This window comes from Pagrus pagrus (genome assembly GCF_965226575.1).
Source record: "Pagrus pagrus genome assembly, chromosome: 14".
NCBI lineage: Eukaryota > Metazoa > Chordata > Actinopteri > Spariformes > Sparidae > Pagrus > Pagrus pagrus.
Window position 1 is genome coordinate 13,751,030 of NC_140198.1, and position 124,476 is coordinate 13,875,505.

The window sequence follows — 124,476 nt, forward strand, 5'->3', positions numbered from 1 at the left end:
AGGGGGGAGTCAGACAGGGCCGAGGTAATGTCACTGTCTTTCTGATCCTTATTGGAAGCGACACAAACACAACCTCCCTCCCTCACACACAGACAAACACACACACACGTGCATTTCCCTGTATTGATTAGTTGGGAAAAAAAGGGTTGAGGTCAGCAGGCATACGTCTGAATTTCTTTCTCTCTGTCTCTCACACATTTATCTCTGTCTGATTCGATACTCTGCTTCCCTCAGCAGGGGGCCATGCTTCATCCATACATCTCCGACTATCCCTCCCCTCCCCGCCTGACCCGCTCTCACACTCTGTGGTTTTCTTTTTTGTCCGGCTCTTTGCCCTTCACTTGACATACATAAATCAATCAGTCAATCCAATTTCATTCAGAGCAAAGCCTGATGGATTCGCTCCTGAGCCACCGTCCTGACAAAGTAACAGTATCTGCCCTGTAATTACATTCCAAATTAGATGATGTGGTTATGACCGTGGATTTGATTTTGCTTCGTTTTCAGTTATCACACACAAAAGTACAAGAGGAACAAGAAAACACACACGGACAACTACAATCAGAATGAAATGCATTTCATAGCCCGAGCTCAATGAGACATGGGGTAAACACAGTTTGTGCATAGGTGGAAATAAAGGGGGACAGGGGGGTCTGGTAGGGTCACTCGAATTGCCCTGGTAGCTAAGTTGGTAGAGCGTGTTGTGTCCTCGCCACAGCGGCCCAGGCTTCGAATCCGACCTGTGGCCCTTTCCTGTCACTCTTATACTATCATATCAATCAAGCCAAGAAAAGGCCCGACCAAAAAATAATAATAACAGATTGGGTCACCCCTTCATATGTCTCACTGTGGTTTGGTCCACTGCCTACCAACCCAGGACCCCCACATACGTTGGCATCCCAGTTCTTGTTCGGAAAAGTTAACTTAAACACAAGATATGTCTGACATTTGTATTTAATTCTACAACTTAATAGAACATTTACAGTTATAGGTTGAATCTCTTGCGTCAATGTGGCTGCAATAAAGGTACTTAGTCACATATTTTACTTCAACATGCTGGTATAACCACTTATTCACCTTTCAACTATGGAGTGTTTCCTCTATATACACTTCATTCAACAGTACTTTTTGGCGGCACCGTTGGTGTCCCCTTCAGGAATTGCTCGAGAAATCTTTGTTTGTTGTCGCTCCCAACAGTGAAATGATATATCCGCCCTTGGGTTTGTGATTGTTTCAGGTTCTTGAGATGACTATGGAACAAGAATTTTAGGCTACATTTTGTTTTTATCATATTTTTCCAACAGATTAATGCAAATGTTTAAAACTCTTAACACAGTTTTCACAGCAGGACTTTATGTGGACAAAACAATGGATGTTTTTTTCATTGCTTTAACACTAAAATCCACGCGTTTTCGCACTTATTTTCATTCTCTGTTTTTAAAAAATACATTCACATCAGCTCAAATCTTCAGAACCTTCAAAAATGTCTTTACATCGGACAGACTGAACTACCTACAGATACGAAGCTGCTGAAGGCCTTTCAGTTTCATGACCATTGATAAAAGGACGGTTGAGACATGAAACAAACCCAGATTGCACGGTGCATTTATGTGTTAGTGCGAAAGTGTGAATTAGTGTGAAAATCATCACCAAATGTGCAAGGCTTGTGATTAAGCTAAGATTTGTAAACATGACATGACATGATGTGTGGAGATTTATCTTCTCAAGTTGTAGAGACTGTGACAGAGCTCGAGCTGTGTGGATTGAAGCTTCTCTCCTACGTGACCGACCTGATTCATCCCGGCACACTAAGTAAACTGACCAACTATATTAAACTAGGTTGTTGACAGCGGCGTGTGGCTGGAGTTCTCACTGTCTTCTTTTGCAGCATAGCAAATGAAACAGGTCTTTTCAGCACCCCTCTGATTTAGGGCCAATCCCTTTACAGTAACATCAGGGAGCCGATTCATTAAACAAGCCACGGCTGAACTGAATCTTAACGCTTTCCCTCACAGATAGAGCTGATAGCTGATCAATAGTTGCCAGACTCAATCAATCAATGCCCCCCCCTCCCCTCCGCCCAACCCGACAACCTCTCCGGTCACTCCCGACGCAGCTGCCTCGGCTCCAGGGCTGATTTGTCCTCCAGTGTCTCTGTCATTTGTCTTTAGATTTCCCTTCCATCTGATAGCACAATGCTTTTCAAACGCCCTTTGCACACGTCCTTACCCCCTGTCAGTGATTTATACGTGTCCCTGCTCATCACCGAGGACGCTACAAGTTCATGCTCATTTGCACAAAGTCATTTAGTGGCATATTCATTTTTTAAGACATTAAACAATTTACCAATGAGGGTGAAATGATGCAACATTTATCTGGAGTTGTTTAAGTATGCTGTTTTTAAAAATTGCCCATATACAGAAACGTCCTGTAACAAGCGCGTATGAGATTGGTTTGCTGCTGAAATGATACAGTCTACTCATTTGTTAAATTTAACTTTGTTCAAAGAATAAGAGCAAGTAAAATTCATTTGCAAATGTGCATTTAATTTCGCTGAAAAAATTCAAGGACTTTACACTCGACGCCACATTAAACAACTTCTTATTTCATGCATGATAATCTGATTGAGCTCTTCAGACCTTCTGAGATGCACAGAGCCTCCCTCTGTCCTCTCTTATGCACGTCTTGGACTGCTGCTGTTCTTTCTTTTGCTTTTTCATTTTCTCATGTGACTCTTGTCGCTTCCCTCTACAGGCAATTCCCATGTGCAGTGAACTGTGAACGAAAAAATTTGCACCCTCATTCGCAAATGTATGCATGGTCATTTACACACACAAGCATACATGCATACTGTAAAGACAAAAAGTCATTATTATACATGAACAGGCAGCATCGTCTACGCATCGATGCCATAATCATGCATTTAGAAAAATGCTTGTCATGGCTGGATTGCGAGTTATCATGGCTGCCATGTGCAAGCTGTTAGTCCTAACTTTTTAAAGCAGCAACTCTGCTGAATTATTGTAACTCTGTTGATGAGGTTTTTATGAGGTCTCTTATTATCTCTTTACATCTTTCTATATTCACATGTATGTCATTCTTTGCCAGACACACTCAGTTGTTGCTCATTAAGAACACAAATGATCAGATTTGGCTGCTATCAAATGATCCCACTGATATTCTAACCAAGCGCAAGAAAAACTACAATAGACTTTTATAACATCTGTTGTTCTCCGTCTTTTACTACTTCAATTGTCTCAATGCAACAATTCAAAAGCTTACAATCACAGGCCCCTGTGATCATTGATCATCTATTTAAAAGATCTACACACACGCACGCAAACAGAAGATCTGCGATAACTGCATTTCGGGGTCTGTTCTGCTGATGAAAGGTTAATATCTTTATCAGCAGAGACAGCGCCGGCTGGTGAATGATTGAACCCGGCATTCTGTGTACTTTGGGTAAAAAGCTAATACTTTATTGGCTTGATCAGTTTGTACACCATCTGCTGACAAAACATGCTCACTGCAATCTGACACAATCCTGCCAAGTACAAAAAGGCAGGCGCCCAGCAAAACAAGGAGCCTTTTTTTTTTCTTTCTGCTGTCTTGCATGGAGAAAAGAAAAAAGTGAATTTGTTTCAAACGCTACATGAAAAATTGATGACAGTTTCAACACTTTGATACCTCTCCTCCTCCATGCTTCAGCATTAGTAACCATAGACATAGGTATTATTTGCTACCTTGGACTTATACACATCATTTATTTTGTTACACACTGTAGATGCTCATAAATTTTAAAGTATTCAAGTTTTAAAGTGACTTTATTAATCTATACTGTGCATGTGTTCAGCTTATCTCATCCTATTTAAACTGACACGTTTTTTACCGTTATGTGTCATTATGAAGTAAATGTTGATTGCACAATGTCATGACTGTACAATAACCACACCATCTGTGTTTAGATTGCTTCCCTATAAGCCTCATTTTCACTGCTTTTCTGTCTACCGCCGGGCACCAAATCTCCGGGGAAAATGAATTACAGACTAAATGAATTAATAAACTCATGTTTTGTCCTGTTGGCTGTTTCGCTGTTGGCTGTTGTTTCTCCGAGGAAAACACCGCCAACAATAATACCACTTGGAATCGCCATGGGGGAAAAGTTGTCTGTTTCCACTTGTGTTCATTTTAGGGTAACATTAATAAAACATTTGCCAAAACTTGACAAAAAATGGTTGGAATGCTAGATATACAAAGCAACATAATATAAGTTGTATGGTTTTATTACAGTTTTAATTTCTGTGCTGGATTGCAATTCTAATATAGGAATAGTAGTGAATTGTGCTTCAAGGCTAAATGTAAAGTTTGGGGTTGACGGGATGTGTTACAAAGAGTAATGATCATTTAAAGGTGTATAAATCATAAGAGAACCTGATACAAGAGAGACATGTGGTGTGGTGGATAAAGAAGAATAAGTAGTCATAAATCTTTCTGCACACACAAAGTGTCACACAGATTAAAGGTTGTCCTTCAGTGTGAAATTGGAGCACAACATATATGAGGGCACATTTGTCTTAATTCATGTAATTCACATGTCAGTGTGGCACAGACAGATTGTATGCTATTACGCACCTGTGCATGTAGAAACAAAGAGCCTCCTCTGGTACAGTATGAAGCGTCATGCTCTCTCACACTGATTAAGGATATTCAATTAAAAAGAGACGAAGAAGAAAAACAAAATGGCGGCGGTTTTTGATTAAAACAGCTACTCTACATCATATACGTAGCTTAACCGTGTACCAAATGTCTAACACAGTTTTATTTAATATCTTTCACTTCTACACATGACTATATGTGACTTACCAAACTGAAAGAAAACGCCAATTTTGGAAATGAATCTAAAGGAGCGCCACCCCGGAACAGAAGATGGCACAATAGACCTGTTGGTTTGTTACAAAAACACACGAAGAAGACGCAGAAGCGGAAGAGACGTGGCACATATAAACATAGAGGAAGGAACCAGCTAGCAGCAGTCAAGTTTGCCTATGACAGCTCCTGGAGCTGCCTTCCATGTGAATTTGACAAGGAAGCATAAATGACAATCGTACAACACAACCTGAAACGAACGGGACCTGATTAAAGTCTGGTGACAGGTAACCAGGAATTATTTGTCATTTGCGTAGGAAACTTCCTCAACTCCACCAGCTAGCTAGATTAGCTCGCTAACGTTACCTCACCTGATAACTTCCAGCTAAGGTAGCAGCTAATGTTAGCTCAGATGAACGTTTGCTGTCAAAAGGTGACACCAGGGCGAGTTAGTTGGTATTGAAACATGATTTTAGAGCAGATAAACTGACGCATGAAACGCGTACGATAACTTGTGTCAAGTTCGCTGTAACGACAACGTTCAGTTACAGAAGTGTACATCACGTCATCAGATAGTATGAGTAGCATCTAGATTGAATCTACTAGCTATTAGCCTTGTTTGGGACAGTCCCACCCATTCATTGTGACATGACAGTAGGGAAACAGTAATCAAGTAGACAAGATGCCTTTAAAGAACTTTCATAATTACTTTGACCAAGATAGAACAAATACCTCAGTCTTGTATTCATAATATCATAAGCATATCACCATAATAATACCATAATTTCAGGAAAAGGTAACATATACTATATCATGAAACCAAATATTAGGATAATATGGCTAAAATGAATGTATGTAACTTTGTATGGAAATATTGCAATAAGTCTAGGTGAGGTCAGTTCTTTGGGAAAATAAACTGAGAAACTGTAAACCTTTCAATAGCCAACAAGAAAGCCTGTATGTGGCTAAATTAGAAAATTAAATACCTGACAAAGATATTTCATTACACAGTGATTTGCAACACTGTACTTAGCAATACAGTCAGAGATATCCGGACATATATACAGAATACTTTGTAGAGATGGGCCGATACCATGGTGATGAAAGATACTACGGCAGATAGCAATAAAAACCCTCATAATAAATTGATTGTGGTGAATTTTCATCATCGGGATAATCGTGAAATGAGATAATAGTGAAAATCCTCACATTAATGACTTGGAAAAACTTGTCTAGCCTGTTGACATGCAGTCCTATATAGGTCTCCTGCTATATTTAGGCAATTTTGGATTGCCTAAGGCTGTCACCACAGCTGAAGGCATGGCTTACACACAATACCCTGCTGTTGTGCTTAGCACACAGTGCCCAAGCCTTATTATTTGTCTTTTTTAAAAAATCTAAAAATCTTTGCTGTCAATGTTGTGTCATTTTTTTTCTTCAAGGTATTACAGTATATCGAAGTTAGAAATGCACTCTTGTTACAACACTAGTGTGTAATTGCTATGGATTCTAAACTGAAGAACAACGGAGAGATGTGGTTACCACTGTTTAATTATCCTTTATCTGTGTTGGTGTCCTAAATGTGATGAAATAAAAATATTTGTTTTCTAAGAAAATGTAAGGTTAAGGTCATTCAAGATGTTTTTATTGCAATTTAAAGAGTTTTAAGAATCGTGAATTTTTAGATCGGCCCATGCCTAATACCTTGTTTTATGTGGTGTGTTGAAGTATCTGATGATTATTTCATGGTATGTACGTATTGTCGAGTCACCCAACCCAATACTGACATATTGGTGAGCCTTTTTATCCACCATAACCTACATGATAGATTTTCTTTTTTTGCCTATTTACTTTCCTACACACATGGTGAATATTTAGGATTGTCTTTAATAAACTGATGTGACAGAAGAGTTAGACACGTTGTTCAACACTCTTAAGGGAGGAAGCTTGTTATACTCAGTGTTCACATGCAGAAAATTTGCCTACAGCCAGTGTGTCTGGAAAAAGGAAAGTGATGAAGTCTTGTCAATCTTTGCCCCTATGTTGTTGCTCTAGTCTGTGTATGAGAGAAGATAATGATACATAGATCCAGTGCATATTTAACGTCACATGCTTTTACTAGTAAATGAAGACACATTCTTCTTGCTTCTGCCAGGGGGATGGTCTATAATTTGCAGAAACCCACATTTGTTTGTTTGTTGTCAACTCAGCGCAGGTGGCTATGGGTCTCTGCAAGTGTCCCAAGAGAAAGGTGACCAACTTATTCTGCTTCGAACATCGTGTAAATGTGTGCGAGCATTGCCTCGTCTCCAACCACAACAAGGTCAGTGGGTGAAAAAGTATTACACAATTTTGTACGTGACTTGGACATCACATTAAAATTCTGTATTTCCACTTTCTGCCCCTCAGTGTATCGTGCAGTCATATCTGCAATGGCTTCAGGACAGCGATTACAACCCCAACTGTACTCTGTGTAACACTCCACTGACTTCTCAAGACACTGTCAGACTGGTCTGCTATGGTAGGATTACTGAGGTTCTGTTTATTATTCACTCATTTGGAATAAATCGTCGCTTGAGTCAAGCAAATCCTCTAAAGTTTAAAGGAACAGTTCAATTAAATGACTAAAAACACATTTTCCACCAGCTGCATCTGGAAATGCACAACAATCGGGATGAATGTAATTTTGTTTGCTCTCAACCCTGTTGCTGTGAATTTAAATGTTTTTTCCCCTTCAACAGATGTGTTTCACTGGTCCTGTCTTAATAACTTGGCATCTCGGCTGCCCCTCCACACGGCTCCAGCAGGATACCAATGTCCCGCCTGCCAGAGTCCACTGTTTCCCCCTTCCAACCTGGCCAGCCCAATTGCTGATGTGCTGAAAGAACAGCTGTCATCTGTTAACTGGGCGAGAGCTGGTTTGGGGCTGCCGCTGGTAAGGGCCTATTATTGATAAATCCCTAATTGGTGATCTCCATTCATGACAACCATTAGACAGCCTTCCTGAAAACAAATCACATTCAGAACTGTGCTTCTGGTTGTGTTAAAGGCTAATTATACAAATGTTTACAAATGTAATGTAACAAAATGTCATCTTTTACTGACAGATTGAAGAGCCCATTGGGGTTCTTGAGGAGACTTCAGCTACCGATGTCACTGATTATACTGACTGGTCAACATTCGATGGTGAGCAATAATGTTTACTTTTCATAACAACATGCACATATTTCAGAGAACTTTATTTAAGTGGTTTAATCATCTCTTTTTTCCTCTGTCTACAGCACAAGAACAAAGTAACGTTTACCCCAGTCAGTCTTACAACACCAGCTTTAGCCCACCAACAAACTCTGTGCCACCTCCAGCACAGGAAGACATTGGAGGTCCTCGTAAAAATGGGGATCCAAATATGCAGGAGCACGCTGTGGTCAACTTTACTGCTGCTAATACCTGCGACACCATGACAATACACACAGGTAAAGCAATGCAGAGGCCTCTGAATCTACTGTGTCTTGCTGTGATGTACAGGACATGTACAGGATACCTAGTCAAATTAAAAATGCTTTTTTTCAAGCCCAAATTTTTTGTCTTATGTTATAAAGTGCTGGAAATAGTTGAAAAGTGCTTGAATTTGACCAATGGAAAAGTGTAACCTATTTGTTGAAAGATTGCCCAATTGATTAAGATTACCACAATTATTTTTTGTTATTCTTCAGCATCGTCACCAAGGAAGATCTATGACACTCGGGACATCGGTCACAGCTCCGTCACACAGATTGACTTTGACGATGACAAGTACCGCAGACGACCAACATTGAGCTGGTTTGCTCAAATTCTCAAGTTAGTATCATGATCCACTGTGGAACTGGGGCTCTCTTTTATTATTTTGTCATGAGTCATAAATCACTATACAAATGCTCATTGTGATCTCTCTTCTTAACCCTTTTTCTTTTCTTCTTTTTTTCAGAAATCGCACAGGTGGAAAGCGGACGTCTTTCTCCTGGAAGCAGCGTGTCTTCATGCTTCTTCTGGTCGGAGTTCTGGGATTCTTTACGTTGATAATCATCATGGCTAAACTTGGACGTGCCTCCGCTGGCTCGGATCCAAATTTAGATCCTCTTCTTAACCCCCACATCCGTGTGGGGAAAAACTGATGACAAGCATTGATTCCTTCTTTTCCCCCTGTGTTACACAATATAAGGCTGTGTAGATGGAGCTGAAATGGGACTGTCCACCGCAGGGTTAGCCCAGCAGAGGGAGCTGTTTACCCAACTTGAATGGAAAAGAGAAAGAGACGCTCCACCTCTTTAGAATGGAGGTAATCTCTGGCCAGGGCCCTCCACAGACACTAAAATTCTCACAACATTCAGGAGTAACCCACAAACTCCAAGGGTGACCAATGCCCAGTGAATATAGAGGAAGGTTTCTGTTATTGTTGCTTTGACAAGCTAATGATGGAGAGAGGTAGTATTTATATTTACGATTCCAGCTAACATTTGTCAGTGATCTTTGGAAGTTGATTTTTTTTTCTCGTTTTTTTTTTTTTAAGTTCAGTAGAAACTAAACAAACACTGTCGATGTTGAAAGAAACATCTTTTGCTGTCAGAGAAGTCAGAATGTATATAATTCGGCAACGAAACCTGCAGTATCGTCTTTCTAAACTGACTTCACTTGCTGATTTGATTTGAGTGGCCTTTAGCGATGAGGTGGCCAGAACTAGAATCAAATATAGCCCACACATAATTATTACATAACTATTTATGGGTGTCTGCGTTACTTCTGAAATTGAGTGCATTGCTTTTAGATTTGCCATACATACTGTATGTACATTTTCTTGATGTTTTTTGACTGTCCATTAAACAGGAATACTAAAGAATTTCAGTATTATGTTTTTAAACGTCTATCATGACCATTATCATTTATGAACATTAAAAGTGACTTTCTGAAATGTCATGCACCTTCAGTGAGAATAAATATTATGTTGTAAACATTAGTCAACTATATATTTCTATTGCACATTTGAGTGCAGGTGCTCAAACAAAAATGTTGTTATTCTATTGCCCTGTTTGCATGACGCAGCTGTTGGCTGTAAGCAGCATATTGATGCTACAGACCATTGTTAATAAGATCTTACACAAAACTTGCAGTGACAACATTTATGAATAACTGCGAGGGGTGACCGCAAGTAACCACTCACTGAAAGGATAGTTTCACCCATAGATGAAATAAGACATTATCCACTCACCCTCTCATGCAGATGAAAAGTCTGGGGAAGTTTCGTAATCCACAAAACATTTCTGGATCTTCACAGCATTGGCAGCGTTCTCCTAAACAACTGAAGTAGATGGGGACCGGCATAATCCAAGTCTCTGGAAGCCCTGAGATACCAAATTGATTTGAAAAGATGTTATTTACACACTTGACCAGCTATTGAGCTTGTGTGCCAGTAACACTTTTAGCATAGCCACTACACTGAAGATTTTGGCTATAAAAAGGGTGTAAATCAATCATCAAATCAATTTGGGAGTTGATTTTACATCGTGTGTGGGGGTGAGGAGATAATGACTACATATTCATTTTTGGGTGAACATATCCTTAAACTCTCTTTTTCGTGATCTAACAGTGACGAGACACTACGTACATGTCTGTCTAGTTTATTCTGACCACCACTGAATAACTACAGTGCTGTTGTAAATACAAGCTCAAATACACACACAAGGTGTTTATACAGCATGTGACTCATTGCTGGGACATAGATCTCTCTGTTAACATGAATAACAGGTTTCATAATGACTCATTTGTTGTTAAGTTCTTGGTAGTTTGGTGAAAGGTCAGCCCCACCTGCAGTTCAAAATCCATCAACATGTTATGACAGTACTTTTAACTGCTTGGATTACCAGCATAATGAAAAGACGAATGGGTGAAATACATTATTTGGACAGATATGGAACTTAATTGAATATTTTGTGCATTAAGTCATTATGATTCTTACTCAAAGGGTGAGGAATGGACTCTAAATCAAGAAAACTTGGATATTAGACAAACTGAAGACTGCGAGAAAAGGCAGACTATTAGATAAAACCCGATGAATGGATTCACTGTGATGCTCAGCCATGACACAATCCTACAAATATCTTGAACACTACTCCCCCTGGTGGTGCTTCTAGCTCCCCACTAATGTGCTGTATAAAATAGGTGAGCTCAGTGAAAAGACCATCAGGTTTGTGGACAAGCAGACATTGATTGACATTCATTTCATCGCTTGTCTACATGAACTCACGCTGGCTGTATATTCTTATGTACAACAATTAGTTCAAAAGTTGGATCTTAAAATTATGACATTTTACTAGTTATTCACTAATTCTTCATCGTATTGTCACATTCATTCTATTAGAAATATGAACGTTGTTGCATATTACTCAGCATATAAGAGTTAGTTCTTCAGATAAAACAAGATTTCTTGTGAATGAGCCCATTTTCTCTACTGCTTTATGTTTTCTGCCTTCTGTGACTCATGGACAGTTGGTCTTAACGACTTAAAATATAATTAATTCAACTCATTTAATGCCTCAATTTGAATTCAAATTCTCTATGAAAAGTTTTTTTTTTTCTGTTATGGAAGTTTCCTACTATTTTTAGTTGTGGTCTATGTAGCAAAAGTGCCCTCTCGGATGCCTATTTGGTAGATAACACATAACCCTCTAGGATTCCAAATCAGTGGACAAAACATCACTACAAATACAACTTTATAACGTTCTGCTTACTGGTGCCTCCCTAAATACATGTGGTGGCTTTTTAAAAAAATTTTCGCCCCTGCCCCTCAAACATCCTGGGTCCACCACTGCATCTAAGACTCGACGAGTGACCTTAAGAGATGCACAGGATGGTTCACATCTGACGTAACAATCCAACCTCCTGAAAGTAAAATTGTGATAGGGCCATATTCCTTCTCCTGAAACAGAGTAGTTGTCATGTGAAAGCTATAGCTACATTTAAAAAACAATGACGTCAGTACATCATCGTGGAGCGCAGTGTTTTCGTTAACGGGTTCATGATGAGGTCAAATATGATGCAGCTTCACTTCGTCACATGCTGTCCTTTGAAAATCTAGTAATAACCCCCTTTGAGTGTAGATAACTCTGTTATAAACACTAACTATTGCATTACACGTTAGCATGTGAGTGTTCTCCTCTGACTTTCCATTACGTTTGCCAAACTGTCACAGCAGTGGGGGTTTGCCATTGATTGTCAGTGGATCTGAGCCATATTACATTGATTTGGGGAAAGCTGCCGACGGCAAATAAAGATACACGCTGCAAAATTACAATGAGGACGACAGATCCGGCGCTTGCATGCACCACAAAGTTGTGCTCTGTGTTGTCAGATATATTTCCTGACATTTGAAAATGGTTTGAGTCGTGAGGGGTTTAATATAACATCATGATGTCTTGGGATGTGTAATTGCCTCTGTCACTCTATTGGAGTTCAATGCATTTCTCAGTAAGTCTGAGTTATTAGAGTGCCCATCGCACTGACATAATAGGGACATCCTGGTCAATAGCTTCACACTTTGTAGTTAACATGGATACTGTAAGCAGCACTGGTTTTCTGTCTCTGCCCTGCTCTCGTGTTGACAGCCGTAGTTAGAAAATTGTCCTTTTGATCTGTTGACATTTAGGGTGATTTCTTTTGTGCCTTTTAAACCCGTACAAAGTGTTCATACTCTAAACTTTAACAGATCAATTTTGACCTGGCCTCAGAATCCTCTCATAACAAGTGTCTATACCAAATTTTGAATGCAATATGCATGAACAAATATCTTCTATCACGTAATATCATGTATTATTTTACCTAAGACATAAAAACATAGCAGCCACAATTATTTAACTATATTTTATAGTAACTGAAAAAATGGCAATAACATTCTACAGCTGCAGGGTTTATAAGATAACCATTACAACCATCAACTACTTAAATAAAGAAGAAGAAGTTTCTTTTCCAAATGTAATGAGAAAATTTGATTCATTCATTCATTCGCTCGCTCCACCTGTTGATGCAATTTTCAAGATGGACCCAAATTGTATCCTGGGAACAATATTTCCCGTTTTGGTTCGATGGATTTCGTCTTCTTTCATCTTTTCAAACACTTGTTTTCAAGCACTCATTGTTTGTGAGCCTTTAGACCATCGAGGCGTTCTACGATCCTTAAATCTTTTGAGATCTTCAACAAAACAGTTGTATCGGCCACTTTGCTACCACCGTTTTTTGTTCTTCCACAAAGCAACATCACCTAATGTTACCCCCATGTAAGGCAAACATGCGGCAAAAGATGTATTTTTTAACTCCAAAAAGAGAGAAACTGTCAGATTGAGACTTTACATGTTCCAGTTGAACGGATTATCAAATGTTTAAACCACCCCCTTGATCTGATTGAAAATTCATTCAGAATTGGCCGTATTGGATCAGTTCCTTCTATGAGGTAGTTACATGAGGCATTTTTAGTCTGATCGAGCTATTACTCTGATTGTTAGTTGTATAAGGGTCCATGTAAACGCAACTACTGAGGTCGCAGCTCGGATACATTTATAGTCTTAACACCCCCCCAACCCCTCATTTGATCTATGTTGGTTAGCTGGGAATTGCTGGGTTTGTAATAGTTTAATTTGAGGTTATTTTGTGACATTGCAGGTGTTTGCGCTTGCAGATGCAAATTGTGCAACAATGTCAAGCGCACTATGATGTCTGTGCGTCATTATGTACAGCATATGATCACGCCTCTGCTGTTTTTTTCTTTTGCTGTTTCAAGATTCCCCCCTTGACACTTTAAAGACCAACAGGTGCCTGGCTCTGTGGGAACCTGGGCGAAATGTGATGGGAACGCAGGCAGTTCTCGTGACAGTGTCAAATCCCTCTTGAAATATATAGCTACGGATGGCACATACAGTTTCACAGTTTCAAGATTCCCTAAAACTACAATTTTCCTTGATTTGACCTACTCTTCGAATCACTTAGGGAAAAGTCATCACATTTCAGGCTAAAAGCACTTGTTTTTACTGCTATCAAATGTCAAAATGGGTCAAGTATATTATGGCTTGTTTCCTAGTTCTGAGCTCTGCCTTTAGACAGGATTGTTTTCACCTATCAAAGCAAGCACACATATATTCAGACTACTGAGACAATACTTTGTGAATATTCTAAAAAACTTAGTTTAAAGTTATGCATGAAGATAGTGGGTGACATCTGACACCCACCCACTACCATGCCTGAAGTTAAACAGGCTCACTTCAGCAGCAGAGAGACTTCTGACATTCCTTTCTCTGTTACTACTTTTGATGTGTTGCACTGAAGGGACCCCTGTACAAGTTGAGGAGTGAATGCTGGAAGCCAGTGTTTTTTTGGCCAGCACAGTTACTCAGATCCTAGACATTATGATATCCATCCATTATGTGCTCAGGGCATGTCCAAATAAAAATTATCTGAGATGTTTTGAGATAATCTGAAGACAAATCTGTGTTGTTGCATTAATGTTTGGCAGTTTGAGTAGTTTATTAAAGGTGCAATATGTCGCAAACATTCAAAAATTAACAAAAAGTATCAATAGAATGTGAAGAAATAACACTTTCGTCATTATGTCGCATCGTGTTGCAGAGATGTCTACTTAAGTTAGCTTGCTAACCAGCTATCCCCAGCCTGTCCCGGTCCAAAGCTTCAGTTCTCCGAGCTCCCAGTCGGGACCACTAGCTGCACAGCTAATTGAGCCAATTGAGCTAACTCGCTAACGGCAGCTACAGTTAGCAGCTGTTAGCGGTTGCTCAGTTGATATGCTGTTTGTTTTGAGGATACATTATACAGGTGGCCAATTCTTACATATTGCATATTTAAACAAAATTCTAAAATATTCCTGAATGTAATTTTTGATATTTGGGATAGTTTTTTATATTTTTGTGGCCTTTTTTTTCTTCAAGGTTTTATATATGTGTCCACTTTGCTCTTTTACACCTATGATTTTATATATTATTAATATGGAAGGTGCTGCACAGCAAATTTCATTGTACACATTTAATATAAATGTACAGTATAGTGATCAGCTGTTCTGTTGTGCTTGATGTTACGCTGCCTGACAGAACAGTATACAGTAGAGTGTTAATAAAGGTCAAAGTAGCTGCATGCAACAACTGGGCCCCCTGTTATTGAATGGCACAGGATATTGATGTGTGACTGGGTTTCACATGTGCTCCCACTTCAATTAGAAGGCACATCAGAGAGAGAGAGAGTCATTGTGTTTCAATGAACACCACTGCCTGCTTCATTCCTGTGGCTTCTGTCAGAAGGTAAGTACGGATGTTGGCTCTCTGGTAGATTACAGACAAATATCTGAATGAGCTTCTCTGAATTAACATTAACTTGGATTAGAAACCTAAACTTGTGTTATTATCAAATGTTTCATAGCTTTGCTTTTTACTTTACAAAGATTAATTATACACAAACAGGTTTGCAAGTTTCAGGACTATTTTTTTAAATTTGCCTTTTCACTGCATGTAGCACTGCTTTTAATTATGTTTATAATTTCTTTTTATTCACACTTTTGTTTTACAGTTCATATACATAGAATTGATCATCAATCATGTTTCTGTAACATGTTACTGCAGCCCAGTATAGTTTGATGAGGTATTAAATCTATGATGTCTAATCAAAATGTTTTTCCTTATTAGCAATGAAAGTATGAATTAAAAGTGCTACAATGTTTTTGTTTTAAAGGAAATTTTGTTAACTTTTGTTAAGATAGCAATGACAGACTGAACTATGTGTTATTATGTCTAAAGAAGAAAAATGTTTCCCCAGGAATCAATACCGTGCCAGTTTCTGAGGACAACTCTCAGCTGCAGCACCAGTTGATGGAGAAATATTTCAGACCTGTACACCCTCAGGACAGCAGAGGCGTCAAAAGTCGAAAGTCTGAAATGTGTGACCATAAAGAAAAAGACCACAAGCGTGGAAAGACTGCTAACTCAAAAACTCAAGAAATGAAGCACCATCACCAAAACCAGGGCCATCATCGTCACCGTAACCAGCAAAGCATACATCAGTCAGATGATGATAGCCATGAGTAAGTCTTTGATCATGTATGGAATCTGTGCATAATTTGAAAATAGTACAAGATATTTCAACTTTCTGTACGTATCTTGCTTTAATTTTTATGTAAGGAGTAAGAGATCAGTGCCTTGAGTTATAGAATTTTGATTAGTACATTTGCTTTGCTATTACAGAAAAAAAAAATCATTAGCTATCATCAGCCTTGGAGAGGGAACCAGTGTGTTATTAACGCCCGTGTTTTCTTTTTAAAATAGCGCCCAATCAACAGCAGATGACAGCATTTTCAGTGATCATCACTCCGACCCTCGACATGAGTATGATGATGTCAAGACTCATCATTCTCACTCTCACCATCACCATCCCAAGCAAAACCATCACCATCATTCTCTTTCAGAAATGCCCTTAAGTTCCTCGAGTGGTTCTTCATCCTCCTCCTCTTCTTCTTCTCCTTCTTCTTCCTCTTCTTCTTCTTCATCCTCTTCATCAACATCCTCCTCCTCTTCCTCATCCTCTTCCTTTTCTTCTTCCGCTTCCACATCTACCTCTAGCCTGTCCTCTGAGTCTAGCAGTGAGTATTTATATCCACTTAAGAAGTCCCAGCATTCACAGTCCTGCACTGACATTTCCAGGAAACAGAAGTACTTTGAAGGAGACGACACAGCTCCTTTGATAGATAAAAGCGGTTATCTAAATAGGCTCCCTGCTAAACAGGAACGAGAGAAGGGCAAGTCCTCTCACAGTGGCACTTCTCATGGCACCCTGAAGCACACACGGAGGAGTGCAAGAGGCTCAGGAAATGATGGAAATGTCCGCAAAGCCAAATCCATGGAGGCTCTTACTAGACCCAAAGACAAAGAATGGCATGGAGGTGAGGATGAAATGCAACCAGAGAGGAGAAAAGGTGAGGCTGTGAAGAGTTTAATGAAGGAAAAGATGAAGTTCTCTGCCTTCCTTAATGAGATCACTCGGCAGGTTCTCAGCCCGAATAGGCTCACCACTCTTGGGGTTACTGATGCTCAAAGACCCAGCAGTCCAGGGCAGGCCTCTGTTAGATCCCATAAGGTTAGCAGAAGCGTTGAGAAACTCCGACAGCAGAGAAGTCGACCTGCCAGTGCAGACTCCACAAGCTCCAGCAAGTACTCCCATACCAGCAAGCACTCCTCTGGAGTTTCTCACTCGAAATCTTTCAACCATCATCATAGTCATCGTTCTGCAGACTCAGCCCATCACATGCATCGAAAGCCCAAAAGCTGCGGTGATATTAGCTGTTTGAAAAGACGTCACTCACGGTCTCAAATTCATCGGAAACGCTCTCGTTCACCTTCTTACAAGCACCACCACCAACCTCACCAGGGTGACCATCACGGTTCTGGTCACCATCATCGCCACAGACGCCACCACAGTCCGGATTCTCATCATGGAGATCACCATAGTCCCTCTCATCACCATAGAGACCACAGCGACACATCCCATCACCATCGCTATGCAGACCACCATCATAGAGACCACTACAGCCCAGCTCACCACCACGGCCATGAAGACCACCATGGTCAGGCTCATCACCACGGAGGACATCATAGCAACGCTTATCACCATCCCCATGGACACCATCATGGTCATGCTCATCACCATGGAGATCACCATATTGCAACTCATCATCACCATCATGAACACCACGACAGTCCAGGCCATCATCATCACCATGAGCGCCATAATCCAGGCCATCATCATCATCGTCATGAAGACCACAACAGTGAATCTCGTCATCACCAGCATGGAGACCACCACAGTCCAGGCCATCATCATCACCATGAAGACCACCATAGTTTGGGCCATCAGCATCACCATGAAGACGACCACAGTCCAGACCATCAGCATCAACATGAAGACCACAAGAGTCCAGGCCATCATCATCACCATGAAGACCACCACAGTCCAGGCCATCTTCATCATCACCATGAGGACCACCACAGTCCAGGCCATCATCACCATGAAGACCACCACAGTGAATCTCATCATCACCAGCATGGAGACCACCACAGTCCAGGCCATCAGCATCACCATGAAGACCACCACAGTCCAGGCCATCATCATCATCACCATGAAGACCACCACAGTGAATCTCATCATCACCAGCATGGAGACCACCACAGTCCAGGCCATCAGCATCACCATGAGGACCACCAAAGTGAATCTCATCAACATCAACATGGAGACCACCACAGTCCAGACCATCATCACCGCAAAGACCACCACAGTCCAGGCGATCATCACCATGAAGACCACAACAGTCCAGGCCATCATCACCACGAAGACCACCACAGTCCAGGCCATCATCACCACGAAGACCACCACAGTCCAGGCCATCATCGGCACCATGAAGACCAAGACAGTGAATCTCATCATCGTCAGCATGGTGAACACCACGGTTCAGGCCATCATCACCACCATCAAGACCCCCACAGTGAAACTCATCACCATCAACATGGAGACCACCACAGTGAAACTCATCACCATCAACATGGAGACCACCACAGTCAAGGCCACCATCATCAACATGAAGACCACCACAGTCCAGGCCATCATCATCACCAGGACAATTACAGTAGTACATGTCATCACAAAGGACATCACTCATCACATGACCGTGATGACCACAACACTCATTCAAAGGTGCATACTGCTGTCAGTCCACATTCACGCAGGAAGCTGGAGTCTCTTTCCAGCAAGGCGGATTCACCCAGGAATATTGGCAGCACCTCCAGCCAGGAAGAGGAACAGACAAGCTTCAGTGGCCCAACATTACATAAAGTATGACATTTCTCTTGGGGTTAACACCATACTCATTCATGACATCCCCTATTACTGTACATCCATAAAGTAATTATTGGCAGGTCAATAGTTGCCTGTGTTATACATGGTTGATTAACTGGTTATGTAATGATGTTCCACTAATTTGCCTGCCTATTGATTTGGGCACCAGTGCTGGCATTAGATTAGTTATTGAAGAACAATAGATTACTGTCCTTGCACATATTAATGGTGATCAAACTGACATCCCAAAGCCTAGTCCAAGTCCATTGGCCCTTAAAAGTCCTCATGAGATCCTTAACTTATTAACATTGATAAGACAATGTAGTGTAAACAATAGGCTTCGTGAACACATTTATTGTTAGAACATTTATAAGAAACTTGTTAACAGTTATAGACTGCTTAAGAACATTTATGAAAACATTATGAGTTTCTTATACTTGCTTATACCAGCATTACAAACACATTTGAGTTAATCAACTTTATGCCGTTGTTAAACCTTTACTAAGCTTTCTTATTGCTTTATATAGAGAAATACGTCATGTTAACCCTAACAAAGCACCGTTCTCGCTTTAGATACGATAGCTGCAAAGAGCAATTGCAACTGTATAACTGCTATTAAATGCATAGTAAAGTATGTAGGCTTTTATTAACGTACTTTAGCAGTCTATTAACTGTTAAGTTTTGTATAAGTGCTTATACATGTCTTACAATCTAACAATAAACATGTTTGTGTTTCTGTTATTAGGTTTATATTGTCTGATTAATGTTAATAAGAATCTTATAAGGGTCTTATTACCTATTAACTTACATTTATACATGACATTAATATAAATGATTACCCTTTTTTAACTTTATTCTTTTGGCATCATAAATATTATTTCTGAATTTGTCTTGTTAAAAATAATGTTGTTCTCTTTCATACAGGAAAAGAAGCATGAGCTTGGTACAATCATGTGAGTGTTATATCATTTTTTCGGTTTTGATTAATGGTAAAAGTCAAAATCCAAGTGAACATGGCCATGATTGTTCGTAGATTAATTAGTTACACAATTATTTTGGAGGTGAATATCATAGAAAATAGCTGAATTTGACAGCAAATGTGCTATTGAATAAATTCATGAAATGCTCATGTAGCCTTCTCTGTCTCACTCAATTTTCTTTATCTTGTGTATATCTTTTCGAACAGGATCCTACAGGAGCAGAATGTAGGACTGCATCAGAGTTTGCTGAAGACAGCAGTGAGGATGGAGTGTTTAGGAGAGGAGTTCATGAGCGGCCAAAAGCTTTTGGAGGCAGAGCTTCAGAGGACACGGATGGAACTGAGCAGCCTCACAGAGAGGTTTAAAAGGTAAAGACAGCATAAAAAACATCTCGTTTAACCTCTTCCAGTACATAATACACACATCAATTAAATCCTCTTGATCAGAAAATGTTAGGATACTAATGAATGTGTCCTTGTGTTTGGGAGTGTGCTCAGATCATATTTGCATAAAGGTATAACAGTAAATTATGCTATGCTATATGCAATGAATATGCTCAAAGGTTGTGGGCCAAACACTTGACTCCGAAAATGAGGCTGTCATGAAAAATGACACTCAATTCCCATTTATGTTTAAGTTCAGGGTTTCACACGATGCACCTAAGCTGCAGATTCAATTTATGTATTATCAGTTAACCTGTTAAACATAAAGTTTGACCCCCGCAATGTCTTGTAATGTGCAGTTAGTCAGAATATGTAACACAATGGTTGTGGACTTGGAATCAAATTAACAATTTCAGAGATGTGAACAAGGCTCAATCAAGACCTAACATGATAGTTAGTTGTACTAAACCTCATGCAGTGTGGGATATTTCATGTATACTGCAATGTATTATACTATTATAACTTCTCTCTGTCTGTGTTTTATTCTAGACTACACGACAACTGCTCCTCCACACAACAGACTAACAGTCTTCTGGAGCAAAAGCTTCATTCAGTGGTGAGATTGGAGGCTTTTCTATGTTTCTTGTTTTCAAGCCTTGAATATGACACAAAAAATGCTATAAAAACAAGTTATGGGACATGTAGGAGCAGTAAAACTCTTGGGAGGGGATACCTTATCTCACGTACTGAAGGTTAATCTGTGGTAACTGTGCCTCCTCTACTTTCTGTCAGACTCAGAGTATGGAGGGAGAACGTGAGAGGCTGAACCAGCGTATCTCAGCGTTGACGGAGAAGCTCGCCGATGCAAAATTCGCCAACAGTGTGGAAGCGTTCAGTGTAAGAGCTTTTCATCCCTTTTAAACTCTAGGCAGAGGCTTCCCAAACATTTTCGTAGGTAGGGGAGGAGAGCCAGAAAAGGCTGCTGCCACAATGAATGAATTGTATTCCTTATGATTTCTGTTATGGGTAAGTAAAGACAGACCAAGAAGTACAACTGAAAGATTGATAAGCCTCTGTGAGACTGTGTGGTGCACCTACAGTATTCAGCTTTATTATGATTTTTTTATTCTTACAATACCTCTTCTTCATTTTTGAACCATTTGAATCAATAAACTAATCAGTTTGTAACCTCTACTTACTGTAGGTCACATCACTGCTACACAAAACCGATCTACATTTTCAGTCAGATGATGGCATTAATCAGGTGGTTCTCCCCATTGCTCCCCCTCCGGCTCAGTTCATGGACAACCACAACTATGGAAAGGCCAAAGCAGGTGGGCAAGACCAATCTCTAGGCTCAGTTCCAGAGGAGGAGGAATCTGACTGGTCTGAGATGGGAGAAGAGACCCCACAATTCATACTGACAGGATCCCACAGAGGGCAAGCATGGATAAACCGAGTGGGAGACATGGACAAAGACAGCGAGTCAGGGGGTGATGAAATTTTCAGACCACACTCTCCACGCCCGCTGCAGATACCTCATCTCCAGTTCACCATCCACAATGAGAATCTGTCTGATGTCATGACAGGTGACGGTCCACCCCTTGGTTCTGCTATCCTTATCCGGTCAGCTAGCCTTGAGGAAATCCCCTTGACACGCCATCACATGCAGAAAGAGCTAAGAGGCAGGGAGGCCATGATGGACCTCCACCACCGAGGGGACGAAGCCATCGATGATTTAGATAATGAGATCATTCATCACTGGAGAGCGAGCGATGACAGGGACACAGTTATAGAAAGCAGGATGTCTGAGGTAGAAGGCAGCTTCGCCAGTCTGCAGACAGCCGAGCGGATTCTCAACCATTTCATATGTGAACAGCAGCCTGGTGAAGGAAAAGGGCAGAGCAGGGCTGAGATGCATGGCTGGATGGGAGGGCTCCCAGACGAGGTGTTGCAAGGAGAGCGAACAAAGCTCTGACAGAAGTGCACTGTTCACTGTGTCTGAAATCATAATTTACTTTGATCTTAATGAACTTGGAAAAGTTCAACGATGCTCTGTTTCAGTGGCTCAGTGGTTCAGCCTCTCTAATTAACATGAGGTTTGAGGAGAGCTGACCTTTGAATTCAAACTGTAAGACTTGATTGGATTTACTTTGATTTCCTGTCTCCAATTAACATTTTCCGTTTCAGAAAGCATACTTGGCTCCCTCATTTGTTCCATGATAAAAAATCTAGTCTCAAATAAATAGCCTAATTGCATTACATAACCTTAACCTTAAAAATCCAATCAATCCAATCAACATTTGCCAAGGGGAATTAAGATAAGATAAACCTTTATTAGTCCCACAATGGGGAAATTGGGGACAGATTAAATAATATATGTATTTAAACATTATATGTACCTTGAAACCTCTGCAGCTTAGATTTGGTCATGTAATGGTAAAGTGTAAATGTAATTTTGATGTATAAATGCAGATGTAGATGTAGATCCTTTCCTGTTCTTTTATCTCCACAGATACAAAAAGTATTTACTCTGTTTATTTGTTTGCTTTATTGCATGAAACATTATGTATTCATATACGGTGTACTTCTTGTGTAGGTAGCCATAATTATGTGTTGGTGATTGCATGGTTTAATGCTACATACTGTGTTAAGCACAATCTTAAAACAGCAACAGTTTTCCTGTTAATTAGTCTGATTTAGCATATATTAAATGACATAATGTGAACTAACAAAACAGTTATGAAGTAGCTCTAAATGTATATTTCCAAAAGCATTGTCCTGTCTTTGTGTGAAACATTAATTTCCTCTGATTACAATAATTAACCTGCCGAAAGAAATTAACACATTTCTCAACCTTGAGTGTCATCTGTCATCCATGTAACTCATGTAACATCTAATAAACCACAAAAAATGAAAAGTGACTACATTTCTTGTATTTCAACATCTATTGAACAGGAATATGTATAGATAAAGATAGATCTAAGGAGGAGTTGTTAGAAGTTTAATAACAAAATAGAAGGTGAATGAAGGAGAGATTGACCAGGGATATTGTTAGAAACAGAAGGAAATACCTCTGAGCCCATCTCTTTAAAGCTTGGGTTGGTAAGATTGTAGAAAGAAGTATCCCACCAAAAATATTTGCCATGCCAGCAATAACATTAGCAAGGAAGCGGGCTAATGTTAGCCAGCTAGCTGCAACTTACCTTCATTACCCTGCATGTATCTGGCATTGGTTGCTTCGTCACGTTAGCTAAATGATGGATGAATTAGCTGGCGTTATCTACTCAAGACAGTATTTTGCTACGTTAGCTAGTTAGCAATTTGTCTGTGTCAGCAAGCGAGCTAATGTAAGCTAACATTACCCAGCTAAAACCAGCTTTCTATGATGGTTAACTCTCTTCTCATTGCACAATTTTAAGGTTTTGAGTCAAATTCGGGTCATCAGGTCAAAATTTAAATTTGTTGTTTATAATACCTGCAAAACCAATAAAAATGAAAAATACTTTTGCAATAATTTGCTAATTTGCAAACGTTAGCATGTTAATACTCCAAACAAGGATGGTAAACATGCTAAACATTTTCTGTTAAATCAACATGTTGCACGTTAGCATTATCAAGTCAGCATTTAGTTCAAAGCACAGCTGTGCAGCCTCACAGAGCTGCTGGTATGACGAGACTAATGTTTTCTGTGTATGAACTGTAAAAAATATTGTACAAGTTTCATTCTAAACATACAACAGAATACTGCAATGTAGTTTCAGATACACTACATGGACTACACCTCCCAAATAGCCTCAGAGTGCTGTAGATAGGCTACTAAAGGAAGCTGCCCTGGTGTGACCCTGACCTGGATAAGCAGAGGGAAAATGAAGTGATGGGTCCTGTACCTCATTTTTTCAATACTGGTATTAGGGGCCCCCTGCTGTGCAGGAATTCCATCAATGTGAATTTATTTCAACTGACCACAGATAATATCATTTTTATTATCATCTCTTCCTTTTAAATTCACTGATAATTAGAAGAAGCAAAATGGAAACTAAATAAGATGTTTGAATATAAAGTATTCCTATCAAATATGTATGAAAATGGCTTATCTAAAATACATATCTCTTCTTTTCATCTCAATGTGTGCATTTGAAGTTGTGTCATGAGGATAAGTGATACACAGTTATTGGCTCATAACAGTATCCACCTCCCTGTCAGCTTCAATTTGTTTTGTCATCCGTGTCCCTCTGCATGAGTGATGGGTGCTGAGCAGACAATGGCCTGGATTCACAAACCAGTTTAATAGGATAGGTAGGCATTAGAGGTAAGTCGCTCCCAGCATCCAGGTTTGCCAAATCCAGTGTGCCAAATCCACTGTGGCACAGTGGATGGTACATAGTGGTCGGTGGAGATATCTGGACTTTTTTTCACCACTTTTTGGGGCGACAAATAAGGTGAATTTTGACACACTACTTGAGTGAGACGCTCTAAAACTTTATTCTCAAGGGATTTTGCACCAACCTCTCTGACTACGACCATTGCTGGATTAACATTTGTTCTCACAAAGCTATTATCAGTGTGTTTTTAATGGTGCTTGCTTCGTTGCTACTGATTTTCAGATTCTGTGTTGAATTTCACTTTTTTCCTCTTCTTCTCTGAGTCTTCAGAGTCATGCCTCTCACCTCTCCTTCTTCCTCGCAGACAGAGCACAGCATCACCCCTCGTTGCCTCGTTGTTCTCCTTCCCCTATTCCCCCGGTAAGGCTCCGATTCCCTCGCTGCAACCATGGTGGTGATGAAGATGAAGTTCCCCTTCCAGAAAAGGGTGAAGCTAGCCCAGGGACTGTGGCTCCTCTCCTGGAGTGCCACAGTGGCTGGAGCTATGACCTTCAGCCTGGGGTGCATCCTAAAGACAGAGCTCCGCAGGAGGGCAGAGGTACCTCTCCAGTTTTATATGTTAGGACTTTGAAGCTTCATAATTCCCTGACTTTGCTGGTTTTGACTATTTTTTACATGCAAGTTACCAACAAATTACAACAACTGAAGGCATATTTGCTTACAGTTTGATTGCAAAAGCGAGTAACATGTAATGATTTTGTTTCAAGGTGCAACTACACATTGTTTAACTATACTTACATACAGTTGGAAGAAAATCGATACGCCTAGTTGCCTTGATTATACTTACATACATAGACACAGTAAATATCTACTCTCAGGGATAGCGTCTTTGGTAGTTGTAAGGTGATACAGTTGATACACCCTAATGCACTGATTTACACCTGACAGGTGCCATCCGTACCAGACTTACTATTTAAATACTGGCGCAATCTTTTTGGATAAAACATGAAAATGGAACAAAGTGTCTTGAAATGTGTCTTGATACCATCAAAGAAATGTCCTCATTAACTGGAGACCAATAAGACGTTGATACGCCTGTGACCCGCTTTGGACCCTGACTCATCATTTAATAACCAGGCTCTGTCAATCATAATTAGCCTAATCCCTTCGAATCTTCAAAGCTTAAAAATGAGTATATTACCTTATAGTTTACACCACTGCATTTTATCCCATCATTTTGCATTGAAGGAAAATCAATGAAATCAATGTAGGACATCTATTAATGTCCACCAGATTCTGTACAATGTTTTGGTTGTTATCCCGACACTAAAAAGAGTTTTTTCACAAATACCTAACATTTCAAGCCTACTGTCATTTAAAAACTGGTCTTTTAAATTTCCATTTTGCTAAAAATCAACCGTAAATCTCTGTATGGCTAGAAATCTGGATTGAGTAAGTGAATGATATGTCTGTGTCTACCAACCCACCTGACAGAATTAATTCTGGCATTGAATGTTTTGGCAAACCATGGATATGTTGAATCTCTGTGTTTAGATTTTATGTTGTAGCAATGCTGTGATTAAGGTCTGGTTAGGTTTCGGCACAAAAAGCACTTGGTTAGGGCAAAGTTCCCGATGTGTTGTTAAAAATACTCGCTTTTGTCGCCAGAAAAACATCTGCAGTGTCGCAACATCTTGCCAACCCAGTCTCTTCATTCAGTATACAAGCAACATGACCAAGTCCAGTTTTGCTTGCAGACGACTTGTCAGTCCTTGCCATTACTTGCTCAGGCCATAGTCAGGTGATGTTTGTTGACATGGTAACCAAAATACAAATACAATTCTGTGCATGGTGTTAGGACAAATCTATTTTCCTCAGAGCATTAGAAAGATTGGCTTCGGCGTATGTACTGTATGTACATAGTTTTGAAAGTCTAACGTCATGTTGTTTGTACAGAGGTTGAAGGCAACTGGGGTGCACTAAAAACATACCTGCTTTTATTGGTAGTGTGAAGCTGTCTCTTCGCAGCCATCTGGGCATCCTATAGCCACTGTCTAACCCCTTCGTGCTCCATTAGAAAAGCAGCTCATATAGACTGCATCTGAAGTACATCACCCAACCTGTAGTGTAGAAATGTTGATCTAATACTAATGAAACATTAAATGTATCCATGATTTGCAGAAACGTACAACGCCAACATTTAATTCTGGCTACTGGGCTGGTTGTAACCCTCCTTAGCAACTGCAATCACTGTATAGAAGGTGTCCTTGAGCAAGACAGCTGAGCCTCAACGGCTTGAAATGAGCCGCTCATCATGCTCTGATTAGACTGGGTTGCTCTTAATTCTGAATTATTATGTAAGTGACTGTAATGCTGCTGATGAAAATCATTACACATGCATTTTGGAGACCTCAAGTTTATAAACAAATGCTTTAATGGGTTCATCATGAGAATAACTTTAAATTCAGGTATATTCTGATGTATGTTTGCCTCGTGTCCTTGCAGCGAACAAACAGAATTTGTATTGATTTCCGATGTTGTGTGACTTATTTGCAGGTGATGGATAACTCAGACATACACATTGTGCCCAACACCCTCATGATTGTCGGTCTGGCCTCCTTGGGTATCAACTACTTTGCTTCAAAGATCTGTCAGGATGCTCTGGATGCCGGGCGATTTCCTCGCTGGAAGACCTTCTTGAAGCCCTATTTTGCCGTCTCTTGTTTCTTCACTGTCCTCATGCTGCTAGCTGTCATCATGAGCTATGCAATGAAGGGCACTCTGGAGTCTTCTCTGAAGGTTGGCCTGAGGAACGGCATTCGCTTCTACAAGGACACAGACACCCCGGGACGCTGCTTCCAGAAACAGAACATCGATCGCATGCAGATGGAGTTCCAGTGCTGTGGAAACACCGACTTCAGGGACTGGTTTGAGGTCCAGTGGATCAGCAACCGCTACCTTGATTTCAGCTCGAAGGAAGTGAAAGAGTAGGTTGTCATCTGACTACAACACAGATAAAGTCTTGAAGTAACATGTTGAAAATCTAAAACTTATATTGCACTTGTTTCCTTAGCCGCATCAAGAGCAACGTGGATGGCCGTTACTTGGTAGATGGAGTCCCATTCAGTTGCTGCAACCCCAGCTCTCCACGCCCATGCATCCAGTATCACCTCACCAACAACTCTGCACACTATAACTATGACTACCAGACCGAGGAGCTCAACATCTATCTCCGAGGCTGCCGAGAGGCCCTGGTCCACTACTACATGGGCCTGATGAACACCATTGGGGCTGGAGTCCTGTCAGTCTTCCTCTTACAGGTAAACTATTAGAAGGATTGTAGTCATTTCAGGCAGTTGGTGGTGCTGGGGGAGTTTTAAATATAGAGGATGGTCCAAGGGTAACATGTTGGCAAGATGTTATGAAAAGACACTAAATTTACAATAGACCATACTCACACGGCAGCCATTTTCTTCTGGAACAATGCTCAGGGTGGGAAGCCCAAAAGTCGTACTGCTTCTTCCAGGCTGCAAGTCAAATTATCGTTGGGAAGCTGGCAAATTGTTATCATTTCACCTCTACCTGATTGATCAGCAACTAAAAAGGACAATAGAAAGTGAAAATCCAAAGGGATATTGGGCCATATTTCAAGGTAAAAAGACATATTTGATAACCCATTAGCTTCCGCTAGCAGCTAACGTTAGGACTCAACCACTTCCTACCTAATGTTACTGTTTGATAGTGTTACCAGATTAGTAAGTGGTTAAATGGGTTGGCAATTATGTTGTTTTGCCTTGAAATATGGCCCAATGCCCCTCCAGGTTTTTACTATCCATCATGTTTCCAGTTGCTGATCAATCAGTTAAGTGGTGAAATGATAACAATTAGGCAGATTTCCAACATTTATAGGACCTGCAACCTGGAACACAGAAGTATATCGCAATCCCAGAATTTTAGCTTCCCACCCTGAGCGTGATGACAGAGAAAAATGGCCACTGTAAAAATCTCATCTATTTTGCCACGTCCTCAAAAGCACATGAAACGAGATTCCTCGATGCAATGGTAGAAAATGCAATTCTTGAGAATTCTGGCTAGATTGAGAGTGAACATCAATCAATTCCTCATTCATTTATTGCGTCTCATGGGCACAATTTTTACGAAATCCATCCATCACCACTTCTGTTTGGTCGTCTGTGTTGATCCTCGATGATGGAATCTTCTGTACATCTAAACTTCTCCACCTTCCTCTTCCCCAGGGCTCTGTGCTGGTGAGCCTGCGCTTCCTGCAGACCTCCATGGAGGCAGTAGAAGGGAAGGAAAACGCAGAGATTGAGACCGAAGGGTACTTGCTGGAGAAAGGGGTGAAAGAAACCATCATGGAGTACCTGGACCCTGTGCTCAAGTTCCTCCTGCTTAATAACCAGGTGGAAGAGGGAGAAGGTCCAGCTCCTGCAACCACCTAAACCACCAATAATGTACACACATGTAAATAATTTTTACACCGAGAGGGCAACTAATAAATGATTTGATTTTTAAAACAGAATATTAATCAGAAATTTCTATGAATTTCACAGATTTAGGGTTCATATTTTTTATTGTCAGATGCAAAAGTAACGTACATGTATACTACATTACTGTTCTTTCCCTTTCAAATTCCCTATGCTGAACTGATTTAACCATGTATTGTATAACAAGAGAAAATGTGTTAGCCTAAGTCACGTTGTGCGATCCTGAGGTCACATGCAATACACCTGAAAAGGAGACAGCCTGTCTATAAGAGTCTGAAGCCGAGTACGTCATATCTATTGGCCTTGGTTGCCCTGGTGACAGCGGTAACGTTATCAGGACAGCTGCCCCCATCATCTTGTGACTGTGACATTTTACCTTAAGCCTAAAGAAGGAAAAATTCCTTCACAGGTGCCCCCAGAAGTTACAAATCCGTCGATACTCCTTAAAATAAAAATGCTCAAAATCACTGAGCAGATTCTTTATTTTTTATTACTACTCGGTCTTATTTTCCCTGTTATTTACACGTAGTATAACCCTTTTGCTATATTTGTTTCTACAAAAAACGCGCAATCACTACTTGCATTCTCATGAGCCTTTGTCCAAAGCAATAAACAATCAACAATTGATCAGTGGGTAAAAGTAATTCATGAGGCAGTGTACACAATTTTTTTTTTTTTTTTTTTTTGGTCTTACAAAAACATGAATGTAAAGCTGACTATAGAGAGACATGAGACACAATGCTCTGCTGCACAACAGCACTGTGACATAATATAACATTTGACTTATTAAAGTTTGAATTTACTAATTGGAGTGGAGTGACTTATTGCTTCTTCTTACATGCAGACGTACTAATACTGTACTTAGCATGTCAGGTGTCACCCTCCATAACAGGCACCCAAAATGGCTAACTTCCCCAAACCTCTCTTCTGCCTGTCAGTGAAAGGAATAGGATTATGAAGATTGATTAATCTATGTCAGTAATGCCGTGAAAGCCATCAAGTGTGTCCTTTGTTCTAACACCTTTGTGAAAGCTTTTAATCCAATTTGTTAATACTCAACTTGCTGCCCTTGCAGTTAGACACCTGCGTCAGGTGGATATAAGATGCAGAGATACTATGCCGAGGCTTTGTCTGCTTATAAAACTATAAATAATGAAATACTAAACACAAAGTGATGAATTTATATTCTTCACCCCTGTCCCCAGATAAAAAAGACATTTATTTTACACCAGAAACAAAAGATTGGTTCATCTTTGAAATCCATTTGTAATGTCAACCCATGTGAATAGTTTTATTAAAGGTCCTTTTAAAAACACAGCTACGTCTTGAGTGATTTTCTTGACCTATTCTGACTAAAAAAACAGAAGCACACCATTGTAGACCTAGAACTGAACATAAAGAGAACCAAAGTCACGCCAGTTTGCTCCATGGGACCTTATTTCAGAAAATCTTTGCTTGGTAGTGAATGGAGAACGACAAATGATGTTTTGATTCAATCGTATTGTGACATGAGTTACACATATGATGTTTGTCAATTTAAAAGATAATTTTTGATCTTGAGAAACTTGCAGTTTGTCGTAAAACTAAAGAAATATAAGACTGTGAAAATACATTATTATAAATTAATTAGTGATGTCATCTCATTGAACGGTCACCAAAACCTGTAACAAACATTGTAGAGCTGCTCTTGTATATAATCATGCTTGCAGAACTAACAAACTCTCCTTTCACATAACTGCAGTTGTCAATATAGCCAGATTTATTGTGATTTTCACCTTTTCTAGTACCTTTTCTGTGCAAAATGTCTGAAATAAGGTCCGATGGGCAGGGGTCCACTTCAGTTCTCTATATGGTTCTAGATTCAGTAAAAATCTCAGGGGCTTCCAGTGTATTATTACATAAGCTCCAATCTATACATGTCAATAATATTTGTTATTTTTTGATTCCCTGGTTTATAACAGCTGTTATTCATGCTATATCCTTTTATTTTGTAGGTGTACTGTTTAATCTCACCACTAGATGTCCAATATTTCCATCTTTTCAGTTGGGTATACTGTATAACAGTGTGGGTCATTCAGGACTGTAGGTTTAAACTATGACTATATATATATGAAACTATATAACACACTTGACCATTACAGTATATATTTCGATATGGTGGCAGGGTACAAACCCTTAAATTGTTATATAGAATCATCGAATAAGACAAATCAAGCAATGTCAGCCCCACTGTAGGTCACAACCATGTAATGACTTTTACTTTTGTGAAGGTTGGTGTATAGTTTTTGTTGAGTATGTTACCAGGACAGGCTGGTTCATGGTCACTTATGAGGCTGTGTAGCTGACAACAACCCCTGCATGTTGCTTTAATTGAGTGTATTAGACTTAATGGGTATTTCTGTTCACCCGGAGAGCATTATAATAATAACAAGGACGTAATTATGGCACAACAACACCTAATCCACTGGCTTTGAGCACTGCCACATTCTCAACTGACTAAATTGTAGTGTATTAACTTTTGTTATTCGACTGTGAGGCAGACAAGGAGTCCCTTTATCTACAATTTGACATTGAAATTCTAATAATAAAAAAAAAGTGGTTTACATTTAGCTGCAAACTATCAACAACAGCCTCCAGAGCAGATAAATAAAATGAATCTGCTGTCTGAGCACTTACAGATGCGATGACGTATTGGTCACGTGGCGCGAGGACGACGCGCTCTCACATATTCGAATCATTCTTGGACTCGTTCTTAGGATCCGACCATTTTGAACCCGTCCCGTGAAGGGGCGTTCATAACGTACAAAGCCTGTCTGTCATCGTAATTTCAAACGACCTCGCGACGAACACGTTGGATGATTTGCTCTTAGCTGTTGTCAATTGCCACCTTATTCATAAACACCTCGTTTAAAAGTGGTGTTTCAAATATTCCCGAGTGGCTGTCACGCCCAGTAAAGAGTCGTTCAAAGTGAGCGAATCATCCTCGGGTCACACACTCTAACTGTTGCAGCTGCCCGGAAAGCTAGTTTTAGACAACTGGCTAGCCGTAGCCAGGGAAATGACAACGAAACATTGACTAGCTGATGTATTTAGCTACAGTATTTACAGAATTAACAGGATCACATCCAGAGAATTGGCTGCAAGTGGAGGGAAATCTACCACATCTGGCAGGTAGGTGGACACCAGACACATTTTGTTCCCTCACTTGTTATGAACAGTTAGGCTGTTGGGCAAACACCAAAAGGTTAATTAAGTTAGCTAACAAACCACTTGAGCGACAAACTCGTTGTCAGTCGATGTCTGGAAATGTATTATTGTGTCTTAAAGTTTCGTAATTACGTTTAGTGACACTCTGTAGCTACGCGGCTGTAGCTAGCATGGTCGCTTGTCTTGCCCTTTAGCTAACCATATGCAATTAAGTGGCGTTGAATAGTTCCCTGGCATGTTAGCTACAACCATTGTTTGCGTTTGTTTGGGCATGTATAGGACAACTTGGGTAGCTAGCTAGTTAGCCCTTGTCCCACGGGCCTCGCGTTATTGCCCTTACGTCTCTGTATTTGCCTCCTCTAAAATGTTAGTCTATCATTATTTAAACCCTATTAGTATATAAACTTGACTGAATAACAGTGACATGCTGGGGCCAAGCGACAGCTCTGGTTCAGCAGGGTGAGGTCAACAGGAGTCGATTGGGATGTTCTGGTTGCACAGGGTCTTTTCCAGTCTGATACCACATAGTGGCGCTGGTGCATATGGAGACAGGGGCTAAATTAGCCTGATTACCTGTTTATAGAAGCATGACTAAAGGATGTGGATGAGGTTGCATATGCCAGTGAGGATAATAATATTGGTAGTAACTGTCTAGTCATCTCTGAAGCAGTTATTAACTCTTTATTTCAAGGTATATTAGGCTAATGTTATCATGAGCACCACACACAGACATGCACCCTGTCATAGGCCACTCTGGTTAGCCAGTTGTACATACTGTAGATTGGATTATAGGAAATCATGAAGTTCTTAGGTGAAGAAATAGCACAATACTGTAGGTGTCTGATCCCATCACACATGTAGGATACATTCTGCATGGCTCAATAAGAAGGGAGCTGCAGCTGTGCTGTTATAGTTAAAAGGATGAGTTCACCCCCATACTGAGCTGGAGCTTTAAAGCAAAACGGCGTTGCAGCGTTCTCCTAAACAGTAGATGGGGACTTACACCTTACATATTCGGAGTTCCCATGTGAAATATCTGTTAACTTCTTGATGTTTTTCACCCATAGTACATATTAATACTGCTCTGGTCTACTTTTCCAGTCCAGATGCACAGACTTTTTCTGACTGTTAAAATATGTTGTAAAATACAGTACAGGATGTGTTATGTTATTGTGTATTGTGGCTGATTTTGTGTTTGTTCACTGTGTTTCAGATTAGAGATGGAAGGAGATGACTGCAGTTTCCATCCAGATTCATCAGATGACCACTCACAAAGAGGAAGTGTTGCTTCCTCTGCGACACTTTCCCGTGGTACGGTGCAGCAAATGATAACAAGTACACAACATGGAGGACAAAATAACTCCTCAGTGTTTCCTAATGTGCATTATTTGTTTTTGTAGCAAACTAACTTTAAAGAAAGTTTTCGATTTTGAAGTGGCGTTGTTTCTCTTGGCTTACTCGTCTTTGTAATATTTTTGATAATTCTTTTCATTTTGTTTATTTGTGTGTTCTGACAGCTCAAGATGTGCTTATATACCTGTTTGGTGAGAGCGCAGTTCACCTAACAGTTGAAGGACTTGGCAGTGTCAATGTGCAGGAGTTGAGCCGCAGTGTTCGTGAGGCTCTTAATATTCCTGAGTCTGCACAGGATGCCTTCACCCTCTGGCTTTGTTCTCCACTGCTCGGTAAGACCTTTTCCCCAGTGTTTTTACACAAGTACTGTAAATGCTGCAACCCTTTATCTGGGCAGGCTATGTGTCCAGTTGTCTGAACAAGCTTAAGTGATATAGCCTTTATACTGTACATAACTGTACTATCTAAATTAGGAATTAAAAGATACAAACAGATTCTGTACACTATGTTTAACGTATGTATTCAACTGTTACAGCATGAATAATTTAGTTTAAAATTTAACTTTGTGGTTTTTCCTTGGAGTGGCAATATTACCTCGACTGTACTTTGATGTAAGCAGAATAAAACAAACACATCTCACTCACATTTGCTTTCTTGTTATTCCTCAGATTTGCAGTTAAAGGCAAGGCATCAACCATACAAACTGTGCCGGCAGTGGCAAGATCTGCTGTATCGCTTCACTGAGGCCTCAGAGGAAGACATATCACAAGGTGAGAGTTTAGTATGCTATTAGTATACATTTATTTAGAAGTCTGCTGAACAAGAAGCATGGTGGTAACACTTAATAATAACTATCTTTAATAAATGGTACATTTACAGTTGATTAAACTTTAGTTAATAGTTGTTAACAAATAACAAAATGTTTTATAAACCATTTATTTAACAATTGTTTATTGTGAAGTTGCAAAGGATGTTTATCAACCTTTTACAACTGCTTAATAAATGGTTTATAAAGCATTTAATTAGTTGTCAACAGTAAAATAACTATTAATAAAAGATTAATTAACTATAAATGTATAATTTATTAATGATGGTTAACAATCCGGTTTATTTTCATCGAGGTGAGGATTAGAGGCCTTGTTTTATACAACAAATTCTTGACCATGTATCCACTTACAGATTTCTTACAAGAGACACGTGGGCGGCAACAGCAGTGCAAAGCAATGAAAAGAGAGATTGTTTGTTGTGTGTCAACTGAAAAAAACAAATCTCTATACTGTAGATCAACTATCACAGCTGAACAGTAGATTATTTGTAAAAAATGATTATACAGTTAAATCAAGTAAGGCTCTATGACTACTGTCCCTTCTTGTCGCCCTCAAATGAAAAACTCCAACAAAAAACAATGAAACAAAGTCTTCATCCTCTTCAGTCTGCGCCATGATAAACTTTATCCACTTTCACTTGTAAACTACTAAATGCCAGCTTTGGTTAAAATATACAGTGTTGTGTAAGAGAGAAACATGATTACTTCCAAGCTGTGTGTAAATGTCAGTTTATCATAGTGTGAACACAGTAAATGCATTCTGTGATTCCCTCCCCCTCTCAGTAACCTGGTTTCTCAACAGCATGTGTGTCTATAGCCAAGCACAAGCAGTTCTCTGCAGCTGTTCCCTGTGGATTTACAGCTTTCATATAAATTGCTGGTGCTTAGTAGCTTACTCGGGGTAAATAAAGGTTAAAGTGCTGTCAAGTTAGTGAGGAATAAATAAAAGTTAAAGAGGGAGTTTGCATTGTAAGCAATAAACCCCCATGACAGAACAAGTAAAGTAAAGTAGAGGCTGAAACACCTCGAAAATCAAATAACACAAAGAGAAACCACTTACAGAGAGTAAGTTTCAAGTCTGTTTTAAAACAAAACTCACATGCTTTTGTGTGCAATCAAACTATTTTTATGATTATGTTGTAATTGTTCCTCCTGTTCACACTGACTGTGAAAGCCTCCCTCCTAATGTGAACTGAAAGGTGACAAAATCCACAGTCCTCATTCTGTATAAAAATGTATCATCAAGTTCATCTGAAGCTAATACAGGCCTTTCAAAGATAATATTTGTCTCTTTGTGATACTATCCCTCCACCACAGCTCACACAAAACAGAATTTGTATGAAGAAGACTATGGAAAATGGTGAACCTATCCTCAGTGTGCTGCAATTTACATGGATCTCCTATCTGTTAAGTGTTACAGATATGTAATCTATTCAGATGCATGCATAATGCATTAATAGGGATGCTATAAACACATAATGTTACAGTGTCATATGAGAGCAGTTTTAAAGCTCTCCCAGTATGATCATAAACATCAATGCTCACATTTTATGATTATGAGGAATAACGATTCATATTTTCAACTCCTTAGGGTGTCGTTATCGAGGATAACAGCAACTCTCATGATGCAATGATTTACAATGGGTTATACAGTACACTATATATTACAGAACTGATGAAGGAATGCTGGATGTGTCTGATGAATGTGGGGAAATATTCAACTTTCTGTTAATTGGGAGAAGACAAAACTGAGATAACACACAAGTATGTGAAAGCCAAAGCCCTACAGGACTTCTGGTGAAATGTAACACAATTTTTATAAGTTGTAAATGAGGTGTCAGGCACTGACTCAAAGTCTGGTGTTATTTGTCATCGCTTACAGTCAAAGTAAAACAGCCCACACTTGATTGTCTGTGGTGTGTCAGGTCCTGGCATTACTGCTGCCAAGTGCATTGCCAAAAAAAAAAAAACACACAACAGTGACAGCTTAACATAAAAAAAAAAAGAAAGGTATCACCGTTTGTCATCAGTATTGCATAATCCCTTGAATGTCGTTATGTTTTGTGAGTTGGTGGAGCTTCCACTTACAGTACAGGATGATGAGTTGCAACAGAGTGGGTTGGAGGGGGCTACCACAGCTTTCTCATCCAGTGATGACTGGACAAACTGAAAATACAGTACAGTATATAATACAATATTGTGCCTGACCCTAACGCGTCATTGTCCTCTCTCTGCTTTTCCCTCAGATGAACCATATCTACAGTTTCGTCGGAACGTGTTTTATCCTAAATCTAAAGAGCTGCAGGTACAATTAACCTTAATTCTCTGTAAGAACAGTCATCAATGTTAGATATAAGTGAATTATTGGGTACTTAGAGTTTAGTCAACCTGGTGGTGCACACTAAACTCAGATTGGGCTTTATTATTAGGTTAATTATTGAAACTTCTGTTCCTTCAAAGCTTTTTTTTTTTTTCCCCCCAATGACTGTTGGATAATTGTTGTCATTGTCTCTCTCCTGAGCAGATAGAGGATGAGGCTGTGCTGAGGCTTCTGTACGAGGAGGCCAGAAGCAACATTCTCACAGGCCGGTACCCCTGCGACCCCGAACACTGGACGGGTCTCGGAGCCTTGTCTCTAGCTCTTGATGAGGGAACTAATCTTGACAGCCAACAATTTACTACTACTATAAGGTGAGTTAGAAAGGTTTGTTTAAAAAATAAAACAAAAAAAATCAAGTCTGCATGTTGGTTTTATTTGCATTTCTAATTTCTGATTTCTAATTTTGAAGACTACAGGTGAATCTGAAGTTCTCTTTAATGAATCGTTCAGTATTTTAGGTACGCTTATTCATCTTCTTACCGTGAGAGGATTGATTCCACTTAATGTACTCTGGACCTTTGGAAAAATAAGTAAATTACAGTTGATGTCCGAAGTTGGCATTCAAATCTATCATTGAAATAGAAACTGAAGGGGAAAAAAAAGTTCTTTTAATATATAATTATGGTATATCTATATCCACATTCACTTGTTCTTGTTCATTCACACAGTTGTGCCATTATTCTGGTTGATCATTAACACTTCATCTCATTTTTTTTGTCACCACATGATCCTACTTGACTTTCTGTTCTTTGGCACCAGCACTTGCTCAGAAAGCTTTTTGTGGAGTTCACAGTTGTCTTGGTTTTTGTTCGCCTTTTTAGAAAATAAAGAAGTATGTAATGACCCCTGCTATTATTTTGTCAAATGATGAGAGGACGCCTCGCTTCAACTTAATGTCCGAAAAAAACAAACTGCATGACCAAACTCACAACCCTCAACCCACATATTCTAAAGGGCAGCTGGTAGAGTACTTCGAGTACTGCGGCACAATCAGCGACAACAGGTTGTAATTTGATGAAAATCTAGAGGCATTGTGAAAAAGGTCAACAGTGCTCCTTTTGTTCGATGGGGCTTTGATTTTATTTTAAATGTAATGAGAACACTCATTGTGCCACAGCAGTGTTTTACAATTGCTTGTTAGTTTGTGAGTGGTATGTGGAAGAATGCAGAAAATACCATTTCTGATTGGAGTGAGATGATGTCGGCAGCGTGTCTCTGTTTTCAAAGAGACTTGAAAAAGACTTGATTGTAATCAAAGGGCTGAGAATTATGGATACTTCACAGGACCTACATATGACTGCACAAAGGAGGGTAGTCACTCTTCTTATTTAGGTTACTCTTGACACACATTGCAGGTTGCTACAGTATCAACATACTTCTAAATAGATATTTATATATAGAGGAAGTCTTTGTTTGCTGACAGTGTTGTAATGTGTCCACTTCCCTTTAGCTGCTGTACATCATTCTGAAAATAAAAGATCTTCCTTGACTTGGTGTTAAATAATTGTTAAACCAAAATAGACTATTGAAGGTCTGCGCTTCATCAAAACAAACAGAATTAGGACTTCATCCCCAAGTACACAAGTGGTCACAGTTTGTCCTCTACACATAAATGACATGATGATTGACATGTCCTGAATACAGTCGAATCACATCCTCAGGATATGACATGGTTGGACCATTGAGGAGGAGAAAAACACAGTTAAACACTTGATAATCTTGGTATCTGCTGATGGAATCCTGCTTTTTATTATCATTACTGGCTGCAGATTATCAGATCTCTAGGTAATCATCAGTTGACGTCATTTATGACAGAAGCTGTCCCACTTAAGAGATCTTTTTATATTGTGACGTGAAGGGTTGTAATTGAGGAGAGGATTATGAAAAGAAAAAAATCTTTCAATTAAGTGTTTGCGGAAAGGAAAATAATCTGTAAATTTGCAAAACCTGCAACATTGAAGAAAACAGATGACTTAAGGAGAAATGTACAGAATACAGTAGCCCACACAAGCAGATTGCACTTATGCGGTAGATTGTGCCTCTTAATCATACAGCCAGAGCAAACAAAGCAAAGGATTAAACAGTAAATGTTAACAAAAAAATATGTATCGGATATAACCGAGCTAGATTTGCACATATAAGATGCTCTAAACTGATTTCATCTACTCTCCACAGAGAAAAGAAGTTGTCCTCTTTTCTGCCTGCTCATGTTGCAATGGGGAGCGGAGGTTTTTTCTCCACTCTGAGAGGGAAGTCGAGCCGTCAGGCAGGGCTGGAGCAGAGCCTCTGGGAGGCGTACAAAAAGATCAGCACATCTGCTGGAGACTCTCCTGAGCCCACACAGCTCCTACACCAGTACCTCAACACATGTCACACTCTGCCTTATTATGGGTAAGGACTTGAATAATGAGTCATTTATACTTTATAATTTTCCATCAAAGTTAGGTTTGCCTCTATTGATTTACATACCTTACATCACTTTATGATTTATGAGGTTTTATTTGACCTGAACTACACATACAGGTCAGCTTTCTTCCTTGGGGAGATTGACAAACCAGCACAAGGGATTCTTCAAAGGGGAAAACGCAAAGCTGTGAATGTTGGCATCTGCCTGGAAGGAGTTTATGTGATGGATGTCAAAGAGAAGGTGAGCAGCTGTTTTGGCAGCTCTCTAAATCAACAACACTAAGTGTCTCACTTTGTGCGTGTGTATACTTGTATAATCATCGTGCACTCTGCAGAAATGTTAGACGCAGTTGTGATTTCTCTTCATGAAATCTATCCTGATTTCTCTTGTCGAACGCGTTTCCTTGCAGCACGTGTTGCTCGGCCTGCGTTTCAGTGAGCTTTCCTGGGACCACAGCTACCCAGAGGAGGAGGGGGACTCGCACATTCTGTGGCTGGAGTTCGACGGAGAGGAAGATGGCACTCCTGTGAACAAGTTGCTAAAGATCTACTCAAAACAAGTAAGTAAATGTCTGTGAAAGCAAATTAAATTCATAAATAGATGTCATAAATTTGTGGAGGTACCCTTTAACACCATACATTTACATCTGTATGGTGGAGTGTCATCAACCAGCATACCATGGCCTTAAATTGCCTCAGACCTTTTGAGTAGATTGTGTTGATTGGCTGTTTATGAGTCATACCTGTCATGGTTGATCTCCACTGTAGTTTGAACATCAATTTAAGAACGTCTTGCTGCTGGAGAGTTTGGTGCCAGATGTGGTCCTGTTATGTGTGTCTTGCTTCAAATAAGGATACGCAGCTATTTCTAGAGAGCGCACTGCACCTGCCGTCCTCAGAGGAGCATAACACTTGATATTTAGGGTTGAAATCGAATAGTTTTTTGAGCTCACATGTTTATCATCCTGGCTCAGTGATTGTTGGGTTGAAAAGGACGCTGTGAGCCAACAGATGGTGAAGAGATGTTATTATGTAACATAGAGACAGTCATAGATAATCGCACCAGGCCCTAATCCAAGCCTGATGGACCATCAAAAAGTAAAGTCCAGTTTTTCATTATGTATACCTCTAAGGATCAGACTTAATAATTGTTTTTTTTCCTCCTCTCGACCAGGCCGAGCTAATGAGTGGGTTCATCGAGTTCTGTGTGGAGCTGAAGTCTGCGTCAGAGGGCGGAGCTGCAGCTGAAATGGACGGTGAGGTGAGTCAGTCTCAGCAGCCTGCGGGACAAGATGGCAGCAAAAAGAACGGGCGTGGAGGACGGCGCGGGATGCTGAGCAGGCAGAACAGTGTCGTGTGCAATCGGTTCCATTCACTCAACACTATCAGCTACGTGGACAATGGTGAGTTTAATGGTCGCATTAACACTTACATTATAATATCTCTAGAGTACGATTTTGGACTAATTTTAAAATATTTGTCTCCAGGAAAAGAAATCAAACGCTTGAAGCCGAAAAGAGCTGCGTCCTTCTTCACCCGACAGGCGTCTGCACCCTCGTACTCTGCTGTGCAAGTGACAGAGAGTCTGGAGCAGGGTTAAACTCTCCACTCAGCTCGGCCCCACGCCTCTCAAAGACCAAACCTGAACATTTTACACTGAGATTTAAAGACTCGAGACATTTAACTGATAATATATGAACAAGAAAAGGACCAAGCGAGGGATCTAAGTGTGAGTGACAATATTTATCTTTTGAAGTTGTGTATATTAAGAAGAGTACAGTAATGTGAAAAACAAACTATTAACAGCGATGCTTCCAAGGTTGGACTGAAGTGGCTATTCGTTAGGTGATTTGTAAGTCTTAGTCAAGCCTTAGAGAAATCCTCAGACGGTGACTCCATTATTGACTGTATAATATATCATGACCTTATTGACCCTCCTTCAGCTCTCTGGAGCTGTGTACACTGCAATTACTCAAAAATGTTAAACCTCATTTGACTATAACCACTGCATTACCTCTTTTTACTTTACTTTTATTGGAGGTTTAACATCAAGAACACCTCGATATATCCCCATATAACATTAGACGTTTTGTAACTTCTCCTCAACACAGCATGAGTTAACACAAACTCTTTACAGTTAGCATGACAAACAGTTTCAGGGGACGATCTAAGGGCGTGTTCCCACTATTCTGCTTTCTCAAACTACCAGTGCCTTGTTCTCATGAAAGGGTAAAGACACTTTAGAAAAGTAGAGGTAGAATAGTTTAGCATTTGGTGTTACAGATCATAAGGAGTCCATATGGCAACACACTGTCTGGGATGTGGAAGTTTCTTGTAAGTACATGCTATTAAGATGTTGACATGACTAATATATGCAGCTGGTTGTCGTGGAAAGAAAGTGCAGATGGCACGGCTCGCTTTTTGATTTGCAAAAGCGAAATGGTGTTAATATAGTCTAAATGTGTAAAACAATACGACATTTTGGTTACACATTCTCAGTATGAAGTCCTCATTGGGGAGCATGAATTGATTTGCACCAATACAATTCTCAAATTTGAGGCAAATAACAGCCAAACCATACACAAAGTTATAGAAGAGTTAATCTAATAAAAGCTCTCTTCCAAAGCAATTAATGTACCATATCATACCAGGTAGCGTGTCAAATTCAATGTTTAACTTTTTCAAATCGGATATCCGTGTACAGGTCTTGACATGACTTATCATTTGCTCGGTCAGACCAGAATTTCAAAATTGAACTGATGCAATACTGCACTTGTGCAACTTTTGACATGAACAAGACAAAAATTATCCTGTTATTGGTACTACTTTAACCTACTGAATCAACAACTCTAATCAATTTAAACTGCAGCCTACATGTCTGCATCTTGCATGTGAAATGATTGTTTTGATCACAAATACAATCACTCATTATTATTATCATTTTAAAGAAGATGCATAACACTATATTGCCAGCTGTTTTCAGCTTTGTGACAACTCATAAATACTCCTGTGGGAGTTTTAAAGGAGCACTTTGTAGTTTTTGGTGAAGAAATTCAAACACTTTTAATATTATGTTTTCTTTAACTGAATAAACCAGCTGTTCTCAGAGGAAAATAAGGTCCCCAGGACACTGTTTGAAACTAGAAAGGTGGCAGGGTCCGCCAAATATAAACAAAGTAAAACAGTTTATTTGTTTTCATGACTGAATAAACTCAATAAAACAGTTTGTTTATTTCCAAGTTTAGTATGTTAAGGCATAAAAAAATCTGTCAATGAAGATCTTAAATTTGTTTCCACAAAACTACAAAGTGCATCTTTAATGGGTTATTAATTTCAAAAGGAGGACGATTTTCTCAACAAATAAAGGAACATTAAAGGTCCAGTGTGAAGGATTTGTTGGCAAAAATGGCAGTTATACACACAATTATGTTTTCATTTGTGTGTAATCACCTGAAGTGAAGAATTGTTGTGTTTTTGTTACATTAGAGTGAGCCTTTTATATCATTTAGAGGGAGCAGATCCTCTTCTGCGTCAGACATGTTGCACCACTTTGGTTCTACAGTAGCCCAGAACGGACAAATCAAAAGCTGGCTCTCGAAAGGGTCTGCCAGGCTTAGTGTGTTTTTAGTGGGGGAGGGTGAGAAGAGGGGTGTTTAGCTAGTTACGTCTGCAACCTTACCACTAAATGCCCCTAAAACCTACACACTGGATTTTTCAATGCTTCAGTTCATCTGCATAATCAAAAATCACCAAATTCTGAGATAAATGGTTTTCACTGGTTAGCGACAATGTGCTCTGTGTATATGCTAAAGCCGAACTAATCGAGAACTGCTGTTTGAATCTCAGTCTGTACACCAAAGCAATCCTGTCTATCATGCTGCAGCACAGTATGCTACCTTAACAACCGAGACAGACGTCAGTGTCCACAACACGACGTCTCTCTGAACTTCACCTTAATGCTGATACGGGCAGTTTTCTGTCTGTGCTGTACATTAAACAAACAAGCTCACCTCACTAATAGCCATGAAAGAAGGTATACATCTTTCTAAAACTGCCTTCCACTTGAACGTATGTCCTGACCTGAGATGTGGTGGCATTATGTATATTCTTCCTGACTCTCCTGAGCATGCAGAATGTTTTTACCTTTCTATGCTTTGACTTGTTATACGTCAGCTACAGTCTGTAACCTAACCACAGCAGCAGTCCAATATATTGTTGCTAACTTACACTATGCATGTCACATTGTAGAATAGCCATTCCGACAGACTACACATCATGTGATACTGCACTATTAATATTAAGACACTGTTTATAAATCTTGTACATCTGCAGATGTTTTTGTATCGTTTGTTAGCTTTTACGAGAGAATATTTTTACTTTCATTTTCATATACTCGTCAGTGTTTGTACACAATGAAGTGAAGAAATAGGTCATTTTAAGCATTATCTGATCAAGCAATCACTTTATAGAAGCATTAAGTGCCTTTTTGTTTGTACTGAGTTGGCATCTGAATGACTGTTTTATGAACCAGGAATGGACATTTTCTGTTATCGCTATGGTTTAAAAATACTGAATTGTGTTTTGTAATATATTTCCCACATTTTTAAGTAGACCATGCATTTCACCTTTCCTAGCTGATGTGAGTGTATTGATATACTGGATAACAACACTGGGCTGCTGTTGAACAGTGTATTGTGGTTCCTTCTGCCTTCATTATGATATGTCTGATGCTTTTTTTAATAAACAGATGCAAAGTGTGCCCATTTCTCTGGACTAAGAACTTATAAACTGTAGATTTATATTACAACACTGATTCTGAATCAAACATTATCAGATTGTGTTTAATTTATGTTTTACACAATATCCCTACTTTTTTTTGGATGTTGGCCTCACTTCTTCATCCTCCTGTAACATTTTACCTAGATGCATGTACTAAAAGTAGAAAAAGCAAAAGCTAGTATCAATGACCTAACACTGTAAATGTATACGTAAACGGTGGCTTTGTGATTACATCTATGGAAATGGTTTTAAATGCACTTATAAGCTATTTTGTATACTATGAATTAGGGCTGTCACAATATCAGATTTTCACTACACGATTATCACGACCACACATATTCACGATAACGATATTATCACTATCTTCAACATAAATTACACTCAAAATGAGTGTAGGGGGGTGGAGAGAGAGTCTGTAACCATAACTGTACAAAAGGGAACAATAGCACTTAATGAATTGTGAAAAGGCTACCAGATGGAAGTGAAAAAGAAAAGATCCACAAGGCCTAACACCTGCACTGGATTATCTCTACGACATTATCATGTGTGTATTGTCAACATATCGATATCTCATTTCTTTAATATCCCGGTTATTACCAATACTAGTATATTGCGACACCCCTACTAAAAATAGGATATTTTTCCACTGTTACTGTATTGTTCATGAGTCAATATACTGTATATTCTTTTGTCTGATTTTGAATCCTTGACCAGTAAATGTAAACAAAGAGAATTTGTTTATTTAGTTTGTTTAGCCATAAAATAAATGCCAATGAGGATCTTTCTCGTGCACCTTTGACAAGTGCTCAGTTAATCGCTGTTTAGCACAATGACATGCGCAGTGGCACACTTCCGGGCTCTCTGTAAGACCTACAGCATTCCTCACATGTGTGAGTAGTCACTTATCTTGACTACACACACTCTTTGGCGACGTAGCACCAATAGGCTGCAAACCCGGAAATAGTAACGTTGTCAAGCTAGCTGCCTGTGTTATTGGGGGAAAAAAGAGCAGTTTCCCCTTAACTATCTTAGAAAGCCTTCTTAATAAAAGTACACGGCTAAGCCATTTGAATACCAGTGACTTTGGAGCAAGAGGTTAACGTTTCCAGGCAGCTGTTGTCAGTTTTCTCCTGCCAGTTGGACGCTCGTCATCCTTGTTTATCGTCATTGTATCAGTTCGTTTCTCAGCTGGCCGGTGTGCAGTATGGACGATGAGGCTGGCGGCCCGGTGTCGGCGGACGGCAGGAGGCGGAGGGTGCACGGCATGCTGAAGCTCTACTACGGCCTGAACGAGGAAGGAAAGGCCGAGGAGCAGCCGGAGTCCCTGGATCCCTGCGACATCAACGGGCCGCATTTCGACCCCGAGCTGTTCCTCAACAAGGTGAGAGACCACTGCTGACATGTTGTCTGTCTTACCTGTTTCCACAGTGACACAGCTCACATGACGGCCTCTGTACTGTGAGATATGCTATTAACGCTGCTGTCAGTATCAGTGATACCTGAGCTGCTAAACCACAGGCCCAGTATATACTGTTGTTAGGATGTAAATTACACCTACATTACTGCCTTTGGCTGTAATCTGGTAGAGGAAAAATATGACAATATTTGAATTGAAGTACATTTCAGTTTCTGGGATGAATAAAGACTTAAAAAAAACACAAAACTTAGTGGGAATATAATTCATTTTTATTACTACACAGTGCATGCATTAACCACTTCTGCTTCAACTAGTGAAAGGGAATTTTGTCCACAATAAATCACCAGTAAACACTCAATAACTTGGTATTGACTGAATGTACACATTTTTACTGGCAGTAGATAATAATTTAACACTGCTTGAATCAAATTAAATCAATTTTATGTATATGATCACAATCACGTTGCCTCAGTAGGCTTTGCAGTAGGTACAGTGAATGGCATCCTCCGTCCACAGACCCTCAATTCGACCAAATTTGGGAAAAACTTCCCAAATAATAATAAAAAAAACTTTTAACAGGGGAATAAAAGATGGAGGAAACCTCATGAAGAGCCACAGATTAGGGATCCCTCCCCCAGGATGGACAGACATGCAATAGATGTTGTGTATACAGAACACAGCGACACAATTTACAGATTTCATTGACAAAATATCTAATCAGAAGAAAGCTGCTTTATGAAAAGTTATACTCAACAGTGTGTCATTTGACCTGGTGACAGTTGTGTTTTTTGTGTCCAATTGCAGCTCAGAAGGGAGTGCTCTCTTGCGGAGCTGATGGACCAGGAGACCTGCATGGTCAAGCAGATCCGCTCTTTGGACAGTGACATGCAGACCCTGGTGTATGAGAACTACAACAAGTTCATATCTGCTACAGGTGAGGGAGCGTCTCAGTCAATGCTGTTTGGTGGAATTGTGCTGATCTGGATAGTTCACCCATCCTTCCATGTTTTTTTCCAGACACTATAAGAAAGATGAAGAACGACTTCAAAAAGATGGAGGATGAGATGGACTGCCTGTCTGCCAACATGGCAGCAATCACTGAGTTCAGCGCTAGCATCAGTGGTACTCTTCAAGACCAGCACGCACAGATCACAAAACTCTCAGGTGAGACTTAAACAGGCAGTTTGTTGTGTGGGACTTCATGGTGGTTATTGTTTTTGACATTTTTGTCTCTGCATGTTTAATTTCAGGCGTTCACACTCTGTTGAGGAAGCTGCAGTTTCTGTTTGAACTGCCTGCTAGATTAAACAAGTGTCTGGAGCTGCAGGCCTACGCTCAGGCGGTGAGATCACACCGCCGTGCCCGCTGTGTGCTGCAGCAGTACAGCCACCTGCCCTCCTTCAAGGGGATTCAGGATGACTGTCACGCCATCATGGACAAGCTGGCACAGGAGCTTCGACAGAAGTTCAGGTGGGAATCGCTCAACCTAAAATCAGATTGGAGACACTGTGAGAGATTTATTTGTGTCTGATTTTTACATTTCCTCTAGCTCATCTATTTCTACCTGTTTTGTTGTTGTCTTACAGGGATGGTGGCTCAAGTGCCAAAGATTTATCCGAGTGTGTGGAGCTGCTGCTACAGCTGGATGAGCCGGCAGAAGAGCTCTGTGATAAATTCCTGAGCCATGCGCGGTCTCGACTGGAGTCGGACCTCCAGGGTCTGGAAGCAGAGATAAGACCGTACCCCTCTACCTTGGCCGCGAAAGATGCTTTGGTACGCAGCTCGTCATCTGCTGCAGCCCCTGGATCTCCAACTGCTGCCTCCCCTAAAACAAGCGCCGTACCGTCTCCCTCCTCAAACACTGACATCCTGGAATTCATTGATAGAGGCTGCAACGAATTTGTCAGCAGCTTATGTTTAGTCATCACATCCTATCAGGAACTTTTTATCAACCATGCTCAGAAAGGCGAGCTAGCATCCAAAAATATTCCTCAGATGGCAAACGGGAAGTTGCACGCCTTTGTGGACGATCTTGCTGCTCGGTATTTCTCGCTCGTGGAGCGGAGGATACAAGAGGAAAAAGGGGTCGCAGATAACTCCCTCCTGGTCCGCGCACTCGACCGCTTCCACCGCAGACTTCAGGCTGTGGCCAAGCTGCTGCCAGGCTCCGCTGTGCCGAACCAGGGGACGGGGATTGTGATCCGGGCGGCAACAGAGCGAGTCAAGCAGTACCTCTCCGCCCTGCAGAGCTTCTACATGGACAGCTTGACAGATGTGAGGCAGGCCTTGGCCACACCTCGGCTCTCTGTGGCCAGCGCCTCAGTGGCTGGAGGTGGAGGTCTTCTAGGGGGGGCAGCCTCTGGTAGAGATGCTCCGACCAGCCTGCCTGAGCTGCTCTCCTCCCTGTCCGCCTCTATTCTCAATCAGATTAAGTCGGTGCTCGCATCTGTGCATCTTTTCACAGCTAAGGACATTACTTTCTCCAACAAGCCGTACTTCAAGGTGAATAGATTTTGTTTATTTGGCAGTAAATTAACAGTTTTCCCCCCAAAGTCAGGAAGTGATTAAATCATGTATATCATTCATAATTGTATGAACGATTCCTTTAATTTGTGACATCCTGTGCATTTGTCATCTTCTAGTTTGTTTCTGCACAGTGAGAGTGATAGCTGTTTCTGTCTGTCTTCTTCTTGTAGGGTGAATTCTGCAGTCAGGGTGTGCGTGAGAGTCTGGTGGTGAGCTTCATAAAGTTTGTGTGCCAGTCCTCTCGCCAGTTCTGTGAGAGCGCGGGAGACAAGGGAGGCTCGACTCCTCCGGCCCTTCTGCTGCTGCTCTCTCGCCTCTGCTTGGACTATGAAACTTCAACTATCTCCTACATACTCACTCTCACAGATGAGCAGTTCCTTGCGCAGGTAAATGGCACGTCACCTTATGAATGCAGCAGAAAGCACAGAAGATCACTTTAAAAATACAGTATTTAATAAATTTCACTGCTGAACATATCCAACTTTTTGTATTTTCTCAGCATCACAGTCCAGTAACACCCGTCACAACTTTATGTGCTGAAGCCAGGGAGGCAGCACAGAAACTACTGAACCATTATGTAAAGGTAAGTTTTCATCTTCAACAGACACTGAGTTACTTTTCTCACTGAGGGAAAACGGAGACATCAATGCAGGAAACATCTTCTACTTGTGCGTTTTTGCAGGTTCAGGGTCTGATTATCTCCCAAATGTTGAGAAAGAGCGTGGAAACACGAGACTGGGTGAACACCATCGAGCCACGGAACGTCCGTGCTGTGATGAAGAGAGTGGTAGAGGACACCACCTCCATCGATGTGCAGGTGACAGTTTGCATTATCTGCATTTTGTCCTCATGTTCACTCATTATGCTTTCATCAGCATGTATGAGTAGGCTGCCTTATGAATTCTCTTTGCTCCTCCGTAGGTTGGTCTTCTGTATGAAGAAGGTGTGAGGAAAGCACACAGCAGTGACTCCAGCAAAAGGACTTTTTCTGTTTACAGCAGCTCGAGGCAGCAAGCCCGCTATGCTGCCAGCTACACTCCAAGGTAAATCAGATACAAATAGACCAGAGACGTGATGAAACAAAGTGCTGCTCTCTCTATCGGTATTGGGTTTGTTTGGTTTAATGACGGCATTCTATTATATAATTACATCACATCAGACTGTGTCAAGGATAGAAGGAACAAGTCTTGAGAGATTTTAATTGTTTAGTTTGGTTTCAAATCGTTAGAAATCAGAATACATGTTGTGTGGCTGATGGTGAAATATAGTAAATAAGAGACAAAATACATTCTTATAAACTGCATACGATATAAAATAGTTGTCTATTGTATACAAACATTGGACTGATTTAATTATTGAAGTATAAAGCATCACAAAAACTTCTGACTGATCAATCATTAAAGCTTTTGTCTTGTATTTCTTTTCTCCATGTTTGACTATTAATGTTTTTAATTTATTTATCAGCAGATTTATATACAGCAGCAACCTACTATGAAGCTGATTAATGTAAAATGGATGTTGATCCATGAATAGAAACAGATTGCCTGTATATCATTTTCTACAGTGTCATAATTAAAACAGTTGGAGACTGCATACGAACTAAAATATGGTCTGATAACATTTGAATACGTTGAAAACAGATCTACCAGGACCTGAGCGTGTCTGTGACTCACTTTACAGACAGAAGTCTGCTGGAAATCAGCCTTTTCGTCTCACTAACCCCACTGCTGCTTGTCTGGTTTCCAGCCGAGGCGCAGTTCATCTCGAACAAGCCTGCTGTGTGTGACAGGCATACAACCAGACACATGCTGCTAATCTGTATTGCCTCATTCGCTTCCACTGCAGGAGAGGCAGCTGTTGACTTTAATTATAAGAATAAGGTCATTGTTTTAATTGTGGATTCACTTGAATGATTTCTCTTCTGTGTGCCTGCAGTGCTCCCATGGATACTAATCTACTGAGCAACATACACAAGCTGTTTTCTGAGAGGATTGACATCTTCAGCTCAGTGGAGTTCAACAAGGTGAGTGCAGGTTTTCGTCTGACTTCGGTGAAAGTCATCTGTTACATACAGTACACTCACTCACTCACGCACCTCTCTGCTGTCCCAGGTCTCTGTGATGACAGGAATCATCAAAATCAGTTTAAAGACATTCCTGGAGTGCGTCCGCCTGCGCACCTTCGGCCGTTACGGGCTGCAGCAGATCCAGGTGGACTGCCACTACCTGCAGATGTACCTGTGGCGCTTTGTCTCCGATGAGAACCTCGTGCACTTCCTGCTGGATGAGATAGTGGGGAGCTCCGCCCACCGCTGCCTGGATCCTTCCCCGATGGAGCAGAGTGTGATCGAGGTCATCTGTGAGCGAGGCTAAAGCTCAAAGTGCAGCACCGTCAGCTAGTGTGCTCCAAACACCATATCACAAATACAAATACACTGGAGTCATGCATCCAAATTAAAACACTCTTTCTGTCACATAATTACTGTTTAATGTTAAATTTATTGGTCTAGATTCAAATCATACTGTAAAATGCTTATAAATATTTGTGGCTGTCTCAATATAATGATTTCAGTCCTCAATGACAAAATGATGAAACTCTCTGCATTAAGTATGTTTTCTTGTGTTGGGGCATAGGAAGAGCACTTATGTTACTATAAAAAAACGAATAAATCGTACAATTTGGACGTGAGACCTCTTTACATTCCAGGCACTTGCAAAACAAAGTACACATGAGCCTCCGGTACTTGGGTTTAATATTAAAATATGAGAAGAGAAACACGCTCTCATCTCCTTTATCTTATTAAAGATAGATACAAATTGAATTATCCACGATTCAAGCTAAACTTTTTAAGCACTTGTCCCCCTTGAAGGAAACGTTTTTAATGTGAATACAGAATCTGAGTGAGAAAAGTTGTGTCCTGTGGAAATCTCATGTATTAATAAATCCTTTGATGGGTCTTTTGCTGAATAATTTGCAATCTGAATGTAATCTGATTATGTAATCCATAACACTAAAGTAACTACAGCAGATATATGCTCTCTTTTGCCTTCTAGTTTGCTGATTGTCTGTTTCCTGTGCATGTCTGCCACAGATAAACAGTATGTTTAGGAATGATTTAAACGTCTACAATAAAAGTGTATGAATGTGAGATTCAAAATGTGTGTTCTTCTTTCACAAAACAAGTCTAATTTAAAAGAATATAGCATGAATACAGTTAAAATTACATTTAACTAAACAATTCAGGTGTATTTCACAACATCTGCCAGCCAGTCCTCCTGGTAGCATGCATGCGACTGTCGCCACCTGATGAGCTCGTCTGATTGGCTGAGCCCTCTTCTCTCCACCCTCTTCTGATGACCGCGGTGGAATCTGATTGGCTGAGAGACCGTTACGTGCCGTTAAACGTCCTCTCGGGGGGCGTGTCCACGAGCAGGCTGCTGGATGGATGCACCGCAGTCTCTGAGCAGTCCCGTCAACACCTCCATGCTTTACACCGGTAAGACACCGTATTTACTGTGTTACAAGACAAACCGTTTATTGTTCTCGACATACGTTGTATTTTTCTACAAAGCGTTTTATTTCTGTGTTATTTCAGCCTGTATTCAGGTTATTTCGGTAACGAGACTACCTTTTGTCTCACGTTTCATAACAGAGATGTCACAGCCACAGGAGCTAACAGCAGCTCTACCTGAACTTTGCCTCGGTTATCTGTGACAGCAGTGTTAATAATACAAAATAACAGCCAATTTAAATGATTACACAAAAGGTTTAAACGTATTTTTCATGATTTCTGTTGACAGTGAAACATCACATCGCCAATTCTTTGAAAATTATTTACATTCACAGTTATATTTGTCATTTTTTGGCCTGTGACAGAATAATTGTCTCTTCTGCTCACTGCTGAAAGACTCAATATAAAGTAGAAATACTATTATGTACTGTAAAAATACTCTGTTCCAACTAATATCCCTCCATTCAAAGTTCTACTGAAGTAAAAGTAAGTAAGTAGGCTACCTAAAGTATCAAAAGTGGCAGGTTGGCCCTCTCAAAACGTTATATATACTAAATGAATTGATTATTACTACTGATTTGTAAAAAGCCAGGCAGCAATATAATGTAACTGCAATCAGCCATAATCATTAGAAACACCTGTGTGGAGGTGCAGGGCCTCTAATCTATAATACTGCATCATATTACACTATAAAAGTTGATCATAAAGCGGAGTAAAAAGCACATAGTGTAAATTTGGAAAATATAGGTTGGGCAACTATTTTTGTTGGATGATATATAGTCCCAAAAATAATTGCAATAAAAGAGACTATTATCATTGTGATACCCTTTGATGCAAGTGTTATAATGACAATAGAATAATAATGTAAGTACACCCTTTCAAGGAGCAATGAAATTTTAATGCTTAATATTCACACATGTGGAAAATATTAAAATATCCTAGATACATTTAAAAAATAAATTAAATAAAACCACATAAACAATAAATAAAACATGAAAGCAAAAATGTTTAAGTGCTGTGCTCAACTAATGGAAGGGTGAAACCCCGCAGTTATTCTGGCATCATATTATCATGTTAACTAAAATTTTCAAACATGCGTGAAAACACAGTGGGCAATATCAAGGTCAGTGAAAAATAATCAAGGTCATGTACATATATTGATAAGTCTGTAAGATAAGATATGTACGATAAGTCAATATGTAATTATCAAGACAGACCATTCACCCTGTTACAAGACACTGTACCTTCAAAATGATTTAGACACTGTTATTTTAAGGTGAAAATATTATATAATGTTACTTTAAGTACATAACTCGAGTACTTTGCACCACTTCTGCTGAAGTGACAATGATTTATGTTCATTTGTAATGAGGCTTACACTGTGCTGAGGTAAAAGGTTACAATTAAACCTGGCCTGTTTAAAAGGGGACTCCTGGTGTTAATATATAAGATTCAGGGGTTAATTGCGGTAAGTTTTACTACAGATTATCACAAGGATTATTGTAATTGTTGGATAAGATTAATTCTAGAAAATGTTCATAGCTTTTGTTACAAATAAAAGTTCGTCATCATCGTAAGACTCATTGGCATCACCCCATGCCATGTACTTACTGCTATATGTTTGTTCCTCATATGTGTGTATTTTGACTGAACTGTATCTACCTGTATACTTTAACAGGAGAGCAACAATGAGGCCCAACAGTCAAGGACTCAAACACAAATCCTCACATGACACAGAGAGGGAGTTTGGAGGGACCCTGGGTGAGTTGCAGCAGAGCCAGACCAGCCTTACTTTACATCGCCATGCATCCACTGATGGTTTGCCCTTTATGTAACCATGAACTACACATTGAATAGCAGAAAGTGCTGCTACATTTCCAAGCAGAGAATAAACGAGACCTTTTCCTCATTTCTTCATGTACTCCTCTCAGTTGATACTTGTTCACACCTCTTCTGTTGAATAAATTGTGAATACTGAATTTTCATCACACTAGCCATCAACCTGCTTGTCTGCACAAACAACTGAACGTCGAAGGTGAACCTCGAGTGAAACATGTTAAAGAGCTGCATTTATTTCTTCTTGAAGATAAGCAGATGTTATAAAGGAAAGAAATTAAAGGCAGTGACATTAAAAATGAAAATTAAACATGAAAAAGAGCAGTAATATTTCTTTACTGACTGATGGACACTGTCATGTTATTGTTGTTACATTAATTTGGTCAAATCAGGTATTTCTTTCATTAAACGTCTGCCACAATAGAAGAGTAATACTATGGAAAACCTGCCGCAGTAAAGATCACTCATTTCCCAGCACAGGACTGCTCATTACAGCTCTAAATGAGAATCATCCCAACTTCCCAACTAACATTTGTCATTGTAGACATGACGTAAAATGAGAGGACAAATACTTCACAGCTTCTTCTAATAGTGTGTGCTTGCATGTGTGTGTGTGTGTGTGTGTGTGTGTGTGTGTGTGAGAGAGAGAGAGAGCATCTCCTGCGTCGTTCCTTAAATTGAGCATCACATCCAATTTGTTCTCTACTTGTTTTTAAAGTAAAACCATGTTTTGAACATGACAGCTGAACTCTCAGCGGCTACAGATTTGACAATCCTGAAGTGAACCACCAGTTTTGTTGCTTCCATACTGACAGTTAACATAATTGATCCGCTGTTACACAGTTTATTATTTCACATGCTTGATTTTCCCAGTTAACGTACATTTGCTACGCTCTGGCTGCTTCTGAGTGATGTCAGCCATGTTGTCTAAACACACCCAGTCTCTCGCTCACTGTTATTGATAATCTGTTTCTCAGGTGCCATATGCATCCCCGTCTTTCTTCCGTTGACGGTGCTGTTCCTGATATCTGTGAGTCGATCCCCTGAGGCCGGTGTGCTCCAGTGGCCCCCTTCCCTCCCCTCCACTGAACATCTGTGGGACCCTCTGGCCCTCGTGGTTCTGCTGGGCTGGATCTCTCTGCATGCCCTCCTCTATTTGATGCCATTAGGAAAGGTAAGACACATTCATCAGGCTGGTAAATGTTAAACGTAGATTAAATCCAGCTGTGGTGACGACCACACCAAAGAGATGGTGCTGTTTTAGAGCCCATTTTGAACACACTGAAATGACCAACCATACAATCATCTGTTTTGCATTAAAGTAAATGATAATTATACTGAAAAAATAATAATTATGGTTATCAGCTTTCTGTGGAATCGTGATGTGATGATCAGACTGTGTAAACACTGATTGTTTAAATGAATGACTGCGAGCATATTCTAATTAAAAACCAACAAAATAAGTTGTTAAAGCAAATTTTTTGCTGAACAGCATCCACTGTGTCCAATAAGATAATGACACTTCAAATTTGCCTTAATTTCCTGATGCTGTCTTGAGTCAGCTGCTTTAAAGGAATACTTCGACGTTTTGGAAATGTGCTTGTTAGCTTTTTTCGCTGAGTGTTGGATGAGAAGATTGATACCGCTCTTACAGGTGCCTGACTACAGCCAGTTAGCTTAGCTTGTCATCGTGACTGGAAAGGGAAACAGCTAGCATAGCTGCACAAATGTTGCACAGTCCCCCAAGCAACATCTCTAAAGCTATATGAATTATTTAACACTACATCTCGTTTGTTTAATTAGTACAAAAGCTTAAGTGTTTTGCCGTTTTGCCAGGTGTGCTGTGCCAAACTTGGAGCAGATCCCAGGTAACCAGCAACTGGAGACTAAAGTAATAGTCCTCAGTCTTTTGTAGCATTACACCAAAAGATGTAATGTGATAATTAGTGAACATTAGATGGATTTATTACCTTAGGACAAAGCCAGACTAGCTGTTTCTCCCTGTTGTGAGAGTTGTGTTGATCATCTCAACTCTCTGCAAGAAAGCAAATAAGTGTATTTCCCAAAATGCTATGTTCTGTGTTCAGATTCAGAATGTGTTTATTCACCTGCAGGTGTCTGAAGGATTAGTGCTGAGGGATGGAACACGTCTCAAGTATCCCATAAATGGTATCGTTGGCTTCTGTTTTTATCATTATTCATTTTTAGGATTTAATATGAATATGTCGAAGGCCGTTTTAATTTAATTTGTCAGATGTGTTGTGATTTTGAAACATGTTGATGAACAACTTGCTTAGTTTGTACTGTGAGTAATGGAGGATCATTTTTCTTATTGACATTACTGTTTATAATACTGTAGAGTAATATTATGGCAGCTGTAATATTAACACAGCTATTCTCGAGTACTACACTCTGCTCTCTACTACGTTTTGAGTGCAAACGCTTTCTTCACATTTGCTCACTACTGTAAAATTCAGCGCTGTGACTTCTTATTTTTAGTTTAACCTCTACACCTCCTGCCTGATCTAAAGTTTACTTAAGTTACACAATCTAAAGTTCCACCTCTTCTAACTTTTACCTCTTTTTATACCAGCCTGTGTCTGCCTGCTTGTCTCTGTACCCCAGGCAACAGCATTTACCTTTGTTTGTTTGTCTCCCTCAGGTTTTCACAGCCTGTGCATCAGTGGTGTGTTGCTGATGTTGTTAGTGGGGCTCGGGGCTCCTCTGGGGTATCTGTTTGAGCTGCTGGTGCCTCTGGCAGTGTGTGCAATAGCGGTGTCATTCCTGTTCTCCGTCTACCTCTACATCCGCTCCTTCTTGGCTCCTTCTAATGCACTCGCTTTGGGGGGCAACACAGGTGAGAACGGAGGTTCATCATTAAAGGAAGATTCCACCCTGAAACACAGTTTTACAGTTTTCAGCACAGTTAGCGGTGGTGTACTGTCCATTTCTAGGCCTGTTTTACTGTTCGGTTTAGGATTTTGGTATTCCTGTGGGTAATTATCTAACAGCAGAGCTCTTCAGGAGCCTGCAGGCATCAGGAACACTCTTTCAAGTAAGCTGACCCTGCTCAGATGCTTCACTGCGCTCGGCTGCATCGAAAGACAGAAACCTGAGAGCACCCAGTATTATGATTCAGCTCCTGCTCACTGATGAATATGTTCGTCCTAGTTTGTGAAAAGAAAAAAGGAGCACGCTACAACAGCATGTTGTTTGCAGTGCCTCGCTCTCAAATCAAACAGCAAAAAAAGTGAAATTCATTAAGGTTACATGTAAGACAGGCACACATGTATAATTTATAACTGAGGCCTATCGTATGTGATTATATGTGAGTACCAGACAGTGTATTTAATTAAGCTAACAGACATAAACAGCTTTGGACTACAAATAGATTTCATCTAATTGCTGATTAAGTGATAGATACTAAAGGATTAACACAATTACTGATAAAGTCAACGATAGGACAGACTAATATCAACTGTAAACATAATCTTAATTCACTTTCACTTTTAGTTACGGTGTACTGAATACCTGTAGACACTGACAGCAGAGTTACAGTTATGGGGATCGACCAATATGTTTTTTTCCAGCAGATACATATACCAGTTATCAGTAACCAAGGAGACAGATATTAGGAGATGATACATTTGCCGTAAAAATGAAAATCTCTGTCAAAATTTAGAATAAATAGTGATTGAATGTAACTAAGTACAGTTCACCCAAACACTGTACTTAAGTACAATTTTAAGGTACTTGACTTGAGTATTTCCATTTTCCAGATTCAGATTTTCAATGTTGATAGGCTATTGCTTGTGACGTGGAACCAATCAGATGGTGTTGTGGGTGGGACATTAAATGAGACCACAAAGTGTTGAATACAGACAGAATATCGGCCCGATAATCGGCCAGGTTGATAATCAGTCTTTCTCTGTAATGTATTTGTGTATATGCCAGATCTTCCTGTGGAGTGTTTTTTAATGCATTCATCTCTCTGTCCTGTCCAGGAAATCCACTCTATGACTTCTTCATCGGACGGGAGCTTAACCCACGGATCGGAAACTTTGACCTTAAATATTTCTGTGAACTCAGGCCGGGTCTGATTGGCTGGGTGAGTTAACCTGCAGGCGCGACCCACCAATTCACTCTCAAAGCCGCACACTTTTTAAAGTTTAAAAACGTATACACTGGTGAAATATTTATTTTATAATGTGCATACAAATATTTTAGCCTTGTCATTTTCTCAGTTAAAGAAAATAGTTTAATTTGAAAGCAAAAGGAATAAAGATGTAACATCATTAATGTATATTTAAAACTTAAAGCTGATATATCGGAATCTGTTGTTACATGTGGAGTACTGCTTAAAAAAATACTCTTTTAATCTTTATTTTGTAACACTGAATAATTCAGTATACTTGTAAACATTAATCAACACTGATGGTGATCTTTGTCGGAGATCCCAACAAGACCAACAGGTGGCGATGTTGCTCTCCCCTGATCTTTCATAATAATATGCTGTCTTACTTTGACACACTGAGAGTCAGAAACTTTTCTCCCTCCTGATCTGACCCAGTGAGACATCTGTTGGAGGACAGGGGTGTTTTCATTATCTGTGTCTGAGGCAGCAGAGCCAGTAAGACAAAATGTAGATTTTCCAGTAATAATTACAAGTGAGGTTCCCAAAATTACACGAGGTTGTTTATGTCTTCACAAAGACAGAAAAAGGATAGAGTCATAGTGGAAAATGTTGATGTAATGAGTTCTTTACTTTTTGCAGGTGTATGTATGTTTTTTTCTTTGTATTTACAGTAAAACCTTTGCACATCTGAATGCTTTAAAGAGAGGTGCGTGGGAGAGGCCAGAAAAAGCTCCCACCAACTGGCTACAGACAGTGTGTGGGAGATTTTCGCTTCCTGTTGAACGTTCAAACTATTTTCTTTTACTGTCAACATCTTACAGTTGCTGCTAATGTCCCAGATAATGAACATTTTAAGGGTTAATACAGTGAGGTAAACAGGAGGTTTCTTTTATTTACTCATTGAACAATCCAACTTTACTGATCGTGACCTCTAAACTGACCCTCAAGTAAATAATATATTAGGATATTTACATAAAGACACCTGGTGACGTAAATACAATGTATATAGAATTTGTTTTACATTTTTTTTATGGTTCGGTGTTTGTTGGCTTTTTGTCCAGTAAATCATATACTGAATTTACCTACCAATAGCTTGTAAGTGCAGGTAAAACATGCTGCCTAACTCGTGATGTGAGTCACTTCACTCCACCTGTTTTCCTCTCAGGTGGTCATAAACCTCGGCATGCTGATGAAGGAGGTGGAGCTTCGTGGTTCCCCCTCACTCGCCATGATACTGGTCAACTGTTTCCAGCTGCTGTATGTGGCAGATGCTCTGTGGAATGAGGTGAGGGGGCAACAGAGTCACAGTTAAAGATTATGCTAAGTACTGTAGATTCAAATGTCAGTCCCGTAGAATTAATTATATTTACTCTTATTATTTGTTTTGTTTTTGACTTAATCTCATGCACTGCTGTGTTATAACAGGAGGCTGTACTGACAACTATGGACATTGTGCATGATGGTTTTGGCTTCATGCTGGTCTTTGGGGATCTGGCCTGGGTCCCCTTCACATACAGCCTGCAGGCTGCCTTCCTGGTTGTGCACCCACAGGCACTTAGCTCCCTCGGAGCAGCAGTTATAATTGCACTCAATGGTAATTATGAGGCAGCTCTTTCCCATTAGGCTATAATGTGTGTCTTATGGTTAAGGATGGTGATGTTAATATTTTTCCCTTTTGCCGTCAGGTATTGGATATTATATTTTCAGAAAATCCAACTCACAGAAGAACCAGTTCAGACGAGACCCTTCACATCCAAGTGTTGCAAGTCAGTCATGATTTAACTTTATGCTCTAAATCAAGACAACTATTCTGTCTTATTCTCTTTCACATCTGATTTCTAGAGATGTATCTCAACTCATGCTGTATATATGAAGAGGAGGAAAATGCATTTCCTCTTTCTGTCAGAATGAAGTGGGAGACGGGGAGTTGATCTGAAGTGACTTGCAAATTTTTACTCAGAAATATCAATGACTACTTGCAGGACTTGAGACCATTGCCACAGCAACGGGGAAGAGGCTGCTGGTGTCTGGCTGGTGGGGTCTCGTTCGTCATCCCAATTACCTCGGTGACCTCCTCATGGCCCTGGCGTGGTCCCTGCCATGTGGTAAGACAGCTTGAAAGCCACGGGAAGGCTTGTTGTGCATGAAGGTCACAGATAGTCTTCATTTAAAATGTGAATGAAGTCATAGACATGAAGTATTAATCACACTCAGGCATATTTATCATTAGAATTAATGGATGCGTTGGTGATTTTAATGATTCGAGTCACAGATCAAAAGCAGTGCTGTACATGAATATTTCATGTCATATTGACATGTACCTACAGTTGAACTGAAGTATAAAAAATGTACTTTCACCTCTGTGAAAATCCTGCTCTCACCAACTCCATCAGTACAGTGGGTAGACAAAATAATAGAAACATCTTACAGTACAATCCTAGCCTGAGCCCTGCAGTAAATACCAGCAAAATTTGGTGAAACTGATCATGTTAACGAGATAGTTGATTAATCCAAAGGCAGGTTCAAGGTTAAAATGTAGTAACACTTTAATCAAAGGGGTGTGCATAAAACTGACATGACACTGTAATAACTGTGACGTGACTCCATCATGAGCATGAAGAAGTCTATATGGATGTTTTTAATTGTTGTCATTAAGTGTCACTCAGTAAGCTACACTTACTGTAGCAGCAGTTAGCAGTTAGCTTACTTTAACAACAAGTAAAAATCAAAGGTCTTTTAATACGTTATGGTATCTTTGAACTAATACAGCTTTCTCTGATACAGTGCCTGAGTTTTTGGATCAGTACCAAAACTATACTTAAACAAAAGGAGCTCAAGTTCTCAAATGTTACATGTCGTCTAAACAAGCTCAGCGGTTCAATGATTTAATAATTATAATAATAATACATCAAATATTCTTAAACCCGTATTCAAATCTGTTGCTTTTTACCTTGATATAGCAAAGTTGTAACAGTTGCTCATTTTCACTTTCAGTAGATAAGAAACAACAGTGTTTGTGGCCACCTGATGAATTTAAGTGAAATGTTCACTCTCCTTGTAGCTCTGATTTTGGTCTCCACCAACTCCTGTGGTGAATATCTGTCTCAGTAGCTGCTAAATGCTTCACTACTTTCATAAACTAACTCTGTCTGCCTGCTGTTTGGTGCTGAGAAGGTAGTGAAGGGTTTTTAGAGCTTTTCCAGGAAAACAGCTGCCTGACGCAAAAACTGCATCACCGGAGCAGTGAGACGAAATCAAAACATAAAGCCGCAGGCTGGAAAGCCAAAACAATGAGCTAAACTAAACAGCTCTGGAGAGCTGAGGGGAACTGCAGAGTCGTGTCATAATTATCTGTGAGTTCACTAAGAACGGCAATTTTCATGTACATGTAATCATATGATCCATTGTTGCCACAAAAAATATTGATTTTATATTTAAATCAGGAACTAACTGACCAAATTACAAATATGACTGGGCATTCATTTAATCTGAATTTACAATAGCTGACATTTACCAAAACTCTGTGCTAACAAAACATTTTTGTTGCTACCAAAAGTATTGAGATTTGATGTATTGTGATTCTTCGTGGTTTTCATTCCTGTCCGCATTAGATAATTATACAGTGTTTGTGACTGATGCCGAAGCAATAAAGGCAGCAACAGTCTGTCGTCTTTGTTCCTCTGTAAGCTGCCTTATGTTCCTCTGAAAACTCACTTCCTAAAATGGAGACTGTCAGACTTTTGTTGCGGATGACACATTCTGCTCATTGCTATTCAAACTTTATGTGACTCAGCTTGTGTCGCTGCCTTTGTAATTGAGATGTACTGTAGTTTCTGCTATAATTGCTGCTGCAAAAGTCACAAACCGCTAAATTATGCATTCAGAAAAAGTCATGATGGCATACTGGAGACGGATGAGACATGCACTGAAAAAGAGGAACAGTGGGCACATCCAGACCTTTACTGAAGTCACGCTGACTGAAAGACAAAAAGCTGTTTGTTCAAAACCACTACAGAGTGCGGTCTCAAAAAATTACCACTGAGATGAATCAACAGCGGGAACATTAGCAGCTCAGTCTAACTGGTATTCACTGCAGGGCTTTTGTTTAATATATAAGAAAAGAAAATGTACGGCTATTAGCAGAGGAGGATGGATGATGATTATAGCTTGTTTCATGTCATCCACATTGTGGATATTTACGTCAATAGGAAAAGACGGTATTATATTTATCGTTTATACTTATAATGTCTACTACAGTTTACAGTCTATGTCTGCGTCTCTTCTCTTTAGGATTCTCACATCTTCTGCCTTACTTCTATGTCATATATTTCACCATCTTGCTGATTCACCGAGAGGACCGTGATGAGAGACAGTGTCGGGCCAAATACGGATTAGCGTGGGACACCTACTGCCGACGTGTCCCCTACAGGATCTTCCCTTACATATACTGAAGGCGTAAACAGACGGTTTTATACGGGACCAAAACTGCCACACAATATCCTCCTGACTCTCCAAGTCCACACATACACAGCAATAACTTTAAAATGTAAAATCCTTTTTCACTCACAGAGAGCACAGGTAATAACTGGTGCTGATTTGCAGGAAGCTCACGATTAAATCAGTCTTCACTATTTCCAGATATGTAAGGAATCTGATACAGGTGAAGTCAGCCTGCATTACATGTGTCTTTTGTTTCCTTGTTTCCAAAGCTGAAGCATTCCAGTACAAGAGGCTGAATCAGTAGTAAAAACAGTGTTTGTTTTTGGCTTCTCATCAAAAAAAACATCTTATTTTAATGGGAAGATACTTGATTTGTTCTATGATTAGTGGTTTAATTGATTCGCTGATCGAAAGGAAATTAGATGCCAACTATTTTGATAATAACTTAATTGTTTCAGTCATTTAAGAAATAAAGTCAAACATTTGCTGGTTCCAGTTTCTTAAACGTAAGAATGATCTGCTTTTATTTGTCTCTCATGACAGTAAATGATGAGTCATTGGGTTTTGGACAACAAAAGCAATTTGAACCTCTCACTCTTGGCTCTGGGACATTGTGATTAATCTTGAAGATAATTGTCAGATTGATCAATAATGAAAGTAATCTTCAATTGCAGCTCTATTACACACCAGTGCCTTTTTTCATTAAATGACTGACTCAGAGCATTTTTACCATGTTTGTTTTTTTACAATGTCTCCTGTTTTTTTAAATGTATCGTTATCTGTGAAATACATTTGAAATAAACAAATACAAAACAGACACTCAGTCGTGAATCTTGATTGCATTTATTGGACAAACAGTTATTTGAATCTTTGCGGGCACCGTGAGAGAAAACAAATAACGTTCCATTAAAATGTGAGCTACAGAAAAATGAATTATTCCTTTGTATGAAGATTTGAATCTACACTTTGCAAGTATGATGGAGACAGCTAATGGCTATTAGCTGCCATCTTCTCAAGCCTGTGATGATGGCAGCTAATAGCTGTGTCAGTTTTTAATAACCTTTTCCAGCCTGTTATCATCGTGTTGAGATGGATTTGTCTCCACCGTTCAGACCTTAACAGCAGACGTTCACCAGTCCCGTGGGCTTCTTTAAAGTCTGTCAGGCTTCAAGCTTTGAATACACTCTGCTCCAAATTACTCTGGAGGAACAAACGGTATACGGGTTGTATTAAGTGAACGCAGTCAGAGGCTCCTGAAAAATGGCCTCAATCAGCATGAAAGCAGTGTTCCTCCTCAGAGCATTGTTCAGAGGAAGTTGATTCAGTGTGGAGGTCACAGGTGGTTGTTTTGTTACCAAATTGTTTTTTGCCACTTTTTGAAGAAGATTAATCTCCTTCTCTGTTAACAGCTAATGTGGTTTTTCTAAAAATCCTGTGCATCAAAGTCGTCCTTTTCAATTATAAATCACCCTGCCACAAACACCATTTCTCTCATGTTCAGTGAGGTGTGCAGACGACAGCACTCTGCCGATGCACACCTTCATTTTTCACCTTCTGAGCCCATTTACAGTACAGTTGGCATCAGGTCTCGCCTACACAGCACTCAAGCTACTTTGTGTTGTTTTTCATATGCAAATCAGGAAAGTGCTTGTATAATGGCATGTCGTGTACATAGTGGCTACATTTATGCTGAATTAATGAAAGCTTCTTGGGTTTATGTATTTGTACTGTACGCACAGTACAGTGATTTATTCTGTGGATTGTATTGCTCTCGTACAACTTCCATACGATAACTACCATTAGTCATTTGAATATTGGCGTGCTTTCTACTAAACTTTACTTCCAGTGTGGCAGCTGGCAAATAATGACAAGTCACTCGAATATTTCATTTTTATACCATCCAACCTGTGGTGGAAAGAAACAAAATACATTTCATATTCAAAAACTATGCTTATTTACTTATAATGCTACAAGTACTATAATAATGATACCAGTACATTAGTAGGTAACACTTTGTAATAACCATAATAAATATATGGTACTTTTTTGGTTAATTAACTTTAATTAATGGCTATTTCACTGTTAACAACGAAGTGCTAGTAAACACTTTGTAAAGGGTTAATAAATACTGTGTAGTTCACCTATAAACATTACATGGATGGACATTATAAAACTTTATGACTGCTTAATGGTTTATAAAGCATTTCATAGCTTGTAAACAGGAAAATAACTATTAACTTAAGTTTAATGAACTAAATGTACCATTTATTATAAGTGTTACCCATTTGTGAAGATTAAATCAGTCATTTTTAACCTTTTTCACTTGTGATAAATGACAGAACAATTGAGCTGGAGCCTCTCGCAGCAGATCTCTGTGAATTAGCAGTTGGACTAAATTTCATAACAACATCAAATATGAGGATTGGGAGCCACCGGACTACACTACCCAGCAAAGAGGTTAAAATGAGCTCCACCTCAACCAGCTGCAACAATAAAAAGCTGATAACATATTAATGCATTAGTATTATTTATCTAAGAATGTTATAATTAATAAAACTTCAGGGGACAATTTTTGCTGCTTCATATACTTTGGCATTTGAAACATTTTCTTTAATACTTTTACTTAATATCTTGAATACACTGTACTTTCACTTGGCTATTTTGCTATTTTTAATTCTAAGTAAAGATCTTGGACAAAAGTAACTGAAATGATCCGAATCAGTTAAATGTGTCTCAGTTTGATACTGAGACAGTTTGTGTTTTTACTGAGAGAAGCTGCTGCTACCTTTCCTCCTCGTTGAAAGTTATAAAGATATTCTAAGTATTTAACCTCTGTTGTAATCAATATTTCAGTGGTCGTCATCAGGGGTAAAATTAAACACCTCCATGATCATTACAAAGAGCAAAAAAAGGAGCACTGCAGAAACTTCAGATATAAAAGCCTCAGGGCCTCATTCATAAAACATAGACTGTGATCTGATCTGAAAATTTAATCTCAAAGTTAGTGGTGAGCTGACCTGTCCCATTCAAAAGAGCTTTACAACTGTGCTCAAGTTAGCCTGAAAAGTGTCTCAGGAAATATGACCATATATCATTAACCTCGACCAAAAACAGCAGCACGGCTACAGACACACGGGACTTCTTATCCCACCACACATTCATGCTTTATTAATAACAGCACTCATTTGGGTTTCATTTTTTAGCAAAAGCACATTTTGAAGGTCGCTCCTGATTTGTTTTTCGGAGCACTTCGCACACGACTGACAAACAAAAATGTCACGATTTGTTTCAAGTAGAGGCGATTAACTGAAAATGAACTCGGCGCTTGTAGTTTACAGATGAAAGCGGCGGATATTTCTACGAGAGAGACAGCAGCTGACGGAGTGAGTCACGCTCACGTCTCTGTCTGGACAGACGATCCGCGGTCCAAATAAAAACACGAGTGTGAACAGGTTTGACACATTCCTGGACGCGGACAGACACCGGTAAGACGGCACATCTGCTCCTGCTCCAGGAGGGAAGAAAGCAAACACGACGGCTTCATTTTGCAATTATATATAAAAAAAAAAAAAAATAAAGACTTTAATGAGCAGAGTTAAGTTGTGAGTGAGGCGCTTATTTTCATTTTTCGTTGCTAAAATAAAGTCTGTTTACAGGATGATTAAAGAAATCTCCTACAGGCCACACAGCAACTACTTCTCCTTTTTAATTAAATCGTTTAATTAAACAATTAACGCCTGAGTTAAGCTCCCACTACTCGGTCTCTTTAGCCTTCTTGTACTGTCAGTGTCAAGGCTTTTCAGCCAATCACAGGAGGCCTCAGTTACATGTTCAGTGCATGATCCTGACACACTGCACGTCCTTATGCTTTCCATGCATTCACGTCTTCACAGCCACAATAATAATATGCAACATCCCAGACTGCCTTGCATAATAATGAATGAGCAAAGTGTGTGCGCGCGCGCGTGCACCTCCGCCCGTGTGTGTGCACAATTGTGCATGCCAATCGTGACGTTTGGGGCCCATCAGTTGTAGCCAGTTTCCATGGTAACCCCTCTGCGAGCGAGAGCAGGGAGCGAGGGGGAGAGGAGCTGAGACAATTATGGTGGTGGAGGGTGCTGGAAAAGGAAGAGCCCGGGATGATGAGTGTGAACAGTGTGAGCCGTGGGATGAGACGGAGCGAGAAGCAGATGCATGTGTTGTGTGTGCGCGCGTGCGTTGCTGTGTGTCTGAGATAAGCAGGTGTCGCGCTCAGAAACACTGGGGTCGAGGCTGCCACGACTACATGAGTAACTGTTGAGATGAAATGTGCTGGATGTGATGCAGATTTTTAAAGGATGCGTCGGCGCCTCAGGCATGTGAAGCAACTCAAATCGGATCTTTGTGTGTTTTGAGTGAGAGCCTCAGAGTGAGTCAACAGGAATCACTAATACAATTTAGTTTCCATGGTGACAGCGGGGAACGATATGTCCTTTTCAAACAGAGGGAAGACGCCGGCTTGAAAGCCTCATTGTTGCTCTGCTTTCCGTCTGAATCATTATTTAGACAAGTGATAACCTGGCAAACCTTACAGAGCCTACAAATGAGTCCCCGAGCCTCCTCAGAGACACACTCAGCAATTTCTGCTCTTGAATACAGGAGAACGACTGTATCCGAACATCAAAATGTCAGAAAACGTTGAATGTGTTACAGCTGCGGCGACATTTTCATCATCAACTTTTGTTTTTACCATCCCTCGCTCTATAATTTGATATGCTGGCGTTGGGGAGGTGCAGACATTAATGAAAGGTTACCATCCTCACTTTGCTGCCTCTCCAGTAGAAGCTCTTTTCGCATTTGTGAGGCATTTTCAGGGAATTAGGTTTATTTCTGTGCTTTTAAAGAGCCTGTGTGAATGTCTCCGAAGCCACTTCTAAATGCAGCTGTTTATTCCACAGCTTTCCGTGTGGCACTTCGTCTCCTAATGCACCACTCAGTAGCCCCGCTTACAAATTCCTCTCATCGCCCTCAGAGTTGTGTTTTTCTCCTCTGGGCACGTCTGCACGACTCCTCACAGATGGCCAAAGAAGTGACAGGAAACAAGAAACTGAGAGCTGATCTTTTTGGCATTACTGTTTTATTAGAATATGGCATGAGAATCGCTGTTTATTAACTGTACATCATAGTGTAACCTAATAAATATAAAGTAATCCACCAAATTTACTGTAGCGTACATTGATGATAAATGTATAAAAGACAGATACAAATAGATATACTTAAATACAGTTTTCTAAAATGCTTTGTTTAGAGCGACTACATAATGACATTCAACCGAGCTGTGTTTCTCCTCATCCCCTCGTGTTCCTGTGCTTTAATAGTGATTGTCCCGACTCAACACGCTCACATTGTTGGCAGCTTTTTGAGGTCTCAGTGTCCTGTGATTATTGTACTGGGAACATTAATTTGGCACAACATGTACTGTCTACTGCGTGTCTTCAGGAACACCGGCAGACTATTAAAGTTGCCTCAGCCAAAGTAAATGTGGCAGTTTGGTTGAGATTCAGATCACACGAGCGGTTCGAGCTGCTCCCTCTGAACCTCTCATTAGTATCAAAGTGACATGAAAAAGGACTGTGATTGACGCAAGTGTGTGTGTCTGTGTGTGTTTGTGTGTTTGTGCAGCAGTGAGGACAAAATGTTTTTTAAACTCGAACATCTTCTGCAGTGAAGCTGTAATTTGACATTTTAGATGACTAACCTTTTGACCTTGCGTGTGCCTGCCTGATAACTTTGACTAACTCATATTGTGCTATATATGTTGTATTTTGTTTGTTTTAACTGTGTCGATATTTCCAATGTTGTTGAGTTTTACATCCCGAGTGTTTTTATGTTGAAAATGTACAGGATGCTCTATGTCTGGTTGTCAGACTTCCTGCCTGGTTCTGTGCAAATTGACTCTTCGCTTTCGTCAAAAATAGATTTGGCGCGTATTTGTGATGGTCCCCCTGGAAGAGCGCCAGGCTATGAGGTCAACTTTCATAACTGCGTAGTTACATCGTCACGTGATGCATTGGGGCCCAAAAAGACTTTTTCCATAAGCTTACTTTGTGAAAGAAGCTGCTGTAAAACGGTGGGGACATTTTTTGTGCGTCACAACCCAGAGCAGCGGGATTTAATGATTTTATCTCTATTCAAGTTAGCCGGGCGCTAAACCAGAAGTTAGCCGGCATAAGTCTCTAATGTGCACGCTCTATGGGCCACACAACATGCAAGATCCAGGATAATTTTATAGCTGGGAGGTCAGACTTTTTGTGCTTAATGTGCCACTGAGCAGCTTTAATAGGAATGAAAGAGGCTACATTGTATCCAGATTTCAAGCATTTTCTAGTACGTCCGCCATCAATCAGTCAAATTTTTGAAAGCGATGTATGAATCATTTAAACACTTTTGGAGTGGGAATTAAACCGTTATGCAAAGGACGAAACGGATGATATTCTATATTTTTCTTACTGTCAAAAACCTATGAAAAGACCAGAACCAACAAAGCCTGTGTAACAAAAGCTCAGCCTCCTCAGTGCCATTGAGCTATTTCACCAAATCAAACACATAACTGAACCCCGCTGTTACACTGGGTGACATTTTCCTTCACTGTGGTCGACATGATCACTGTAGTTTATGTTGAATCCCCTTCATGCTGTCCTGCTGATGTAAATACTAGTGTAGCAAACGTGTATTTGTCCGTTGCTGAAAATAGTCCATAAGAAATGCACCATTTTCTCCCGTTTGTATGGAATTTGCTAAAAACTACAGTGCCCAGCTGTTTAAGGAAATCATTTTGCCTTTTGCGAAACTCCATCAATATATTTGTGATTAGTTTTTAAATACTTACATCTCTGATAGAAACAGGTGCCAGTATGGGCCATTGTTGGTTATAGTCTCTTTGTGGAATCAGTTGACAATAACTAAATTACAGAATTAGGTCAGCCTTATCCTGTGGAAATGCTATTTAATTCACATTGGTAATAGTTATATTTATGTATGTATATATATTGTGTGTTCTTTATTTAAATTTCCAAGTGTTATTTTCCTGTTTAAAGGTGCAGTATGTAAGAATTTCATTTATCTTAATCATATTTTATTTAACATTCAAAAATGATCTAAAAGTATTCAGAGAATGTAAAGAAATAACAGTTTGGATGTTATGATGTATATGTATTGTGTTGCAGAGAAATCTAATGAAGTTAGCATGCTAACAGCTAGCCTGTAACCATCCTGGTCCAACCTTCCCGAGATAATCTGCAAACAACAGCACTCCTGTGGTGCTCCGAGCTCACACAGCTAACCGAGCTAACTAGCTAATGGCAGCTACAGTTAGTGGTTAGTGATATACTGCCCCGTTTGTTTTGAGTATGAGTTTGCCAGGTGGCCAATTCTTACTTATTGCACCTTTAACAGTAAAAGTAAATCGATCCTGATCATCAGTGTATTTGTAGTTGTAGTGTAAATTTAGTTGTATTTATTTTGACACATTAGAAACTACTTCAATAGGCTGCAGTATTCGAGACATTTTTTCCTAATTGAGTCCCACAGTTGATATACCAAACATGTCATCACCACCATTTACTACACTCGGAGCTGACGTACGTAGCTCCAGAGTTTGTTTTTCTACCGATGTTAAAATCACACATTTGAACCATCACTTATCTACAAATAGATCAAACTAATGAACACACGATAGCAAAGGCAGCACCATCTCAGGAAAGGCTTTGCTGTTCACACATCTTGGTCATCGGCAACGTGAATCTGTCCCCTGTGAAACTGTATGATTGTACCGAGATGACTTCACACTCGGGAATAACTTAAACATTGTCATAAATCATTATCGCCTCGTCTGCCACTCGTGTCCCACTCACTGTTATTACATACACTGAATAACACTGCGTCGTTATGACTCATGAATCATATTACATTGCTAGTTTGCTGTTTTTAATTGCTTTTTGTACATGATATTTCTATATTCTACCTCGGATCAGAGAAAAGTTGCTGTGCTAAAACGACTATAGTATAGATGCAGATGAGTAAGAGTAAACTTCACTGGAAATAAGGCGCTCCCTGCACACTAAAAATACAACAGAACTAACTATTTTCTCAAGGAAAAAACATTGTGCCAGAATCGAACGTGTGTAAAGAAAGGCCTTAAAAACTTTGAGATGAAGAAACTGCAAGCACTTTTCTTTTCTACTTCTTAATTTGGCACAATGTTTTTCAGATATAAACTTTTGGCTTTATATGTATGTTTGAGCATGAAGCTCTTTGGAAAGCATGAACCTAGCATGTAGCACAAAATACGTCCTTACAGCTATGGACATACTTATTCTGAATGCACACTACAAGCACTGACCCTCGAAGTCAAACTTCTATGATTAATACCTTTTTGTTTTTGTTATGGTGTTAAATTTGACTTTCTGCAGAGGCTGGCGTGAAGTCCTTCGCCCTATTTTGTTATTTCCCTACCCGGCCCTCTGCATTTCTTACAGTACGGTATAGTTCTCCTCTACATTTTAGCCTGTGTCTAACAGTTTCATGTACCTGTAACACAATCAAAGCAGTGGTTTGCTATTAGAGGTGACTATCATCTTAAATACATGGAATGATATCAGAACAATCCTGCTTTTCAGAGTCAAAGAATACAGACGTATTGTTTTGTTTTCCAGCCCCTAAGTGTTTGGAGATTCACAGTGAGTTGAGCGACTGGATCGGTTAAGAGCAGCATGGGAAAACTCCAGCCCTTCAGAAATATATTGTTATTTCGTACAATGGGTCAAAGGCAACACAAACACCTGCTGCGTCCTCCTTCTTTTCACTTTCATTTCAATCCTTCCGAAAAATGTGTCCAGCCGTCCGACAGCGGTATCTGGGATAAAGCGATATAATGGAGCGGAGGCAACCTTTACATTCACATTATCACTCAGATTGGTCTTCTGGTTTTTGTCCAAAGTTAGATTGTTGAAAACCCAAGCCAGTGATAGGAAGGATACATGGAGAAAGGAAGAGTTGATGTCTCCATTTATTCCTCTGAGTCTTTCTTATAGTTTCTTCCTTTTATTCCTCCAGGTCTCCTGTCTCCTGTTAGAAGCTCACCAAGGCGTAGACCATACTTCAGCAGGAAATAGGCCATGGCAACAGATGGGAAAATAGGGAGAAAACACTGATTTTGCTGCTTTTCTGCATCTTTTACAAGTTCTTTCAACATCACAACAAGTCTAAATGGCATCGCTGAAACCTAACCAAGCAACAGTACAATGATAAGATTGTGAATTTACACTTACCTGTAGAGATAATAGAAGAAAGAGAGCAGATAAAAGCCCAGTTTACACCAGGACTCCTTCTGGCAATAATTGAGAATGTCCGCGTTCATCACACTGACAGGATCGTACATGACCTCTGACCCATCAGCCGGCCGATGAAAAAACCTGGAAAAAAGAAGAGATCTTTGGCTCACGCTCACACTGGCCCAACGGAAGCTGCTTACCAGACATCTGTTATGGGACTGTACCTCCACAGATGGTAGAAGAGCAGCGGGATATTTAGGCCAAGTGTGACCCACTCTCCGGCACACATGAACATCAGGCAGAAGAGCCCGTGGATGGAGTACTCCGGTACCACCAGCTAAACAGAGGAGACACAGAGAGTCGGCTTATAAGTCTGAACGTCCCTTAGAAACTGAGCAGATTTTATTTGCACTGAAACAACTCTTGGAAAACACTCGTGAGTTGCGTGTTGTGCTATAACTACTTTCACAGAGAAGGTGTTAATGGTACTCATGACTCTCTACTGCTACAAATATAGTTTCAAACACACGCAGACAGGATTTTAAACGGAAAAGACCAGCCTGCTGTGATTGGTCAGCTCTCACAGGCCTGAGCATGCACCGCCCACAGTCACTGCATAGCTGTGACATTACAACCTTAAGGAAGTCCTGACTGCTTGTTTGTCTTTTTTTACCTGGACACGGCAACATTTTACTGCTCCAAGCAACCTTTACAACTACTCTGTCGACTGACAATACTGTTGACAGAGCAGATGCATCACCACTTATTGGTTGGGGACATATAACCCTCTGGGCAGAGTTGCAGTGAACAAAATGTCAAACTGAATAATGAACTGAAACAAAATGGCAATTTAGTCTGGTTACAGGGCTGGATTGATCACCTTTCTATTTAAAACATTGATCAGGAGACAGTTTGTTTTTCTCTTTCTACTGCATCCTGCTCTGCATTTGTGGGCGTTCTTGTTTGAGCTAAATAAATCCATGTTGAAGATGAAATGTGTACCTCTCTGCATGTTATCTCCCTCTGCAACAATTAAAATTAATTGAAACTGTATTTTGCACTATGGCAATGATATTAAACAAATATGTGTCATCTAATCAGATGTTCAGCATTTTTCAGATAACTGGAATCAGTGTTTTTTTTTTCATACCCAATTACCAATTAAAAAAAAGGTATTAAAAAAATGCACTACTTTGGCTCTGATACTTCATTCTCATTGTAATCTGAAGTAACTAGTACCCACAGTTATCAAACGTAATGGAGTGGAAGTAGCAAAAAATGGGAATACTCAAGTTAAGTACAAGCACCTCAAAGTAGTACATAAGTACAGTACTACAGTACTAAGTAAATGTACTTTGTTACATTCAATCACTGTTTCCAACACACACATGTTAAAAATGGCCTCCATAAATGTCACATTTCAAGGACAGTCTGTTTCTTTCTTTTTGAAATCCTTAAAATACACGACACACACACAAACCCGCTTCAGTGTTCTCCGTTGCTACATGACTGCAGAGCTGTGATGGTGGGCTACATGTGAAATGAATCAGTGTGCGTCATGGTCCTCACAATGCTTAGAAAGACGAATGGTCATTTTTGTCTGAAGCACCTCTGTTTTAGTCATCCACCAGCAGCAGCAGGTACAGAACAACTATTACTCACCCTGCGAAGCAGGTTGCAGATTCTCTCAATGTTGAGGATCCTTTCCCTCTGTGGAGTGCAAATACAGAAAACGTCTGATTAACAGTCTGCATATTTCTTCATTCTTTCCACTAATTGTGTCAAGCAATTGTGTGGCAATATGTGATTATTAAATACATACATAACTAAATATATGGAGATATAGGTTTATAATATTTATGAAATACCCATAGTAAAATGTGTATATGTACATTTATGAAAAATGTCTACATGTTGACTTTTTATATGGTATTATATGCTGTGGCCATACAAGTTAACAATATAAATGTAATTAAGATATTTACAGTTTTAACATATATGAAATACCTATGGTAAAATGGGTATATTACACATTTATACAAGTATTTATTTATATGTATACATAATTACATATGTGATATATATGCCAGCATATGTAATTTACATACATAAATGGGCTGGACATATATGTCCATTTATGAAATTCCATATATCTTCATTTGTGTATGGGTATGCAACATATCACATACCTCTACCTCAGCCACTGAAAAAGTAACAGTATAATTAACTGTCTGTTTAACCAATTTCATTTCCTATCTCAAACTCTTAAGTCGTCTTTCATATTATAGTTAAATATATTTCAGTCATGCATCCAAACATGTAAAAAAATAATTGTGAGTTGTAGAGAAAGCCACAGCTGCCACATTTAAAGCAATGAGGACAGCGATGTTTGCACTTTGCCTGTAAACTGGGCTGTTTTGAGTCTTCAGTGTTCTGTGAGAATGGCCTCAATGAACAGTTTTAGAAATGAAAGACATCCATCTTCCTCTGTATCTACTTGCTAGCAGCTAGTGGCCTCTATGGTGATGTTTTATTTAAGTGCCCATTGATTAGCCAGCAAGACAAATGAGATGTTTTGCTTCAGTTCACTCACACGTTCACATATTAATCAGTTTAGAGAGCTGATAAATAAAAGTACCAGTAGCCAGGTAATTAACTGACAGATTTTGAATTTGTTTTGTAAACATACAATATATTAAGTGGATAAGCAGTATATGCTATATCTTCTCTATATCTCTATATTCACATGCACTGTAAAAGCCATACTGATGTTTGTTTCCTCTCTATATAATGAAGCCTCAACACTACTTGTGTGACACATCGAGGCATCTATCTTAGTTACAGTATGGAGGACCTTGTGATGTCCGCTACCTTTAGCCGGGAGCCACAGGCTGCACCTTTTATGAATCTGAGCACATAAATTCAAACTCCCCTGGTGACCTGAAAGTGGATTTTGCCCTGAATCTACAACATCCAGCCTCCAAACCCGGACACAGGTGCTCCAGCCTCACTGGTTTTGGTCATTTTCTTTGTTTTGCTTGCTTTGTGCGCCCTAAATGTAAAGAAACAGTGCTAGACCCTTCAGCTAAGCTAATATACGCCTTATGGTTTGCAATTGCACTCGTAAATTCTTGTCCTGCAGTAAGGCTGCTTGGATTTTATAGTCTGCAGCCTCTCTAAAGTGCCCTAATTAGTGTAAGGTCGTCCTGTTTCACGCTGAATATTTAATTGTCACAACTAAGGAAACGCCACTGCAGACATGAATTAAAGGCAGTGGAGACATTTCACAAAATTCAGAGCACATACAGGAGGCAGGGCAGTTAGAAATCTTACTATTGTCAAATGAAGTGGGAGGTAAGAATGGAAAAAAAGGGCAATATATTTTTCTGTAGCCCCTAATCAGCCAATCACAATGTCTCCTGTCTTTCCCTTTTAGACTGTAACTGTGATTAATGCTTGCTTTGGAGACACATGTTCAGTCTCTTTCACTATGTTCCTTTCTGATTTCTCTCTCACTGACAAATATTTACTGCTTGTGTCTTTTTGTAGCCAGCAGCAGGTGAGCATACACGCGTTGCTCTCTGAAATAATTGCTGTTTATTTTCAAAAGGCTGTCACCATGTTGTTTGTTCTCCTGTGTTTGTGCAGTTTATTGATTTTGGGAGAGACTGGCAGCATCACACCCTGGCTGATCATGTTCTGTCTGAACGCATCTGACAAGCTGACATCATTTAAGATGATGCTCGTTATCGATTGAAAAAACACCTGTACAATGTAATCCACCAGAGCAGCCTTAATACAAGTCCTGCTGTCACAAAGCTCGTCGTGTTAGGTACAGTATGTGTTGTCGGAGAAACAAGCCCCCCATCTTCAACTGAAGAGGGAAAATAACACGTCCACTTTGAACTGAACACTCACGACAGTATTTATTTGCAGAGCAACTGGATTGCATTATATTTTACAGGTGTTGCCGTTATTGTGTCCACCCCCTGTAGCTGGCGTGCCTCCACACTCCCACAGTTGGCTTTCACAGTTTCCTCTCCCACTCCTCATCACTTTGCAGTTCAGATGCAGGGTCACATGATTGCTAGAACATTAGCTAACTTGTGAAAAAGACATTCACAGCTGCTGTTAACTTGCTAACTGAATAATGCCGTTTATGCATTATTGACACTTGATTTTGAAAGAAATATGCACAAGACAAGTGTTGGACAAAATCTTATTAAAAGGTGCAATATGTAAGAATTTAAGTTTAAAGGGACACTATGTAGTTTTGGAGAAGAATATTTGTTTATGATATTAATGAGGTAATAATACAAACTCAGAAATATTTTAATTTTTTCCATAACTGAATAAACAAGCTGTTCTCAGAGGAAAATAAGGTCCCCAGAACACTGTTTGAAGCTAGACAGGTGGCAGGGTCCGCCACATATAAACAAAGTAAAACAGTATGAAATTGTGTTGTCCTTTGAGGTCAGTTAGTTTATCAGTCATGAAAACAAAGAGTTTGTTCATTAAGTTTATTTAGGCACAAAAAATGAGTCAATAAAGATCTTTCACTTCTAATTTAAATTTAAAAAATCAACTAATTTTCAGAATGCGAAGAAACAAGAGTTTTTATGTTATCTCAAAGATGTCTGTATAGTGTGTTGCAGAGATATCTACTGACACTAGCATGCTAATCAGTCAGCCTATCCATGCTCATAATACCACGACAAGCTCAAATCTAACTAGCTAATGGCAGCTACACTTAGCAGCACTTGGCACTTACTCTGGTGATATGCCAACCCCTTGTGTTTGTTTGGAGTATGAATTCAAGAGGTGGACAACTCTTACATATTGCACCTTTAAAGTACATGTAAACTGCTACTTCATGTTTTAAGAGCTCTCTCTTTTTGTTTATTCACAGGCCTGTAAATAAGTTGCATAGCCCACCTTCAAATAATTAATTACTTCAGGTCTTTTTTGCCAGAATGTTTTTCCACTTTAGAGAACTTGTTGAACTCAAATCTGACTCAAGTGAATAAGTTTGCACTCGTCACACTGAGGTGAAACCTTGTACCTGCACTTTTACTGTGGCGACAGCTCAGTATCTCTTTGTATAAACAGCGGCTTCATTTGCATCAATCTCTTTAATTGATTAAGCCAACGAGCCGCCGTCTTTGTGGAAGGTTGATTGCTTCAATCTGCATACAAATGAGCGTTCAAGGCAAATGCTGCCCTAGACTGCTGTTGGATTAGCAGGAATTGTTTTTCAAAGTAGTACAAATATTTGATGTTGATTAATTAATGGAGGGGCTAAATGTGGCTGAATAAAACATTTGTGAGATTTCATTCCAAAATCACACAAACCTCCATTTACATGAAATCATGCCTGCCATTACAGCCATTAAATGACACTGTGCTGTTTATTTATGAGCTCTATGAGCGCTTCTAAACTCAGCTTTGGGAATTTGTGCCATTGACTGATATATTTAGGGTCATATGCGACATTTTTGGAGGGGAACCCTCAGTTTGTTGTGAGTCTTTATGTGTAGATCACTGAAAAGAGGAGATTTCTGTGGACACACGAGGGTTTGATCACTGTTGAAAGAAGGGAAGCAGCAGGGTTCTTACCGCTCTGGTGGGATTGCTCTGATCAATGGGGTTTTTGAAGTCTGTGCGAAGCTCATCAAACGCAATGATCTGAAAAATAACAGACATGTGAGTTTGTTTTCAATTAGTTACCTTCAGAGCACCAGTGAATGCACACAACTGTAATGTAAATACAGTATATCAAATAAACATGAGATGTTGTTGGTATCTTTTCAACACAAAGCCTGTTGTGTAATACTGTTGTACTGGGATGGTAACTTGGAACAGTTTACTGCACACTGGCTACATCTTGTACAGCTGCAGCTCGAGCACACATGGTGATTAAATGTTGAATGAGAACATGTATAATTACTGACAGCCTTGCTCTTTCTCCTCACACTGTATATGAGCTCTGATTGTGCTTATACCATGAGTCATTATGAAGCGTTTTTATCGAACGAGCTAAAATCCTGGATGTTGTCGCACAGTGTTAGTTTTCACCTTTCTTACCTCCGCCAAGGAGGAGAATAGACATCATTAACTTTTGGTATGGTTCGGATAAAGGTACAGGAATGTTTTTTTCTTTTAACATTACGAGAGGGTGTTTTTTAGACATTTCATTTGTCATTTCAATCATTTTTATTCATGGGCTAATGCTCGGCAGGGGAGCACTTGCAAAGGTGGCAGGGCACTCCCGAGGGGGTGCCAGTGGGGTGGCCAACAATCGCTCTAGAGCCGTGGCCCCCTTGGTGCATGGGTCGTGATATAAATCAGGCATATTTAGGTGGCTGGTATCTATGAGTGAGTACAATTTGATGCCGAACCAAATAAAAACCTGGATCTAGGAGATTTAAATAAATAAAACAATTAAATATCTTTTATTTCATATTGCATGAGGCTTGATTGAATTAAAGGGGACTGTTGGGCTTTGGTAGAGGTACGCGCCATTTCTAGTTTTCTGTTTTCCATCTCCTTTAAAATTTCTACCAGTCTCTTAATGAAGTCCACATCTGAAGCGACGAAGGACCTTGCAGGCATAAACAGCTGTCAAGTTAACTCGATTTAAATAATATCTATAATTTGAAGGCTTAATTTGGAAAACAGATATCTCTGTTTTGATTCATTTTACCAAATCATGTCTTTTCTCCTTTTTTTTGGTGGGCTCTGAGGAATATCAATCAGACTGACTGTCGGTTTGTTTTGGTAAGATATCTCATTTCTTTTCATGTTTTAAATTAAAAAACTCAATCAAGCTGGTGTTGGTTTATTCATTTTAAGAATGTTGTTTATCTGTTGCTGCAAATGAACTCTTTATTTACTTAATCATAATCAGGCAGGCATATCTGACAAAATGTATGACTTATATGCTTTGTTGAGTTTATACTGTACGTAAAAACAATACAAAAAAAAACAATTTCCAGGGCTGTTTCAGTGAAACATCAGAAGACATTGAATTGAGCACACTGCAGAGAAAACAATGCCATTGTCACTTCGCTGATAGCTCTCTAACTGCTCCCTGTGAGGCGAAGATGAGTGATTGTTTTTCTCACCGGCTCCCTGATTAATAGCTCCATAAAAACACTAATAATTGTCAGTGTAAATGCCACCCGCTGTGCTTATCATCACTTCGGCTTCTAAACAGCTCCGCTTCACTTTGACGGCTCATTGAAAAGCAATAAAAAAAAACAGACATTATTTGCAGATAAGTGAGCATCTGACTGATAATATGAAAACATAACACTTCAATCCGTTTGAGATATTTCCGAGTCTACACGGCTCTCCCTGGTCCTCCTTCACACGTTGTAAACAGATGCAGTTTCCATGGCGACATGGTGAGCCCCTCAGCGGGCTCCATGGTTACTATAGCAGTGAACAAACGTCCTGATTGGTTGAGAGCCACATAGAATTGGGGTGCTGTGCCCGTGGGTGGAGGCAGACTGGGGGAAGGGGTGAGCAGAATCGGTTTGATACGCGTTTCAATCACACGGATGAGTGCTGAGCCAGACGCACGCTTCTCCCCGTCTCTCTCACACACAGACACACTGACTGACTCATATGTAGTCTCACCCACTTAGTCAATTGGTACGTTAGTCATTTCAAGTCTTATATTCATAATGATACGTTATGTATTTCACATGATTCCTGCCTCCGGGGATCGAATGTTAAAGGGGAGAGATCGAGGCAAAGTGTTTGTTGACTCGCCACTTGTGTAACCAGCGAACCGAGTGCAACGGCGTCCAGTGATATCTGTGCAAATTCCACCCAGAGAGCCTCAGGCGGACGGCTTCAGAAACAGTCTGGCAGTGAAATTTATGATCACTGTGTTTTGCTGCCTCCCTGTACTCATTTAGCGCTGTTTGCAGAAGCATGAACCCGAAACAAGGTGTTTGAGGAAGTGTTTGTTGTCAGCTCTCTAAGGATCTCGGGTCGCTTTAATGTGGAGGAGCCGAGCCGGCTGGAAATCTGTCGTTAAAGGGTGTTTAAGGGTCAGAACAGCCCCAGTCAGTGAGAAACCAGCGTGTTAAGCAGGTCGCTTAAAGTCTCTGTATGGAAACAGATGAAAAACCACACTGTGCTTTCCAGGCTCGAGCATCTCCTGCTCCTCTGGTGTAATGTGGTCAAAAATTCCTCTTTATCCAGCCAATTATGGCTTCACTGGCTGATTTAAATGAAAAGGAACAAAGTGTCACTCGGTGGCTTTTAAGAGCCAATTCAACATGTCAGTCACACAGAAGTACAATAACACTGAGGGTTTCTTTGAGATCCCACAGACATATTTATGCATGTCATTACCTCTAGAGGACCTGAGCGAGATGTGTGTGCATGTGTGTGTGTGTGTGTGCTGCGCTCCTGTCAGTGTTGTACAACTGTGAGTAGGTGGATGTATTTGTCTGCCTGTGTGGGATGAAGTGTGGACGTTCACAGGCCCTACATTTTAGTTTCTGAGTGTGTGTGTGTGCGCAGCGGTTTTTCAGCGTGCACATTGCTACTCACCTGCCATATGACAAAGAAGATGAGGGCAGCGCACAGCACCAAGGTGAGCATGTAGCAGAAGGCCGCAAAGGTGAACGCCATGGCCGTGCCAGCCAGCCTGACGACGGGATGGGTCGAGAGAGAGGAAGGGAACTTTCGCCCCTGCTCTCTGCCTCTCTATTGGCTAAATGCCCCTTCTCCCTCCTCTTTTAGTGGAGGCTCTCGTCTGTTCTCGCCCCCCGACGCGAGCTGAGTCTGTGTCGTCCAGGTAGGTAAAGCACAGTTTTAGTAACAATCAATAATCAGCGTGAGCAGTGGCTCCACCGCTTCCTCTCATTGTCTCTCGTTGTTTAGCTCACAGCAGGACGACCCCTCTCTGGCTTTGATTTAGGAAGCACTTATATTGTCTGTTCACAGCCACATTTGTCTGTCGTTGGCCCTGATGCTCCTCTCTTCAGTCTCTGACAGGCAAAATGTCTGTCTCCTCCTCCTCCTCCTCCATGTAGTTTCTCTTTAGACAAAGCCTACACATTTTTTTTTTCCTCTTTCTCCTCGCAGTAATGCAAACCACAAAGTGTCTGACAGAGACACGCCGACAACAGAAGCACAGGATTCTTGTCGATGCTAAGAGCACGGCACTGCCTTTTAGAAACAGTGAGGATTATTGTCTAAGATGGTTATGGCTTGTGATAGTTGAGTAGTTTGTCGTATGGCTTTCAGTTCATCTGTTGCTCTGGATCAAGAACACCGTTAATGACGCATATCTCTACATCACATTTAACACGTGTAAACAACCATGGTTTGCAGATTAGATGTTATTATTTACACAGACAGTCTCTTGGTATATGACTTATTTTATCGCTCAGTTTTTGAGAGATGATTTATCTGCACATCAATCTGATCACGTGCTGAAGATACAAGGTATTGCTTTGCATTTTAGACATTATTTATATTCTGGCAAAGCAAATTACTGGATGCTGTTTTCAGAGCAAAATAACACAAACACAGCAAATCAGATTTGAAAGAAAACAACTATTTACACATCTGAGAGGACTTTCAAATACCAGAGTACAACACTGACGACAGTTTGAGTTAGCACGGATCAATATCTCGACCGGTCTTAATATCGAGTAGAGAATACCTGTGTCTGGCTGGAGACGTGTCTGCCACTGAACAGTCCACTCTGTCCTCGTCTCTGTCAATTTGGGTCGGCACCATGTCAGAATTCTCTGCTCTGCATCTTTCCCTCAGACGCATCCCTCAGATGTCTCCGAAAAACATCTTGATTTGACATGCGGGGTAAATTATTTCATTCTGGGAGAGGGAAAAAAAAAAAGGGGGGGGGGGATTTTAAGCAGAAACCTGCAGGACATCTACATGTTGAGTCGCACTTATTCTGATTTTGAAATCACTCCAGTTAAGCAAAAATCTCCACAGCCCTCAGAAGTCATAAGTTAATTAGTCCGCCTCCTCTATTGTCTCCTCTTTCCTTCTTCCCCTTTTCTTTTTATCTCTTCCAGAGGTTTTTCCAAACAGAGCTGAATGTGTTTCCTGAGTCTACCTGTTCTGTCTGTCTCTTCCTCTATTTCTTAGACTGCGAGAGAAATATTTCTATCACGCTTGATGTTATAACGGTCGACCAATAGCATCGCTCTGCCTCCCTCCCTCTCTTATTTGCTCTCTCCCTCCTCCCTTCCCTCTCTCCTCCTCCTTGTCTGTCAGTCTCCCTCTCTCTTGCATTTATACATTTCCATAATCCCTCGTTCCCCAGAGAGTGATGAGGGGGCAGGGCAGGCTGTAAATGTTTTTTTTCCTTTTGTCTGCATCTCTCTCTTTCTCTCTTTCCAGCTCTCTCTCCCTCGCTCCCTCGCTCCCTTTCACCAAAGCCTTCAGTCACCCGTCATCTCATGAAATGTAAGTCTGATTCTTCGAGGGTGTTGCTCTCAATCAACTGTCATTTCTTTCAGTTTTCTTCTCTATGAGCTCTTCACTCGGCATCTATTAAATAGCTCAATTTCACTCTTTGTTCCGTCTCGTTTTTTCATTTTCCTGCTTTTATAAACCACTGCTCTGATGCACCTTGCTGCCACATCTTCTGTGAAAAGCATCCAATATCAAAGTCACTTATGCTCCCTGGTGACCTGTACAGTATGTCTTCGACAAAAGTCTGTTGGGGATCAACTGCATCAGAAAAACACCAAATACTTCAGCACTGTCTCACACTTCTCTGCTGTAAAATGGAAATGTCAGGACAGGAGGGATGATGTAATGCAGTTGTTCTCAACCTTTCTGTCTGACACAACCACAGTCCTGTAAGATGAGCTCGCCCCTTCAACGCCACCTGTTATTTCTTTCCACCATGTTCTTTTAAATGGATGGTGAACCGGTTAGTTAACGTTATACAAGAGTGACTGTTTTGACTGAATTGTCGTGAATAGTTTGGTCAAGCTTAGGCTACACTGTACACATAAAATAACTGTTTATCCATTGTGTTTAGCTAACTAACTGTCCATCCATTAGCCTACTGTTAGCTAACTCAAACATTTCTATGAGCTTCAGCTAACTATTTCTGTTTGTCCACTATTTAAGCCAACTATCTCCACCATTTATTCATGACTTTCAGATAACTTTTTTAACTGTTTATCAATTAGCCTACTACATTTAGCTAACTATTTCAACTTCTTATACATCTAGCTTTTTCAGCTGTTAATTAGGCTACATCTAGCTAGTTAGCCTAGTTGATACAGCTGTTTATTAGTCTGCGTGTAACGACAGCCTTACTAACTTTTTCAACAGTTGAATTCATTAAGCTAACTATTTCCATGTTTTATTCATTACTTTAATGATTTATCCAGTACTTTTATTTAGCTAACTCCTTCATTTTCTTCTGCACGCTTGCTAACAAGCTTAACACATGGTCAACAACAGCTTGCATTAATTTGTTACAATTACACGGGACTGACAGGCAGAACATGCTGACTAAAGAACATCACTCTCCCCTACACCCCCGATATCTGGATATCCAATAAATCAAATCGCCATTTCTATTTTGTTTAGTTGAGGTAAGCTGAGATAATTCATTGGGTTTTTCACTTACCCCCCTGCAAATGCAGAAGTACCCCCTGTGGGACAAGAAACCTTGATGGGAGGAAGCATTTAATCGATGCTTTGTTGAAGACAGGGAACAGACGATCTCTAAGTCCTGTCAGCTCCTGCACACCTTCCCTGGTATAATACCAACTTGTTAGTCATACAACTTACAACTGTTGGAGAACCTTTCAAGTTTGTATTCATTAATTAACAAACTGACCTTAAAGGACAACACAATTTCATACTGTTTTACTTTGTTCATATGTGGCGGACCCTGCCACCTTTCTAGCTTTAAACAGTGTTCTGGGGACCTTATTTTCCTCTGAGAACAAAACTACATAGTGCTGCTTTAACAAATGAAAAAACACACACTTTTAGCTAAGTATTTTAACTGTTCATTCATTACATTTAGCTGGTTGTTAACAAGAAATGTACTTTTAGCTCACTATCACCTTTTTTCTGCTTCTTTGCAAACTAGTTTAACACACAGTCAACGTCATCTGGTGTTAATGTGTGACGATTCAGGATGATTGGCAGCACACATAAAATCATATTCACCCCAATTTGCTCATCCTAATTTCCTCCTTAATGCAAACATGAGGATGTCTTTAAAAAAAAAAAAAAATCACCTTTTCTATTTACTTTTCTATTTGATTTTTCCTTTTACCCCCCAGCAAACACAGGAGAGCCCCCTGGGGTAAAAGTAACCTGGTTGGGAAGAAGCATTTAATCAATGCTTTGTTGGAGACAGCTTGTCAGCTCCTGCACACCTTCCCTGGCATATAATAACAGATTGTTATCCAACCAGCTGTGGACTCTTTGAGACCCTGTTGAGTGAATTTATAAATTACAACAATACATCAGGTTTTTTATTCGGGTGTTCATTTGAGTAGAAACAAAGAAATGAGATTACATCAACTTCCTCAGATTTGCCACTTTTAAATGTTTAGGAATATAATGTATCTAACCCAAACCCAACTTTAACACTAATCCTAACCCTCTATAGTAAAAACTATATATAGTCCTGCCTTCCCTGTCATATTTTGTTGCAGAGGTGGTCTGGACGAGTATTTTCCACAGCACAGACGATTGGAATATTATAGGAGTATTATAGAAATACTACAGGCAGCAGTGTCTTCTTCTACCATGACAACACGTTGCTACTTCTCACTTTGGCCATGACGGTGACACTACTCTATAGAGTATATAGTCTACTGTATAGTATAGAACTGAGTACTTGTAGTTTGTAGTTGAGAGAATATCAGACTCAAGAGAATATCAGACTCGAGATGAAGCTGGCAGAAGGGCTGACAGAGAGAAAAAGATGTATTTACAAGTCAGCTTGCTACTTCAGCACCACGGACAGCGACATGGATTTATCAGAACGCAGCACAGTTATACTGCTGATATTTCAGAGCCGCGGTCGGAGCCATAGATTCTCTAATTTGCACAAACCTCAGTCAGATAAAGGATCGATGACTCAGGCAGACAGACCAACATATTCAGATAAACTTAACTCCTCTGCCCCTGCAGTCCTCTAGGGGATGGGGAAGGGAGATGGCATCCCACTCACCCCTCCATCAAATCGCTGACTGACCTAAGGAGTCAGATTTATCAGATTTATTAGTTTCAGGACTGAAAAGCAAATCTCTACAAACTGACAGAAATGGATGAAAGAAAGACTGTTATGCTACACATGTCTCTCTGGATACATCGCTGATCTGACAACCGCTCTCAGTCTGGTCTGCTGTTACATGACTGTACATACATAGCCTGGATCCAGACCTCTGAATCACCGCCCACATCTCAAAGGGAAAAGAAAAGCCAGTTCCCTGTGATTATCGGTGTATACAGCACAGAGCGGTACATGAGGCTGATGGCTTGTCGTGAAAACATGGTGCAAAGAATTCAATCTGGGTTACAGCACAAAGCATTGACGGAGGGTTTTCAGCAATCTGGGTTAGTTTGATATAGCCATCAAATAGTTAAGCAGAGGTCCCTGGTCTATTTTAGTTCACTGTGTTGTCAGGGATTCCCTGCAGTCTGGTCAAACTGTGTCAAGATATTATTATTAATGTAAATTTCTTCCTCACTTGTGTTATTCCTGAAGCAGTTTGGGTTGATACACCACAGTTAATGAGAGACATAAAAAAAAAAAACCTAGTTGTCCTCTATGTTCACAGTGACGCCTTACGTAGTGTGCTTATCAGTTTTTTAGTTGAGTCATGTAGTTAAATGAACTGCAGTTAGATGCCACAGGAGCTGAAGGCTGCCAGACAGCCCTGAGCTGAGCGCTGAGAGTTTTGGCTCAGATCATCATAAACACCACATGAGTGTGTCTGGACCAAAACCACCAGAAGAAATCCAAGAGGTTAGTCCCCTGGCTGTCAGGGTGAACACTTAAATTCCTCAGTTTGCTCTCATTAAAACTTACTCTTAATTGATGTTCAGCCACACGAGATTAATAACTTCTGCACACTGAGTTATAAGTGCAGCAGCGTAAGTGTGTCCTGCATGTGTTTGCTGCTTTCTTTGGGAAGTTATAACCAAATTTGACCTCGGCTTTGACATGTACAGTTGCCGCCTTTTTTAGTTCAGTTAAAGTGGCAATATGTAATAATTGTAGTTGAAGTCATTCAAAAATAATCAACACAATGTTCATAAATAGCAGTTTTGTCACTATGTATTATGTTGCAGAGATATCTACTAAAGTTAGCATGCTAACCAGCTAGCCCCGTCCCATCCCGGTCCAAAGCTCCTGTGCTAGCTGTGTAAACACTAACACTGCCCTGGTCCCTGAGCTCCCAGTCTAAACCGCTGGTTGCACAGCTAACTGAGCTAACTAGCTAAGCGCAGCTACAGTTAGCAGCAGTTAGCGCTTACCCTGTTGATATGCAGCCCCAGGCTATTTGCTTTGGGAATGAATTTGACAGATGGCTAATTCTTGTGAATTGCACCTTTAAGGGACGACTGTGTTCAGGTCAAACTTTAAATTGGTTGAGGTTATAGTAGATATGTAGAGACACTGCATTTTAAAATGAAGATTTAACCTTTTTAACCCGTTGGAGATGAAAGATTGAACATGAACATTCTGAAAAGTTGGTTGTAGCATCATGTGTATATTTTGTGTTTATGGTCGTTTAGAGATTTACTGTAAGTCTCTGTATCTACTGGGAATGAATGTTTGTTAATTAAAAAAAGTGTAAAGATGATTGTAATGTTTTTTCAAATACTGTGGTGATCTATTGGTCACATTGCAGGATTGATCAATGGACTGTTTATATACCTGAAGTGAAAATAACCACAAACATCGCCCTGAAAACACAGATTGATCAACAGAAGGATATTATTTGATTATAAGGATGAAACACCCTCAGTGCACGGCATCATTTACATCATCTGCATGCACTAACTGCTGGATGTGTTACTCTGAAACGAAGCGTAATCAAACCTCTTGTTGAATCCTGGGAGGATGCTTCATCCCTTGTAACCCACAGTCTGCAGAGATGCTGCTGGTGTCTCATTGCTGGCACAAGGCTTCCCACTAGTGGTAACACTAAGTGACTGCAGCTCCTGATGGACTTCAGCATTCCTGTCCGTCACACTGCAAACTGCATGACATGAAAGACCAAATACTTTAGCCAGATGCCAGAATAATTAAAAATATGGCTGAATACACATGTTGCAGTGTGGGGTGATGTTAAAGTATTTCTAGCATTTTTGTTTTACATTTCAGTGATAGAAAACGCTCTCAAAATGTAAGCAGCTGCTAACTGTAGTTGACAAATACATAAAGAAGAATGAAAACATTTTGAATAATGAATGAGTGAATGCATTAAGTAAGATGTTGCTCTCCCTCTTTATGATAATGTAAATGCAGTGGCTAATCACAGCTTTTAAGCCAGATAAGCAGATCTCAGAATAATGATAACGGTCGAGGCGAGTTGAGTACCGTACCCAAGCAACAGCTGGTTTGACGCATGTTAATGTAAAAAAGCTTAACAATAATATTCGTTTTAAATAGGTTATGGTGGATTTTTGTGTGTCTTCAAGGACAAACAGTCAGATCAGTTGTGTCGACTCTTACAGCTGCTACAGCGATGAAGAGACTGACGCTGTAACTCACTCGTCTGGTTCAAATCTGCATCTGAAATTTCCAAGAACATTTTTAATTGGTGCATCAGTGCTAAACGAGGACTGACAGATTTTAAATCGTCCACAAGATGGCAACATATGAGAGGCAGAGGCAGCAACAGATGGTCAGATTAGGTGTCTAACGGCAGCAATGATTTATAAATGATTCACACTGTAAATCCCTCCAATGATTTTACTGTGTTTTGCACGTGTCGGCTTTAAAACACCTGTGTTGACTGATTTGATGGAGAGAAAGCATCCTTGTAAGTGAGATGAGGAACTAATGTTAGGCATAAAAAAGAGTAGTTCACTCTGCATGTAGAGGTGGAGATCTACTGTTGCGATTGCAAGCTGGACTGATGACTCATTAACCTCAGTCAGAGTGCCTCAGTGGGATTTAAGAGCACGGCACAGCTCGGTGAAGTGAACAGCTGAGGGCAGTGTTTAACGGGATATCACATCTATTACCAGATAACAACGCCATCCCAAGGGTACGGAGGGGTGTTTAAGCCATCAGATGTGCCACCAATGCATTAAGAAACAAGATGGGGTCGATTGAATGTGTCCTGACCTGCTGCCCAGTTGGTGTAAATGAAAGGGGTTTTTTTCTGACAGCTTTATCGATCACCTCATCAATGAAAAAACAAAGTAAACTAACAGAGCACCCATAGGGCAGAGTGTGGCATGGAGGCATCAAAACCTAATGCATGAATTTCAGACTACAGCGCCTCCACTGACAAGTTTACAATACCAGCTTTTTTTTGGTCTTTCTGGTGCAGAAGTTGTTGGAAAGCGGGGTTAATTGATCCTGAAAATCAAAAAACCTCCTGGAGTTTCTTGTCTAACAGGAGGCAGGGTGTCCTGGTCAGTGCATTTTATCGCAGTGATACAGCAGCTCTGCAGCATCTGCCCTTCATGCTGGACAAACACCTGTTCGATAAACAGCTCACTCATCAGGTATGCAGATGATGCCCTTTTGGTTTGTTGTGTCACTCGAACAAATGCGTTTATCGTGGCCTTATGGCAAGAAGGAGGCTCTACTAATACTACATTTTGTTGACCTTGACGTTCGCGTGTCATTTTGCTGTCATATAATGATGTAAAGCAACGCAGAACATTGTCACATCTTTTGATTAATTCATTACAAGCCAAAAATACATTTACAAGTGTCTGCCAAAAGAAAGCTCAGCAGGACCACCACCATAAAGACGTCCTTAACATCCACGGGTACACCAACAGTTACCATAGCAACCAAAACAAATCCAGAAAGGTTGCTTTTCAGCCTCGAACAAGAAATTCAGTGTTGTGCGCCCTTTAAATGCAGGTCAAATAATCCTCGAAGACATGTTTTTATGGAAGCAACCTGTTGTTTTGCATTAACTCCTCGTTGGCACGAGGTATCACTAGGTATTGATTTGAAAAGACGTTAACAAAGACGACTCGAGGGCTGATATTGTTTTATGTGGAACAGCTGTCTCCTATTTAAGAAATGCGTTCATTGGCCGACTTTAATAGAAGCTGAGTGATAGCACAAAACTGCTCCCCCCCCAAAAAAAAAAACATATAAAGCATGAGCACACAGCTAACTGTGCTATGACTGTAGGAATTGAGATACCGTGTATATTATAGCAATGTCAATACATTCAAGTGCTTGTCTGACTTTGAAAATATGAAAGGGATTGAAATGCTAACAGGAACAGGATACATTTCTGTTCTGTTTTTTAAGGGCTGTGCTGTTCTGCGGCCACCTGTTGCCATCTTCACATGTAGAGTTATATTTTTGGCTTCTTTCTGAAGATTTTGTAATTCAGGCTTTGAATTAAATCGTTGTTTTGTTGTCTACTTGGACAAAATCTCACTGAGAGAAGGGTTTGAACCCGAGAGAAGATATTTAAAGTCATTAAAACGTGTATGCAAACACACAAAAACACTTCAAAAACAGAGTGTTTAATCATCGAACAGGACTTTAACTTCATGAAACTGAAAGTCACAAACAAAGCAAACACTTACCAGAGAAATAAAAAGTACTGTGAGAAGACATTGTAGGGATACACTTTTAGAGATATTTTTTGCATGTTTAAGTTTTGCAAAAGACCAAAATGCAAATCTCAGTGAGCGACTGAACTATCCTTCGCATTATCATTTCATTATCTTTGATCCGATGCGCCCAACAAATTGCATCAAAGTCCTTGATTTCATGGCCAGAGGGCGCAGCTGGAGAGGAACTCTCAGAAGACCAAGTGGCTGTTTTTGAGGACGTAACTTACAGAAGGTCTGGCTTCTTGCTGCAAAGCAGATTTCTCTAAAATCACATCAGAAAACTGGTCCGTACTGTACTTACACAACAGTTTCTGGACGCTCACGCTGCCCAAAAAACATGGAAAGTCTCGCAGTAGACCAAGGACACTTGTTCTCACTAATAATGGCATGGGAGTTAATAATGAGTGACAAGCTAATTAGTCACATGATGACACCTGAGCTAGTTCAGTTTGCTGATGGAGACCGTGAGATGCAGTTCAAGACTTGGATAAAGGTAAAAGTACACCGTGAGTAGGTTTACTTGTTACATAATCTCCATACAGTTTCACACAGGTCAGGGTTACACCAATGGCCTCCAACTTTTTATTGCAGTCACACACACACACACACACACAAACACACACACACACACTAGCATTTTAGCTTTGAGGTCATGGCTAGTGATAGTATCGCACTGGACTGCATTACATACAAAGGTGTAGTAATGCTTTATATTGAGATGAAGCATTAGTTAATAGGTAATAAGGGCCTTATAAAGGTGCTTATTAATATTATGATATGTCTATTAGATTATATAAGTATTGATAACAGCATCATAAATATGTTTCTTGTTAGATTTTAAGGGTTTTAGGGTTAGACGGCTCAAAAACATTGGGCGTTAGGTTCAGTACAAATATGGAGGTAAGTACATTAAGGTAAATTGTATTGCAAAAAATATATTCTGGAAAGCTTGAAAGCTGGGAAAAAACTGTTGATAAGAGGCGGTGCCCAAGTAGCTCCGCTGGTAGCTGACTAAAACCGCCCAGAACATCACTGGTACCCATCTACAGAGCATCAGCGACATCGGTGAAGTGAGACGTCTGCCCAGAGCATACAAAAAGACGCCACCCAGCCGAGCCAAAGCCTGTTCACCCTGCTGCCATCTGGCAAAAGATACAGAATTATCTGCTGCTGTACCACCAGACTACGGAGCAGCCTCATTCCCCAGGCTGTGAGACTCCTGAACTCATCCTCAATACTCCATTGTCTAAATTAGATGTAGCAGGACTCAGGGACTCAATCATTATTTCCTGATATAAATGTACCTTGTATGATAATGAGAATTAGCATCTTTTAAGGCCTTAAAGGGGCCTTATTACCCATTAACTAATGCTTATTGCAAGGACCTTAACACAAAGCGTTACCCATGTAATTGAATTTACACATTTCACCAAACAAACTCTGTGAATATAACTCTTATTCCCCTGCTGTTGTATTGAATAACATTATACTGTTAAGATATATCTGATAAAGTGACCATCGAGTGGATTTTACATGTGGTTTCAAACAATCTAACTAATGTTACTCATTTTGTCATCTATTATTCAGTGTTGAAGAAGGTCTGAGATGCTGTCCATGGTGCTGTCTGATGCATAGTGACATTATTCAAGCTGACTGGTCTGTGACTGACATATCTGCTAATTTGAAGACAATGTGACGGTGTACGTGGGGAGGGTCCATCAGTATCATGGCTTACAGTGAGCAGCACCTCCTCTCATGAGCTATAGGAACATACTGTACTGTACATCACCATCTGCACCCATTTACAATTAGTGAATAAGCGAGCTACAGTGGTGGTTTTTAGTATTATATAAGATAGATTTTGCTAAGATTAAAAGGAAGGATAAGCGGTGCTAATAGTCGGTAAGTGTTTTTCACTTGAAAGATCACATTTATGTATTTATTTTCATGCTCATATTTAATCTGATGTTTGAGTGCACCTCTTTATGTTTATTCAAATTCGTTTAAGCGTTTGGCTGCAACTCACACAACTGAAACTCAAATAAGAGGGTCAGTCACTTGACGTTAGCGAGGGTGAGTTATGTTCAGGGCTTCTTTGAACAGTGTGTGTCAGCGTTGCAGGAAAGATGCGCAGAAAGTGAAGTGGGATGGCTACTTATGAGTGACTGTACTGTGTGTTGTATAATGATGGTATGAACACAGAGCTGTAAATGACTATTTCCTGTGAAGTATCTTCACAGGTAATAGCGCAACAACTCTTCCTCTCATTAAACTGAGTTTCCAATGTGCTGCACCTCCGCATGATGTTGGGGGTGTGTCCCCTCCCCCAGTGCTTTCTCTGCTCCAGATCGCAGTCTAATCTCTTTTATTTCTCTCTAAGGTTTGCGATAATCATCGCTTCAGGTGGGTAATCTACAGCTTCCACTCCTTATTACAGGCAATCATCCACCAATAAAAACTAAATGAATTTTATCCAAATGAAAGCTATATTTTTAGCTTTGCTACCGGTGTGGCTCTGGGGACGGCGATGTTGTACTGTCAGTCGGTTGTTCAACACTTCAGGAGTCAATGATTAGTGCATGCTGATGTACAACAGAGAATGTGACGATGCTACTTGTAATATGCTAAATGTCATACGATAAAGGTCAATGTGTTTGTAAACATGCCTGTTGACACACTACCTGTAGGCATGTCAGCATTGTGACATCAGGATTCAGCTTAAAGCTTTTTTAGCCTATGGGCGGCCTGGATTAATCCATGTATGATAGATACTTCTATTTTTATAGATTTAAATGGTAATCCAGCCTGTCACTGCTGCACTTGCATAAGCTTGGGGACAGATTTTTCTGTTAGAAAGTCAACACATACATATGTCTAAACACTGAATAGTTTGATTGCCAGCGACTCCAAAGACGACATATATCACCGTTCCCAGAACAACATGACCATTGCATTGTACCAGCGACAGACGAACCGGACCTTACTCGTGCTCGGACTTCGGCTGGGCTCAGCTAGTAAAACTACTTGGTTAGGCTTAGGAAAACATGGTGGTTTGGCTTTAAATAACCACGTTACTTATGTAGCTTCAGTTACGTAATGTGGACAACACAACTTCACTGTGTTAGTAAGTTAAAATAATGGACCGCTGGCTTCCGTTCTCACACTGGACAAGAACAGCAGTGTCCTGGGTGAAAGTCCTCCTTCCTATGCAGACTTTGTTGCTATTCATGCTACTTCGCCTGACTTCCTTGACAGCTGTAATAATGACGGCCACTAAATGTCGTTGCCTTGAGAAAAGAAGAAGAAACTTCGATATGGGTCGTAACAACCTGCCTTCTCTGTTGTTTTTTCCAAAAAATAAAAATATGACGACCCACAAGACACTCAAGACAACCACAATCACTATGACATCATTAGGATTATTTTCTCGGACTTTACCAAGCCCTTTCAGAGCTACAGAAGATATTTTACAGTCATTTTCACTGGCTGAGAAGTATTTCTTAGAAGTAGACTGACCTTTATGCTTAAAATTGGTGGCTTTTACTGTGACTACACCCTCAGGCCGAACTCCTTATCTTGTTTGACCACACCGGTGGTTTATACTGGGACAGCAAAGATGTCCCTCCATTTTTCAGCTGTCCTGAAATCTTGTTTGCTGGCGAGTGATGAGAATAGAGGACTGCAGGGGGGATGTAATTATTGTAGGTTCACCGGGAAGTTAGCATCGCCATGGTTCCCTTGACAAAAAGCCTATGGGATTTTTTAAATCGGATTTTGGATTATTGCCATAAATAAGCTCTGTGGCAAACACGATTTCATAATACTTACAAACATTGTTCAGCAGGATAATCTTCACAAATTAATGACACTTTTAGGATTTTTTAAGCATCTCCACGTGATTTCAGGCATTAAATGTGGACGATTTGTTTAAAGTCGTTGAATGCTGTTGGACTGTGGACTTCTTTGTGAAGGACTCGGGTTGAATTTACCGCGACAGTCCAAATGGGCGTGACTTTATACACGTTCTCGAGTGCCTCGTCTCAGTGCCGCTGATAGAAAGTGACAGTAGCTGATGTTTGCTTAGAAATCCACTGACATAAACTAACGACCGGCCTCCAACACAACATAAGTTCAACAGAGCACCTTTAAACTGAAAACCCATTAGAAAAACCCACTGACTTTGAGACAAGGGAATCAGAAGTGCAAAAATGTGAACTTTTAGGACTCGTTCCTGTCGCATTCCCTCATGAATAGAGTGCGAAGTCACGCTCCTTCTGGTGCAGCTCATGGGATCTTATTTTGTATGTATGTGACTGTAGAGAGACAAATATTTTTTGTAATCCTGCTTAAATTGTGTCATGAATCACATGTATGATGTTTGTCACTTTAAAAAGATATTTTTTTTAAGTCAAGAAAGTCGCAGTTTGTCTTAATTAAAGTAAAATATCATATAGTTTTGTGTTTAACCACTCAGCGACCTACATCTTCTCGCTAAACACACATCACCAACACCAATATGGCCGCCAGCTCGGCACAGAAAAGCTACCAGAAAAGATAAAAACCCGATAAATCTGGTTATATTGACAACTGCAGTTATGTGAAAGGTTAACGTGTTGTTTCTGTGAGGTGCTACTATACACGAGCAGCTCTGCAAGGTTTAAGTTACGGTTTTGGTGACTGCTCAATGAGACGACGTCACTGATGCCGACTGTTGTGTGTGTAGTCTTTATAATCACGTATTTTCATTAGTTTTACGACAAACTGCGACTTTCTCGAGTCAAAAAATGATCTTTCTAAATTGGCAAACATCTTGTGGGTAGTTCATGGCACAATTCAAGCGGGAACCAAAAATTATTTGTCCATTCTCTACCACACAAAGTTTTTCCTGAAATAAGGTCCCATGAGGGAAAGGGAAGGGGCGTGACTTCAGCTCTCTATAGACTTTTAGCCTAGTTTAGATTGTTTCCGTTTCCCCCAATTAAAATAATCATTAACCTAAGTTCTCCCAGTTAATGAGTATCATGAATTCACGCATAAAGACGAGTGTGTGTGTGTTTTTTCGCCTCCACATCTCTTGTCTATAAGCATCTAGACTACAGCAGAATAAAGAGAAAAAAAAAATCCAACCACCAACCCACAACAGACCTACAGGCATCTCGGATTTCCGAGTCTTAACACCTTTCTTCCTCCGGCTTGCAGCAGGTTATGTGTGCAGGTGGCTGATGACGATAATGAGCAAATTATGATCATTTAGGAGTGAAGCGGTCATTCATCCTGGACTCCTGATGCGCAGTCAGGAGGACCAGCCGTGCGTGTAGCGCTGTTTGTGAACGTCTCCTCCCCTGTTTCTGCAGTGTTACTGCTTTTCGCTCATCGTTTCTTGTGCCAATGCTGCCCACCGCCAGAGTAAGACAAGACTTCCATTTGCATAACACCACACTCCTCTTTTTCTCGTGTGCCACCATCCCTCTGCTTGATATCCATCTTGTCCTGATCCGTGTACTGTGTGCTTTGCGTCCTCTTCAATCCTTCACCATTCATTCACGCCTACTCTCATGTGCGGTCCTGTTTTGGTTCTTTGCGTTTTTCCAGCGCAGACAGAAAAAGACAGGGGAATGTTTTTTTCTCACTCTTTCAAGAGCAACACTCTTGAAATTGACAGTTTGGAAGAATTCCTGACTGATACGAGCGGGACGAGAGAGGAACAGAGTCAGTAATTTCATTTATTATTTTTACGCATCAACATTCGCACGTAGCCTGGAGAGGATAAAGCTGAAAACGCATTGTGGTTTTGTGGGGAGGGAGAAAGAGAGAAAAAAAAAAACCCCACTTAGCCTTGCGGAAGGTGTCGCCGCGGTGGGAGAAGAAGGGATCTGATAAGAGCAACTAATCCCACAGTGTTAAGTTTGCTGAGGTAGGGTACCTGTCAGGGAAAATAGCGGAGGAGCACCGTGGAAAGCTACGCGTCATTTCCAAGACAGCAGCGCAACAAGCCAACACCATTACACCAGCCCGCCGTGTGTATGGCACACACACACACGGGGTGTCTTCTTCTGTTGAACTGGTGCAGGGGAGCCACGCTGTGACCAGCTGAGATCCAGGGCTTTCTGTGAGTATCTGTAGGACTGCTGTGCGCACCAAATGGACCAGTCTATCCGTCCCTCATGCACAGCCGATGGGATAATCGGCTTTTTTCCCCCCTCTCTCTCTTCCTGCATCTGTACTGTCCAAAAAATCCAGCTGTCTCAGTTAACATTTTCAATTGTCTCCTGTGTGCAACAGTGGTGTTGTATCTGTGTTTCCACTCTTTTTTGCTGCTGCCCCACATCTCTGGATTTTAATGAGCTCCTTAAAACTCTCCACTGCTGAATCTGTTCTGCTGGTTTTCATGGTGATTATGAAACTCTCTTTGCGATTCGATTATTAAAAAAGATAACCTGTCTTTTCACAGAGCGATATGAAGGATAAGTTCATCTCCTGAGGCCACAACTTCCACACTGAGCTGACTCACTGACAACTGAACCCAGGTGAGTAATGCACTTTGTTGGAATATCAAAAATAGGAAACATGTACCAAAAGATAAAGTGTGTTCCTGCTTGAGCGTCTTGGTTTTCTTCCATTGTGGTCTGGAGCTCATAGCTGCATGCACACTAAAAGCATTTTTTTTTTCTTCCTGCTTTGATTTCTTCTTTTCAATTGTGTCTTTTGTCAAACACAAGGTCTCAAAGAAGTCATGTCATCAGTCAGCGTCTGTTTACACGTCGTCTCCGCCTCACTTTCCTTCTGTTTGTTATTTTTATGACTTTTCATTCCCAAGACGGCAGAAATGACATTTATGAGGAGCCTCATTACAAATTGAGCCTGCCATCATTTAAAAAAACAAAAAACCTCCATCTCTCATAAAACGGGTGCTGGCATCAAAGTGTGACTCATTATGTACAAGTGTTTATTTGCCAACCTGAGACCTCTGCTTACCAAACAGGGACGCGTTTGAGGATTAAATCACCATAATTTTATTTGGGTCAGGTTTTCTTTAAAGATTTTTGGATGAAGTTTGGAATTGTGAAAGGTTAAATGAAAAACTGAAATGTTAGAGGCATCCTGTTGGGCTCATCAACAAGGTTTTTTAATCAAGAAATTCATGTTGAAGATCAGCAGAGAATCGTAATTTTGCACTGGTAGAGTCCCAGCTGGAGGTTTGCGTCCTGTTAAATGTCTTTGATAAGACTCAAGATTGGTATATTGTCAAAGGAAGGTGAACGGTTGTTGCCTTTGTTTGTTGTGTTGGCTACAAAAAAAAAAAAAATCCTGTATTCCTCAGGGAAACAGGTACCCTTAAGTTCGGTGGCTTGTTGCCACCTGCTGATTTTAGTGAGGAATGTATGTAACAGCGTATGTGTGGCACCACTAGAACAGAAAATATGCAGTCAGCTCTCGTCTCTATAGTATTGACAAAAAACGTGTTTTATTCCTGTATTCCCACCAGTTGGAGAGCTCGCTTTTACCATAGAAACGTCACCCACTCAAAATTTGTGCAGGGTTGTGTGCCAGATGAAGGCAATATTGCATTATATTATATTATATCATATCATATTATATTATGTTATATTGTTACAGTGTGGTGGAATATTTAATCCTCTCTAAATTACATCAAGTACACACTTGTACTTGCTTTTAAAAGCTTCAAACCAGTGGCGGACCCAGGATATGTGAGGGGCAGGGATGAGAAAAGAAAAACAGGGCACCAGCCGTGTGCGGTGGAGCACCACTACGCAGCAAAGGGCACCAAAGAGGGCACTTTTGCAGCATTTTTTCGAAGACAAGGGCACATTAATTAGCTTGAGTGGTTGTTTTAAGAGAGAAAAAAAAGGCTAAATTATCTGATTCCAGCCCTTTGAATGTGTCCTGTTGTGTGCAAACGAGACATTTAAGGACATCGTCTTGAGTTTTCAACATTTTTCACCAACGATCTTTGAAACATCATTTGAAACCCGGGCTGAGGGTCACACGTGTTCTTCTATTGCTGTGATCCTCTCGCTCGCGGCAGGTGTCGCTGTCCATGGGGCTGACCTTGCCGATGTTTTTCAAAATCTGATCAGCAGACAGGTTGCATAAAGCTGGTGTTGTAGCACAAATTCAACCTGTCATTTATTTCTAAGCAAAAAGGCAACCAAAACATGACAGCTTAATTTCTTCATCTGCGCCGCGCTGCTTCACCATCAAATGTAGCCTTGATGGGAAAACGTGCACTCCTGTTAAGCAGGTCATGTCAATGGGAGCATGTGCTGTACATAAAGCATTGTCAAATCTCTTCTGCTGCAGGTAGGCAACCCAGTTTTGAGATGGAGATGGGTCTTAAAATTTTAATTAGGAAGCACCAGATTACACTCCTTGGCATTTTTTACCTCACTCTCTTTCTCCCTCTGTTCACACCAATGCAGATGTTAATCCTCTGGACAGCCTTGATGCTGTACTCTCGAAATTGTTCGCTCAAGCTGTTGATGGCCATGTTGCTGCCAAGAAAACCACTGTGAAATTATTTTAAGTTGTCCCCTGACGTAGTTTAAACAGCTTACGTAAGAGGAAAAAGTGTTTACTGCATTTTTTAGCATTAAACAATATATTAAAGAGTTGAGAGGCATGCTACACTTCCACGAGAGAGCAGGATTGTTTCTCCTTTGAGTAATCTTATAGTATTTATATCAGTAGGTCTGCGCTATCTAAGAACAACTGTTCTCCTTTTGTTATGCTCATTGTCAGGGAAGAGTATTTTTGGACTCCTATCTAACCTGACAGTACACGATGGTGGACTGAGTCACTTTTTCCCTCAATACTACAGGTGCAGAGGGTAACATTTCTACTGCCGCTTCACACAGAATGACCACATTATATGTGTGGGAGTGTGACAGGGTAGTTCAATGCCAATGACTCAACTATTAGTAGGTGCCAATATTTCTGGCTTTCCAAGCTCGGACCAAGCAAACTGTTGGATCCCACATCATTTGCATACAAAAGAGTATGACTGTGAGGACTTTTGTGATGTAAACCTTCACTTGTGGAGGTTATTTCAAGATCCTGAATAATGAACATCTGACGTAGTGAATGTGACGATCTCATCCTCCACACAAATGTGTTTTTCTTCTGTCTTTCAGAGGCTTGTGTAGACCTCCACATGTGATGTGGATTGAACTCCGGCATCAGAAGACTCCGAGCATCATCCCGCTGCCATGTTTCTGCCCAAGCGCATCTTGAATCTCACGCCATCTTTCACACCATATATGTTCATCTCCGTCCTGCTGGTTCTGCTCCCAGGAGTCACCCATTTCTCCCAGGGCAGCGCCAGCCATGACGATATTGACGGCACACCTGGCAACTGCTCCAGCGAAGATAACTGCTCTGATGGCGTGGTGCTGCCCATGTGGAACCCCCAGAACCCCGCGGTGGGTGACAAGGTGGCACGCGCCATTGTTTACTTCGCAGCCCTCATCTACATGTTCCTGGGCATGTCCATCATCGCAGACCGCTTCATGTCTTCTATCGAGGTCATCACCTCTCAGGAAAAGGAGATCACCATCAAGAAGCCCAACGGTGAGACGACGACGACGACTGTGCGCATCTGGAATGAGACGGTATCTAACCTGACCCTGATGGCCCTGGGCTCGTCCGCGCCAGAGATCCTGCTGTCCGTCATTGAAGTGGTTGGCCATAATTTTGAGGCTGGAGCTTTGGGTCCCAGCACCATTGTGGGCAGCGCTGCGTTCAACATGTTTATTATCATCGCGATCTGCGTCTACGTGGTGCCAGAGAATGAAGTCCGCAAGATAAAGCACCTGCGGGTGTTTTTTGTTACTGCCGCCTGGAGCATATTCGCCTACATCTGGCTGTATCTCATCCTGTCTGTGTTCTCCCCCGGAGAGGTGCATGTTTGGGAGGCCGTCCTCACTTTCTTCTTCTTCCCTCTCTGTGTGCTGCAAGCCTGGATTGCGGACCGCCGCCTGCTCTTCTACAAGTACGTCCATAAGCGTTACCGTGCTGACAAGACCCGAGGCATTATCATTGAGTCAGAGGGAGACGCCATGTTCACCAAAATGGACTTGGAGATGGACGGCCAGGGTGTGAACTCCCACACTCATCCCAAAGAGGCTTTGGATGGGATGCTGGAAGGAGTGGAGGAAGGTGGAGGGATGAGTGCAGAGCAAGATCAAGAAGAAGAAGCCAGACGGGAGATGGCTCGCACTCTGAAAGATTTAAAACAGAGGCACCCGGAGAAGGACATGGAGCAGCTGATTGAGATGGCCAACTACCAAGTGCTGGTCCAACAACAGAAGAGTCGAGCTTTCTATCGCATTCAAGCCACACGCATGATGATCGGAGCTGGGAACATCTTGAAGAAGCATGCAGCCGACCAGGCCAGAAAGGTTGTGAGCTGTCACGAAGCCAGTGGTCAAGAGGAGGATCCCAACACCATCTACCTGCAGTTTGAGCACTCTCACTACCAGTGCTTTGAGAACTGTGGCTCGCTGAAGCTGTCAGTGACCAGACATGGAGGAGAAAATGGCTGCACTGTGAAGGTAAGAAGAAGTAATAATAGAAATATGGCAAATGCTCAGGGTCAATTCAAAATCATCTTTTAACAGCTTGAGGTGTTGAGAATATTAATAATTCAGACTTTTATTTTTCACTCCATTCACTAAATATTTTATAAAGCCTCGTTCTTTGCTTGTGGCCCACAGGTAGATTACCGCACAGAGGACGCGACTGCCAATGCCGGATCAGACTACGAGTTTGCTGAGGGTACGTTGGTCTTCAAGCCTGGCGAGACAACAAAAGAGTTCACCGTTGGTGTCATTGATGACGACATTTTTGAGGAGGATGAGCACTTCTACGTTCGCCTAAGTAATCCACGCATTGTGCACCGAGCTGAGGTCTCAGTCTTGGAGCCAAGCTCCATCACCTCCAGCAACAGCACGGTAGGCCTCTCTCCCCATGTTCCTCCAAAGGCAGCCCTGGGGAGCGCTCACACCGCCACGGTTACCATCTACGATGACGACCACGCTGGCATTTTCACATTTGAGAGTAACTCCATGAGGGTGAGCGAGAGCATCGGCAACATGCAGGTGAAGGTTCACCGGACGTCCGGGGCGAGGGGGAAGGTGGCGGTGCCCTACCACACTGTTGAGAGCACCGCCAAGGCAGGGGAGGACTACGAGGAGGTGTCCGGCAAGCTGGAGTTCCAGAACGATGAGACCATGTGAGTGACACTTCTTCTTCGTCGATGTTGTGTCTTGTTGTTGCTTCTCATCACTTGATCAAACATCAAAGCCCACACGCTGTTATGTTAAATAGTCCTTCTAGATTACAGTAAGTTATCTATTCTGGTAAAGATAAAAGGACTATTTTCATGAGTCATAGATACGTTCACAGTGAGAAGTTTAGATCTGACGTGGGAGGATTAGAGGATATAATTGTGAGGCAGATAATGAAACATTGTGGCTGATGTAAAAGGAGAAGGAGAAGAAGAAGAAGCAGCTTTCTGTGAATGAATTAACATGAAGCCATTTGGGAATTCTTCGGAGGTTATACAGGAGTTCATTGTCATGCAGAGCAATGAGATCTCCAATACAGAAAACAAAGGATGTGCATGTTAGCGGGAGAGTAGAGGAAATAAAATAAGACAGGTGACTTGCATGGCAGCAAGGAGGGGATGAGGGCTGAGCAGCGACTGAAACAGGTGCATGTGATGAAGCCTGTGTGATAATTTTCAACAAAAGGATTCATGGATGCACCAGCAGAGAGGCAGATAAAAAAGAGCAGGGAAGAAGGGTACAGAGAGAGCGGCGAAAGTGTGATGTGTTTCCAGCTCTTCTCTCGAACGCTGTGTGGAAGGCTTGGTCGGATGACGAGTGCACTTGTAGTGGTTGTTTTATGATCGGATGAGCAAAGGACCTGGCAATTATCAACAGCAGTGTTTTTTTTTCTCCTCAGCTTAAAAAAGAAAATGCCCTCAACCGTATCAAGCGCATCACAAAATGATTTACAGCGAGCAAAGGACGAAACAAAAGGAATAAAATGTGTCAGATGAATCCGTCTGTGCGAGGAGGATTTCAGGGCTTGTGTGTAGGCGTATTGTGTAGGTCGGCTGAGTGGGAGGAAAGGCAGGTGAATACATGGTGTCAAAGAGAATGCAGATCTCCCTATTTGTCTTTTTGTGCAGTGCAGGTGCGATTTGAATATATTTGTCCATGTTTGTCAGCTCGGTTGAGCACATTTATCTGCACGTTTGCTTGCTTTTAGCACCTTCGTCTGTGTGTATCTTTAAGAGTGTTTCTGTGTATGTCTGTGTGTGCCTAACCCACTTTAAACCCACATCAAACAAAATGTTGCTCCAAAGGGAAACTGGAAAGAGCTTCTTGAGCATCCGAAGTAATTAAAGGGAGTGAAGAGGGGTTAAAGGAGTCCCAAAAGTTCTCAGCATAGCGCCGACAGCTACAGAAGCTGCAGTTAATGAGACGGTGGTGTACAGTATAACAATGTGAAATGAGAGGCTGGCAGCTTGTATCTGCATTCATACGGAGACTGGGCATTCGATAAAATCCTCACCTACTGAGCCAAGACTCTGCTCATCTGACCGTAACAATCTGAGAGGGACACGAGCATCTGCACACTGTATATTATCTGGAGTCATGCTTCCCTAGACAGTCGCCATGCAGGAGGAAAGGAAAGGACTGTGGAGATACAGCAGAGTGACACAGTTTGCCAGCAGAAAGCCGAAGAAAACCCAAACATAGCGGAAAATGCCAAAGCTGTCTTCAGCTGCTCCTGTGCTCCGAATAACAAGGACTAAACGGTGCAATATGTATGAGTTTTGGTTTGAAACATTAAAAAATTAACTAAAATTATTAACAGAATGTGAAAAAATTCTTTCCAATGACTAAAAGCCAGTTAGAGATTTAGGCCCAGTCCAAATACACCCCTTGCCCGTACCATTAAGCCCTACCCATCTCTTTTGCACGTTCGTTCCCAGGGTTAGGGTGTCCTGATTCTTGTGGGGGCTACATGGCCCTAAAACAGACAACTCTCTGTTGTTTCAAAACATCATGGTCTTTTTCTTTATGTCAAGCATACTAGGTATCACTTTAGGTATTTAATGTTACGTGACGCCCGAAATGTAACTGAAGTCAAGCAGCTGAGTTGCTGCACTTGGCGCCGCATGGCTTACTGTGCTAACTAGCTAACAGCAGTAACGACAGTTTGCAGCAGTAAGTGATTGGTTTAGCAACAATTTAACCTACAGTATGTGTCCGTCAGGAATATCTGTAAATCAGCAGAGCAGCCGCAGCACTTATACTGGTTACACAGTTACACAGGCTAACAGGGTACAGAGTGGGAATAAGGCACCATTTTCCCTTACTCACAGTCTACCTCAATATGAATCTGAAGCTGCAAAATAGTTACATAAGGTTGCTTTAAAGTCAAACGCAGGAGCACTCTGATCTTAAGTAGAGATTTGACGTGGATCTTGAGTCGCCAGGTCCAGTTGGGTCAAGTCACAGCAGCTTACTTATCTTTTTAGCCAGCTGAATTTTTAATCTAAGACACCTGCTGCCAGAAGGTCAGAGAGAAAGACATTTTCATTGTGGAAAATGGCAGCGTTCATCTCCATTTGCCTCTCAAAGCTATTTATCAAAGTTTGTGTCGAGCCACCGAGCCAAAGTTCTCCAACTGAAGAGAAGTCTTTCTAAAAGATGACATTTTGTTCGTGCTTTATGCTACTCAGATGCTCGAGTCAGACTGAATTTTTTATGAGCTTGTTTAATTTGGAGGGCTCAGTCGGTCCTGTTAAAGATGGAGTTGCAGCCCCATCAGTGTGTCTTTGAGTTGTCATCTGACAGCATTTCAGCTCTTGTAGGTACGTATCTATGCATGTATTCGTGTTTCTGAGCAGCTGAGCTTGCAAATGCTCTGTGTTAAATGTGTATCTCTGCTCCGTGGTGCTCAGCAGGCTGCCAAAGTTCATCCTTCAAACAGAGCTGGCTTTTCTTACCCGAGTGTTTCCCTGGGCGCTCAGGACAAAGAGCTGACACTCGGCAGAAGGCCTCCGGGCAGCCCTATGTGTGTGTGTTTTGTCATAGTGTCTCTTGCTTTGTGTGTCTTTGTGTCTGTGTGCATCTGCCTATCCCGGTCGATGTTTGAGAATGCAGAGGAGCCAAAGAGGAGGAAGGCAAGTTTGTAAGCTTTTGACATGGAGCCAGGAAGAACGGTTTAAATTCCAGGCGTGCAGTTAAATAATAATTTACCATCTCAGTTCTGCACTGCAGTAAATAGATTATGATGTACAGACACAGACCTCAGAGCCAAAATAAACTGGCTGACATAGAGAACCATTTTACATTTCAGTGTGCATGGATTAGAGGAAGATCTGCACAGACCCTTTGATGCTTCCTCTTGTATCTGTTTTTGTTTAGCGCCTCAAAATGTGTGGCACTACACACTAGTTGAGGATGAGGTGGATAACGGGGGCAGTTACATAAGCTCAGATAAAAGCGATGTGAGGAGATCACTTCGGAAAAGCGAAATCAATACCTTGATATTCTTTATTTCTCACACTTAATGTAGTCAGGATCAATAACACCCTGAACTTCCTGAGAAACATGGATGAAAGCGGAGCAGCAGAGCGAGGCTTGGGTTACGTTAACGGTTAAAAAAAACTCAGGGTAGAAGAAAAGGTTTGCTCCATTTGAGCGACACAGATATGCTCCCTGTTGTGAAACAACCAATCTCATATTTAACGCTCGCAGCAATTCATCACGTCTGATTGTAATTCTTGATATTATTAGGCTGTGCTTTTTAGCCAGCGGTGTGTCTCTAGGGATGGCATCGTCTGTCACTTGGTTGGTCCACCACTTTGGTCCAGACTGAAATAGCTCAGCAACTACTGGATATATTGCCATTTTGTACAGATAAGGATAGATGATGTTCTGACTTTCCCTCTAGCGCCACCAGCAGGTCAAAGGTTTGTATTTGTCCGGTGAAATAACTACAAGTCTCCGAGATTGGATTTTAATTTTACAACTGTCGCTCTGACGTGTGCCGGGTTTAAAAGGGTCTGCATCTCCACACCACATGTCCGTCACCTACAGTAGCTGTGTGCAGCCTCAGAAGCTTGAAACAGAGTTAGCCAGCTAGCTACACTGAGGAGCTTAAGCTAAGAAAACGTGAATAACAATGGCACGGTTGAGAGAAACACATTAACAGTGGCCTGTAGAGAAGAAACACAGCTGCCAGAAATGTAACCAAACTGTTGGGTTCGCCTAACTGGGCAGGTTTAATAATCAGAATCAGAATCAGATTATTAAGAAAATAATAAACAGGTAATATAGTATAAAGAAGGACAAAGGCTAAGTATTAGCATGTCATACTGGATTAATGGATCTTTCTTTCATTGACTTTTGTTTTAGACTTAGTAAAGTTATTGTTTTCAGGTATTTAAAGAAATATTTTCAGTCTTCAGTTGCAGTTTGGTTGAGTTTAGACAACAAAGGACTTGGTTAGGTTTAGGAGAAGATTATAGTTTAGGTGGGGCACTTGCAATGATCACAAAAAATAAAAAATCCTGTTTGAAGTTACAAGTGATGAGACAACACTGATTGACGCAGGACGTAAGGTGCTGTGAAATACCAAGTTTTGAGTCCCTAACTGACTCGCTAGCCTGGCTGGAGATGTGAGAGCTTCAGAGATAGGTTCAAACCCTGGCTCCTGTCTCGCCATTGCACATTCGGCCAATCACAGCGTGAAATGGAATTGAATGTGATTATCGCTTTGAGAAAATTACTGAAATGGACATTTCCATGTCAGGAAGGTGTGGGGTGACGCACAGTCTGAAGTAGCTGGTGGCTTCGGTCTCGTTGTGCTATTTATTGCATTTCTTCTCATCTCATTCTCACTCGTCTCCCCCAGTGCTCATTAGTTCAGATATCATTAAGCAGCCCTTCGCTGCGAGTTGCCACACAATATCTGCAAGTGCTCAAAGTAGTTATCAAAGATAAGATCATATATCATTATTAGTGTCAAAAACCTTTTGTCCTATATAAATAATAATAACTGAAGTAAACATTACAGACAATATAATATTCATATTTTATCTGCTGTTGTTATGAGAAACATATTTCTGGGTGGCACGTCGCTGCTGCTTTCTCTTCAATTCAGCTACCATACAGTCGGTCTGGTAGATTCAATATATATTGCTCAAGGACACTTCAGCAAGGCAAATACATGCTGACACACAGGTTTGAGCTATCGTTCTTTATCTGAAAGCCAGTGCCCCCTTCGGTTGAGGGCATCTGACATACTGTCAAGCACGTATGCATTCACTCATTCTCCCAGCTGGCTTCGTTTTTGTCAGGCTCTTGGGAGGGCTGGAGTCTATCCCAGCATGCGGAGCGTAGAAAGCAGAGATACTCTCCCAGGGTAAACATTGAGGCATAAAATCACTCACACTCGTACCTGTAGGCAGTGTGGAGTCTCCATTTCTCATGACTTACTGGACTGTCTTCTGACCGTGGGAGGAAACTGGAGCATCCTTAACAAACCAACGCAGAATGTGGAGGAGAGGGAAACTCCAAATAAAAAGGGTCACAGCTGCCTGGTCCTTTTTTCTAGAGGTGAGAGTCTCACCACCACCCCCTGATTTCCCCTGTACTTAGCTTTTATTTAACAGGTTAATCCGAGTTAATGAAACATACACTTTCTCTGCAGTCATCAGGCAGTGAGAAACTGTGAGAAAGGAGAAATCCAAGAGAAAAAAACGCACTAATGCCTTCTCTGTTTTTATTTTAACTCAAAAGAGCCAGCCAGACTTTTCTTCAGTGTATTCCACACATGCAGCAGAGATTAGGATTGTTTCAGGTGGAGCAGTGATCGATCTTCACAGCTCAGATAATATAGTCCACACCTTCACATTCGTGTGTGACAGATACAATATCATGGTGTGTCACCTGCTGCAGCTTCTCAGAAACTATCCCAGGAACAGAGCCGGCGGGCAGGCGGCCATGGCTGTACACAGTGAGATGTGATATGCAGTAAGCGAGGACTTTGCTGCCTTGATAGAATCTTGTAATGAGAGTTTACATTGACCTGCAGAGATACGGGGCTTAGGGAGCAGAACCGGGTGGTGCTACTTCACCAGATAACCCGATCCTTACAAAAAGGCCATTTTAAACTCACATGCAGGGGAGCCTCTTGGACAACAAATACAAGCAACGCATGAAATTATCACCATTTGTAGAGGATAGCAAGACAGAGAGGCCACCGAGTTGTCGTTTTACACAGGGTTTAAGAAATAGTTTGGACAGGAAGTCCCCATAATACCACAACTCTTCGTTTTCACATTTCTGTTTGTGTAATAAAAAACACAAAAGATGTAGGATGCCTTCTTAAATCCTGTCTGACGCTCTAATGAACGGGTCGACTTTCAAAAGATAGATGAAAGATAAAAGGATAACATACTAATGGGAGCAGGTCTAAGGTACAAGAGCTTATCAACATAGAAGCTCTGGCTACTAGTTAGCACTTAGCTAACGTTACTCACTCTTGTCTGCTCATGTGTGTCGAAATATTTCCATTTGGCCACAGTCCTCAGTTGTTAAATTGTTTTTGTAGCAGGTCGTGTTAAAGCCTCAGACGTTATTTTAAAATCTGGACACAGCGTTGGAGGTGGAGCCGCATTCATTCCTATGAGAGCTGCTCAAACGGCTTGAATAAAATTACCCGGATCTTGCGTGTTGTGGCGCCCAAAGAGCGTGCCCTCCCTCCTCCCTCTACATCACTACATTTCTTCTTCCTTTTTCTCTCTTTGCCTCCGTCACCGGGAGCGCCGGACTTGGTAGCTTTCCCTGTTCCGCCTTTGCCGGCGAACAGCAGGATCCTGCGTTCACAAGTAAATGAGTAGGAGGAGGAGGGACACGGGTTACTGACCAAATATCCTAAATTAAAATAAATACTCGATGGAGTTTGTTGTTGACTCACACAGCATTTTATTTTGTACTTATCAAATTTTTCAATTTCCAAGGCAGTTGCTCATTAGTAGTGATTCAACCAGGTTACTTGTTATTCATAAAACTAATCCCACTTCAGTCATTTTCCGATCCTCTTTGGAATCTGTACTCAGTTTTGATTTATTCACTTTGTGTGTTATTATCATTCACCTTTTGTCTGGAATGAGTGCAAATGAGCATCAGACTCAGAGGTTGAGGTTTAAATTGCCACCTAATCAGCCTGATTCAGTATCTAGTCGACTCCCCTGCTGCCCCTTTGACAGCATTTCATTTCTGGCTTGTATTTCAAGTGAGAGGTCTCTGAAATGTAAATGTTTGTATGCAGCTACATCCATCCTGATACACCAAAGCAGGACATTCAGTATCTGCCCAAAGTGTGATGTAATATCAAAGTGGCTGCTGCGTGAATACGGTCCATAGCAACTGAACCATCACACTTTATTTTAAGGCTTTAAAGGAAACTTACCGTGTTCCCGCACATATCACACTTGAAATACCATCTAGTCTAAAAGATAAACTATTTTGTTTCCATTGTAAAGGACTCTAGGCTATACTGCGATTCCCTTTGCTCCCACTGGCATGACTCTCCCTGACATTAGACAGCCGATGACGTGCCATTCATGTTTAAAATAAACTTCTTCTCTTCTGCGAGCAAAAGCTCTGCCTGCATGTTGTTGAATCCTGAGTGTATAAGTGTAGACAGAAATAGACAGCCACCCACATATCATTAGGGAGATGGAGAGAGAGGCAGAGAAAGACTCACTGTGACAGTGTAGGAGAATGAAGCGGGCTGAGGCAAATATGTCGGTCACAGTTTGACACCGCATCCTCACGTGTTTAGTGACGGCACAGACTTTATGTCTAAATAAGCCTCGAGAGTCTCCCTTTAGCCTGCATGCATTCACATATAGGAGGCGCTTTAATTTCCACGGAGGACAAGATATTGTTCAATTTCCCATGAGTTATAACTTGAAGTGTGTGGGAGGGGTGTGGGCTACTTCACTACATCTCTTGTGCTCTAATGGAATTAATGGTGTAGAAGGAGTCCGCCCTCTTGTGGGGTACTGGGAAATATATATATAATTATTATTTTTTTGTTATTATTCTGTACTACATTTGTAAATTTGTTAAAAAATCTCGAGCTTCCATCTCCTTATCTAACAGCCCTGATTCATTGTGTAGGCAGTCTACCTCTTGGCTGTGCCGTTTTTATTCGAAAGCACACAAAAGCACAGAAACTGCTCTCACCGGTCGCCTGGGATCTGTTTTGTGATTTAATTTAGGTAACAAACGCATACAGCAGGTTTACTCACAGTGAAAGGCTACTGATGGTTCCTACATAGTGCTGACATGAGTTGATTCATCCATCTCTGTTTGGCCCCGTCCTCTCCGTGTTCCTTCACCCTTCTGCTTTCAGGAAGCTGCTGAATGTGAAGATCATCGATGACGAGGAGTACGAGAAGAACAAGTGTTTCTTGATCGTGTTGGAGGAGCCCATCCTGCTGGAGGTGGGACAGAGACACGGTGAGCTGAGGACACGGCAGAGTGATTTTTCCTCATTATTTTCCGGCTCAAAATACATATTGCATCGCTTCCGCTCTCCTTAATATTTTATTTAAATTCTTGGGCAAAAGCAGTTTGTATCCATTGAAACAAATTACTCCGGGGCAACACTACGGTATTAGATCTGATGCTTTGAGTCCCTTCGGTGTATCTCATGGCCGGGTTTTAGGATGCCCTTTTAAATAGCTTGTGATAAAATAATTAAATCAAGATCGGAGCTAAAAGGGAAAGGGCCTAATTGAGCTAATTTATAATTTTTGCATTAATCTGCTTTCTTCACACAGTTGCACATTAATCATGTTTTCTAAAAGTACTATAATGACTTTGACAACATTACAAAAGGAAAGTAAAACATAACTGATTTCAGAATTGAAATTAAATGTTATTTATCATTACCACTATTATTTTTTGTCTCCCTCCCTACGTGTAAAGCATCCTTGACCTATATAAATGCAAGCTATTATTATTATTTATATCAGTATTTATATGAAGGGCGCCTTGAGCATTTTGTAATCAGATTCTGATCACTGATTTTATAACAAGCATGGCTATATCTGCCTGAAGATCTCCAAATAATTAAGTCACAGCGACACGATAATCAAACTTGATTAGGTCATAAGGCACTTTTTGGATGCATACATACACAAAGCTTGTTAGAAATGATCAAAAACTAAAGTACAATTTAGAAAAATGGGTTGCCAGTTTTTGTAAAACTACCTGAAATGAATCTGACAATCTTGGAAAATGAATCCTAATGTCACTCATTTGTCACGCAGGAGACACCAATGACAACAAGACAAAGATGGAACCGGAGGACGTGTCAAAGATGGGCTGCCCCTGTCTGGGCGAGCACACCAAGCTGGAGGTGGTCATTGAGGAGTCTTATGAATTCAAGGTAAACTATATAACACGCAGTACGGGAGCAAACATCATGACATCGTGAATTATTTTCAATTACTTATCTCCAGTGAAGACATGCGTTGGGCCACCAGTTCCAAATCTTGACTAAAAAGAAAATTATTATATCACCTGACTCTGATTTAAAAGTGTAACTACTACACATTGTAATAAAACACACAGGGAACTATTAACTATTTAATCATTTAGAGGCATGTAAAGGTCTACTTATTTTATATCATGTAGGGCAGCCTATGTGGTACAAGGTGTATATGTATGGTTCAGCCAGTGGAGCTCTTTATTATATTTTATCTCCCATGGGGCATCCACTGTCGAACTTTGCTATTTTAGACCAATATAAGTTATATCACAATATTTTGGGTATGACTGTTAGAGATGAATATTTAAGTTAACAAGGAATGGGTAATAAATTATTAGTGCTGTGCTTGTCAGGAATGGCTCTGCCAGTGGAGTCATTCACTCATAGTAGCGTCAAGCTTGAATAGTCAAATAAGTTGACAAAATCGTCTCATTTAACCGCACTGCAGCCTTTGAAGGAATACTAGATTTTGCATTTCACGTCCGTGAAGTCAAAGGTTTTGGTTTTGGAGGCCTTGTGAGAGACAGATCGAAACAGAAATGCTCAAAATCGATGCAGCAGAGGCCGAGAGATCCTGACTTGAAACCCCGCCCCGCCCAAAAGAAATGTTGGATCCATGCTCCCCATAACGCAACTCAAAGATGTCTATCAGCACACGCTCCCTGCCTCTTAAATATCCATGTATTTTAAAGGCTACAGCCCCTTTAACCCCCACTTTTGCTGGTCTCCGAATGCAGGCTGAGATAACCCTGATAACATCGCTGCAACAAGACTCCTGTCAGAGCCACATTAGACATTTTCCAATTTTGTGTGGTAATCTTCTTTCAAACTGAAATGTTGGTCGTGTGCCCCTTTAAGACCAATTCTAAGCTGTAATATGATATTGCACTGATACTCGGGGATCCAGTTTCATGTGCTGATACTTGCAGCTCTACTTTCTGCACTGGTGTAAGGCAGCTTTATGCTGGCTCTGTGCCTTTTTATCCTGAGGGATATTGGGGTTTTGTGCTCCCCTGCATCTGTTTTGGTGACTCATTGTGCACCATTGTGGGAGGAGGAACACATTTAATTGTACCTTAAAGTATCATTATGTAAGAATATATTCTTTGTGCGGTTTGGTGGCCCTACCTGTCTGGATTGCGTACTTGTACAACAGCATGAAGGCCAGGTTGGCATCTCTCTTGCAGCCTTTTATTTTACGAAGCTCTTGCCAACAACTAAAAGGCCAGTCTGAGATTTACCCTCGTCTCTTCCCTTTTGCTCGGCCACTTTTTCGCTTCTTAGCTTCCACCATCAACATCTGGTCCGGGCAGTCAGACAGCTGCATGGCTAATAAGCTAACAGCACCCACAGTTGGCATCAGTTAGCGGTTGGAGCAGCAAGTCGAGCGTCTGTCCATCGGGAAAGCCCGTAAATTGCAGAGAGTTGAGGTGGAGCAGCTGAAGGACATTGAACAGAAAACCAGAAAACATTTTCTCCATAAAATATTATCTGATTTCAAAGACTAAGTTGGGCGATGTGTGACTTAGTGCCATAACATCTTGCAGGAAATTGCGCCCAAGTTACATGGCACAAGTGAGTGTAGCATTAAAATGATTTTGTAGCTGTTATTTAAAAAGGTAAAATAAGTGTGACACCAGCTCGTCAGTTTCCTTTTGCTGTCTGTGTCTCTGCAGAGCACGGTGGACAAGCTGATCAAGAAGACGAACCTGGCTCTGGTGGTGGGGAGCAGCAGCTGGAGAGAGCAGTTTGTTAGCGCCGTCACTGTCAGTGCAGGTGAGTCGCGGCATCCTGAAATGTCTCATCAGTTCATCCCTCTGTGACCGGACCTGTGGAAGATTGAGCCTGCAGCCGGATCTGGCCCACCAGCTGTGTCCCACCAGCTCAGCTGTCGAGCTGTTTTCTTTGTTTTTTTTTAGATACTTTTTAATAAAATCCCAAATGCCTTCGTTTGACATTGACTGAATTTTTTAAAAGCCTAATTTAACCAATAATGAATGAAAGAGCTTACACAGCCTGTTATGAAATATTTTGGCAATTCTGCACTCGTTTTGCTGCAGCCTTTTAATCCAGTTTCATAAAAAGTGCATGATGTGGTGAATCCCTCATGTGGCTCGCCAGGAAAACGAAACAAGCCAGCTCTGCCTGGTCAATTAATGGGCTCTGAAGAATTTAGGTAGATGTACGCGGTATGGTGAACCCTTTTTATTTTGCCCTTTCGAAAGCCATTCACTTAGCTTTGTGAACCTTTTAGATGTGCACTAGAGCACAAAGCATGTTGGCTAAAAGCTGCCTTAGACACCAGAGATGTGTCGTTTTGCGAATACGCTCATTTCTCTCATTTTCTCTCTCTGTGGTTGAGTTCGCCCAGATTTTCATGCAGAGAGCGTCCTATATATAAATAGGAAGTATGCTTCCGGCCTGTATGTATGTCTCATATAGTGAGTCATAGCTATATTTACAGATTTAATGTAATGATTTGAAAAGGTTAGCTCCCACACACTCATCAAGTGGCGTAAATGCGGTCGCCTTGGCTGGATTCTGCCGTCTGAGATGTTATCTAAGTTGGTTAAAAAGTATGTTTTGTTTGTGCACCTTTTTCCTGATTATGTGTCATTCAAACAAGCGTTTCTGAACTGAGAGGATACTTGGCATCTAATTCCCCCCAAACAAGGGTCTCATCCGGCTTTCTTTCTTTCTTCAGGATATGGTCTGAGAGAGTCAGTACGTTTGCAGGCCTTCATTCATCTATTCTGTCTGTTCCAGGTGACGACGACGAGGAAGAGAGCGGAGAAGAGCGCCTGCCGTCCTGCTTCGATTACATCATGCACTTCCTGACAGTTTTCTGGAAAGTCCTCTTCGCTTTTGTCCCACCCACTGAGTACTGGAACGGCTGGGCCTGCTTCTTCGTGTCCATCTCCCTTATCGGCGTGCTGACAGCTGTGACCGGGGACCTGGCCTCTCACTTCGGCTGCACCATCGGCCTCAAAGACTCCGTCACCGCTGTGGTGTTCGTGGCCCTCGGCACCTCTGTTCCAGGTGGGCGTCCGTGGTGTCTGTCGGCTCTTAACAGCGGACAAGCCCTAAGTTTCCTCTGGGGTTTGCTTGTGCGGTAGACGCAGCTGCTTGGGGAGACTTGTGTAACCTCTGCCTCAACCTGTGCTGTCAGTGAATCTCCCCAGAGCTTCTGCCCTGAGCATTAACACGCTGTAAACTAAAGAGAGCACTGTCTCAATTGTTTGTTTCTCTGTGCTGCCTAATTGTATTCCCACTTGACTGTGGGCTGAACAATGCCACAGAGATACACAAATGAGAGTGTGAAAATGAGTTCTTCACAGTTTATAGCCCAGTAAGCCCCACTCTCACTCTCCTTTAAGTTTGCGGATTTGTTGTGCTGGAAATTGCCTCACATGAATAATTTGGAGGTTAATCATCAGGAGTATCCACAGGTATCAGAGGACCTAAGTTCATTTTGGTGGGCAGAGAGCAAAATGAACCTTTTTCTACATTTGTTGTGATGTAGTTTCATCTACTAATGTGTGCTTTAGAAAGTGTTAGGACTTGCTTTGCAGAATATGTTGATAGAAAAATGTTGTTCCTTAGTTTAATGCGTTGCTCAAAGACATGGACGTCAGCCATGTTGAACATGCGGCGGCGCTCTTTCCAGAGTGCTGTACTGTGCTTCATTATCAGATCCATTCAACCGACTTGTCGGGAAAATTCCCAAATCAATTAAATTTCGTGCCACGTTTTCACTGCTACTTTGTACCCAAACAGACTGACACATATCCTGTACACACATACACGCGGGCGAACTGCTAACTTCAAGTAATCGTTAAAGTGCCGATGCGAGGCAGCTGTGGTAAGGTTGATCACGCACTGTCACCACAAAAAGCCTTGAGCACAGAGAGTATGAAGGGAAACATGACAGGAAAGAAGAAAGTGAGATGACAAATGAGACAAAAGAAAAGGGAGAGGAAGAAAGGGATAAACAAAAAACAATGAAGGGTATCAGGGGAGGAGCTCTAGCTGTAAGCTTTTATGTTTTTATTATTATCTCTAAATCTTTTAACTGTTACTGCAGCGCTACCATTACATTGGGCTTCTGAAAACGACATTAAGTTATTACATTTATTCAATAAAGCACAGCAAAAGCACCCCAGCTAACGTGTTGCCATGACTGACAGCATGCTGCTCGACCCACCAAACAACAAACCAAACAACCCTCTTCAGCTGCCTTAGCTTAGCAAGAAACAAAGCACATATTTTAGTCTAAAACATCACCACAGTTTCATTAAATTTTTTGTCTAACTCTACACCAGAAAGCAAATAAGCGTATTTCTCTTTATGTCAGACACATTGACTGTTAAAAAATAGCAGAGGGAGCCAGGGTGATGTCACCCATATGTTTCTGGAGAGCCGTATGTAAATCTCAATGTGGGTGGCTCCAGCCGTTGCCATCTTGGCGGCGCCTGACTCCAGCTAATCCAAAAGTGGGCCAAGAGATGAAGCGTGGGTGGAGCTGAGGTGAGCCGAATGAAGCCTGGTTACTGAAACACGTCCACCTAGCTGGAAGCCACCGAGCTAGCACGCTAGCTTTGTTCACACAGAAAGAGATGCTAATTTCACCTAGCGCCATTTGTTAGCTTCAGTGAGTGCTCACTTTAGTCAGAGGCTGACGTGAACACAGAACAGAACAACCAGCTGCTGTTGCTTGATTACAGCTAACATGAATAGGATTTGACAGCTAAATTGCAGACTGCAACCAACTAAATACCCCCACGCCTCACCATGGTGGTTGCTAATAACATGAAAAGGCCCTCTCTAAAGCCAGTGATCGTTTGTCCATTCTGGGCTACTGTAGAAACATGGCCGTGCAACCCTCTGTAGATATAAAGGGCTCATTCTAAGGTAACAAAAACAACGATTGTTCATTTCAGTTGAATATGAACTCATGAAAACATCATTTTGATTCGTTATTAACCATTATTCTGATTATTATATTCCCAAACGATCCCACTTTTCAATTCTGTACACTGGACCTAACTAAGTTGCCAACATTAAAGGAATTATTACCAAATAGAAAAGACACCAGCCAAAGGAAAATTTCACAACCTGGAAATCTAAAACATGTTCTTATAGATGGTCTGATATATGAAGCCAATGATTTACTTTGGATCAGGCCAGGAACCTTTGTTGCACATGATTTTAGAAAAAAACAGCATAGCTATTTAATGAAGGCATAAACACAAAGAATAATAAAACTGAATAACATTTTTAAAATAAAGTCATTTTTAATACTTACAAACCTGGTGCCTTGTTGTAAATTTATACCAGGATATTTTATAACCAAAAACTTTATATTACGCTCCATTTCTCTTTGGTTATTGTTACTTGTCTGATACTCTTTGTGCTCCAGAGTGACATTTGAAAGATGTTTTATTTCATGTTGTATGTAGTTAAATACTTTCATGTTCATATTGTGTTTGTTCTATAGACCCTGGTAGCTGCGTTGTTTACTATTTCTTACTTTACGCTTCATTCATTTCTCTCTTTCTTTCACAGACACATTTGCGAGTAAAGTGGCTGCCATCCAGGATCAATACGCCGACGCCTCCATCGGCAACGTGACGGGCAGCAATGCAGTGAATGTCTTCCTGGGCATCGGCGTGGCGTGGACCATCGCGTCCGTTTACTGGCACACCAAAGGCCAGGTGTTCAAGGTGGACCCAGGCTCCCTGGCCTTCTCCGTCACCGTCTTCACCATCATGGCGCTGGTGTGCGTGCTGGTGCTGCTCTACCGCCGGCGTCCCAGCGTGTCGGGCGGAGAGCTCGGGGGCCCACGGACACCCAAGCTCATCACCTTCTTTATGTTCCTCTGCCTCTGGTTCGTCTACATCCTGTTGTCCTCGCTGGAGGCGTACTGCCAAATGCCTAGCTTCTGAGACTGAGGGAAACACACAGACACGGCTCCTCTCCTTGTTTTTACAGTCTACCGAATGTGTTTTCTCTCTGTTTTTGTCTATTTTCACAAAGGTTTATAACTATTTGTATCATTAGTTATTATTGATACCGCACAATATCTGATCGACTTTAAACTTCAGACTCTGGAACTTTGCTACCACCCCACTATGCTGTGAAGTATAGCTTTAGCCACTGAAATTGAACCTCTCCTCAACTTTTCTTCCTTTTTTTTTTTGACATTATGTTCCACGGGACATTTATCTAATCATTGCTATCAGCATCCATACTTCTGTCACTTGACACGTAAAACTTCTGGCATCATGTCCTCTCTCTGTGTGGGCAATTATTTGAGTTATTCAGTGTTAAGGAAGCACAAGATTAAAGATGGTGCATGGGACGACATTATACTTGACATTTGCATTGAATGGAAAGGCTGAAGTGACGTACAAAACATATACGTGTGTTGATATTTATTACTCAATCTATACATTAATTATTCATTGTGTATCATGTAAAAGATGAACATCGTGCGTGGGAGTTTTGTGAAAGAGTAGGTGTGTTTAATTTTTGCACGTTATCAGATTAAGAGTTTCTTGGTAATCTTTTTTAAAGTACTGTATGTAATATTTTGACATGGCTGTTGACGTGTTGACGTGTTCCTGTACATGTGAATCACAGCTGTAACATAATCTTTTCACTGCCTGGTCCCCTTTCCCACGACGCTTTCTCAGTCAGTATCATGTTCGACATAGCCAGGGTTAAAAATGCCTTCTTTTTTTTTTTTTTTTTTACATAATGGAGCAGAGTGCCCATTTTAAAAATTGTACTATGATGTATTAACTCTTTAAGCACATTTATGATTTGTGTGTGTGTGTGTGTGTGTGTGTGTGTGTGTGTGTGTGTGTGTGTGTGTGGTGAGCGTGTGCGTGCGTGTGATACTCTGCCCTTCAGCACAAATTGGCGAAAGGCACGGCACTTTCTTGTCATCGACTCCACAAGTGTCACGGGGTGTTCATGACAACAACAACAAAAAAAAGTGCAGTCCGAGCGCGGATACAATAACACCAGTTTTCTAATCTGTCATGCTGACACTCTGACATTTTTTCAACTTCACTTTTAGAAAAAGCACAGCAGAGAGCCAAGGGCCACTTTACCGACGACTGACTGTAGGAAGGGTTATTAGGTCCCAATCATAGCACAACCACCGGCGAACAGGTCCATCATTTTGGATGTGCTAAAAGAGAAGACATGTACAGTATTTCCTGAGTGTCTCCTTGTGTCGCACAGCAGTTGATATGAAGTTTGTTTTTATTTAATCTAGAATCTGTAGAGCCATATTTATTGTAACAGTATTACAGTAGAGGTATTTATATGATCAATTTTAGTTTTATTGATATGCACGTTTAATGTATAAAAAGTGGAAATAAATGTTGCTGATTTATGATGCCGAAAGACGCCTTGTTGTGTTAATTCTGTTCATGTTACCTTATATTGATTCATCATTAAAATAAGGTATTACAAAACTGCTGGATGGTTGCCTGGAAAAGAGAACAAACACCTGAACACGGATATAAAACTGACAAAACAGGATTTTGTTTTAAATATAATGCAAACCAAACTACAGCATTTGAACACTCAGTGGTGGGAGAAGCACTCAGTTCTCAGTCCTCAGACTAGTACCAGTGCACCGATGTAAACAATACTCCACTACAAGTTAAAGGATAATTTCACCCAAAAAATTAAAATCCAGTCGTTATCTACTCACCCTCATGCTGATGGAAAGTCAGGCGAAATTTCATCGCACACAAAACATTTCTGGAGCTTCACAGTAAAGTTAGGCTCAATTTCAAAATCCCTCTGGACTTACTGCAGTGAATTCAGATCACCTGTGTGCAGGGTGGGGAGGCTGACTCCTAATTAATGTGAGTGGAAGCAGCTTGGGGCATTCCCCTCCCAGCCAATCAGGGTGTGACGACGCCTTTTTGTGAAGGCTGAAGAGAGGTGGGGAATGGCACCCAGGTTGGACTCACTCTCATTCTGAATCTGCAGACCTCATCCTGATTGCTTGCCAGCCAGAAACTCTGGTCTGTTTAAGCCCCTATTTGCTGCCTCATTTCATTCTAGATGAGGGAAATTCTGTTTATTCTTCAGCCCAGTTGAGTGACTGCAAAGCTCACCAGTCAACTAGGCTACCTGCATCAGGGCTGTCCTCATCTGTGCAAGTGTTACTTGCCTGACAAAAAGCTGGATGGCTGCAGGCTTTCTTTTGTTTGTTTATCTTTGGTTTATCTTACTGAACAACTTGAAACCCAAGCCCCCATACAGCTTCAGTTATTTTAACATTTATTTTTATTTCCACACGTTATTAACACCCTTTTTAAAGATGAAATCTTCACTGTGGCTTCTAAGCTGACTGCACATAAGAGGTGTAAATAATGTCTTCTCATATTAAAATAGGATCTTGGGGCTGAGGTCAGACAAGTTTTTTTTTTTATTTACGCTTTATAATAAGTCCCCATCTACTTCAGTTGTTTAGGAGAATGCTGCAATCCTGTTTTGCTGTGAAGCTCCAGAAATGATTTGTGGACTTCACCTTACCTTCAATCAGCATTAGAACTGATATAGTTGAAAGAAAGCTGGTTTTGAACCGTCTCATGTCCCAGATGTGAGCAAAACACCCCAACAGGGGGAACAGAGTTGGACACAATACCGGTGCTCTCCATCAAGTGAATGCCCATCGGTTCACTCTTGTTTTACCATGGTTTCCATCAACCTTCCCACTTCACCGTCTTTCCCTCTTACATCAGCGCAGTTTTTCGCTTTTGTGGTGTAGAGTTTCCACATTTATTCCAGTTGTTCCACTGTTACCTGAGGATAGTGACCGGCGAAAACAACTTAAATGGGTGATGGCAGATGTGCTTCCATTGTGCCATAATGATGCCTTCATTTTCCAGCCCGGTGGCAGACCGTATGGCAAAGTAAAAGCTAAGTTTTCAGGGAATGAATCCACACACAGATGGTGTCGTTTGACTTCAGCCCGCACACTGTGCAACCAGTATTTTCTTCAGAATGAAAAGTTGAAGCAAAAAAGTTGACTGCTGCAAAAGAAAACGTGCTCATCTAATGTCTGACAGGTGTGGGCTGATGGGATATCTGAAGCTATTTGATCACCTGACAAGCCGTTCTGACAGAGTGCAGCTTAATTCTGCGGAAAAATGGCAACCGTCAGTGATGTATTATGTATTAGTTTATATTAATATTTTATACAGTTCAGTGGTTTATTCCAGTGCCCTCTACGAAGGGTCAAACGATAAGTCAGTAAGTTGCGAGATAATTAATGAGGGTTGGAAAGTAAAAAACACAAGACTTTGCTGCACAAATTTATTATTCACTTTATGGACTTTTATCATTTTTTCCGCATTATATTGAATAATGAGGTTACTATCATCAAAGAGCACAGTTAAGGGAAGATGGAGCACCACTAATGAGGTGTGTCTGTGATGAAAAGGACCTCTGAGCTGTAGTGAGGTGCTTTAGGTCTCATCATACTGATGTTTGTTTAGCCTGATGCTCTACAGCAGCAACAGATAACACAAAATCATCTGAGAGAGCGGGAAAAAAGAAAGTTTTGACGTAAGAAAATAATTGTATCACTTTCCCCACTTTACACGGTGTCTTGGTAATTTCTCCCTCTTTATTGCAGGCGTTAAGATGCACTAATTCCAAACACATTATCTGAGGAATTAACCCCCACTGTGACAGCATTATCTTTATTTCTTGTACTACTGTCGTTGGTGTGAATTGTTTGGACTGTGAGAGTACTTTGTGCTCGGTAACTCAAAACAATTTATTTTTCATTTTAACGGATGCTTTTATTCCACACAGCTCTCCTGCTCCTGCTGCATGCGATGACAGTCTGAGGACTAAACACTGTTCGGAAATTTCTTGTCTTGATTTCCTGTCGTTGGCATCAGAGTTTGACAAAAAAAAAACAAAGACAAGAACATCAAGTCATAGCAGCAGAGTGCAGTGATGTGCAGACATTGTGCCAAAACCAGATAATTTCTAGCATCCATTTTCATTATAATCATGATTCTTCTCAAAACTTAATAAATATGCCAATAGTCTCCGGTGAATGAAGTGTTTGTACCAGCCCGGTCATATCTAATAGTGTTTAATAAAGGCTGGCTAGTCTAAATTATTGTTCTGTTTACAAAAAATCTCTTTGTACGACTCATTCATTTCATCAAGGCTCACAAATACTGGATTATTATTTGTCATCCATATTTCCCAGCTCTCCCATTTTGCTGTATTGAGCGGGAAATGAGCCATGGACTTAATATGCATGCACATGCTGAGGCTGGATGTGTTTTTTGCTGCCAAGCATGCTGGGAAATGCTCCAGCCCCCTCAGAAGGAATAAGCAGGTAAAGACATTGGCTGATGAAGAACTTGTTAAATATATATATATGTGTGTGTGTGTGTGTGTGTGTGTGTGTGTGTGTGTGTGTGTGTGTGTGTGTGTGTGTGTGTATGTGATGCTTAATTGATCCTGTGTTTTTGTCTCTTTCGGGGTCATTTATGCAGCAGCAGCCTGTGTTTTGGGTTATTTTTGTTAACCCTTTAATTTACAGATGAGAGAAATCAGAACAATGACGAGTTGTAGGAGTAGAATTGTTGGAAATAACTGCAAAGTATTGGGTAAAATTAATGCAGAATAAGAGGTTTAGTGGGTAATTATATGGGCATTAAGCTAACAAGTATTTAGCATTTATACCCCTTATTGCATCATTAAGTCAGGCTAACCCATAATTACCTTTCCTCTAGCTGTAAATTGTAGTGTGCATTGTTTCTTTGAATCCGACGGGTAGTTTCAGCATAAATAAGAGCATGGTAATAAGAACTTTAGCTTTAATTTATTTCCCTTGGCCTGTGTGGCCTGCCTGGTAACCCAGTCATCCATTTGGATGAAATATGTAAATATTTTACGCATACTAAATGAAACCATGAAATGTCAGTGTCGATAACTTTCCACTGCCTGTCAAGTGAAACAGCCCTCTGCCGCCCTAGCACTTGTTCCCGTTATGATGTTATGAGTTACGTTTGTAGTTACGACTACATGCCATTTGTAATTATGATGGTGGTGTTTCACTCAGAATCTGTGGGGGGCGCCAAATCATACAAAATTCCAATTCCTACATAATGTTGCTTTTAAGGGTTACCTTATTTTTATTTTTTTTCTTTGATGGATTAAACAAACAAGACATATCAAATTGATTCGACCCATAGATAGATTTAGTTACTTTTGGAAAGAGACAGCTGTTCAAGCTAACTGGCTGCTAGCAGTATCATGAGTATCATCCCGTATACCAGGACCAACAGTGTCATTTTAACCGTCCCTTACTCGTTGCCTCTACTGCACACACCCTCTTACTTGCACAGATCATGCTTAGAAATCCTCAACAGAGTCTACAGGCTTTCCTTTGCTGCTTCAACAGGCTTAGAGGAGGTGTCACTTACACCTCCTGGGACCGCAGGAATCAACACAACTTTGGCCGCAGAGCGTGAGGCAACCTCCTAATCAGACATAAAGAGGTGAGAGCAGCACATTGAAATTCAACACTGTCCCTCCACGCCCGCCGCTCTGAAACGAAGGAGAACTGTGCACCAGTGTGAACCGCTCATAATGAAACCTCTGCTGTACAAGACACGTTAGGACAAGATAAAATTCTTGGGCGGATGTCAAATCATTTCAGCAACAGAGAATGGGTCATTAAGACGGATTACATAAAGGATACGAGCTCTTTGTGCGATCACAGGTCATTTCTGCTAGATTACAGTCATCACTGCAGTGTTTAATGGTGACACATTAAGAGGTTTACAGATGTTTTTGAAAAACTCACTCACATTATCTAATTTACACTGCAGGTGTCGAATGTGATAACTCACATCATCTGATATACACATCATTACATTACCAAGTGTTAGCAGGTGCTAGTAAATCCTCCTTTTATCCGCCGGGATGTGAGCTGTTGTCTGGCCCATGCTGTGTAATTGCAAATCTGAGAGACTTTTCTTTACACATTAGAGTCACAGCTGTGAAGGGGCCTGAATTGAGCCTGGTGGGTGAAGTGTCTCCAGTGTTGGCAGGACGAGGCAAGTGGACAAATGTGTCAGGAAGTAGTAGCAGCAGCAGGATAAAGAGGATGAGCCGTGATTCTTCTCAGTGTGGAGGTTGTGAGACACTAATTTCAGAGGTTACAATAAAGCTCACATGGAGCTGTAAAAGGGGAGACCGGGTACAATTTCTCTAATCATGCGCAAGCTTTTGTGATCAGAGGGGTCGATGTAGAGGTTTGCATGGGGTGGGCCAGTACGAGAGACCCTCAGCCAGGGCTTTTATCCAAGGCTGCAAGTGGGCACAGGCCATCAAAGTGCCGGCTGGTTAGCATACGGTTTGTGCCAAGTGGCTGTTTGGCAACGGCTGGTGATGTCTCTGTTGATGTAAAGCAGCATCTATGGGAATCTTTTATGAGGCTTTAAAATAGGGGCTCAAAAATGACTCTGTGAAATGTGCTGTTATTGGCACAGAGTACAGACTGCAGGTAGAAAGACTGTGGTTGTGGTTTCGAAAAGCAGCAGGGGGAAAAAAAAGGCACAAAAGGTCTTTGCGAAGGCCATTTCAGATAAAAGCATGCTGGAAAATACTGGGAAACAAACACAGGCTAAATGCCTCTGCCTGCTGCCGTTCTCAGCAGCCACATTTCTCTAGCTGCTAAAAATTAGTCTGGAACTGGAGGCTCCGTTCCACCCAATGATTTCACACAATAAACTGATCATTTCTGGTCAGCATGACGTCCGTGTCAGTCATCTCCTCTCCTTGTGAAGAGAGAAAAGCAGATTTTTTTCTAAGCTAAGACAGCTTTGCCCGGAAATAACACACTCATACAGTTAATAATGCCAGTGTGAGTGTATGTGCATATTTTAGAAAACCTTTAATGGAAATCGAATTAAAGAGAGCGTGAGTGTGACAAAACTGATCAAACATGTATGATTTAAAACTAATGTAATACATGTTTGTGTTTATACAAATGTAATAGGCATATTATAGGTATGTCATCTTTATGATGACATGTTTAACAAAAATGCATCTGTTAATAAAGAGCAGAGCAAATACAAATGATATGCATCACTATTTACCACAAATGTACACATACCTACAAATATTATCCAATAAAATGTACCATTGTTGCCAATCAATTAAATAGCTGATAGAAGGTTACTGTGCAATTTTTTGGCAATAGATTAATGTATTTATCTATTTATTCATTATTTACCCTTACATTACTTTGGTCTATAATAAACTGTCACTGACATTTATCACCAGCTATAACAAATTATAAAATTCTGCTTATATCATAATGCATCAGTAATAATATCCCAATAATGATGTATGTATGTATACATATATATATAATTTACACAATACCAGGTACATATCATGATTAACTACAGTGTCAAAAATGTAATGTTTTTATGAGTGGCACATATTTCCGTTATGTTTCTGAGTACTTAGTTCCTTTAATCAAGTAATAATAGCAATAATCAAATATAGAAAACTAGAAATACTGTATTCTTTGAGGGCCCCCGATACACATACACAACAACATTACTTAACTGCCACATGATTGTTATTATGCTCATTAAAGCTTATCTATTTAGATTTCAGTATTCAGAAGCAAATGGTTTGTCATAGACTTATACTAAAAGTATAACACAATATTCCACATTTCATGTTTATGAATTCTACATTTAATGTCACTGTGTGTCTTTACTCATTCACATTTAGATATTTAAATAGAAAACGTACATTTACAGATGCTTCCTCCAGACATTCGAAGAGGTTTTTCCTGCAAACTGAAGCTGATAATGTAATGAAATGAATCAATTAAACGTACAGAATTGAAAGTTTTGGATTGAAGACATTTTTTTTTCAACATATCTTTAAAGATATGTTAAATATTATTTAATGTAGGCAGTTGATGTGGTTTTCCCTTTGTCTGGCCCCCTGCTGGCATGGAGGCCGTAAGCATGTATCCAGAATTCCTGTATCTACATCCGGGCCCGGGGATGGGCCTGGTTTATTCACCTGAGACGACTGAAATCTTGGCTCTTTTGGTCTCAGCGCCATGGCCGATAACTTGCACAAGCCTCAGTCAGATAAAGGATCAACGAGTTTGACAGACTTGATTAACATATCCGTCTAAACAACCCCTCTGCCCCTGCTACTACTGAGTGGAGAGACGGTTCTGTATGACATGTTAACAAGGGGGATGCATTTTGTTTATTTTGGGGATGGCATTCTCCCTCATGCCCCCTCACATCACCTGTCTCTATTAGCCTATTTATTATATAAACGTTATTATAAAGTGCATTATTGTGTAAGTAGCAAGGGATTACTTTAATGGCTTACGCGTACATGTTCCTGTACTAAACAGTAATCAGGAAAGACAGCCTTTGCCCCATTTTTCTGGATAATTAACAGAGTAGACTGAAACTTGATGTACTGGCATCAGTGAAGCAATTAGAAAACTTTGGCTACAGAATTCAGTGATTTTAGGTGTTTTTATATAACATGGTTGTATTTTCTTTCTTTCTTTTTTTATACCTGCACCAAGGACATTTTAGCATGCACTTATTTATACAAATATATCTGTTTACATTATCAAGTGGTTGTCTTTTTTTCCTTTCACAGATTTTAACATAATTTGACAGGATATTCTTGTATTTTTATTCAATGTTTCATTCCTACACCAAGGCAGACATTTTAGAAAACATTTTGTCACGCATATTTAAATCTTCTTCTTTTTGATTATTATATTTCTGTCCTTACCACTACCATTCTCATTTTTACATCAATTTGTTCAATTTGATTTTATTCTGTACTCAGGTCCCACTTGTTAATGAGATCATGATCTCGATGTGATTAAATAAA

At 40.7% G+C, this 124,476-nt stretch overlaps 8 protein-coding genes across 10 annotated transcripts; 7 read left to right on the forward strand and 1 right to left on the reverse strand.

Annotated features, from left to right (window-relative positions):
* The first annotated feature begins 7,043 nt into the window (after window positions 1-7,043).
* Window positions 7,044-9,816, forward strand: zfpl1 (zinc finger protein-like 1). Its single transcript, XM_084373366.1, has 7 exons — window positions 7,044-7,189; window positions 7,276-7,387; window positions 7,608-7,801; window positions 7,974-8,052; window positions 8,148-8,339; window positions 8,580-8,703; window positions 8,831-9,816. Exons 1-7 carry the CDS (start codon window positions 7,088-7,090, stop codon window positions 9,015-9,017), a joined length of 990 nt encoding a protein of 329 aa, XP_084229492.1. The 5' UTR covers window positions 7,044-7,087; the 3' UTR covers window positions 9,018-9,816.
* Window positions 9,817-16,353: 6,537 nt separating this feature from the next.
* LOC311269054 (uncharacterized protein) lies at window positions 16,354-22,112 on the forward strand (the record flags this gene model as incomplete). Its single annotated transcript, XM_084373033.1, has 6 exons — window positions 16,354-17,246; window positions 17,290-18,630; window positions 19,958-20,119; window positions 20,684-20,750; window positions 20,927-21,031; window positions 21,339-22,112. 6 exons carry the CDS (start codon window positions 16,354-16,356, stop codon window positions 22,110-22,112), a joined length of 3,342 nt encoding a protein of 1,113 aa, XP_084229159.1.
* A 2,795-nt stretch (window positions 22,113-24,907) lies between these two features.
* Window positions 24,908-28,922, forward strand: rom1a (retinal outer segment membrane protein 1a; the record flags this gene model as incomplete). Its single annotated transcript, XM_084373034.1, has 4 exons — window positions 24,908-25,057; window positions 27,016-27,446; window positions 27,533-27,779; window positions 28,716-28,922. 4 exons carry the CDS (start codon window positions 24,908-24,910, stop codon window positions 28,920-28,922), a joined length of 1,035 nt encoding a protein of 344 aa, XP_084229160.1.
* Window positions 28,923-31,772: 2,850 nt separating this feature from the next.
* frmd8 (FERM domain containing 8) lies at window positions 31,773-43,898 on the forward strand. The gene is made up of 11 exons (XM_084372758.1): window positions 31,773-32,138; window positions 33,388-33,485; window positions 33,692-33,859; window positions 34,196-34,297; window positions 36,600-36,658; window positions 36,878-37,044; window positions 38,909-39,124; window positions 39,257-39,380; window positions 39,550-39,699; window positions 40,314-40,542; window positions 40,627-43,898. Exons 2-11 carry the CDS (start codon window positions 33,395-33,397, stop codon window positions 40,737-40,739), a joined length of 1,419 nt encoding a protein of 472 aa, XP_084228884.1. The 5' UTR covers window positions 31,773-32,138; window positions 33,388-33,394; the 3' UTR covers window positions 40,740-43,898.
* Window positions 43,899-44,852: 954 nt separating this feature from the next.
* vps51 (VPS51 subunit of GARP complex) lies at window positions 44,853-51,009 on the forward strand. The gene is made up of 11 exons (XM_084374166.1): window positions 44,853-45,299; window positions 46,140-46,269; window positions 46,353-46,499; window positions 46,586-46,805; window positions 46,922-47,837; window positions 48,032-48,247; window positions 48,361-48,444; window positions 48,544-48,678; window positions 48,783-48,904; window positions 49,797-49,884; window positions 49,973-51,009. The coding sequence occupies exons 1-11, from the start codon at window positions 45,123-45,125 to the stop codon at window positions 50,231-50,233; spliced, it is 2,496 nt and encodes an 831-aa protein (XP_084230292.1). The 5' UTR covers window positions 44,853-45,122; the 3' UTR covers window positions 50,234-51,009.
* Window positions 51,010-51,290: 281 nt separating this feature from the next.
* tm7sf2 (transmembrane 7 superfamily member 2) lies at window positions 51,291-62,600 on the forward strand. The gene is made up of 11 exons (XM_084372949.1): window positions 51,291-51,357; window positions 53,051-53,133; window positions 54,186-54,382; window positions 55,323-55,377; window positions 55,871-56,065; window positions 57,213-57,316; window positions 58,509-58,628; window positions 58,769-58,937; window positions 59,029-59,109; window positions 59,326-59,448; window positions 61,634-62,600. Exons 2-11 carry the CDS (start codon window positions 53,061-53,063, stop codon window positions 61,792-61,794), a joined length of 1,278 nt encoding a protein of 425 aa, XP_084229075.1. The 5' UTR covers window positions 51,291-51,357; window positions 53,051-53,060; the 3' UTR covers window positions 61,795-62,600.
* A 4,280-nt stretch (window positions 62,601-66,880) lies between these two features.
* Window positions 66,881-81,276, reverse strand: cnih2 (cornichon family AMPA receptor auxiliary protein 2). Of its 2 annotated transcripts, XM_084374153.1 has the most exons (7): window positions 80,783-81,276; window positions 79,663-79,896; window positions 76,711-76,779; window positions 72,757-72,804; window positions 71,319-71,431; window positions 71,092-71,235; window positions 66,881-70,919 (listed from the first exon to the last, which is right to left on the reverse strand). In XM_084374153.1, the coding sequence occupies exons 2-7, from the start codon at window positions 79,741-79,743 to the stop codon at window positions 70,892-70,894; spliced, it is 483 nt and encodes a 160-aa protein (XP_084230279.1). In that variant the 5' UTR covers window positions 79,744-79,896; window positions 80,783-81,276; the 3' UTR covers window positions 66,881-70,891. The 2 variants fall into 2 exon arrangements, with proteins under 2 accessions (XP_084230279.1, XP_084230278.1); XM_084374152.1 differs by having other exon boundaries at window positions 79,663-81,276.
* Window positions 81,277-94,079: 12,803 nt separating this feature from the next.
* On the forward strand, window positions 94,080-116,936 carry slc8a4a (solute carrier family 8 member 4a). 2 transcript variants are annotated; one of them, XM_084374198.1, is made up of 9 exons: window positions 94,080-94,311; window positions 95,357-95,432; window positions 98,058-99,476; window positions 99,639-100,156; window positions 108,376-108,482; window positions 109,298-109,416; window positions 111,195-111,294; window positions 112,285-112,557; window positions 115,084-116,936. In XM_084374198.1, the coding sequence occupies exons 3-9, from the start codon at window positions 98,133-98,135 to the stop codon at window positions 115,461-115,463; spliced, it is 2,841 nt and encodes a 946-aa protein (XP_084230324.1). In that variant the 5' UTR covers window positions 94,080-94,311; window positions 95,357-95,432; window positions 98,058-98,132; the 3' UTR covers window positions 115,464-116,936. The 2 variants fall into 2 exon arrangements, with proteins under 2 accessions (XP_084230324.1, XP_084230323.1); XM_084374197.1 differs by lacking the exon at window positions 94,080-94,311 and adding an exon at window positions 94,318-95,014.
* The last annotated feature ends 7,540 nt before the right edge of the window (window positions 116,937-124,476 follow it).

Bases quoted from the DNA above. Each gene is read 5' to 3' on its own strand.
- zfpl1 (XM_084373366.1), top strand. From the start codon at position 7,088: ATGGGTCTCTGCAAGTGTCCCAAGAGAAAGGTGACCAACTTATTCTGC. The intron at 7,388-7,607 runs GTAGGATTACTG...CCCCTTCAACAG, and splicing joins TGTCAGACTGGTCTGCTATG to ATGTGTTTCACTGGTCCTGT. The intron at 8,340-8,579 runs GTAAAGCAATGC...GTTATTCTTCAG, and splicing joins CACCATGACAATACACACAG to CATCGTCACCAAGGAAGATC.
- frmd8 (XM_084372758.1), top strand. From the start codon at position 33,395: ATGGAAGGAGATGACTGCAGTTTCCATCCAGATTCATCAGATGACCAC. The intron at 37,045-38,908 runs GTGAGTTAGAAA...TACTCTCCACAG, and splicing joins CAATTTACTACTACTATAAG to AGAAAAGAAGTTGTCCTCTT. The intron at 39,381-39,549 runs GTGAGCAGCTGT...GTTTCCTTGCAG, and splicing joins TGATGGATGTCAAAGAGAAG to CACGTGTTGCTCGGCCTGCG.
- vps51 (XM_084374166.1), top strand. From the start codon at position 45,123: ATGGACGATGAGGCTGGCGGCCCGGTGTCGGCGGACGGCAGGAGGCGG. The intron at 48,679-48,782 runs GTGACAGTTTGC...GCTCCTCCGTAG, and splicing joins CCACCTCCATCGATGTGCAG to GTTGGTCTTCTGTATGAAGA. The intron at 48,905-49,796 runs GTAAATCAGATA...GTGTGCCTGCAG, and splicing joins GCTGCCAGCTACACTCCAAG to TGCTCCCATGGATACTAATC.
- tm7sf2 (XM_084372949.1), top strand. From the start codon at position 53,061: ATGAGGCCCAACAGTCAAGGACTCAAACACAAATCCTCACATGACACA. The intron at 53,134-54,185 runs GTGAGTTGCAGC...TCTGTTTCTCAG, and splicing joins GGAGTTTGGAGGGACCCTGG to GTGCCATATGCATCCCCGTC. The intron at 59,449-61,633 runs GTAAGACAGCTT...TCTTCTCTTTAG, and splicing joins GGCGTGGTCCCTGCCATGTG to GATTCTCACATCTTCTGCCT.
- cnih2 (XM_084374153.1), bottom strand. From the start codon at position 79,743: ATGGCGTTCACCTTTGCGGCCTTCTGCTACATGCTCACCTTGGTGCTG. The intron at 72,805-76,710 runs GTAAGAACCCTG...TGCACTCCACAG, and splicing joins AGAGCAATCCCACCAGAGCG to AGGGAAAGGATCCTCAACAT. The intron at 71,236-71,318 runs GTACAGTCCCAT...TCTTTTTTCCAG, and splicing joins CTCTTCTACCATCTGTGGAG to GTTTTTTCATCGGCCGGCTG.
- slc8a4a (XM_084374198.1), top strand. From the start codon at position 98,133: ATGTTTCTGCCCAAGCGCATCTTGAATCTCACGCCATCTTTCACACCA. The intron at 99,477-99,638 runs GTAAGAAGAAGT...TGTGGCCCACAG, and splicing joins AAAATGGCTGCACTGTGAAG to GTAGATTACCGCACAGAGGA. The intron at 109,417-111,194 runs GTAAACTATATA...GTGTCTCTGCAG, and splicing joins AGGAGTCTTATGAATTCAAG to AGCACGGTGGACAAGCTGAT.